This window comes from Amphiura filiformis, chromosome 2 (genome assembly GCF_039555335.1).
Source record: "Amphiura filiformis chromosome 2, Afil_fr2py, whole genome shotgun sequence".
In the NCBI taxonomy this organism is placed as follows: Eukaryota; Metazoa; Echinodermata; class Ophiuroidea; order Amphilepidida; family Amphiuridae; genus Amphiura; species Amphiura filiformis.
The window spans coordinates 6757333-6882453 of record NC_092629.1 but is presented as its reverse complement, the minus strand read 5'-3'; the positions used below and the strand labels follow the sequence as shown (position 1 = coordinate 6882453).

The 125121-nt window shown below is 38.8% G+C and overlaps 1 protein-coding gene across 1 annotated transcript; it reads left to right on the top strand.

Annotated features, from left to right (window-relative positions):
• Positions 1 to 3683: 3683 nt before the first annotated feature.
• LOC140137980 (uncharacterized) lies at positions 3684 to 117882 on the top strand. The gene is given in 16 exon segments (XM_072159811.1): positions 3684 to 3713; positions 5714 to 5878; positions 5880 to 5924; positions 6475 to 6523; positions 6526 to 6617; positions 7581 to 7669; positions 8918 to 9019; positions 9950 to 10096; positions 10792 to 11146; positions 11191 to 11769; positions 12921 to 12983; positions 14195 to 14274; positions 14988 to 15106; positions 15763 to 15929; positions 81826 to 81971; positions 117201 to 117882. Coding segments are annotated over 16 exon segments (2397 nt in total). The 3' UTR covers positions 117370 to 117882.
• Positions 117883 to 125121: the final 7239 nt, after the last annotated feature.

The following is a 125121-nucleotide window of genomic DNA, read 5'->3' as shown; positions in this document are numbered from 1 at the left end:
TATAAGGCTTGATCATGTTAATATACGTTCGCTGTTCAGATCTCTGTGCTTGTTGAGAAAATTAAGCTAAATTTATACTCCATCGCTGGGCTGCATTTGCAGCGATTGGTTCCTAGCAGATGAGGTAGTGCAATTTTAGTCGGGATTATGCACTTTCAGTTTCTCACGCGCTTGAACGGGAATTGGATTGCGTGCTTTTTCGATGTCTAGTGAGCAAATTTCTTCAATATTTTGAGAAAATTATGTCCACTTTTCTATTCTATATTGTTTGGTAATAATGTCTTTTGCCAATAGTATGTTTAAAGTTGTAATTTTGTGTTTTTGATCTAAAGATCGGATATTTTCGCTCCAGATTCAAATTCTGAACCCTTCGCATAAAGGGTGCCGATTTCGCAGAACTTGACGATAATTTTGCCTTTTTGGACACTAAAATGCATTCGATCCTTAATTTTGTTTCAACCGAGTCTTAAATTAGCAAGCACAATAAGGTTGGTACCACTTTTTTATATACATTGATAAAATTTAAAGATTTTTTTTCAAGTTTCTAACCGGCGCAAATCGTTAAGTGTGTATTTGGCGTAAGCCAGTCCTTAATAGGCACGGGCGATATAGGACTGCAAGCAAGTCTAGTGCAATTTCTGTTGTGCTGGCACCTCTGCGCCGCTGCACGCTGGTCAAATTATCTGACGGTACTATACTAGTTTTTTAGCTAGCCACAATCAAACTTCTTACCATGCTCACTAGGGTGATTCACAAAAATGAAATTGGTATTTTTCAACGGGACACCCCCCTCATTTTGTTCATTTTTATAATAAAATCATACCTACAAAATATGAAAAAATTCAAAAAAAAAGTTTAGGGGTGCTACCGGTCATGAACTTTTTGTACACAAAGTCAATGGGATTTATGAGCCATTTTCTTTACAACACAAAAAAGCCATGTTAATTTTCCTGATTGTGCCAAAAATATTTGATCATAATGTGAGTAATGTCCTTAAAATAAATGCTAAAGAAAATTGTAAAATGTTAACCCGCTTTCCAGAAAATTGCATTTTTGTGAAAACTGTTACATTTGGGGCAAGGCAGTTGCTGGAACAGCCAACATATTATGGTACTTGAACTGGCCACTATCCAATGTTGTGACCCCCAATTTATATACATTTCTTTTCAACCATGGTGAATCTAATCCTTCCTGTGGTCATTCAATTCAAACAATACTTTATCTTCATCAGGTATGCCTATGGCCATAATGACCACCCCTGATACAGATGTATGGATTTTGATAGTTACTATTACATAAGATTTCAAAAGCTGGTATCACCATTGGGGTAAACTAATATGTGAAGAATTTTAATCCTTTTTTTTTTATCAACAGTTCAGTTCAATAAGGTATAAATTTGGGGTGCCTGGTGGGATTCCAGGGGATATCCCAGGGTATTCTTTTCTTGAGCTACATGTACACTCCCTCTGTCACTTTTGAAACATTTTTTATTATTACAGTCAACTATGAACTTTAATTTGGTAAAAACCCATGTTTTCACAAAGTTAGGTATATCATTGAACATTTACTTCAGTTTTGCAAGCCTGGTAGACTTTTTTAGGCCCTGAAATAAGCGTTGAAATTTTTGACAAAAAATCCCATTGACTTTGTGTACAAAAGTTCATTGACCGGTAGCACCCCCTAAACTTTTTTGAATTTTTTTCATATTTTGCAGGTATAATTTTATTACCAAAATGAACAAAATGAGGGGGTGTCCCGTTGAAAATACCAATTTCATTTTTTGTGAATCACCCTAATGCTTACCGCCGATACCGTTACCAAGTTAAAATTATGCAAATTTCCTAGCCCTGCCCCATGCACCCACTGCATGACATCACGTGCACAGAACTGACGAATCGCAAAGCGTAGTCAGAGGATCGGTGAAATTTTTTGTAAAATTTGGTAAAAACACCTCGTGCATATGATATTGTCCGTCTCCGTTGAAAAACTGGATCCTAACCTAGCTCCTCCGCAGTAAAATCCATCATGACCACTTGAAATACGCTTCCAGCTAAGTCAGAAAAAAGTATACCATGTCCAACAAAAAATTATAACAAAATTACAGATATAAAATGAAATTTGAGTATCTTCAGTTATCGAAATTTTTGTTTGTTTGACGCCAGAAAAAGTCCATTTTCAAATGGCAATATTTTCCTAACGGAACCATTGATTTTCATTCTGTCTTCCCCAGGGCTGAGCAGCCATCTTGAATATTACAAAATAAATATGCATATGTCTGCGCCCTGTAAAGGTCATAAATTCATTCATAAAACCATGTCGGGTCAATTGCAACGATTCTGATCGGCCGAATAAGATCATGTGTTTGTGACGTGTTGGGTTCATGAATATTTAATGAGCAGCGCGCTGCTGCCTGACACGGTAAAAAAAGATAACGGGGATCACCAAAAGTCCGATGCTATAATAATAATAATAATATAATAGTAATAATATAATAATAAGTCTTTATTTTCCACATCATCTACATTTTAAACAACAAGCAAGAATATATAAAAAAAAAAGCACTTTGCATGCTTAGTGGTGCCTGACGTGCTAACTGGATCTTTTATTTCTAACTTCGTACAGCGTGAATGGGGGTAGTTTGTTTGAATAATCAGTCCCAGAACAAAATATTAATTTCTGACATGATCGTGTTCTGGGTCTGAACTGTTTCCATTCAAAATCTTGATGGCAAATTGGACAAAAGAAGCACATGGTCCTACTTCACAGTTTTTAATCCCCTATTCATGCTGCGTGAATCACTCTATTTTATTGTGGACCATCCTGATGATACTTGAGTGTTTGGTCAAGCGGCACAGTTTTGACAGGTTTTTGTCTACCTCTCTGTTTGTAAACAGATGAGGTCAAAATGGTCATCCTCACCGAATAGGAAAGTCAGCGTAATAGTGCGGCACTCGGGCACTGGTCAAATACCAATCTAATGCCGATGGAGTATACCTGTAAATCATGAAATTCAGCTTAACTTAAATTAAGATAGGACATCCGGGCCCTACTCTACCATGTTTTGCTGAGTAATGGTACATGAACACCGCCTTATGTGCCTATGTAAATTTATTGTGTAAAGCTGCATGACAATCTTTTTCCTTCAGACCACCACAAGCTATATAATACATGTAGGGACTAAATTATAACTTTTGCATCAAAGTTTACTTTTGCATCAAGGTTAAACAGTTGCCAAACACTTTAAAGTCAAGGTTAAATTGTAATTGGGAGGAGGGTAGGGCTTCGATAAGGGACTGTTCACAAACACTTGTAAGGGGGGGCCTGATGCAAAAAGGGGGGCCCTGAAAATTTTTGACCCTCTTAAGGGGGGGGCCTGAAAAAAATGACCACAAATTTTCCTGGAAAAATTAAGTTTATATGCTTTTCTATGGGGTTGACCCATAATTTTCATGTCAAAAAGGGGGCCCTGAAATTTTGAGGTCTGAAGGGGAGGGCCCGAAAATTTTCGCGATAAATTTTTTTGTGAACGGTCCCTAAATGAGGCAAATTATGGGGTAAAACAAGGTTAAAACAACTTTTTTGAAAACAAGTGAAAACTGCTATTTCTGGTAAGAAGTTTTTGTCTCAACAATATTCACCCCTTGCATGGTTCCGCCATAGGGCAGAGCCTCTGTTACATGTATATGACTCGCTCAATTCCAATTGTGCATGCTGTAGGTACATGTATAAAAGGTGAATTCAAATTTGCCATCAAACCACATCATTTTATATATCAAATTAAAGTCCAAATCATCCCTTGAATTAAGGATCTGAAAGGGCACGGCAACTTTTTTTTTTCTATCTTAAAATGCAAGGCAGCACGGCAGTTTGTAATATTTTAAGAGGGCATCATGGCAACTGTTGAAAATTTGAAAAGGGCACCAAGGCAATTTCTTGTCGTCTTAGTCATGCAGGCCTACATTGAATACTGTACACACAATGAAATGGATATGTGTGTGGGTTCGAGTCCCCGTCCCGCCACCGTGTTGCGCCTTTGGGCAAGGCGCTTTGTCTCGCTTGCTTCACCCTACCCAGGTGCAATGGGAAGCTGTTAGGGGTAGTCACTAGAGTTGGGCGATTAAGTCGCCAATAGTCGTTAGTCGCGACTATTACTGATAGACGCGACTACGACTATTGAAAACCAAAAGTCGACTAATGCAAGTATATTTTTGTGTTAAAAAATTACTTAAAAGTGCCAGTTATTCGCACCAAAACCAACCAAATACTAACATATAAACTGCTAAAAATGAGAAAAAATGTTAGTTATTGTCTTACCAATAGTAACACTAACCAACAAGTAATCAGAAAGTCCATAAATCATCATTAAATTGGTGTTATTGACTTGTTGTCGAACTACTTTCCCGCAAGATAAAAGCCGTCAAAAAACTCAAATTACTTAGAACTGTCGAACATCTCATTATGATTATAATTTATGCAACGATAACAGGTGTAGCAGCGTCATAGCGTGCATGTACAGACCCAGGTTGGGTGTTTGTACCAACTACTGAAGGTATGAGATTATTTTAACTTTGGAAAGAAACAGCGAGAACTTCCGAGAAGTGTTTTCCAAAAGGAAAAATTTAGGAAAATATTATTAGATTAGAAGCACTTTTCACATAATTTCAAAAAGCTATGCTTATTGTGGTAACAGAATATTTAGAAAGCAACAGGAAAATAAAAAAATTAGCTGACAAACAGTTGTAATGTTGCAATGCCACCCCTGTAGCGACAAATGCAGTAGTCTAGATGAGGTCAGGTGACGAGGTCGGAGGTGAAAGTTAATCGTACATGCACGATGCAACACGTTCATGAGTTAGCATACCATGGAAAATATGCACTGCCGCATCGGCATGTTTACATATTTTCATGCACAGCAAAACATGGAAACGAACGAAGATCGCTATTGGAATATTGAAGGTTTGAGAAATTATATGAAGTTTCTTGTGCTGTTGCTGGAAAGTGGCAAGTGAATTTAATTGAACAGATAAGTTAGGCCTATATTACAGCATTTTACAGTCAAATATTTATCGCAAACGCGATGCGATACAGTGTAGCAATTTGTATCGCAACAATGCTGGTTTGTGTAGCAAACTGTGATGCGATGCCCGCAATCACGGGTCCTGTAATCATGCATTATAAATACTAAATTGCCACCAATCTTTCACCCGATTTTTCAGTCCAATTTTAACCACAGATAGTCGCGACGCGACTATTTGCTGTCGACTAGGAAAAAAGTGATAGTCGCCCAACTCTAGTAGTCACAGTCATTGTACTGATGAACCCTGCACCATTTGTAGGCAGCAAACGTGGTTCGACATATTCTAATAGAGGCCGTCAGCCTTTCGCCATCTTGTGGGTACAAATGATACGCGGCATTCTGCGTCGGACACTACGCGCAGGGCGCAGCTTGCCACGCTGCTGTTATCACGCATCACCACGGTGATTTTGCTGTTCACGCATGGATATCGAACACCATCGCAGCCTGTACCCGCAAGATGGCGGCATATGACGTCACGCTGACGGCCTCTATAACGGCGGAATAAATATAAAGCGCTTTGAGGCTGTTTACGGCATAAAGCGCTATAAATATCTACATTTATTTTTTATTTATTTATCATCTGATACTGAAAAATCTTAATTAAAAAAACATTGCCACTATTTGCTTTCATTGTAGGTTCTTCTTAAGACAAGCAATGGGGACGTTGACATTGAGCTGTGGACCAAAGAAGCCCCCAAGGCATGTCGTAATTTCATCCAGCTCTGCTTAGAAGGTTACTATGACAACAGCATATTCCATCGTATCATCAAGGGGTTCATTGTCCAGGGAGGAGATCCAACGGGGGACTGGCGAAGGAGGTCAATCCATTTATGGAGAAGCTTTCAAGGTTTGTTTGTTTGTTCACATTTGGACAATTTACTCATCATCAGAGAGAGGGGGGGGGGCGATTTTCCAGAGAGGGCAGGGATAGTTCAAGCTTAAAAATGTAAAGAGTCCAGTTGATTTTTTCTGAACCCTTTAAACCCCTCAAAACCCAAATTTAAGGGGTCTAATGAGAATCTAAGGGGTCCGAAGTCCTTGAATTTGAAAACACATTTTCAAGGCCTTGAAAGTCCTGAAACTTGCACAAGGTCCTTGAAAGTCCTTGAAAATTGGAATTTTACATAAAGTATAATTTTGATAAAATTTGGAGAGTGGAGAGCAGCTGTCACTTTAGTTAATACGTGCCGCTTGGAGAGCCGTATCATGATTTTTGTGTTGTGGCAAGTCCTTGAAAATCATGCTTTTGGACCTTGAAAATCCTTGAAAAGTCTTTGAATTTTAAAGGCTTCAAGGTGTGGGAGACTGGGAGCCCTGTGTAATATATCATTATTTGTCATATCGGACATATCCACATTCCAGCATAATAATATTGTAATAAATTTACAACATAACAGGATGAATTTCACAGCCGACTCAAGTTTTCACGCCGTGGTTTGGTCGCCATGGTAATGCAGGACCTAACGACAATGCCAGCCAATTCTTCTTTACATTGGATAGATGTGAACATCTCAACAACAAACACACCATATTTGGAAAAGTGAGTACCATATTTGGAAAGTGAGTGCCATATTTGGAAAGCGAGTGCTATATTTGGAAAGTGAGTGCCGTATTTGGAAATTGAGTGCGATATTTGGTTTAAACATTATTTTTCATATTGGGCAAGTATTGAAGTGCCCTTCTCAATAACTACTGTATCTTACATGTACACTAAACTAGAGAAGAACTGATCTGATCTGCAGAAGATATCTTACCCTTCCCAAAATCCTTTGCAGCATGATGCATCACCTCGATTACAGCAAATGACACTTCTACATGTATTACTTTGTACAGGTTTCCTTTGTTTTCATGTTAGAATAGACTGAGTGGCTAAACACGGGTCAATAGTCAAGAAATAACAACTTTTGCCAGATCTGGATGTGCTGTTCATTCAGGTACTTTTTGTCACTATCGACCTACATTGTATGTTGCACTCTGTAGCAAATCAGTACAGAAAATTGAAATGGAAGAAATGCATTGTGGGACAGTGTAAGATATCCTCTCTGGATCTGATCAGTCCAGATTTTCCGTTGAGCTTTGTGCACTATGCGTCCAAGCATACGCATAGTGCTTGGAAAATACATAAAAATATGCGTCCTGCAAAATATTCAATGTGTGATGAAAATGTTAGCAACACTTTGTACTTTCAAGATTTGTTATCAATGCTGATGTTAAACATGTGCTAATTACAGGCATGAAAATTTTCAGCATTTTAGCTGATTTCAGTCTCTTTTGTAATTGTTTTCAGTGTTTTTCAGCATATTTCTGAATCAAAATGCACAGAAAATGGTAAAAAAGCCACCAGTTTTCATGCCTGTTATTATAGTCGCTGCACAAATACAGAAAAAAATCTTTATGGTTTGTTTTTATTTATAAAATTGCTTATAACAAAATCAGACCATAAAGAATTTTTTTATAATTTGGTCAAATACATCACCAGATTTTTACAATATTTCTTTCACAGGTCGTGGGAAACACAGTATTCAACATGCTCAAACTTGGAGAAGTTGAAACAGATGGCGAGGACAGACCAATTTACCCACCAAGATTAAATCAACTGAGGTAAGTGTATAGGCGCTAGAAACCCCTACACACCCCCCACACATTTAATCGCCTCCAAACGTGGACGCCTGTTTAGGACTATGCAAATGTTTGCAGACCTTGAACCGAGGACTGTCCCCATTGCAGAGTGATCCACGGTTTAAATGTGAAGTGCAGTGTAAGTCCTCATTTGCTGGCAAACACCTACGCACCCACACCCACACATACACACCCTGTGCACACAGGATTAAATCATCTGGTCTAAATGTACAATGTATGCAAACATATGCATGCACCTACATCCCCCCCAACCGGAACAGAGAAATTATATTTGTTTTCATTCGAAAAAAAAAAAAAAAATGGTGTCTCGGTGCTTGCAAAGATTTTAAAATCCAGTGAGAAATGCATTTCTCCCTCGTCCCCACCAACTCAAAATAATCTTTAGAAGCTTAAAACTTACAAACATAATTGCATTCTTGAACACGGACTAAAAATATTTTCAGTTATTTAAATTGCTATTCACTCAAATCAATCAACAAATGCTTTAAAAACAAATATATTACCAATATATTTGGTGAATTGGCCAATTTCTTGCAGACAAATGTATACTGCAAAGCAAATGCTGTGGCAGCTATTTGAGGCTTTTGGTTAAAATTTGGTCTCATATGAACAGTTCAAATCCTATTGCAACCATTGTTGAGTCATAGCTGCACTATGGGACCCTTCATGTATTTGGGATGCTCAAGGTCATACTTAGGTCAAAGGTCATTTGAGGTCAACTTGTAAAGTAAGGCTTTGTAAGACTTCTGCTTACAATTTGGTCTCATATGAACAGTTTAAATCCATATTGCAATCAAACTTGTGTTTTAGCTGCATATGGGTACATTCATGTGTTGGTGATATCCAATATCATAATACTGAGGTCATTTAAGGTCAACTTGTCAATAGAAAATGAAAAAATCTAGTCTCACATGAACAGTTTAATTAATCGCAACCAAACTTGGCCATAAGCTGCACTATGGGAACTTGCTGTGTTCAAGATCACACACTAAAGTCAATGGTCATTTGAGGTCAACTTGTAAAACAGGCTGAAAAATAGTCCTCCCTTGAATATTTACTATATGTGGTGTTCACTATCTATGATGATCTATATTTTTACTTCTTTTACCAAAAGTTATTGTGAAAGCAGACAGTCCCGAAAAGCAGGCGAGACTCATGGTTCGAGAACCGCCTTGTTTGATATTTGGCCTTATTTTTTTCATTTTGTCAGGTTTTAGCCAACCCATTTGATGACATTGTACCCAGAGACACTAAGAAGAACAAAGATGAAAAGAAGAAGAAGACTAAAGTCAAAGGAACTAAGTAAGTTGAGATCAGAAGATTTGAGCAAATAAGGGAGCAGTCACTGTTTATACCAATATATATTTAATGCTTATTCAAACATGACGGAAAACTAGCATTGGCACAGTGAAACTGTTTTCATTGTACTTTCTAAATTTTGAAAATTGACCGTTTGTTCATTGCAGTATAAGAATTTTACAGAAACGCATTATTTGTATTCAGAGTATTACATACAGGAACCGCAATGCATTGTACTCGAAATACACTGATCACAAGAGAATAAAACAGTCAATTTTCAAAATTCAAAAATGTATACATACTTGCCAACTGTCCCGTCTTACCCGGAATTGTCACAGTTTTCGATTTTCCAATGTTGGTAAGTATGTGTACCATAAAACCTTGTTCGACGAGAGGAGAGGCAGACACTCTCCACAAAAACAATATTTGGAGTTTGAACAACTATATTACTGATATTAGCGGCTGTACAAACACGTATTATTGTAAGACCAATCTATTGTAATGTGTTTGTGGGGGTATTTGCCTTTGGCCTCTTTCGTAAAAAAACTCTCGTTTAGAAGCATATATGCTTGTTAACGGAATTCTATTGTACGGTATATGAAAGCTGTTTTATTGTGCCAATGCATTAAAGTATTTGGTCATGTTTTATTTTAGCATTAAAATACCAACGATATTACACTGAGGTCCCAATGTATAACATAGAGCCCTACAGGGATTTAATCTACATATGAATGCTGACTCAAATTTTACAAATTTCAGGAATTAAATTGTATTTTCCCAAATTCCAAAATATTTAGAGATTTGTAAAAAAAAAAAGCCAGATACACCTACCGACCCTAATTCAAAGGTCTGACCGCCCGTAGAACAGGTTTTTTTTCTTTGCCCTATGGCTATTATTAAAACTGATATATAAGATCATATTTTGGTTTACAGAAACTTCAGCTTGTTATCATTCGGTGAAGAAGCAGAAGAAGATGAGGTAGAAAGCATAACAGGCGAGCAAAAGATGCGTAACAAGAGCAAAAGTGCTCATGATTTAACTCGCGACCGCAGTCTTAGCTCAGCACCAGCTATTCCCAAGTAAGTAATGTCCCCTTAGAAATATGGTTTTCTCTGGTCTACCACATAAAAAACATTAAGTGTCATTGATAATTTCTCATACATTTTATATTATCTCTTTGCACTAGTTGAAAGTTCTGCTTTCCATTGTTCTAAACTGTTTTATATTTTATTTTGTACAAATGTATGTCAGTTATTGGTGTTTTACAATTGGGACTTAATTGTATTTTGCTCCGAGATGAGCTCAGAATGTCAATGTTGCATCTGACATCAGGGCAGAGGCACAGCACCATAAGTTGCTAATTGACCTGCGCTTAGATCTAATCGACAAAACGGCTGATGCACCATAATTTCCAAGGTTATCTCTACCTGCAATTATGGCTTTCCCATTTTAACTTCTCTTTCTAAGCTCTTCTATCAATTGAGCTAATCCATTTAAAATCTGCCATACTCCTGTGGAAGATTTTAGAAAAGTTTGCTACAGAGGGAGTAACTACATGTTTCTCCAATAGAATTGGCTAGCTAATTGGCTGCCCTTTATAATGGCATTACCCATTACTGTCTATTCTATTTGAAATCCACACTCTCCCTCTGTGGAAGACTTTGACTATATCTTCCACAGGGGGAGTGTAGATTTCAAATGAGAGTCCATTTCATCCATTTTGTTTCTCAATACAGGTCTTATTTTTAAAAATCTTCTTTTCATAATTTCACAGATCCCCACCGCAAGATTCTAACAAAAGAAAGAGATCATTTTCTGGTGAAGAGGGCGCCCTCAGTAGTCCAGAAGGGAAGCAACTGTCAGGCACAGATGCGGGTCAGTTTGTTAAGAAACTGAAAGGAGATGAGGATGAGGATGATACGGAGATGGCTGGAGGTATAAACACTGATGGAGAAAGAATTGCACCAGACATCAAGAATTCAAATTCTGAAACGACGTCTAAAGAAGAGGCGGTCAAGAATGATGAAGTGAACAGCCAAAATAAAATTTCCGATAGAAAGTCCCGCTGGGATAAAATTCCAGAAAATATGCCGCTGAACCACCGGTTGCAAAACCGGATAAAAAGACAGGTTGTCTGATGGTGTGGGAAGAAATCAAGTCCAGAAGGTGATAAAGTGGCGGAGAAAATGAGAAGAAAGTCCGAGATTCGGACAGAGCTTCTGAGAAGAAAGACCCTGAAAGGACAGCAGACAAATTGTCGGACCGAAATGTGAACAGGGATAGTCACAGTGAGGGAGGAGAAAGGAAGGAGAGAACTAATCGTGATACGGAGAGAGGTTCAAAGCGAGAAGAAGCGGGACGAACAGAACGTGATCGAGGAAAGCGGGATTCCGAACGATATGAGAAAAGGGACAACAGAGATTTGGAAAAATTATCAGAGAGAAAACAATCACGATCTCCTACCAGGAGACAGAGAGACTCAGAAAGAACCCAGAGAAAGCAGTCAAAATCACCATTGAGGAGTGATAATAGGAAGGATGGTGGCAGAGACGGTGCAAGAACTGAGAGCAAGCGTTTAAAATCACCAACGAGGAGTGATAATAGGAAAGATAATGGCAGAACTGGTAGAATGGAGAGGGAGGAGAAGAAGGAGCCAGGAGATGGCAAAGATGCTGATAAAGGAGGGAAGAGTAAAGGAGAGAATGAAGATAGCAGGAGGTCAAGGTCATCTTCCAACTCAAGCACTAAGAAGGTAAAAATGCAATGGAATTAACCCTCTGAGCACTACCTGCTGATCTAACATTGCCTCTGATTGGTCAATTACATGATAAATTTACTTTAATCACCAATCAGAATGGAGCTTTGCAAATAATTCACCCAAATTGTTTTGCGTGGTGAAATTATTCTAACAATGTTGCCGATTGGTCCAATTGATAATGAAAACTTCTTTTTGGCAAATCGACAGGTAGTTCTCATGTTTACTTGTTTCTTAGCGTGTGTAGGGTCTGTATGTAATTGTCCTCAAAAATGTTGACATTTTATGAGATTAAGCGCACCCGTGGACACCAAAAGTGTAAAATGGACTATTCAGTTGGAATCCATACACCCCATATGGAACACATGACCTCAATCTCCCACACAGGGGTTTAGATTTCAAATGGAGTTGCCCATTCACGTAACCTCATTTGAAATTCACACATCTTGCTTAGAATACTAGGGTAATATCTTCTTCCATGGAGGTGTAAGAATTTACAATTTAAAGTGGAATAGCCCAATGTATTTAAAAGTGAGTGTAAACCACAGAATTAAAACCAGAGAACCAGGACTCGACCGCCATCTTGATACAGGCATGGAGCAAAAATTGGGGTATTCGGTTTCCCTCGGAATGCGCTCGAGGCATTCGTTGTCAAGCAAGCGCGACATGGATGATGGACGCATTTGAGAGACGCACTTGATGCGACCTGCACTTGAGTACCAAGACGCTTCAGATGAGGCGCAGAATTGTTTTCGTTCGTCTCCGCGCACCGTCGGCAAGGACCCGAATACCCCCAATTTTCTCCCCATAGCTGACCGCGCGATTGTACGTGGCGGTATAGGGAGTCCCGGTTCTCCTTCTCTAATTCTGTGGTGTAAACCAATTATGTCCATGGTTTGATAGCAAATTACTTATCCTGTTTTTTGCTTTTCTGGACAATGATTGACAGGTCTAACCAGTTGGGGCTAGGTTGTGTGTGTAAAGGGGTAAATAAAAAGTGTACCTTATCATGGGATTATTACATTGTGTAGTATCTTTGTGGAGAACTTTTTTTTAAATCCATACTGTCCATGTTTTCCTTCCTTTCTTTTGTCCTTCTGTTGCTTAATTATTTATGTGTTTATTTATTTTCCTTTTTAATTATCAAGGATTCTGATCGTGGGTCGTCTGACAAGTCTTCACGGAAAGACAGAAGCGGCAGTGAGGAGAAGGTGAGTACACCGTAGGATGGGTTGATCTGTGCAAAAAGGTTTACTCAAAAAGTAATCCAAAATTTACGAGTGGATATTCAACCGTTTTAAAAACACTCCCAATCCAAAATTGTTATTATCCATCATAGTCACTGCACTTCACTTATTGTATGATGCAATGAGGGAAGTTGATTCTCGCAACAGAATCTTACGAGAATCATTACAAGAATTGATTCTGTGATTCTTGTCAAAATCTAGGCCCAGCCTAGTAAAGTTTTAAGCCTGGTATATGTTTCGTTTAGGCGGTATGAACATAAACATGGTGGTTTAGTGACTACCACCCTGGAAGTTGTGTACGTCTGAATAGTCCACTAGGTACACATTTATGCTTCTAGAATCCAAATTACTAGAACAATTGAACTCAGAACTTGGAATAAAAATGTTTTGGTAATAGCAGTCAAGTTAGCTCAATCGATAAGGCGTTCGACTATGGTGCGAGAGGTTGCGGGTTCGAACCTTGGCGGTGCCTATTACGCTCTCGTGGAAAAATTGAGTTAGCTTGAAATTCCCTTGGACAAGGAACTTACTGCTAATTGTCTCGCTGTAACCCGTACAAAACTGGGGGAGCTGATCCTGGTTGCGATGGCTATTTGTGGAATGTCTAGGTCTCAATGCAAGATAGAAAGGACAATGTTTTACAATCAAACTTCAGTTTGGTCACACACCTTCAACAGTGCTTTCAGTTTCTTTTTTTGGATAAAGTATTTTTGAAGTCATCTGTGCAATTGGATCAAATATCTTTTGGTTTTCCGCCAGATTAGTGATTGGTTCAAAACGGTTGTCCGCGGTGTTTTTGGACAAGCGCTTAATTTAAACACTCTACAAAAAGGAAAGTTACATGTATACATTAAAGCAGTTGTGTGATTCTTCAGGATTTGTCCTGATTTCAGGATTTTTTGCAGCCAAAATTTACACAATTTTATTGATTCTCAACCCATTTGTGGTATTTTAGCCCAATTTAACACTGTTTGTCAGGATTTTTTACTATGTTCAGGATATTTGACAAGCGTTGAATCACACCTCCGACTAAGGGCTTATTCAGTGATCCCAGTAAGATTGTCAGAAAAATTAAAATTGTGTATAAATCACCTAAAAGTGAAGGATAAGTCATTAAAATTGTCATCTCCCATTACCATTTGTTTATTTATTCCTACATTTGTTTTGTTTTACAGTCTTCATCACAAAATGGAGGAAGTAAAATGAGAGAAAGACGACCGTCACAGGATGAGAAAGAACACAAACTGAGCAGAAAGTAAGTGTGTTGAGTGGTTACAGGTTGGTAGCTCTGAAGCATCATTAGTCCGAAAACCCAATAACTTAGTACTAACCCTAACCCGTATGCTGGTTTCATACTTTGCTGCAGCTTGCTGCTTTGCCTCTCTGACGCCGATTTTGTTTCACTGCGCAGTTTCACCAGAAACGCCAGCGGTGACTAGCGGCCAGCTTATAGACCACTTGACATGTGACATCGTTGCCCTGTCAGTATGCGCACGAATTATGGCAATTTCCATTGTTCTTTGCCCTGCAGTGTGCAAAAGCATCATAGTTTGCTCAGGGCATGTGCATTTTACACCACATTTCATATAGTACAAGAAAGCCTTGAACAGTGTAGTGGTTCGTTCAAGTATATTGATAGACCAGTCCCTCGCCTTTGTTGATAAAAAATGATGTCAAGTGGTCTATATATCGATCACTTCAACGCTTTGCCCAAAGCGGCAGATTGCTAGGAGTTGAATTCAGAAGCGGCGCCGCTCTGACATATGAGAACAGGAAACAATTTTTGGCATTGCTGAGCGGCAACATTGGTTTTCATAGTCATGCCTCTGCCGATCTGCTGGCAGAAAAGTACAAGCGGCATGATGAAGCGTCACATGAATGCTATTGGCAGGAGATATGAAGTCAATTGTAACCTTTGACTCATATTAACCTTTGACCTATCACCCATTTGATCTATTATCATTTCAGGGAACAGATCAGGCGAGAGTTGGAGAATCTGGATCGCGAGCTGCAAGAAACTCGCAGGAAAAGGAACGAAAAGCGAAAACTGGAAAAACCTGGTGACATAGTGGAGAATGAAAAGGAAGGTATGTGTTATGACATTAACCACATGGGCACTCCTGCTTCTTACTTACAGTTCCCCTCATTGGTTAATTACATGATATAATCATCTGGGTAACCAATCAAAATAGAGCTGGCCATGCGCTGAAGTTGGGACTTGATTGAATCGCGTAGTAACAAAACCCAAATAATACTGGCCTATTACAAGCTGATTATAGTGTAGCCTTTTATAAACTTTTGTATAATTTTCAAGAACTCTAACATACCTTAATTGGTGTGTAATTTGTCTAGGTAGGCAAGGTCTTAGCCAGCCATGCGTCCACCCGTCTTTAAGACGGCCTAATCTAATTTTAGACGGGTGGATTAAATGGATTTTACAGATGTGATAGCTCTAAAACAGATGATTTTAAGGTTATATGAACTTGAGACTAATTCAGAGTGACATGTAAAGGCCAAATCAGGACATATTTGACCCTAGTGACCCTTTCATGGGTATAGACAAGTTGTTTTATATTTGAGGGTCAAATTTTGGTATCTGCTTGGACGGGTGGTTTCTGATTTCTGGCTAAGACTCTGTAGGTAGGTATCCTTCAAGTTTGTACAAATTTAACATGAACTGAGGAACAATGAAAATATCACTCGGGCATCACATGCTCAACCCATCTTTGTTATTGTTCAATAGTTCCACCACCAGTTGAACCTGCTCCAGTGGAGGAGGACACAAAATCAAGTGCAATGATAGATAAGGAGCCAAAAGCTACCGATGCTCTGGATGAGTTCCATGATCAGAAGAACAAATTTAAGCAACTCAAGAAGCGACAGGTGAAAGGATCAAGTCGTGAGGCACAGGTAGGTGCTTGCTTGGTGTGTTTATATGTTTGTTTATGCTTGTTTGCTTATGTTTATATGTTTGTTTGTGTATTTTTGTTTGTTTGTTTGTTTGCTTGCCTGCTTGTTTATTTGTTTCAGGAATTTCAATTTCCTGTTTTTTGACAGATTTCTGGATTCTTCCAGATTCCAATTTTCCTGATTTTTGGATTTTATTTAAAAAAATAACAATTTTATTTCTTAAATGTTCTTTAACAAATTTTTATCATAAAAGTCCAAGTATATCATAAACAGAGTAAAAAAAAGTTTTTAGGGGTTCATACCCCATAGCCTATTCCTTGATCCCTCGTGTTCGCTGTGTCCAGAGCAAGCGCACAGGCGAAGTCATTTCAATCGCACATTTTCAGGTTGTTTTTGTCAACAGCTACTTACATCCATGTTGTTTGTTTATATGTTTGTTTATGTTTAAGTTTATTTGCTTGTTTGTTTATGTTGGTTTACATGTTTATTTGTTTGTTTTTCATTTGCATCAAGTCAGCCAAAAGCTGAAAAAGCTTTAGATCAATATCCTGTACAGAAAATGAAATTTAGATAAATGTAGCAGCAACAGGCAAAAGAAGAGAGTCAGTGACATAGGTAGGTGTCTGTGTTTTTGTTTGTTTGTTTGCCAAAAGTTGAAGATGCTTACAGAGGGAGAATTGTTGGCCAGGCCAATTCGGCCAACAGTGCACTATCTATTAACAGCAATTACATAATGTTTATACTAGGATTTGGGCAAGTATAACCTTGTCTTGACATATCACAATTAAGATTTAATTTACATCTGGTCAACCAGACGTACCTATTTTTGTAAAAATTATTTGACGGACAAAACCGATGTTACAAAACCTTCAGTCTTCATTTAGGTTGTGAGCCAAATGACCTTAGTACTGATGGTAACTCCTGGTATAGACCACTTGACATGTGACATCATTACCCGGCAGTATGCGCGCAAATTAGGCCAAGGGAATTGAAGTAGTAGATTTGCGTCCAGAACTTTTTGAAATCATGTGCGGCCGTTTTTCATTATTCATTATTCATTATTTTTTTTCCTACTGGGAAGCTTCTCGGAAAGTGCAATTTCCATCAACAGAGAAACCATCAAATGATATCATGATTGCAATGTAGGTTTACTCCAGACATGTAAGAGTTCATATATATAAAAATTTGATTTTTAATAGTACTCGCCCATCTCCATGCACGGAAGTTTACCCGCGTGAAACTTTTTCTTTCATCAGCTTTTATAACACAACTGATGAAACGCACAATTTTATTGGTTGATTTATTATTTTCTGAGACTAAATCTCAAAATAGTCCAATCACATCGCGGGAGCGAAATTCCATTCATAAATGGTCGGGTTCATGAATATTTAATGAGCAGCAATAAATGAGGTCATCGTGCTCGTAAAAGACGACGGGGATCATCAAAATTCGGATGCAGTGATAAGTGATGCTTGGTGGTGCCTGTCGGCTATCAAGACTCCTTTATTTCTAAATTTCTACCGCGTGTTTGTTTGTGATATCGCCGGCGGGTGAATACGTTTTAACACGTTATTCGAAGTGGATATCGCAGCCGGCATGTAAACACGTCACACATGGAGCAGATCTTGTACATGTACAATGGTACTGCTGTTGTCCCGGGATGCAGAGGCCACTGGAGGATTCACTGTGACTTTTGATGACTGCAAAAATGCGTTTGAAGGCCATTTCTTGCTGCAATACGTATTAATTTTTTTAATTTTTATGTTTTTACACAAATAATGAAATTTTACTGAAATAATGGGTTTTTCATGCGGGAGGTTTTGGAGCATGCGGGCGGTGGACGCAAATCTACTACTTTAATTCCCATGGCCTTATGGCAATTTCCATTGTTCTTTGCCCTGCAGTGTGTGTACGCATCGTAGTTTGCTCAGAGCACATGCATTTTAAATCGCCCACCACATTTCATATAGTACAAAAAAGCCATTGAATTGTGTAGCGGTTTGTTCAAGCATATCGATAGACCAGTCCCTCGCCTTTGTTGATAAACAATGATGGCACAATGATGACAGCATATCACAATGTTCTTTTATGACACTGGTCTGGACCTTGGGGAGGTGGACTCTTCGATTTTCAAAAAAAAAGAAATCTTGAGTAGCGCATAGCTTTTTTCCCAAAGAATCTTGTGTAGCGCATAGCTTTTTTCCCAAAGAAAAAAATGCGTAACATAATAGCTTCCTGACCAAATGTTTCTGAGACAAACATTTTTCTTTTGTGGCCTTACAATTATACATGTAACATTATATGATACTTCATCCTGTGTCCCTCAAAAGGACATAAGCTTAATTGACTTTGTAATATGCACTGTTTAGCCTAATATGAATTATTATTTATTTTATTTTTGAACTAGTACAGCCAGCCGATCACCCAGGCTGCTATGCCTACTGCATAAGAACCGCTGTATATCACTGTGGTCCTATATGTATAATATGTACTCTTTGTTTCTTAGTGACATATCATCTACTCAATCTGATCACGCAAGAAATTCAAACCGCTTCACCCGAGAGTCTTGTGGAAGTTGTAGTCATTCATATGTAAATGAGGCAATACATTTATTGGGTAAACAAGTACAACAAACTATGACGAACACATACTTTGTTATCGTGGTACATGATCAAATGACTATTCACAAATAATCATGTTTAGCTAGCGGCATCTCACCATTTTCTACATTTGGTATAACCCCTGCGAAGATTTACCGGATTCAGGGAAATTTTGGACAACTTCATTAAAACCGTATCTAAAGCTATCTAGGACCTACACCTATGGAAGGCCATTCCCGTCAAAATTTGCGCACAACACTAAGCAGTAATATACAGTATGTAGCTTTGTGTAGATACAGAGGTTTCATTATCATTGAGGTATAGGACTTTTTAAGGTCATGTCTTCCTTAGGGGTGTGAGGATTTTAACTGGAATAGCCCATTTCATTAAAAAGTGTTAAATGATTATTACAACGATCAAATTTCAATTAAAAAATTTACAATTAAAAATTGTCAATCAAATACATCATGTGATATCTTCAACATACATGTATAGTGTGACTTATATTCTGATTTAAACTGGTCAAAATAGCCCATATGGTCGTATGTCAGAAGATGGGCGTGCAAAAAGGGTGGCGGTGGAACATTTTTGTGTGCACTGCCTGGGATAAATTATTGTAGCATCACATCCCCTAGACTGAAATCATTGTGTAAGGTGTCATTTTAAAGCTTAAACCAATACAATGTCAGTAACAAAAGTTACAACACAATAGGTTTGAAGAGATATGGGTGGAGGAGCAGGTGGATGCGGAGCAGGTGGATGTGGCGGTGGAGAAGATGTTTAATATGAAGATAACTCATGATTTTTGCTTGTTAAAAGCTTAAAGACTCACTAATTAAACCACTTACAGTTCAATTGTCAATATATTGCAAATAAGACAGAAATATGGATTATTTTACATGTCCTAGTACGATACCGAGGCATCGGTGGAGAACTTGATGTTCAATATATGATGCTTTAATACTCATGATTTTTGTGCAATGTTTAGGGCATATATCTTTGATTTAAACTCTCTAATTAAACCACCTACAATTCAAGTATCAATTATATATTGTCAACAGAAATATGGATTACATGTATTTTACATGTCCAAGTACTTTTTAATTAATTTGTTCTATAATTTTGCGCTACATGTATCGAGTACCGTAGATAAACAAGAATGTTTTCTTCTTTTTTTTTAATTTGAAAACACAAAAGCACATGTATCTATAAGAGGCTATATTGTGGCTGTTAGACCCATTATGGAATCTGTTAATGATGATTTATTGTTAAAAGCTACATCTGATGGCATAATAAAATTAACTTCCAACACATCAGATGCTAGTGGATTACCATTTAATTACAGCATGATCTGAAGCGTTGGAAAAATTGACTCCAGTCACGGACATATTCATGACCCACCCCTTCCGAAGAAAATGAGGTCTGTTGATCAAGCTTGGAATGAACTGTATTGAGGCGTGCATTATGTCATGCGAGAAATTTGTGTGCGCGAAGTGGACTATGAACCGGGCTTAAGTCAGAACACCTGTGTACCTTTAAATCAGTTTCTCTGAGGGTAACCACTACGGCTATAAATCAGGATTTTGAAGGCTTCTGATATTTAATATTCTCCAATCGGCGTAATTGAGCGCATGTTTATGATTATATACAGCAAATCAGGGTTTTGACACCTTCATGTTTTGAGTATATACAGCTATAAATCAGGATTTTGAAGGCTTCTGATATTTAATATTTTCCAATCGGTGTACTTGAGTGCATGTTATGATTATAAACATCTATAAATCAAGGATTTTGAAGTCTTTTGTTATTTCTTTACTTCAGTCGGTGTAAATTGACCGCATGTTATGATATTATTACAGTGTTAAGTTGCTTATAATTCAACCACTGTGTGTCAATCTGAAAGCCAATCAAACGTTATATTCACAGTGAAAGCGTAACTAGCAAAACACGGTTGGATTATAAAATAGATAAAGAATACTAAATTTAATGAGATATACACCACAGAATTAAAACCAGAGAACCAGGACTCGACCGCCATCTTGATACAGGCATGGGCAAAAATTGGGGGTATTCGGTTTCCCTCAGAATGCGCTTGAGGCATTCGTTGTCATGCAGGCGCGACATGGATGATGGGCGCATTTGAGAGACGCACTTCCTGCGACCAGCACACGAGTACGACAATGGTTCAGATGAGACGCAGAATTGTTTTCGTTCGTCTCCGTGCACGTCGGCAAGGACCCGAATACCCCAATTTTCTCCCCATAGCTGATGGCAGCGATTATACGTGGCGGTATAGGGAGTCCAGGTTCTCCTTCTCTAATTCTGTGATATACACACACTTAAGGAAGGGGATGTCATTTTCTTTGGAAGGGGGTGGGTCATGAATATACTGTGGGTCATAGAATTTTTTGACCAAATATAGTGGGGTTATAGAATTATTAAGGGTTGGTGACTCCAATTTTCTTTAACCTACAATTAAAATGTGTGGATAATCTTTAGTTATTTTTCATAAGGCTTTTATTTACATTGAAATATCTATAGTATATAATGAAAACTATAAATCCACCTATTATTGAATAGAGAATGTCACTCAACATGTGATATGGAAGTGATGGTAATGATGTTTATGTATATTAGGATGATATTGACATTATGGTAAACCAAGAGTGAAATAATAATAAATCTAGTAAAAATATGTACTTACACATGGTATTTACAAAGAAATTCTTACATTTCACAAAGCAATCAATGCAAAATGTACACATTAATGAAACAAAAAAGTCTTAAGATGACTCTTGAAAATTATTGCAAAATAATTGTGAATATGCTTGATGAGGAAAGTTTCTCCTTGCCAAGCAGTTTGCCTTTTCATTCTCCACATATCCTTTGGGTATGCCTGTGACAATAGCTGTTTTGAATAGTCCTCTCAAAATCCCAGCCAACGTAAAATAGTTTCATACATTCCAGTTCCAATTGAAATCTGCACACCCCTATGGAAGATGTGACCTTAATCTCTCACACAGGGAGTGTAGATTTCAAATGGAGCAGACTCACTCAGGTAACCACATTTGAAATTCACACTCCCTGTGTGGAAGATTAAGGTCATGTCTTCCATAAGGGGTGTATGGATTTCAACTGGAATAGCCCATTTACAAAGGACACACAAATTAAAGGTTGGCAGAAAATGTTTTCGTGCTCAATTTTACAAAGGTTATAAAACGATTTTTAAATTGCCTAAACACTAATTGATTGTTACTGCACATTTTAAACTGGACTAGTATGTGCGCATAAATGATGATGTAGTCGGCACTTTCTTTTGCAAAGGCTTTCAGTAATTACCAAAATGATATATTTACTATCTATGACTCTGTTTTCTTCTGACAGGCCTGAGTGAAATCTTTTCTTGCTTGCTTTCTTTCACGCTTGCTTGAAATGACTGATGGCAACGTATACAGGAATGGGTTAATAGCAGCATTGATGGGGAGTGCAAATGTTGCTATCCAGGCATAGGCTACTGGGTTATCTTCTACCGCCCCAGCCTGAATCAGGATGGAATATATGCCTACTGACACCCAGCAACAAAAATCTGTGAACACTGTGACAAAAATTTTCATTGCCCTTCTGATTTCTTCCTTTAAGTTGGTAGAACGGCCAGCTGTCTGAGCTGTTTGTCTGGCAGAAAAGAAAATAGCCAGATAACAATAGCCAACAACAAAAAAACATGCCATATTTAGGCCTGTGAATATGGCAATTGAAAAGTACATTGCTGCCCTGCTCCCAGTATCCACAACAAAGGAATTTGTTCTTATTTGGGCTTTAAACATGTAGTTATACAGAATTTCTGTTGTTTCGTTTACCCTGTGATAATGGAGTCTTGAAATTGGTAATCCTACACAAATTTCTGAGACTCCATAGATGCCAAGATTACATTGTGATAATGCAGAAGCTACTATACTTATACCTAATGCTACAAGCCACAGCAGGGCAACCAAAACACGAGCAACTTAAGTACGTAGTCGATGTTCACTGAATGTGTACTTCACCCCCTGAAACCTGTCAATAGTAATCAGTGTTATGAAGAAAGCTGATGCCTCACTGGATAATACAGAGAAGGCACCAGCTATTCTACACAATGCACTGGCTCGCCAAGATTCAGAAAATGATGGAAAATATTGTGTGTAATACATGTCTGCTGAAATTAAAATGACCAGGTATATACCCATACAGAAATCAGATATTGACAGGTTTGTGATTAGTAAGAATTGGACCTTGCTACCTTGCTGTTTTTGCTTGTATCTAAAGTAACAGACCAAAACATTTCCAAATATCGCAAGAGCACCAACACACCATATAGCTATGCGAAGACCATAATATGGCAACAAACGCTTGCATGTGAGGAACGGAGATGGTGCTTTGTCACACACGCAATTAGCCGATGTAAAACAACAGGTAGAAGGGTCACTTACAATTAAATCTACTGATTCATTAAAACCTGCAAATGCTTTTGTCTCGATCCACAAGAGTGGATTGTCATGCAAGTCAATTCTTTCCAAGTTGATGCAATAGAGCAACAGTTCAGTAGGAATGCGACTCAGCTTATTTACCGACAGGTCCAGAGTCATCAGCTGGCTCAGGTTGTGAAAAATATCTTGTGCAAGGAACTGCAGTTGGTTGTGATGGATTTCAAGATGTCTGAGCCTGGTTTGTTTGTGAAATGTGCCTGAATGTAACATGGAAAGATTATTGTGTGACAATGACAGGTGCATATAGGTATGATATAGCCTTTTTGATCTATGTAGATGTTTTATATGTGAATTAATAAAACTGAATGATTTGCCGAATACACCCGGTATTATTTCATCAAGATGATTGTTTGAAAGATGTAACTTGTACAATCTTGTCAACCCACTGAACACACCAGCTTTTATTTCATAAAGCTGATTGTTTGAAAGGAGTAACCTCCTCAAGTTTGTTAATCCACTGAATGTACCAGGGGATATTTCAGCCAGATGATTGCTTGAAAGGTCTAACTTAGCATTCAAGTTTGTCAACCCACTGAATGTATCAGGTGTTATTTCATAAAGGCGATTGTTTGAAAGGAATAAGAAACTCAAGAGAGTCAAACCACTGAATGCACCAGGTGTTATCTCAGTGAGTTGATTATCATTTAATTTGAGTCCATTCAGGCGGTTTAATCCATAAAATACTCCTGGTGAGAGATAATGGAGGCTGGTATTGTTCAGAAATAAATAACTACTTAGTGTATTTCCAAACATCAGAAATGCTTTTGGTTTGATGCTATATATTGTGCCATCCCACTGTAAATCACTTGTAGCAAATGAATATGGTATTGCAGCCTCAGTGATGTTTCCATTAGTACAGTTACTGGTTACTGTGTTGCTACCTAGAATACAGGTGCAGTCTTTAGGGCATTGGTTGTGACACCTCTCCTTGTATTTGTACAACCCACGCCTGCTATGTAGCCATATTCTTTCACATGTTACAGTTAGTTGCTCTTGATGATCATCTGCAAAAGTCTTGCTATAAAGGACCATAGAAAATAGCAACACTATGAATGCTGCCATTCCACAATAACAACCATAGCTAGCCATAGTCATCAGAATTGTTCCAAGTTACTCACTTGAAGACCAGTAGTAATTCCAGCGGGTGAGAAAAATTGCTTAAACACCAGTAGCAATTGTACAATGCTACCCGCATTTAGTCGTGGGTAGGGAATATTTTGTGGAAATATTCACTTTTTCACACAAGCAAAGAAATTCACATATTAGGTGACAAAAAAGTTCTACATGCCGACAGATCTTTCAAGTAGGTTTTCAGCAAATGATTTTAAAAACGACCAAAATCTGTAAAAAAAATTATTAATTTTTCACTGTTTTTTCCCTGCTTTTCCACACCTTTTTTGCAGTCAAAATAAATCTACTTTTTGCCCAAAACAGCTGATTTTACATGCATACAACAATCGCCGTTAAACTCAGTCAACTTTTGTCCAAAAAATGGCAGATTTGACATGCATACAGGAAAAAAAATTTCAAAAATGAAAAATCTGGAACAGGATGTTTTTTTTCGTTGTCTTAGTGAAATTTGTCCATGGCTCATCTGAGCCTCATTACTTCACAATGGTGGGTGTTGCTGTTTGATGTTTTTTTCTGCAAATGGAGTCTCATGGGACTATCAATAAAAAGTTACTTTGAAGCAAACTGGTAGCAATATTCTACTTATCCGTGATCCTCTTCTTTAGTTGCTATGGGAACCTAGTCATGTGATTCAGGTAGTGGACTCAATCACATGACCTGATGAGTTGCTCATAGATGCAGTCTCTCTGGATCCTTAATCAGGTCCGGTGTCCAACCACTGTACTGTATTGCCAGATATTTTTGTGGTTTTAATATTTTTCAGCCTATGTACCAAGTCTCGATTCATTCAATATTAACTCGAACCATGCGGGTGTCGACTGCAGATGACAAGTTTCAATTTTTTTTGCAAATTTAAAAATTTCATTATTTGGAGCAAGCATGAAAAATGCATTAAAATGAATATAAACAAGCCTAGTATTGGTTCAGTGGTTATTAAGATAGCTCTTAATATTTTGAGAAAATATCTCAAAATTTGGGCTTTTTATGTTGAACCTATGGCTAGCACGCAGACAGTAACTTATGGCTTACACTAAAAATACTTTACATGAGTAATACAATTTCTATATAGTAAACGGGATCAAAAGTACAAATTCAATTAAACAATCAGAGAAATGACTATAAAGTACAATTTTACAGACAATAATTGCACTCAAAGATGAAAATTCAATAAAACATAATATAAATACACACAATATGAGAACAATATACAAGACCAAAGGTGATTACAAGTAATAACATACACACAAAAAACCCGACCTGCGGGGGCGCTGCGATTACCAGTACTTCAGCAACACGTTACTCTTGTTCTTGAATACCATAAAATGTAGCTCATCATCGCTGAAAATTTGGCAAAATAAGTCCCAAATGACCAGTGGGGGCCTGGTGGAGAGTACAGGTTACCGGCACTTCAGCAACACTTAACTTTTTATTATGTTTATTGTAAAAAGTAGAACCGTCTTTTGCTGAAAATTTCACAGTAACCACTACACACCATGGTGGTGGTTACATTTAAAGTTTTTTCACACTTCAAGGTTTTTAAAGAAGTTGTGTCCTTGATAATCACCCTTATAATAAGATGGTAACTTTCGTCAGTAACATCATTTATGACAATATCACAGCAATCAATCTGTGGCGGTTGTAAAAGGGACTCCCAGTTGGTCTCACAACTTAGTTTCGTCGTTAACTTTCATTAGTCAGCAGCACTGTATACGCGTAGAAAATATGACTATCAATTACGAGAATTTCACAGTTACCAATCCATGGAGAAGAAGTTGGTCTCAAACTTTATTTTCTGTGTACTAACTTTCCTTAGTCATCACACAAACATAAACAACACTCAGTTATGATGAGAATGTAACATTCATTAGTATGCATCATATATGCATGCGGCGTGCGCGTAAAATGTATGTAGTGCTATTATCAACAATATCACAGCGACCAATCCGTGGTAGTACATGTAGTAAAAGCCCAGAGTAAAAGTCACTTCAAGTTGCTAACAGTTTCCTCGGTACGTTAGTAAGTACTGTATGCGCGTAATAAGTAGGACTATTAATGGCAAGAATTTCACCGTTATTAATGCACAGTGGTTGAAAAGTTGGTCTCACAAGTACTAGCGCTTCTGTGTCCTTGATGATCCCCTTTATTAAAGGATGGTTAGTTCATAGACCCTGAAGAAGTGTCTATGGTTTGTTTTGTTAGAAAGCAATTTGTATGCGTAAAAAGTAGCACTATCAATGGCGAGAATTTCACAATGACCAATCCCAGTGGTGTAGAACGCAAGTTCTAGCTTTTATCCAGGTATCGCTCTAACATAAAAAACATAGCTCGCTCAAACGCTTATAGTAGACTGAAAATCACAGGCGTGACAGGTAGTGCATTTATAGTGGTTGATATCAAATGCTTATGGTAGACTGCGAAACACAGGCATAGCAGGTGGCGCATTTATGGTGGGTGATATCAAACGCTTATGATCTCACACCACCAAATCAGAGTCCCATAGAGATATGTGCTAAATTTGCCTTAAGAAAACGTCATTTTTTCTTCACAGGAGCGACTCAGTTTTAGCGACAGCTATGATGGTTGAAATCAGCCCTTGCCTGATCCCTCTGGCTGGGAAAAAATATAGGTTGACCGTCATTATTTTTTACGACTGGCCCTCAAAGTCTACGATGTCTGGGAATTTCCTATTTTTCAGGCAAAACCATGCCGGTGTTTCTGTAAAGAAAAGGCTGCTTAAAATCATTAAAAGTTATTCGATTTCTCCCATCTGTGGTACACTTGCAGGAATTAATATTACTAATCATGACCAATCCAAATTTGGCTAAAATTATGCAAATTTCTGCTCATTTTAATGCTTAAATTCACAATCAATGGGTTTTTCTGAGAAGTGAAATTCAAGGCGCACAACCATATATACTATTTGGTGGTGTGAAATCTGAATGATGCAACATGTTTCTGATTATCCTTAATTTCAGACTATTTTAATCTAATTAACTTATTTTTAGCATAATTTGAGCAAGAAGCTGGTTAAAAATTTTTTTCAAGCAGAATCATTGTGTCTGTGACATCTGCTATCTACTGAAGACAGCATTGTGATTACCATGTTAAAAATTCACCAAGAGTAGGCTTTCAGCAATTTACAGTCAAGAGGGACAAGTAACCAGGCATACACACAAAAACAAAGAAGAACATGACCACAATGTCTGAATTATAAGTGTTGAATTATATGGCCTATTAGTGAAATCTTACGTCTCCCCCCCCCCCCCCCATAAGCTTACCTGATCCATGGACACATTTTATGAGCTCCAACCAGTGCCCTAGCCCACGTGCCACCATATACTGATGTCTTCTACATCTGGCACTGAGTCATTGCATACCATCATGATTGTAAACATTACCTGGGTTACCAGTAGTGGAATCATAAGCTTAGCCTACCCCCCCCCCCCCCCAACACACAAACCGTAAGCTTACCTGATCCAGGCGCCTATTTCATGAGTTCCGACCAGTACCCTAGCACCATACTGCAATGTCTTCTCTATCTGGCACTGAGTCATTGCATGCCATTGATGATGTAAGCTTACAAAATATTATGATTACATTGCATGGGCCTAAGTCACTCTACGAAATGGAATTTTTCACTCAAACACACATTTTGGGTCATAAACTCACCTTAGCACTGGTATATTAGTAGCAAATGTTGCAGTTCTCTTCAATTTTAGCCTTTAATTACATAAATTCAGTCAATGCACTTCTTCGGTGAATCCAAACACGAATTAGGCACAGGGCTAACTTGCTCAATCAAAAGTTGAGACTCACACACACAGCTCCATTCAGATCTCACACCACCAAATCAGAGTCCCATAGAGATATGTGCTAAATTTGCCTTAAGAAAACGTCATTTTTTCTTCACAGGAGCGACTCAGTTTTAAGCGACAGCTATGATGGTTGAAATCAGCCCTTGCCTGATCCCTCTGGCTGGGAAAAAATATAGGTTGACCGTCATTATTTTTTACGACTGGCCCTCAAAGTCTCTGATGTCTGGGAATTTCCTATTTTTCAGGCAAAACCATGCCGGTGTTTCTGTAAAGAAAAGGCTGCTTAAAATCATTAAAAGTTATTCGATTTCTCCCATCTGTGGTACACTTGCAGGAATTAATATTACTAATCATGACCAATCCAAATTTGGCTAAAATTATGCAAATTTCTGCTCATTTTAATGCTTAAATTCACAATCAATGGGTTTTTCTGAGAAGTGAAATTCAAGGGCGCACAACCATATATACTATTTGGTGGTGTGAAATCTTATGGTAGACTGCAAAAGATGGGGCGTGGCAGGTAGTACATATAGTGGTTGATATACTGTCTATCGTTCAAGTAACTCTCTGTCTAGAACATTTAAATCCTGCATACTAATTCATCATTCATCTCCCAAACCAAATGACACTCCACACACTTAAGGTTCACTGTGACATACAGGTACCGGGTGTGGCAACTAGTACATACAGTAATTAGTATATTATGCTTATGATTACAAGCAATACAATACAATTAATTCCTCACCAATTGTCACTTGTAACAACTCGGCTCCTCTACCGCTTCTGGCTGACTGCGAAACATGGGCGTGGCAGTTAGCGTATATAATCATTGGTATACTCTGTCTATGCCTGAAGTAAGAATCAATTCCACACCAGCAGCATTATAAATACTGTCTATAATTCCTCTCCTGTCGCCAATCCTACATAACAATTCAGCTCCTCAAACGCAAAAGGTTTACTGCGACACACAAGCATAGCAGCTAGTACATAATTTTTAATATAGTCTGTCTAAATAGTTGAACAGACTTGAAGTACAAAATGTAAGAATGAATTCTACATTGTCAGCAACATATAATTCTTGCTTCATTCGTCACTTGTCCATAACAACTCCACTCCTCTCACAAAGGTTGACTGCGACACACAGGTGGGGTAGCTAATATTTAAGGCAATAAACAGAAATCACATGATTTGTGCAGTATCTTGTCGGTGGTTGAAATTTTAGTAGTGATTCCACTAGAAACAACTGCTACTTTAACCCCATGAGAACTACCTGCCAATTGGCCGAAATGAATATTGTGTCCAATTTTGAACCAATCAAGGAGGGTATTAACAAGATCATCTGCAAAATGCAAGTTTGACAATAAATAGTTTAAAGCATAGTCATAATTGGCAATTGAAATGAGCATTTCAAGTTATCAACCAATCAGAAATGCTGTTAGATGACCAGTAGTGTCCAGAGGGTTAATCATGTGGCATGCATATTCCATAATCCACTGGACTATTCCAGTTGAAATCCATACACCCCCTATGGAAGATATGATCTTAATTTCCCACACAGGAGTGTGAATATCAAATGGGGTTACCCAAATGGGTGACTCCATTTGAAATTCACACTCCCTGTGTGGGAGATTAAGGTCACGTCTTCCATAGGGGGCGTATGGATATCAACTGGAATAGCCTATTGCACATTTGCATCTCTTTTCCTGAGCATGTGCGATATTGCAGTTTGGAGAGCAGTGTTTTCAGAAATTATCAACCTGAATCGTGGATCGAATCACACAGAAGTCGCCCAAATTTTCTCTTAACCATCACTTAAAAATTGTGGGGACTGATATTGAAAAGTCACCCAATTTTTTCTTAACCATTGGTTTCTATGAGACAAGTTACTGAAAATTACAGGGGCCAATATTGTCAAAAAGGCACCAAATTTTTTTCTTAACCAAATTCTATATGAACCAGGAATGGTCAAAAGTTGCAGGAAAAGTGGCCCAATTGGGTCCAATGTTACCCTTTCTCTTCCTTTTGTGGGATGTAAAAAAACATCATACATGGTGTGAATTACATGAATTGGATATGGTCCAGAAATTGATCCTTTTTAATTACCCTAATTGTGTTGTATTCTGTTACTTGTTGCACCAATATCAAAGCTGTAATGGTATACAACTAACTTGTCATGAGATGAGATGAAAGTAATAATTTATTTCCTTTTCCAAATCATTGATTACTATGCTTGCATGTAAGATCATGTAATGTTTTTGTTCTCATCCACACCTGCTTCGTTTTCTGGAGTTCGTACATCTTTGAACAAGTTCATTTGGATTGTTAGATTCAACTGTTGACATGATTGATTTTATGCAAATCCAAAAATAATGAAGGTGTTAATTCACATTTTTAGTGATGGAATGAGCCATTTTTGGGCCATTTGTTTTTGTTTTTAAACATTTGCAAAATATGTTTGCAAAAACATTAACAAGCTGTTAGTAGGTATGCCAGGCAAACACATTTGCTAGTCAGCCAAATTCGCCGACAATGTCAATGCATTTTTACATAGAAATTTAAAACAACTGGCCGAAGAAAGAAACCTACATAAATATGTTTTCTATACTTCACTTGACCCAAATATATGATTTTTTATGGTGATAAGACACTCGCACATGGAATTTTAGAGGATTTTGATAGCAGTTCCATTAAAAAAGCTGCTATCATAATGAGACTAAGATCTAGAAACACCCCGAAATGCCGTTTTGGGGAATTTTGCTAGCTGAATCTTTTTGACATTGTTTGATGAAAGTCAATCTTTGACAAGATGTAACTTTGCTACGGAAAGTGCTATGAAAAAAAGGTTTTCAGTTTTGGCTTTGTTTACTCCAGGGCTTTAATTTGATATATAAAATGATGCAGTTTGATGGCAAATTTGAATTCACCTAGCATACCTACTGTTAGTGATATCTTGGCTTAAAAGGCATTTCGTGAGCCACAGCCTCATCCCCCACTTTTCTCAAAAAAAGTTGAGATTTTTATATCACTGGAAACCTTGCAGATTAATTCGTGTGGCAAAGATATCGTGAAATTTGAATTTCGTTCTGGTGCACCAGAACGAAATTACAACGCATTGTCTATGGAGCAGTGTAATACACATAATCATGCATAACTCGCGAACGCAAAATTGGAATCAACTGAAATTTTGGGAATAGGTTTTTTTTTCGTGGATATCTAATGAAAAATGACAAAAATAGAGGATGCTAGGATCACGAAATAATAGCCTAAAATAATAATATAAATCACAGCCGACCTACCCTACTTGAAAAGTCCATCTGCCCATAAAACAGGGGTTTTGTGGCCTAAAGGAACACAAGAAGCACCTTTGGAAAAATTCAGAATCAGAAACAGGTGCTTGGAGCTCAAATTTGAGCTAATTTGAGCGTATTTGGAGGAAAATGTAGACAAAAGTCTCTGAAATTGATGAAGGCACCACTCTTAGTGCAAGGTATACGGAGGGGCGCTCTGTGCTTTGTAGAGCACCATACATGTATAAATACTGTAAATAAATCAAGGCTTTAGGCTGGTGTCCACATCCTACTGATAGTATTGTGACCAAACTTGTACATAACATAGCGCCCTCTATAGGCTTGTGTCAATACCATACAGTCACTAATCTGAAACACTGCATAGCACCCTCTCTTGGCATAGTTATTTATAGCCAAAGTTAAATTCTTTCAGGAAATAGAGATTTCAGGATCAGCCTATTGCAGTTCAGATGGACACAACTGCTGGTGATGATGCCCAGGGAGACTACTCAAGGAATATACCATAAAGTCATATTTGACCATCAAAGCAAGTGAAAAGGAGTAGATATCAAATATCCATGATCATTTTCTGATCCTTGAGATTGACAGACGTCCTAAAGGAACAAAGCACTGCACAGTACCCAAGAACATAATAAAATAAATATATAAACAAAGCAAACAAAAGCAATTTATGTAAGTAATAACACAGTTACTTAAGCTGTGTTCACATTGTTGGACGTACGCCTGGTGGAACTTGGTCGGCGCAAGTTGCTAGGAGTAGTGATAGGCGCTGCCAGGAGTAGTGGCAGTGTGAACGATGGTCAGCCTATGGTCCTCCAGGCGTACATCTGACAATTTACTCCTGTCAAAAGTAGTATTGAGTAGCTAGGTGTAATCTCCGTCAGGCGTATGTTGCAATGTGAAACCTACGCCTGGCACCTGATGTAAATTTGATCTTTTTATGGTCGGAAGCTAAGAAATTACAATTTCGTGTGGTTGAAAAAGGTCATAGAAAAGGTCAAAAGAAATCTCCAAAACGCAAATTCTGGGTCGGTCAAGTTCGTAGAACCAGGTTTTTTTTTCATCCCCTTTACATGTACACACTTTTTTTAATCGAAAGAAAGCTTGTAAAAAATTGTGCAAATGAATACCGCCAAAATATCTCCCATTACAGTATTTGCAACTATTTGATGTTGACTATTCAAAAACTTGAATTTGTGTGGACCCTAAATGGATAGTGTCTTACCAGTCCCTATAATAGGAGCAAATTATAGCCATTAGCATCGGTGCTCCCGTAGGAGTCCTAAATGTCCTATGCAATATTTCAGAGTGTAAGGGGAACTTCCTCCTGTGGCAGTGGAAGGAGTTTGAGGAGTGATGAAAGCAGTGTGTGGGGGTTGTGCTGTAGCAGGTATATTCAATTGTAGGCTAATGTTTTGCCATAGACATTTTCATCCGCTGATCAGAAATTATTTCAAAAGATGTTGTGTGCCAAAACATTTTCAACCAATCAAGTTGTTGCGATTTGAGTGCTTATTCGACCACACAGTCAACACCGTGCATGTGCAATATGCTGTGTCAAATAAGAGCATCACAATATGTGATTGGTGTGAACATTCATACCACGCTACGCACCATTGCATTGTGTGATTGATTGAGGTGTTTTTGTTTACCGTGGTGGCGCTTGATCTGTGTTTTTTGTAAAAAGTCCTGAAAAGTCTACTGTAGACTTCGACAAGTCACAGGTGTATAACTAGTCATGAAAGTATTATCCAATACCCTCAGATCAGTTGTGATGTTTCACAAATTGAGCATATTACTACCTGAGGTACATGTATATTACTATTAGAATCGGGTCACTTACTAGTCAAAGACTACTCGCGATTGAGGGAGAACAAGCCGCGAGTCGCCCTCGAATAGTCCCCCTCTAACTGGCTATCCTGCTGGCTTATACTTGATTGGTGGAGGGTTTTTTTGGGGGGTAGAGTTGTCATGGCTATATAAAAGTAGATAGAGCCCAGGGTAGGGGGGCTTCTTGAATTGGATTAGGAGGGATTGTATGGCTGCAATTCTTAAAAATAATATCCAAAATACACCAAATTTGACAAAAAGAGACCCAAAAATGTCATTAATGCTACATGCAAACACAGTGGTGTGATCGATTGGAAATTATATAAATGAACAAAAATTTTCACCAGGTTCATCATCGTAAATTATAAAGGAGACAAGCAGAAAAAGTGATCCTGCCCGGGAATCGAACCCAGGACCTCAGGTTTACAAAGTTCATAACAATAATGTTATGAACTTTGTAATTTGAGCGTTCAATCGCAAAGGCAGATCAACTTCAAACTTGGTATGTGGATTGCAAATGGTGGCCTGATGTGCTGTATAGTTTTGTGTCATGTTATTTACAAATTTATGAATATTAATGACCATTTTTGCATATTGCATATTATTTGTATTTACAAACACCTATGTGTGGGGGCCACCTTACTTACGAACCGCGTAATTCTAGTTTACATTTCGGTGCTCTCACCGAATGCCAAAAATCATGCTCTCACCCAATGACCCCATATTTGTTACATTTTGCTCTCACCAAATGCACCTTACTGTGAAAGTGTCAGCCCCAAATAATCAGGGATCTTTCGGAACTCTATTTTGGTCAACTTTAGGGGGTAATCTGAAGCAACAAAATCCAAAAATGGGGGCTCTTTCTGGGGGGAACATGCCCATATGGTCATTTGTGTTAAGTGCCCCCCCCAGGTATAGTCTAGCATCTTTAAGATTCAAGCCTTTGCTTTCACTATAACATGTTTAAAGTGCAGTGCCCCCTCTTAGGTATATTTTTACCCCTTGCATATTATGTACTCCCAACAGTGCTGACATCACCAACTTTTGCCAACACCTGACAAGTCTCAATGGTGGTCAATGACCCCTGGTGACCTCTGACAACATCTAGCAAATTAGCAAATCTTATGATTTGTAATACATGAGATATTTTGTCATAACATATCAGCCCATTTAGCATAACAGCTCACTATAATAAGAATAAGATCTGTAAACCCATGCAGACAAATCAAGTGTTGATTAAGAAAACAGGAATTTTGTAAGAAAACATGGAGAAGATGAATAACTTATGGACTGACCAGACAGATAGCCTGACCTCAGATTAACCTCTTAAGTGGGTTGGGTTAGGTGCCTCAATTTGTTAATGGGGGGGGCACTTCAATATGAAATGGATCTACATCTAAAAGACCCCTAAATGCTCATTCCTCACATTTCTGTTTTTTCAGGTGATTTTCAACTACAATGCCAAGAAAGACCCTTAATTTTGACTCCAAAAGACCCATTGACTTGTTCGCAGCTCCCCTTAACAGGTACACCATCAGCTCCCAAAGACCCACCACCTCAAAATTCCGGGGAAACATACCCACTAAAAATGTCCTCCGGGGACTATACTTCACCTCCAGTTTGGTATAGTTCTACAGAAAGCCTTTTGTATTTTCGGAGAAGTTTTGGCGCTCCATTAAACCCTTTTGGCTGGTATTGCGCTCACTAAATCTGTGACAGCCACAGTCAAACCCTTCGGGCTGACCTTGCGCTCGCTAAATCTGTGATGGCCACAGTCAAGCCCTTCGGGCTGACCTCGCACTCCCTAAATCTGTGAGAGCCACAGTCAAGTCGTCCCTCGGGCTGGTATCGCGCTCGCTAAATCTATGAAGGCCACAGTCAAGCCCTTCGGGCTGACCTCGCGCTCGCTAAATCTGTGAAGGCCACAGTCAAGCCCTTCGGGCTGGCATCGCGCTCGCTAAATCTGTGAAGGCCACAGTCAAGCCCTTTGGGCTGGCATCGCGTTTGCTTAATCTGTGAGTGCCACAAGTCAAGCCCTTCGGGCTGTCATCACGCTCCTAAATCTGTGAGGGCCACAAGTCAAGTCCTTCGGACTGGTATCGCGCTCGCTAAATCTGTGAAGGCCACAATCAAGCCCTTCGGGCTGGCATCACGCTCGCTAAATCTGAGTGACGCAGTTGAGCCCTTTGGGCTTTGCTAAATCTGTGAGGGTCACAGTCAAGCCCTTCGGGCTGGCATCATGCTCGCTAAATCTGTGAGGGCCACAGTCGCAAGATGCTGTGAACAACCACATCGCAACAGTTTAAAATAGTTGCTAACTTTAAGATGAGTTTTCTCTACATGTTCCTAACATGAGTTCAGTTCCTGCTGCAAATCATAGCTATTCATTAATAATTTCCTCTATGTCTTATACAAATACCTATTGCTACACACAATGATTTCCTTGTCTTTAAGACAAATGCCTAGTGCTACTAAAAAGGAAGTTGAGCTCATCTTCAAGATACTTGAGATTTAAATCAAATTCTACTTGCGGTTGCTTGTCTTGTCTGTATAACCTTGCATGCTACACATTTTATAACTTTGTTTTTAAACATTACATCAGTTAGGCGAAAAAAAGCCTGTCTCAAACCTGCTATGTGCGTTCCATTTTGTAGTGCACAGAAATTAGTTAATTAAATTTTTTACGCATTTTTTTCTCTGTTAAAATATGCATTTTAGTGCATTTTCTTGTACTGTGGCAATCAAGTCCAACAAATGTTTATTTCAAATTAAGCTTTCTATTAAATTTATGGAAAACACATTTTTTTAATCTTTTTCATAACCAATTATCAAAAATAGCCTAAAATATTAAAATCTCTTAGCCTATACTCAAGATTTCCAAATGCTTAGACTTGTGCAAAGCCTTAGAATTTTGTTACTTAATTTTCACTCAAATGGCAAATTTATTCAAATTTGACTTTTATTGCCAGTTAGAACTAAAGGCTATTTAGCTATGTTTCATTTTGCAAAACCAGAGCCGTAGCCAGGGAGGGTGCAGGGGTGTGACACCTCCCCCAATTTGCAAAAGTATACAAAAAGTCCCAAAATTTAAGAATTTGTGAGGGTAGCGAGCCAAAAAATCAGATTTTTAAAGCTTTTTTTTGGGCAAAAAAGGTCCAAATTCGGGGAAGAAAGTCCACTTTCCACAAAATTGCCCCCTCCCACACCCCCAGCTTGGAAAAAAGTCCACTTTTTCAAAATCAGCACCCCAAAAAATCCTGGCTACGGGCCTGGGCAAAACAAGATAATATTTTTTTTGATTCCAAAAAATTAGCGCTGTATTTTTCTGGAATAGGGAGTAGTTATGCTGGTTGGTTGCTTTTTTTCTTTGGTGTAGTTCAGTGCTGCATTGGTGTCTATTATTGAAACCAGCATTTCTGGGCAATAAGCTCTAATCCTTTATTGTTTCTAGTGTTATGAGGATCGTTAGGATGGATAAAGGATTAGTCTCCGACTAGTAGGGATAGGTGACCTTGAATTGCCTTGTGGAGAATGGTGAGATGGCTTGATTGTCTTCTTGTTGCAAGTGGCTCAAGCGGTTTCCGAACCTGTCCAGCATTTCACTGACACAGCCTTTTGACTTGGTTTTGTAATCATTTGGGCAAAACCGAGCTTCTCTCTTTTGTACTCTTCAGCTTACTGTTATAACCCTTCCTCCTCCTCCTCCTCCTCCTCCTCCTCCTCCCTCCTCCTCCTCCTCCTCCTCCTCCTCCTCCTCATCATCATCATCATCATCATCATCATCATCATCATCATCATCATCATCATCATCATCATCATCATCATCATCATCATCATCATCATCATCATCATCATCACAGGGGTGTGATTTTCCCAGATTTTTCGGCATTTCCGGATTTTTTGTATTTAGAAAATTCCCCCCCAAAAAAATAATCTGCCGCGACGATCTTTTTTAAAGAATTTCTTGTTAATTTATGCTCGCAAAATAATCTCATTTGCAGCTTTTGCCGGCCGTATGCGCCACGGTGCGCCATTACTGTGGTGCATGATCGCAGCATGTCCTTTGGCTAGTCAAACTTGGTAACGAGGCTATGTGTCACGATATCATCTCCGTTTGCACGTGCGAAGTTCATAATCCTGTGTTATAATGCCTGTCTTTGTAGTGCCGTATTTCTGTGATCGCGAATACTGCCGGCCATGTTTGATTGAGATCGCCCATGTGAAAGAATTACATGCAAATAATGGATCAATATATTGACAGAGACGGGGATCTCTCTGTGGATGAAGGTCTCAAAAATGCTTGGAAATTTAGTTGGCTGGAGGAAGAGCAAGACATTGCTGACTTGGTCGGTGCCGGGAGCACCAAGAAAGCTTATTTCAGGGATTATTTTAAGAAAGTCAACAAACACGGCTACTGTAAATGCCAGTGGTGTGACTGTATGCTGAAATACGAGGATGGTGGAAGTATGTATTCACAGATAATAAATGTTTTTATACTATAAAGTGAAGTATTTTAACAGTTTCTCATTTTTGCATTTTACCCCATGAAATTGCATCTCCAGTGGTGCTCAGGTGTGTAAAACCCCTCTGGCTTCGGGGGGCTTCGCCCCCTCGACCCCCACCGGCGCTTTGCCCCTGTACCCCACCAGGGGCCCTGAAGCGGGCCCCTGGACCGCCGGCTGCAACAGGCGAGAGCTCCGCTCGCATCACTCGCTCCGCTTCGCAATTTCATTGCCTTGGGGGATTTTTCTTAAAGCACCAATCACACCCCTGTCATCATCATAATCATCATCCCCCACCCCCACCATGCCACTGCTTTCACCTAACCAAAATCAATCGGTCAACGGGTGCCAAAGAATACGAACCATGTCATGACCACTATAATTATATTGAATATTGAACCGCCCAAATGTGTCAAACCAATGTGAATAGCAAGGTAAAATGTGCATGATGACTGTTAAGAATGGACAATTCGTTTTTTTGTCTAAATTTGTACCCCCCTTTGTCCCATGTATGTGTCGAAGTTTTCCCAATATCAGCCTCACCTCAAAATAAATCTGGCTACGCCTCTGATACAGATCGGTTCACTCTGGAAAAGTAATTATTAGTGTTATCCTCAGCCAAACCAAGATAGGCTTAAGATTTCTGCCAGTCACAAAAACAAGATACGGTGATGTGTAAACATCTTGATCTACCCATCTTGCTCCAGTCCTGCTTATACTTAGTACATGTGTCTCAACTTGTAAAATGAGTGCAATGCAATGTCGTCATCATCATTTTCTTCTTTCTGCGTTTTTTAATTTTTTTTACAACCAGGGAAGTGCCACTAGGCCTAGTGGCACTTCCCTGGTAGGGCCTAGCATCCCTGGGCCTAGTGACCCTTCCCTAGTACAACAGCCTCATACAGGACCTTACTCAACACCTGGATGAGCCATTCTCAGTAACTAAAGCAGCCTAATCGTAAGGGGCCTAGACCTGGTATACTATTAGCCCGGTCCCCGCACTCCGTGTATCCGCGGGTATTCATGCTCGTCGAAAATGTCGCGAAATAAGGGGTGTTTTCAGATGAAGAAACGCGATTCGCGAAAAAAAAAAAAAAGGGGTGTTTTTTCAAACCACGTTTTCGCGAAATTGACAAAAAAAAGGGTATTTTCATCGAGCAGCCTACGTGTTTCTGCCAGAAAAGGGTATATTAGAAATATCGTTCGCGTTTTAGCGAAAATAGGGGTATTGTCGAAGGGCAAATAATTCACGAAATCGCTGAAAAAGGGGGTGTTTTTCCCCTAAAAACTTCGCGAAATGAGATGCAAAAGGGGGTGTTTTTAAAGTTCATCGACAAGCATGAATACCCGCGGATGCATGGAGTGCGGGGACCGGGACTATTAGGCCTCATACATTTACTTGGGTACATGGGCTCCATAGATCAAAGGTCATGGGCAGTGCTAAGACTGCGAAGTCTGGGTCAGTTCCCTCTGCTTGCGATGCCTTGATTGCCACGAAGCGGTAGCGAGCACAAAGCATGGACGAATGGTGGAGTTGGGGTATGTCATAAATGGTATTCGTATCAAACTGAGCACGGAGCTAGTGCCATGCTAAGAGTTCCAGGGCTGGCTCAGTTCCCTCTGATCACGATGCCTCGATTGCAATGAAGCGGGCGACAAGCACAAAGTGTGGAAGAACGGTCACCGTGGAGTTGGAGCTAGTACTGTGCAAATAGACAGTACTCTTGTCATTATAGTCTTATCCCAATTCCTCATTTTTGTCCTCCGATAATTTTGCAGAAGGCCTATAACTTTGCTACAGTTGATCATTTTTTGATCATTGACGTGATGAGATTTTGATCAGCTATCAGCCAATAAAATAATATTTTTCATGGAGCTAGTAAAGGGTTTTATGGGGAAGCAGGCCCCATCTGCAATAGCTGCCAGATGTTAGATTTGGCATGTTGAACATTTGGTCAAAACTTAAAATGTAATAAAGGGCAGCAGGGTTATAGCCGCACCGGTCCGGGCTGTTACCATGGTAACCGGCATGGATTGGCGCCGACCGGCATGGACTGGCGCCGACCGGCATGGACTGGCACCGACCGGCACTAAAAAAATATATATAAAAAAAAGAAATAAAATTTTTTTTTATTTTTTATTTCCCCCCCCCACAAATGATTTTATTCATCATAAAAAGAGTAAAAAACTATAAAAAAATTTAGGGGGGGGTATACAGTTTTTATACACCCTATCCTATTCCCGGACCTCTCATGTTCGCTAAAAAGATTGTGCCCGGAGCCAGCACTCTCATTTGATAGTAAAATTAGCAGGCATTCAACTTGGTCTAGCTATAACCGTGAAGGGCAGCTATTGTATTTGGGTCCTTCTTGTTCTGAACCACCTGGATATCAGAGAAGATATCTTTCACTTCCCATAATGCATTTCTCCCATTTCAGTTTTCTGTACTGATTTGCTAAATGTAGTGCAATGACGTAGTGTATCTCAAATGAACAGAAGTGTACCTTAAGGTAGTATTATCGGCTACGGTGTCATGCACAGATTTGGTTGAAAATGATACAGGATGTGTAGTTGGGTGAGAAAAACTTGCCTGCCAATTTTTAATTTTTGCCAACAAAGCGTTTTTGAGTTATGCAATTTTTTATCATTTAAAAACCCCATTGACTTTGTACATAAAGTGGTTTTGACATGAAGCCTCGTTCACTAAAATTGGTAAATATTTGAAAATGGATACTATGTTTGAATATTATTTTTTCTCCTTTATAACCCATTTATAGAACTGCTTTTTGGATCTTTTTATTACAAAAATGTTGCCAAATAATTTTAGTGACTTTTTTTCAATATATTGGCCAGTTATAAAGGGGATATTTGAAGGTAATGTTAGTACTTGCTCAAATTTTCTTGATTTTCATCTAGAAACACTGAATGACCCAATTTCATAATTATTGTCTGAGCTAACCATAGGGCCAATTTTAACAAACAATGTGTCATATGAAAGGTTATTAAATTTAGAAACTTTTCTCGCCAGCTTTTTTAAATAAAGTATTTCTATTTTAAGTTATGGGTGTTTCTAGATTTCCCTAATTTAAAAATGGAAAAAATCATTTTTCTCAAAAAATAAACACTTTATCAAAAAATCTGGCGAGAGAATTTAGATATTAGGCTTATTAACCACCCCTCAAACTTTGGAAACCATATCACATTCCCTCTGGGCTAGCAATAATTATTTGTAGAAAAAATTAGGGAATTTTCACAAAATAAAGAAAAACATAAGAAATGTTTCAATTTTCATGAAACATTAAAAATAAATGGAGTAAAGACTTATCTTAAATTGGTTATACATTTGATGTGGATACATAATTCTGATTTGATATAGTGGCAATTTTCCTTCATGGGCCTATTATCCGAGGCTCCTACCTTAAGGTTGGTCTGAACCCTGGAATAATGGAAATTTCCGGGCCTCATAACTTCTAAATTGTTGGTCTACAGTATATAAAAGTATACATATTTAGAATGGCAAAGACTTGATAAGTTCATCTGTGAGGTCAAATTTGGGCCAAAGTGGCACTTTTGGCCCAAAATCCCAAAAATAATGGTTTTTGGCCCACTTCTTTTTTGTGCACCGTAACAAAAAAATTCTTGGGCCAAATTTTTTTTTATTAATTTTTAAAAACTAGATCAAAATATCTAGGACCCGTTTTTTCATTTTTTGGAATTTCGACTAACTTTGAGAAATTTGCGCCAAAAATGGTCAAAAAATGATGATTTTTCAAAACAATCATAAAAAAGCCCGATTTTGGCACAACTTTCAAATATTTTTGGTGAAATTGGTCAAAATTCAAAAAAATGAAAAAACAGGTCCTAGATATTTTGATCTAGTTTTTAAAAATTAATAAAAAAAAAATTTTGGCCCAAGAATTTTTTGGTTACGGTGCACAAAAAAGAAGTGGGCCAAAAACCGTTATTTTTGGGATTTTGGGCCAAAATTGCCATCTTGGCCCAAATTTGACCTCACAGATGAACTTATCAAGTCTTTGCCATTCTAAATATGTATACTTTTATATACTTTAGACCAACAATTTAGAAGTTATGAGGCCCGGAAATTTCCATTATTCCAGGGTTCAGACCAACCTTAATGAACAGAGCACATCCAGATCTGGAAAAAAATTATTTATTTCTCGACTATCAACCAATGTTTAGCCAGTCTATTCTCAAAATGAAAAAATGGAACCTGTGTGCCGTTTGATGAAATGAGGTGATGCATCATGTTGCAAAGGATTCTGGGAAGGGTAAGATATCTTCTCTGCCTCAATATAAAGAGAAACATCTGGAGCAGACTAGCTGGATTACCCCCAAATGACCCCATTTGACCCCAGTCTGAATCCTTATTTGGCCAATTAGTTGTTGATGTATGATTTGTAGGATTTTGATACAACAATATTTATATTGATAATAACACATGTCAGTTTAATGAAATCAGGCAAAAACTACTTGCCCATATGGGCTTAATTTTTTGATGGTTGTCTTGTATGCAGTGGTAGCACCAGGAACTTTTTTTCGGGGTGGAGGACATGGGGGGGGGGGAGTAATTTTGGCAAAATCAACAAATTTTGCAAACAATTGTCACAAAAAGTGGAAATATTTGTAATTTTGAGGATTTTGTCTTAAAATTGGGGAGGGGGCTGGGGGGGGGGCAAGAAAAGTATGGGGTGGAATTCCCCCTGTAGTGCCATGCCGCCACTGGTTGTATGGATTGATCCAGGAGCCAGACCCTGGATCTAAATACTCATCTGTTACAAGGACAAAGCTCAGGTAACCCCATTTGAAAACCACACTCCCTGAGTGGAAGATTAAAGTCATATAATCCATAGGGGTGCATGGATTTCAATGGGAATAGCGGTGCCTAATGTTAGTACTCAATTTTTAAAAAAAGCTTCCTTTGGCCCCCATGGAGCAGATAGTGTCACACATTAAAAAACAAAATGAGCCTGACAAACCTGTGATAAATCATTTTTTACACAGGAATTGAGTTTTAAGTTGCGCACAAGTGCGATCCCACACCTTAAATCGCCTGTCCGAGTGCGAATTATAGCACACCTCAATTCCTTAACTTCTTACCAAGTGCATTAATAGCCACTTGATAGCCTGCCTTAACATTTCCAGAAGTGCGATTTGTAGCAGTAGCACACCTGTTATTTTCAAAACTCAATCCCTGGTTACTGGTTTACCATCATATTTTGTGGTGAACTTGTGCCTTTTGATAGTGTATGTGGAGATTTAAGGGCAATATATATTATATTTTAGGCCTGATTTGAGTCTAGTGATGTGTGTCACAAACACCATGCCTCATTTATATACTAATGAGTTTCCCATCTTGTACACAACATAATGTACATGTGTTATACTCATTTAATGATGATAGAGTAACAGATAACACAGAACACTTCATAGAAGAAGCCAATTCAAGAATCAATTCATCATGGTCTCATTGCAAACAAACAAAATTCGTATTTTTACGCTCAATTTTTCGTGGTTTTAAGCGTGGTTAGTTCAAAAGAGTTTATTGGCATAATAAATATACTTCATATTTTTAGGCTCAATTTTTTTGTGGTCAGAAGCATGGTTAGTTCAAAAGAGTTTATTGGCATAATTCAACATAATGTCATTATGAGTAGTTCATGCTGCTTAATGTTACTTGCATGTGGGTGACCTGCTCGACTGCCTCATCCCCTTTCGACAGCCTCTTGATATTTTGAGAAAATGTCTCAAGACTCAAAACCTTTTATGTTGAAGCCTATGGTCAACAGGCAGAGCATTATTTGTAACACATTGCAACTTACGCCTGGCAGAGGTTACACTCAGCTCTCTCCTCCTGACTTTTGTCAGGAGTATTTCGTCAGATGTACGCCTGGAGGACCATAGGCTGACCATCGTTCACACTGCCACTACTCCTGGCAGCGCCTACTCCTAGCAATTTGCACTGACCAAGTTCCGCCAGGCGTCATCTGACAATGTGCACATAACTATAGTAGTGCATGGAAAGCTATTGGCCGGCCATGTGAACACACATATTGGGACGGAAAGCTTGGCCAGCCAAAGTACACCTCTGTGACCAGTGGCGTAGTGTGGGTCATCATAATGGAAGGGGGGACCGGCCATGATGATTGATGGGGGGGGGGGTACTGGATCTGATTGGTGTTGTACAAGCTGTTTTTTCTGGCAATTTTGGATATTCTAAATTTTGTAATTGATTGGGGGCATATGTACGCTTCTGTCTGTGATGCGCTATCCCCGGTTGCATGCCTAGCACCTGAGGGGTCTGTGGTTCAAAACTGCACACATAGAGAAAACAATTTTTTTCTTCATCTTCTTTCTTCCCCTCTGCTTAAAAGCACCCAGTAAGCTAGGGATAGGCCTATATAATGCGGAATATAATGGTACCCAATTTTCAAATGCCACGCCTTTAGTCAAAATTATTTGGATGCTCTATGAATGGACTTTTGGCTTCTTATGCACAGTGCAGTGGCTGTTGCCTCCTTTACACAGTACCCATGTGCCACACCTTTGGCAATTTGTAATTGGGCTATTCCAGATGAAATCCATACACCCCTTATGGAAGACATGGTCTTAATCTTACACACACAGGGAATTTGAATTTCAAATGGGGTTACCTGAATGGGTTACTCCATTTGAAATTTACAACCCCTGTGAGGAAGATTAAGATCATGTCTTTCATTGAGGGTGTATGGATATCAAGTGGAATAGCCTAGATGGTGGGTAAGAAGCCATGGCAACCACGGGGAAGACTGGACCAGGAACCACATCCAAATCAATTTGAGCTGAGATGAAAAAACAAGTGTTTTTTTGTTTGTAAGAGATGTTAACAAGATGTAACATGGGAGATTTAATGTAATTGAATGTAATATACTGTGGTTTAACACATATTGGGGTCTTTCTAAAAATAATGACAAATGTCTGGAACAGGTTGGAATAGTAAATATCAATGAAAATGTTGACTCACTGAGGTTGCTAAAAAAATACGGTATTGTTTGTTTGGTGATTGCTGCCTGTCATTTTCACCAAAACTACCTGTCCAAAATTTGACCCTGAAAACTTAAACCAGCACCTTTTGAAGGTTCTGTCATTCATTTATTAGTCTGGTCTTCGTTTGAGTTCACAAAACATATTGAAGCATTGTTTTTAGCATTTAGCATGTCAGAGGCATTATTTTTTTCTGTCTGAGGAGAAAAATGATGGGTTAATAAGTGGCTAGCTAAGATTCTGTTGGGGTTCATTGGGGCTGTCTTGATTTTAGATATTGACCCTTTATTTGGCTGTGGGGTCAACTCAGTGCCAGTGCCATGGGGGAGTTGGGGACATGGGGGATAATTCCCCCAGTCATCAATTTAATGCCAGTGCTATGGGGGAGTTGGGGGCATGAACTCTTGGCAGCTTGCTCCCCAGTTGCCCCCCCCTTCCCCCACAAAAAAACCCAAATTACAAAAGTTCCATTTCTTGCGGCAATTTTGCGCAAAAGTTGTTGATTCCCACAAAAAAAATTTCTGACACCACCGGCACCACTGGGTCAATTTCAAAATCCGTTATTGTGCATACTGTGTGTAGGGAGCAGTTTTCCACTCTCCCAGACCATAGTTGCTACTGAGAAATATTTCCGCTGTTCCATGTTGTTGGCTGGTTCCAGTATAATTGGTATAATACTTGCCTATTAGATAATATGTCAGTTATATAGGCAGCACAGCTGTGGATTTGGCACAGTATCAGCAAGAAATGACATTGTCAGGGAGCAAACAATTCAGGGGGAGTAATACCAAGGCCATGTGTACTATGGTGTAGCACTTGTTCAGTGCATAGGGACCATGACAATTAAAAACTAATGAAACAATACCTTTTTGACCGTCAACAGCCCGAAGCGGTGTTTTGTAAAATTTTTACTTCAAAACTTGATGAAATTTTTTTCCTCCTACCCCCCCCCCCCCACCCCCACTTTTTAGATTTTTGAGAGCAATCCTGACTGGAAAAAAATTTGATCAACCTTTTTGGGCTGTTGCTGCAAAGGGAGGCAAAATTTACATTTTCTATAGCCCCCCCGGGTAGGAGCAGCCATGGTATGCCACTGTTAACAGCTGAAATGTAGGAGATATCCCTAACGTAACTTTGGCCAGGCACGAGTGAACTGGTTGAGGGGGTCACCGTAGATAGCTGGTCAGGGCATTTGTAGTTGTACAGGAAAGGCAAGTATAATCAAAATTTGTGCTTATTATCCTGATCGGAACCAATTTTAACAAGGTCATTTATTATGGTTCATCTGCCCCGCCTTTACCAGATGAGCCACGGTGAGAGTGGCCGCTAGATTAAAAAATATTTTGGGATTTGAACCCAGGACCTGGCTATGAAGGTCAATTGTGGAGTGTCTAGGGTGTACACTTCTTAGCTGTAAGTCCCTGTGTTGTTTAAATGGTTTATGGAATGATATGTGGCTGTAGTGGTCAGCAACAACCTGTAAAGTGTGCTGAGGCTTGTTGATGAACATCTAGGCGTTGTGCCTCTGCTGCCGGGCTGTGCGTAGCGCACTACGCACTATAAATCACTGCACTTTTTTCCCATCACCCATCAACTATTTGCACACTTAGCTCACTTTTATTGTTGATCACCCTGTATGTTATAAGGATCAAATATGATACGAGAAACAAGACTGATTACAGACTCGAAATACACAAAATTAAATCTGTATTAACTTTGGGACCGAAACTTTGGAACTCGTTCCCCCATGATATTAAAGCGGCTCAAAATTTAAATTCTTTTAAAAAGCATTTGTCGTCTTTTCTCATGGAGAAAAATCTAAGCATATAATATATCTTTGTTGTAAATTATGTATCAGTATTTGGTACATGTATATAATTGGTTTAGGATTTGTTGAAACTATTTTTCTTATCACATCCGTAATTCTGACTTATTGATCAAATGATTTATTTTTGTGAGCCTTTCCTACATTACCTTGCTTTTGTTGCATGAGACATCTGTTTTGTGTGTTTGTGTAAATGTATGTATCTGTATTTGAGTGTAATTCTTAATTTCTGTAATTCTAGTATTATATTAATTAGCCTAATATTTCTTTTAAGGTGGTGTAACACTCAATTCAGGCTTTTGCCTTTTGTTACATCTCCGCCATCTTTTTTTAAATTCTATTTTGCCGTTTTGTTAAATTTGCTTGCATGTATTTTGATATGATGGAAATAAATAAAATATGTATGTATATATGTATTCAGGAATATCAAGTCATGATCACAGGTGTATGCAATCTAGATGATGATCAGTAAGTTGCCACAACACCCATTACCTGCACTATTGGGCACACCTTCATAAGGATCACCCTTATTTGGGCACACCTTCATAAAAAGGTGGCCACTTTTTACTCATTTGCTTAGGAACCGGGGGTAGGGGGTTGCTTGCGGGGCTCAGTCACCTCAATAATTTTGGTGTAGGTGCTCAGCCCCACCCCAATAATTCCAGATGAAGTAAATAAAATGTGACCAGATACCAGGAAAATTGGTGTTTTTGACCTATTTTTCGCAAAATTTCCTGACACCCCAGGATGGGTCACCAAAATTTTTTGTTTGGTCAGCCCTTCCCCCATGTTGAAAATCTTCAAAAGCCAATGATTTGCATGGCATCTTCCCTTTATTTTGCAGCCTTTTGTGTCTCCAAACAATTGGCTTGTTACTGTAGGCAATAACCCTTACTGAACCAGATCTCACTAAATCTCACTATTAAAACCACTGCTCGTGCACGCATTGCATGTGACTTGATGATGCAATCAGCCTAAGTCATATATACCCAGGGAATCGTTGGCCAGGCCAACATCACCTGTGTGGCTACATGCTGGGGATCTTCTGCGTGGTATGCGAGGGGTCCGAGGTTCGAATCCGGGGGTGCCAAGTGACTTCTTTCTTCATCTTCTCTCCTTTTTCGTTTCTTCTTTACCTTGTGTTCAGTTAGGGTTAATCCTTGAATGGGGGAGGCGCACAATATCAAATCTCCCCTACACATTTCGTTGCTAGAAATTTATCACTAGAATTAACATGTGTCTGTAGTACCCATGGGGTTAATCTATTAATATGCAGCTATTACATTGGTAGGTCCTACATGTATGAGGGGGCACTGATTCCATGAACAGTATAATTAATTAGCCAATAAGATTAGTGTTAACCACTTTGTATTTAGTTAAAGCTCATGAGGGGATAGCCGACAAACTGCATTGATTACCAAGAATACCCATGAGGGACATGGATAACCCCATGATTCTTAAGCTTTAAGTTGACCAATAATGTGTGTCAGTGATGTAACTAAGCTTTTTCCATTCAGCATGCCAGATGAGGGGGGGGGGGGACTAAGACAGTGTATGAGGGGACAAATCCAACAAGATATGATCCTGTGACTCCTTAGATGCCTCTGGGTGGGGTATGAAGTGGAAGAGAGCAGTTGTCATCTGGAGTCAGTTGTCGAAGGGGTGTTAGTTTTGGGGGGAAGGGGTGAGCCCAAATCATTCAGGCGACTGGGCATATCTTAAATGTAGGAGGCATGGAACTGACTACATTGGAAACTGACCATACATTACATGTAGACTTATAAATGGCTGGCAGAAATGCCACTTTTCAGGAAACTTCCTGATTTCAGGAAATTTTAAAGAAATTTACAAATTTCAGGAATTTTTAGCTTGTAACCCTTCCTGTGCAAAAGAATGGGGGAAAGTGCATTTTCAGGATTTTTCAGGAAATTTTGACAATGCCAAGTGGTATCTCTGGGATGGGCAAATTGCATTAGAATTTAGAACCATAGGCAACCTTACCAATACACTACTGTGGAAACTGACCATACAATGTAGGCCTATAAATGGCCAAAGTGCATAAGACCTCAATTAAATCCAATGCTCTCAAGAGAGTCGTTCCATATCATTCCCTGATATCCCTAACCCATGTCCCCCCTCCCCTGGGAGACTGTGCCAGCACCCACTACAAACCACCTTATGTTATGATTACAGTGCTAGTAGGGCATGGTTGGCGCAAAACAAGCAAGATCGCAATCGCCAATTTGCGTCAATTTTACCCGTATTTCCTGTATTCCCTGCAACACAGAGCCTGGCTAACTTGAAAGTGCGGGTCATGCTTGTAATAACACCACCACCATGCCAACAGCTAGGCCAGAAATGAAAAATATGTATTGTTTGTCATCAACCAATTTTAGTTAGTACTTTTTTGATTGTAGAGTCCAAAATTTCAGGGAAGGGTTAGTTGAATGGTTAATAAAGGGATGGGGTAGACTAAATCCGTCAGTCGTCTACACTGGGCATGTATTTGTGTTATGCTTGTCAGGGGCGGATCCAGGAATTGTCAATAGAGGGGGTGCCGAGCCACTGCTGCTGCACCCACACAAAGTCAGGCACCGCACTGCAAAAATACACAGAGTCAGTCGCCTATCTACAAAAAATAGAGGGGGCGTGTGCCAGGTGTGCCCCCCCCTCTAAATCCGCCCCTGCTTGTAGTGACAACTGAATAACTTGCCTTCCGTACCATGTATTAGCGTGTTTATACTGAGCACCTCGCATTACCGCGAATTCACCTTCACCCGCATTTCAATCCTCTCGCATTCACCGCTTCGTTTCTACTGGGCTGAAAATGCAGGGTAACGATTCTCTACGCACGTTAATACGAGGGAAGGCGGAAATCTCAAAAAACTTTTCGTGACCTTATGGTCAGATTCAGGTTACTCGCAGAGATATTTCATGTTGTTCTTTAGGGATTTTTACAGTTGCTGCATGGTGGCTTCTGGGCTGAATTGTTGCATTACAGCTTCCGTCATCTTTTTATGAGCATCAGCATTCCATCTAGTCTTTCCATCTAAAACCTTCCTCACGACCATGTCTTGCCACTGATAAAATTAGACACGCAACCATATCGTTCGACCAAATAATGCCACGCTGTATCAGACCCCTTTTCCTATTCAGACATGATTTAGGAGCTACCACGGTCAAGTAGAAATTATAGCAATTATAGCAAGATGAAATTATAGCAATTTAAAATATATTATTAAATATATTATAAAGAAGGTTTATTGACACAGCAGACATTTTGGTTGGTATACATGAGTCCGAAGTTTATCGTTTTTCTAAAATCCATTTTCCGTGATGTAATCCATGTTGTAAAATTTTAAATCCATGTTTTATGAATAAAGCTTAGAATGTATAAACAATGATTATGAATGATATTAATGTCACAATAAAGTGTCCAATATCACAATCAATATGCTGAGATTGGAATATTCTCATGATAATAGGCCGACTGTTTACGATGTTCGTAATCTTTCCGAAGATCCGCAAATATCTGTTTACGATGTTTGGGTGGATAGGGGGTTCATGCCTTGGTAATATACCTTTATTTCGGTATATTAAACAGTATTTTTATCATAATGTTTGATTCACACAACTTAAGATTGTTTTTAACATTTATTTGATTTATCTTTTAACAGTTTTTGTCACGTCATACAAAAATGTCATTTTCCGTGTTGCACCTCCGATTCCGTGATTTTTTTCCGTTTTCCGTAAAACGGAAAACTTCGGACTCTAGTATACATTTCTACTGGGGCAGGGACTTTTGGAATTTGCAGGAGAGCATTAAATAATAGCTCTTATGGAGCCTTCAAGGAGAGCTGTTTAGAGCATTTACAATAGAATGTAACTTAAGGAGAGAATGGTAAACTAAGGAAAGGAGAGCTTAAAATCACTCTCCTATATCAGATTTAAGGAGAGCAGTAGAGAGCAATTACTCTCACTCTCCTCAAAAGGCAGTCCCTGCTGGGGGGAAAACCTTTCAATTTGAAAATGTTAAGTCATCAGGCAGTCAGACAAAGACAAACACATAATTATTTTTCTCTGGCCAAATTGGCAGTCTAGGGAAGCCCATCGTGCTGGCAACACAGTGTAAGTGGTGCATACTACTTGTAACCAAATTGAGGAAGTCTTCCTGGCCAAGCTGTGAGGGCGCCTTGATTATGATGAGTCGCTGGCTGGTGCTCGTGGTGAATGCGGGATTCCCCGGGGATTAACTAATACACCTTAACTGAATATAAAGATGAGTTGTTATGTAAACAGACAATTAATTACAGGAAGGAGTTATGGCACTAGGGCAGGGTTGCCATAAATGTTAGCCCGATCGCGGGTCAGATCACTGACAAGTAGCCCAATTTTTCTCGTAACAATTCATTTCTAATTCTGTTTGGATGGAAATAAGCGAAAATAGTTGGGCTAATGTCGAAAAGTTTTCTCTAAACGTTCATTTCTATGTTTATTTATTTAATTTATTTATTTTTTCAAAGTCACAATATGAAGGGAATTCCATCAAAAGTCACCCAATTGGGCCACAGACTCACATGTTTAGCAACTCTGCTTTGGAGTTCACTCAAAGGCCAATCATTGACATTGTCCTTCCAGGTAAAAATAAAATGCTATCAAGTAAAAGGAGTCATTTTTGTTGGGCAAAATCAAAATTCAATTTAAGTTCATTTATATGTGCCATTTTCGGAGCTTTATTTTGATGAAAACTCCATCACAATTGGACTTACAGTTCCAGAGATATGATCATTTTAGTGTTGTTCAGTACAATCAAATACAATGGAGCTTATTAGCTGTATTTAAAAATCAATATTAGCAACAAACCACTCATTTTACTTGATCACATCATAAATGTGACCAGCTCCAACAAAACCTGGAACAAGTCGCCAGAAATGTTTTTGAGTTGTTGGCCTTTTTAGATAACATTCCCATAAAAAAAATGAAATTTTGGAATTTTTAATTTCATGGTATTTGACTGTGGGACAAAGTGGACTTTCAAATCCTTGGAAAGTACTTATTAAAAAAAGGTTTATTTAATCAATAAACTATAGTTGAACTTTGATCAAATCAATCCTGTGTAAGGCAGGAAACTAATTGGCCCATTACTCAGAATACAGAATAGTAATTTGGCAAAAATATCAAGGTATCATTTACAAAATTATCCATATCTTGAAAAGTATTGATGCTATTTATATAATTTTGGTATCATTTGAACGCTTATTTATATCTTTTTTATTCAAATCATGAAATGCCCAAAATGTGACTTGTTCCTGGTTTTGTCAGAACGGATCACATATATATGCAGTATCTCTAAACATCAATGACCTGTGTTAACAGGCCGGGTGCCCTCTTCTCTTTCAAAGCGATTGGGCCAGACTCCACCATAATAAGTTGCTGCAGGATGGCTACACCTCCTCCACTTCCCAGCATTGAATAAAGCTGGCACCCATTTGTACACCTGGGTGGAGAGAGGCAATAGGGGTAAACTTTAATTTTGTCACCTGAAAAATGAAATCACACAATTATTGGTCACTACAATTCCGTCAACGGTCTTTCAATTTGGTCAGTGGTCAATAAAAGTAAAGATCAAATTGTGTCATCTTGATTGTAACAATAATGTACCATTAGTAACCTCTCTGGCTTTTTCTTATTCCAGATACCCCTTTTGATATGATATATTATTAGGCTCATCATTTTATTTTTAAAAAGTGTGAAGTCTTGTATCAGCTTAAGACAGTGATGATGAACCTTCTCTATTCCCTCTGAGGCAAAATGAGTTCAGTACACCCAAATGTCTAAGAAATACACCCAAATGTCTAAGAAATACACCCAAATGTCTCTGAGATACAATGAAAATGTCTTAATGCCTTTTAAGACATTGAAATGTCTCCCAAAATGTCTTATGATTTCACCTAAATGTCTAAAATACACCCAAATGTCTCCAGAATACACTCAAAATGTCTTACGAATGCACCTAAGGGGCCATTCACAAACACTTCACTGTTTGTCCGACACGCTTTCTACAGCGTGGGGTTGGGAATTCTGAAAATCTGTAAAAAGGGTGGGGGTTAAAATTTTGCTGTATAAAGAGTGGGATTCTAAAAAGCGTGGGAGCAATATATAAAGCGTGTGGGTTACGATAAAAATTGAAAAAAAAATATAATATAATAAAGTAATTTGATGATCCGTTGAAAAACATTCATATTTTCTTCATAAATCTCGAAAGAAAATGTCATAAATTAATTTGCTGATGTTTTCGATTCATACGATGTCACCCATAGTAGAATCGAGCGCCGTGAATTTTATGAATGAATATAATTTTCAGCCTCGTCACCAGCTGCTTTGGCCCGCTCGCTGCACACTAGAAGTGGGGCGATCGGAACCACAGCGCCTGTGTAGAGACTGATTTATCGGAAATTCGGAACCGATTCAGGATATCAGCCATGTGCAGAAGTTCACGCGTATTGTTGTCATCTGATGAATAAAACGAAATTGATGTTGAAAATGGCTTCGAAAAAAGCGACGCACAGTTCGTTCAGGGACCTTTTGGGGCGAGTAATTGTGCCAATATAATGTTGCAAATGTTTCAGATAATGAATAAAATCATGAGTGTTTGTTAGATGAGGATAAATTCTGCATCAATTCGGACTCTGAAATGGACAATGGCGGGTGCAGATTGTGAGAACCCGGAAGTGACTATGTTGGTATGTACGGTAATTGCGGTAGCTGACGAAGCTTCGAATTTGACAACTACAATGTTGAAAGCTTTGGTCACAAAAGGGTGGGGGTTCAATTTTTGGAAAAAAGGGTGTATACCTAAAAAGCGTGGCGGAAAAATAAAAAGGGTGGGGGTTTGACCCCCTGACAAACAGTGCACTTGTTTGGGGGCAGGATGCAAAATGGGGGAGGGCTCTTAAAAGTTGTCAAGTCAAGTAAAACTTTGTTAAATCCACAAGGGAAATTACACTCATGAGTGCTCATACATACAAAACACATATTACCACAAGATATCAAAAACACAATATAAAAGATGAAGCTCTGTCAATTACATGTTACTAAGAACGGCGTCCTGTGTGTAGTTAGAGTTATGAAGTAGGAGGAAAGATACCGGCTTGTCAAGGCAAAGAACAAGCGCATCCCACCAGATCTGGGAATCAGCTGACATGAGAAACAATCGTGGAGTGGATGACCAGAGTCATACATCACATCAGTCAGCTTCTTACTCAACAGATATCAGCATAAACAGCTTCGAGGTCCCGCCATGACACACCTATAATCCTTCCAGCTTCATTCACAATTCTATCAATTTTGTCCCTATCCCCTTTTGACCCTCCTAAGGAGGGCCCTGAAAAAATTGACTACAAATTTTCCTAGGAAAATATGCTTTCTATGGGGTTGACTCATAATTTTCATGTCAAAAATGGGGCCCTGAAATTTTTGAGATCTGAAAAGGGGGCCCGAAAATATTTCGCTTTTTTTGCATCAGGCCCCCCAACAGGTGCTTGTAAACAATCCCTAAATGTCTTAAATACACCCAATTGTCTCAGAAATACACCCAAAATGTCTTAGGAATACACCTAAATATCTCAAAATAGAATCTTTTTGGCTTGTTCTTAGTCCAGATACCCCTTTTGATATAATATTAGTATTCATCATTTTATTTTGAGAAGTGCGATGTAATGTATCAGTTTAAGACAGTGACGATGAACTGCCTGTATTCCCTCTGGGCCACGATGTCTTCAGTCTTGCATGGCACAGAGGCGAACTACAGATTCATTTACACTCAACTGGAAAAGAAAGTTGCATGTTATTTACCTTTTCTATGCTGAGATGCATTCTCTCTCAAAGATGATATCAGCATTTTATTTTTTTAAAAATATTTGTGTAACTTCTCCACCAAATGATAAAAGTATGAATTGGTCAATTTGATGGTAATAGATAATTTTTTCCATAAAAAATGGCAAAATAATTCAATCTGCATTTTTCATGTGGTCTCTAAATCTCTCCGGTATTGACTGCTCGCCATTTTAACCATGGTTTCCGTATTGCGCACCTTACTTGCGCACGAATAAAAGTATGTACGTATGTGAAAATTTAAAAGTTTTACTTTTATGGTGTTCTAGTTTAGCTAATCACTGATTGTCCCTACAGGGACATAATCTGTGATCTGACAAACACAGGTGAGATATTTGGGTGTATTTGAGACATTTAGGTGTATTCATATGACATTTTGGGTGTATTTCTGAGAAATTTTGGTGTTTGTTTGATACATTTAGGTGTATTCATAAGACATTTGGGGTGTATTTCTGAGAAATGTTGGTGTTTGTTTGATACATTTAGTTGTATTCATATGACATTTTGGGTGTATTTCTGAGAAATGTTGGTGTTTATTTGAGACATTTAATAGGTGTATTCAAAAGACATTTTGGGTGTATTTCTGAGAAATGTTGGTGTTTATTAATGAGACATTTAGTTGTATTTATAAGACATTTTAGGTGTATTTCTGAGAAATGTTGGTGTTTATTTGAGACACTTAGGTGTATTCATAAGACATTTTAGGTGTATTTCTGTCTGAGACATGGGTAAAAATATGATCCTCATTAGTTTTACAGCCATCGGGCAAAATAGAAAGGGGGAACTTACTTCCTTATATGTCACTGCCAAGTTGCAATGCACAAAAAACCTCTTTGTTTTTGCTGAACCATGAAATGGTATCAGCCTATATGAGTGAATGTTACTAGCTTACTAGCTTACTTACTAGCTTACTAGCTTACTAACTGACTAACCATTTGGTCTGAAATGGACATATCTCTAAATGTTGACGAAGGTATGACCCCATGAGTGGTGTCATATGAAAGAGGAAAACATAAAGAATATAATAAAAATATTTCCAAACGTCAGAGGTCATCCAGGGGTCACAGGGGTCAAAAAAGGTCATTTTAAACGAAAATGCTCCGATTGAGCTTAAATTTAAATGCAATGATTCTTATGACATTCTAAACATGTTTAAAACATTTAAAAAATTTATTTAAGGTCATTAAGGGGTCATAAAGGGGTCAAAGGTCAAGGTTTTCTAAATGCTCCAATTGAGCTGAAATTTAAATGCAATGATCCTTATGACATTGTAAACATTTGGAAATATTTTAAAATTCATTTAAGGTCATTAAGGGGTCATAAAGGGGTCAAAGGTCAAGTTTTTCAAAATGCTCCAATTGAGCTGAAATTTAAATGCAATGATGACAGTGGTATAGGCCTACCATAATATACTGCCAAAGCCGCATGGTTCAGCTATGGTGCGGTTATCGCTCTAGTTGTACAAATGCAACTTCAGTATCTAAATTTGAAAGGTTCTCTCATTGCAAGGCAATTTTCTAGTTGGGGGAGTAAGCAGCCTTTTTCTGGGGGGGGTGTTAAGAGGGAAACAAAATAATATTTAAAAAAAATAAAAAAGGAGGATTTTGGAATAAGTTATAATGTGCATCTTCCTTTGGCCCGGTTTAGGCCACAATTTTCCTCATTTTACCCATTTTTAGCATCAAGTCATTTGGGGATACGTTAGCAACTTCAAGCAAGAATTCTTGAAGAAACTTGGGTTATAGTTGGGGGTGGGGTGTAAGTTGTAACACTGTAATCCAAAGAACAGGAGGGGACAAGCATGTCGCTGTGCCCAGGGGCCAGCAAAAGGTTCATCCTTCCCTGCCTAAGCTTTCATTGGTCAGTGAGCAATTAGTCCCATTATAAGGAAAGAAGCATCTTAAATGAGATGATTTAACAGAATTTTCATTTTTTTTTCTGTGCCAATTTTATCTGAACTTCTATTTTAGGGCATTCAAATGGCTTGCAAAAGTCCAGTGGAAAAAGTAGCAGTCCTTGTTGTATTTTCAAGCTGCCCCCTCCCCAAGAAAAGGTAATAAAGGCATGTTGGAAATCCACCAACTGCTCCATTCGGGCATTCTTTCCCCTCCCCTATCCCTCCCCCTGTCCTCCCTCCAGCCCCTCCCCCAAGTCCACAGCACCTATTCCTCTCCCCCCCAAAAAAAAAATGCTGCCATAAGCCTGTTACTGTAGCATTCAAAGGGTTGGCCACTAACCTCCGCATCACACATACAAATTCACTGCAAAGCCTAAGTGTGCATAGCAGAACATGTAGGCTGATGAAGAGATAAAAGATAGTTGCTCAGAAAACATAGGCACCGTATCTAGGTGGAGAGACGCTCGTTGAAACATAGCAATGTTATTATGTGCATAATTAATGCCATTGGACTGCGACTCGCATGTTAAAGGGATTAGCAGTGGTTTGTTAAACGAGCACACAGTGAAAGTAATTTAAATTAAACTTCTACATTACTCGTTTATTTCGCTTACCGAGAGCACTTTCCAGGAACTTCCTCGTCATCAGCCGATGCTGTTAGTTCTGATGTTTTTCTTGGAAACGGCTAGAGACCAAGTGGATCAGGTGACTTGATGTCACTGAAGTTGGAAACTGTCCGGCCCCTGCAGCTGCTGGGTTTGATCATATTGTCCCACACAGGATCTAGTTCCAATTCTGTGTCTTGGTTCAGTGAAGGTCCTTGTTTCTTGATCTATACACAGTGTATTGGCCAGCCACCCATCATTTTGGACAGGCAGTTTGCTCCTGGGACATATGCTAAATTCTAAATATAATGCTTAAATAAGTTCTGTGAACTCCAAACAAGACTGGACTAGTAAATCAAGGCTATAGCAATAGGTCTTTGAACTGATCAAACTACCAGAAGGTGAGAGGTCTGGTTTATGTTTTCAGTGTCAAATTTGGACAGGGAGTTTTGGTGAAAATGACAGGCACTTGGCAAATCCTAGCTAAGGATTAACACACTTAACACAAATGACCATACGGGTATGTTCCCCGAAAGACCCCCTTTTGAATTTCGCTGCTCGAAAGACCCCATAAATTTGACCAAAATAAAATTCAGAAAGACCCTTGATTTTGATAATTCAGCTCTAAAAGACCCCTAAATTGTTCATTCCTCACATGTCAGTTTTTTTTTTTTTCAGGCGATTTTCAACCAGAAAGCCAAGAAAGACCCTTGATTTTGATTGTTTGCAGTTCTTTTACCGGTATGCCGTCAGCTCCCAAAGACACACCACCTCAAAATTCTGTGGGAACATACCCACCAAAAATGTATGATGTGCTCCCAATATTTTGTACAGAAAATCTTTGATATCCCGGGGATATCCCTTTAATGCCATTGGGCCACGACTTGCACATAAACCAACTGAATCATGACTATGCACCAAGATGGTCTCATGTAAGATGGCAAAGTTCTATGACCTTCATTCAATGATCATAGCTCAAAGTTTGACCTCAAGTTGTGGAGTATGAGTTTTTGTACCCAATACATACAGAGGTCACATATTAATATTGTGATTAATAAGAGGACTATTTTGATTGGTTACAAAGAGGGCTATTATCATATCATGGATGTGGTATGAATAGTCAGTAGGGCTGAAAGTGATAAAGCTTAAAATTACTGAGAGATCTAAAAGCTCTATTTTGATTGGTTGCCCACATGATTATATGATGTAATTAACCAATAAGGGGCTCTGTAAGAACAGCAGTAGTGTCCATGGGGTTAAAGAATTGTGTCCCAGTTGTTAGGATGTTCTAGTGTATGTTATCTATGTTATAATGTTCCACTCATTAATAGGACTTGGCAATAGGCCTACAATTATAATATCTGAAATTTTGAGGGGTTTTAATTTTTATGTTCACAAAGTTTGCAAAATGTGAGTAGGAATTCTATCATCGGCAAAACAGATATATTCGGTTGACTAATTAATAAAAACAAGTATTATTTTGTGATAAAAACAAAATAATTGAAAAATGGTATATCAGGGGTTTAGAGCAAGAGAGGCCTACATGTATCAGGAATAGCTGCCAGGTGTCATATTTGTACAAGATAGAATGCAGAAATGATCAAATTGTCTATAGGGCAGCTATTGCAGGGAGGCCTTTCTTGCATCAAACCCTTGATATGATTGAAATTAAGGCATGTTGGAGGGGAGCATGACCTAGCTGTGTTTGCACTCAAATATTGAGACAAATAAAGCTGTCACACAGATGAATGGTATGAGTTCTATAAAGGAGATCTCAAGGCTTGATCAGTGTGCGCAAAGGGGTTGCCGGGAGGCTGTGCCCCCGCTTTAGTCAGTCAGTCGGGGAGGGGGATTTTACAACCAATCGGAGGAAATTTGGGTAAAACTAATTTTCTCGGGGAGTAATGCCCAAAACTGTTCTTTATGTATTATTGGTCTGAACTCAAGAACCGCAAGACCACATAATATGTGCTTATTGACTTCATTGACTCATTTCATATAAGATCACTGTATTAATATTAAGAAGTAGTTACTGCAGTTCATTAGTTTAAAACTGGCAAACTATGACTCCAGTCTCCTGCTATCCCACTTGCCTTAAATTTAAGTGAAAAATTCTGCATGCGAAAAATGACATCTTTATAGCGTATTTTCTTAATGTAATGAGTGAGTCTTGTTTGCTTTTATTTCCATCCCATTGCAAATGAAATATGCACATTATTAGTGTGTTGATTAGCGAGGGTATATTAAGCGCTATTACTCAATAGAGATAGGTCCCGGTTGCCACGATATTTCTAGACCAAAACCGCTGCATTAAGCAGCATGCAGAAGCGTACCATGCTGGCAAAATTGCACAATCATCCCACCGCTAACTAGAACTGGCTCAGTTCCCTCCAATCACGACATTGAAATTGCAAGTGCGGGTCGTGAGCATTGAGTACTTCAGCTTGAAACTTACGCATCAGCGTCTCAGGGCTGGTCACTACTGGCTATTGAAATTTGACTGCTTTGGATTTTGCCGTCGCTCTAAACTAGAGTTACGCGCTTAAACCCGCTACCAAATTAACTTTACCGGGACAAAGTGAGCAAATCCAAAATGAGGATGATTGTTGCCGAAAACAGGCCTAGATGAAGATACACAATTTTTGATATTTTGAGCCAGGAGCATTGACTTCTTGCACCCTGCCTAATACCCCAAACCTGCTGCCTAATTTTATGCAAGGCAATGTTATTATGTGCATAATTAATGCCATTGGACTGCGACTCGCATGTTAAAGGGATTAGCAGTGGTTTGTTAAACGAGCACACAGTGAAAGTAATTTAAATTAAACTTCTACATTACTCGTTTATTTCGCTTACCGAAAGCACTTTCCAGGAACTTCCTCGTCATCAGCCGATGCTGTTAGTTCTGATGTTTTTCTTGGAAACGGCTAGAGACCAAGTGGATCAGGTGACTTGATGTCACTGAAGTTGGAAACTGTCCGGCCCCTGCAGCTGCTGGGTTTGATCATATTGTCCCACACAGGATCTAGTTCCAATTCTGTGTCTTGGTTCAGTGAAGGTCCTTGCTTCTTGATCTATACACAGTGTATTGGCCAGCCACCCATCATTTTGGACAGGCAGTTTGCTCCTGGGACATATGCTAAATTCTAAATATAATGCTTAAATAAGTTCTGTGAACTCCAAACAAGACTGGACTAGTAAATCAAGGCTATAGCAATAGGTCTTTGAACTGATCAAACTACCAGAAGGTGAGAGGTCTGGTTTATGTTTTCAGTGTCAAATTTGGACAGGGAGTTTTGGTGAAAATGACAGGCACTTGGCAAATCCTAGCTAAGGATTAACACACTTAACACAAATGACCATACGGGTATGTTCCCCCGGAAAGACCCCCTTTTTGAATTTCGCTGCTCCGAAAGACCCCATAAATTTGACCAAAATAAAATTCAGAAAGACCCTTGATTTTGATAATTCAGCTCTAAAAGACCCCTAAATTGTTCATTCCTCACATGTCAGTTTTTTTTTCAGGCGATTTTCAACCAGAAAGCCAAGAAATACCCTTGACTTTTGATTGTTTGCAGTCCTTTTACCGGTATGCCGTCAGCTCCCAAAGACACACCACCTTAAAATTCTGTGGGAACACACCCACCAAAAATGTATGATGTGCTCTCAATATTTTGTACAGAAAATCTTTGATATCCCAGGGATATCCCTTTAATACCATTGGGCCACGACTTGCACATTAACGAACTGAATCATGACCTGGCACCAAAATGGTCTCATGTAAGATGGCAAAGTTCTATGACCTTCATTCAATGATCATAGCTCAAAGTTTGACCCCAAGTTGTGGAGTATAAGTTTTTGTACCCAATACATACATATGTAAGAGAACTATTTTGATTGGTTACAAAGAGGGCTATTATCATATCATGGATGTGGTATGAATAGTCAGTAGGGCTGAAAGTGATAAAACTTAAAATTACTGAGAGATCTAAAAGCTCTATTTTGATTGGTTGCCCACATGATTATATGATGTGATTAACCAATAAGGGGCTCTGTAAGAACAGCAGTAGTGTCCATGGGGTTAAAGAATTGTGTCCCAGTTGTTAGGATGTTCTAGTGTATGTTATCTATGTTATAATGTTCCACTCATTAATAGGACTTGGCAATAGGCCTACAATTATAATATCTGAAATTTTGAGGGGTTTTAATTTTTATGTTCACAAAGTTTGCAAAATGTGAGTAGGAATTCTATCATCGGCAAAACAGATATATTCGGTTGACTAATTAATAAAAACAAGTATTATTTTGTGATAAAACAAAATAATTGAAAAATGGTATATCAGGGGTTTAGAGCAAGAGAGGCCTACATGTATCAGGAATAGCTGCCAGGTGTCATATTTGTACAAGATAGAATGCAGAAATGATCAAATTGTCTATAGGGCAGCTATTGCAGGGAGGCCTTTCTTGCATCAAACCCTTGATATGATTGAAATTAAGGCATGTTGGAGAGGAGTATGACCTAGCTGTGTTTGCACTCAAATGTTGAGACAAATAAAGCTGTCACACAGATGAATGGTATGGGTTCTATAAAGGAGATCTCAAGGCTTGATCAGTGTGCGCAAAGGGGTTGCCGGGGAGGCTGTGCCCCCGCTTTAGTCAGTCAGTCGGGGAGGGGGATTACAACCAATCGGAGGAAATTTGGGTAAAACTAATTTTCTCGGGGAGTAATGCCCAAAACTGTTTTTTATGTATTATTGGTCTGAACTGAAGAACCGCAAGACCACATAATATGTGCTTATTGACTTCATTGACTCATTTCATATAAGATCAGTGTATTAATATTAAGAAGTAGTTACTGCAGTTCATTAGTTTAAACTGGCAAAATATGACTCCAGTCTCCTGCTATCCCACTTGCCTTAAATTTAAGTGAAGAATTCTGCATGCGAAAAATGACATCTTTATAGCGTATTTTCTTAATGTAATGAGTGAGTCTTGTTTGCTTTTATTTCCATCCCATTGCAAATGAAATATGCACATTATTAGTGTGTTGATTAGCGAGGGTATATTAAGCGCTATTACTCAATAGAGATAGGTCCGGGTTGCCACGATATTTCTAGACCAAAACCGCTGCATTAAGCAGCATGCAGAAGCGTACCATGCTGGCAAAATTGCACAATCATCCCGCTAACTAGAACTGGCTCAGTTCCCTCCAATCACAACATTGAAATTGCAAGTGCGGGTCGTGAGCATTGAGTACTTCAGCTTGAAACTTACGCATCAGCGTCTCAGGGCTGGTCACTACTGGCTATTGAAATTTGACTGCTTTGGATTTTGCCGTCGCTCTAAACTAGAGTTACGCGCTTAAACCCGCTACCAAATTAACTTTACCGGGACAAAGTGAGCAAATCCAAAATGAGGATGATTGTTGCCGAAAACAGGCCTAGATGAAGATGCACAATTTTTGATATTTTGAGCCAGGAGCATTGACTTCTTGCACCCTGCCTAATACCCCAAACCTGCTGCCTAATTTTATGCAAGGCATGGTGTCATCCTCCGAGGCGTGGCGCACCTTTAGAATGTATCCCAAATTTGCGGCTAAGGCGCCATGTGGCACCATTGAAAAAGGGTGTTTATGGTGTGTATATTTACATTGCTTGGCTAAGGCATGACCAGTGTCATAGAGGCAAAGCAGAAAATACATAGGATTCACTCCATGTGGTAAATGGAGCTATCCCACAATCCTTTGGGATTTTTCATCAGATTCCCTGCTCATATATTAAATCAAATAGTAGAAATAAATGTGCACCTGACATGCTGCAATTGCTGCATCTGGTATCTGACTTTATCAGACATCTGATTGGTCATTTGACAATGGATTTTGCAAAGCTTGGTCCAGGTGTGTGACCTGCTCACTTTGGCTGGTCCACTTTCTAAATCGGCTTCCCTGATGCGCTGCTCAAACCACTTTTCTTCTGGATCTGGAAGAGCGGGCCATCAAGAAAAAAAGATAAATTTGAAAATTATGGCTCATGAAATCCCATTGCATTATGGGAAAGTTCTTAATCATTCCCTGACTCAAAATCTTTCCCACAATGCAACATTTCTGTTTAACAGAAAACCTGGTTTTCAATGCTGCCATGACACCTTGCTCTCTGAAGCATCGAAAGGGCATCTCTTTCCCGGAGATACTCAAATTTGTTTTGGTTCGGGGTGTGCCGCTATTTTTTTTTCAAAATTCTGGCAAATAAAAAAAAAATATGGCTACTTAGGCATAATTGGGTTTTTTCCAGGAAAAAATTTAAAAAAAGAAGATTCATCCAAACACTAAAACTGGCCCAGAAAAGAGGGTAATTGATATACCAATTAGTCAAAAATGCGACTCATGTTTGCGGCACATACCCTGCATGGTCATTTGTACTGAGTACCCCCTCCTCCTAGAAGACTTTGTTGTGTGCAGCTAAGTAATTTATTGTTGTCTCAATTCCAACACTGAACATAAAATCAGAATTACTCATAATAACTTACCCAGGATTTGCACTTTCTGGCCAATGCTTCAGGTCCCATAATGGTAAAATAAAATTAAAAAGATGATAGTACTTAAATTTTGCTGATCATAATTCTGTGTTGTACCAAATCCTTTTGGTTTATAAACAAATATCACTTTGCATGATGGGATTAGTGCAAATCCCCATCTGGTGTTAAAGTAGGATGACATAGCACCAGGAAATGCAACCTACGAGATCCCATGTTTGATAGGGTTTATTAGTTGGTATGTTGAAGTACAGGCACACAGTCAGCAGGTTTGGCAAGCAGCATCAATAGCATAAATTAAAGAGGGTATTTTATTTTTGAAAGCAGGCAAGTAAGACTAAAAAATTGCCCTCGGTCACCCATCCCAAATCTTTCAAATCTGGACCAAAAAAGAATACTGGCCCTAATTTTGAAAATTTCAGAAAATGGCCATATCTCTGGAACCTCCAAGTCTAATTATTCTATTCTAAAAAGTCTTGTGGTTTCAACAAAACATAACTCTATTGGCTCATGTAATGAAATTGAAAACTGAATTTTGATTTTGATCGCATCACATAGTATTTTGTTTTTTTTTTTAATTTGATGTGATTGAAAGGCAGCTGAACTTAAATAAAAAACAAAATCTAACCTGCCTGGCTGCACCTACTCTCAATGGTTTTGGATTTTTTCTAGTGCAGAAACAGTGTACACCATTCTGGTTTACATACTGCATTAGTTTTTATCTTGTCTTTGTTCCCCTCACCATGTTGGTATGCCTGGTTCGAATCTTTCTACTCTCCAATGGTTTGGAGAACAACCAAACTTTTTTTTTGTTGGTTGAACCTAAAAATGGATCTGTTGTTGACAAGACCCATCCCTTTTCAAGGGATTTGTTGTACTAAATTGTATTATTTGATCGTGACCCATGAATAATAGTAGTACTCTGGTCACTGTAGTGATTAGTGTATTGCTGATTGACTACATAAGCTATGTAGCAATCCTATAGCAACCCTGTAAATACTTGATGAGACATTGCCCATCACTAGTATCCCACACATGGCAATCTGTCCAAGTATAATTCTTAACCCCAACACTTTATGCAGGCATCAAAGGGAGTCTTAAACCTACTGTCCACAAGCCCTTCACCTTGATTAACTCTTCAAAAATTATTTTTAGGCAAAGATTCACCTTCTGTCCAAAAATATTACATCAAAATTTACCACAAGAAATTAAATATTAGGCCAAGATTCACCTGATCCGTGAGTGCTGGTTCTATGTAAAAACACATGTAACAATCTACATGACGGCACAGATTAGTTAAAGATTCACCTTTGTGATTATTTGTTTGGTTGAAGATTCATGGCATCTGCAAACCCATTGGTTCAAGATTCACCCTATGGTTTTGTCCAACAAGGTAAAGATGAGAGGCATTTTCACCAACGACATGGAGTCCATTTCACTAAACTTTTAACCCTCCATAACTCAGGTAACCGTTCGTAAAGTTAGGAATACCCAATACTAGACTTAACTTTACGAAGGGTACTGTTCGTAAGTATGTTTAGTGAAATGGAACTTACGACTTGTTAAACAAATGATTTTGACTTTGAGACTTACAAAGCCTCGTAAAGTTTAGTGAAATCCCCCTGGTGAAGTATTGAGGAGGTATTTAGGGGTCCCCCTGGTGAAGTATTTAGGGGTCCACATGGTGAAGTATTGTTTCAGTTTCAGTTTCAGTATTGAGGAGAGTAGGGTCAAGATTCCCTTTGATACCTGCATTAAGATGAGCTTTGAATGTGTTGGGTACAAAAACTCATACTTCACATCTTGAGGTCAACTTCTGACCTGTTGATATCAAAGGGAGAATACTGAACCTTGTAGTTAGGTATGATGCTATCTGAGACCGTGCCCATGTTGATATTACATTGACGTGGGGTTAGAATCAATTGGGAGTTAGAATCAATAGAAGATTAATGCTAAGACTGGAGCAATATTAAGACTTATCCATATCAGCGATAGCGATGATAAGTGACAAAGCTTATAAAGTTGCATCCATATGGTCACTAAAGTGAGTTGTAGTCATATGGTACAATCACAGACCACTACAGAACACGTATAAACAGTTGAAGTCCCTGTGTATTGTATGCTGTGAATTCTCACATATTCATGAGGGCCAATAGTCCGATTGTGCCGTGTCCTAACAATCACGCCAGCATTGTGTGCCTTCGCGATAGACCGTAAAAATATGCGGTAATTGCGTAGCAGATTTGCTTGTTGCATTTCATGGAACAAGCGACCCTCATTATCGGGTGATGCTGAGACTTTGATTGTTATCGCAGTCTTTATCTTTTTTGTCCGTGGGTGCAATATATTGGCTAATCATGCAATTTTGAGGAAAATCATGCTAATTTGCCATAGTTGAAGAGATGCTGAATAATTCTGGGTATGTAAAATTATTATTAAAATGGCTATAACTGCAAAAGTAAATTGAGTCCAATTGCAAAGTCACATATTTTGGTGATTTTTTACCCAAAACATCTCAATTTATTTTTTACCATTTTCACATTAATAATTTTGGGTAAAACTGGGGAAAATTACACAAAAAGATGTTTTTCAACCCCCAACAAACTTCGCTCACATTGAAAAAAAAATCACCCAGAATTTATTCAACATTATATAATACTCTACATTTTGTGCCAAATTTGATGCATTTCATCCCATATTAATTTGTGTCTCCTTGCATATGTTACATGCGCATATTTTGGGGGTGGCTTTAGGGAGACAAGCCCCCCCCCCCCCCGGGTAAAAGCAGGGGGCGGCAAAAGATGAAAGGGCAGCCAGAAGAATTAGTAAATAAAAAAGGGCTTGACAAGAGGGGGGTCAGAAGAATTGTTAATGAAAAAGGGCGAAAAATTATGGAAATGTAATTAATAATGTAACTATACTTTTTTGGCTTGAGGTAATGGTCGGTGTGGGGGAGGGTTGTAACACCACTAATTCTTTAATAAAAATTGTTGAGAAAATTATTTGCTTTGCCCCCTCTCCCCCACTTTTTAGATTTTCGAGAGCCATCCTGGTTGGAAAAAAATTGGGTCAACCTTTTTGGGCTGCTGCTACAAGGGGCGGCAAAATTTACATTTTCTTTAGCCCCCGGGTAGGGGCGGCCATGATACGCCACTGTGTTAATTGGACTTTTAGACCAGTTTATGATTGCTGGAAATCCAGACATTCAGAGTGTCTAAAAAATCCAGCAAAAAATAGTTCACAATAAAAAATCACACATATTGGAGCTCATTCCATGATTTTTTTTAAATACATTTTATTGCATTTTTCAAGCTTTTTGGTTAAATACCACTAATAGGCCTGAGCGATACATTGAAATACGATAAGGAACTATTTGTTTTCATGGCATTCGAAAAGACTGCATTAAAATCGCTGAAATTGATCAAGTTATATAGCCAAAAAAGTACTTTTTAGAGTTTGATGCTTCAAAATGGTACATTTTCTCTCATTATATGACATTTTTGATGTATAGTACCAAAATTCATACGCACGGCTTCGGTTTTTAGTAAATAGTCGCCCTATCATATTGTAACTTTCAGCTTCGAGGGCGCACTGTCATTTTAAGGTGTTTACGGTTCAGTGCGTTAAAACAAGAAAAGTCTCAGGTCAACCTATGTTGAATTTTTGATCATTTGGCATCTAAATCATATAGTTTCACCTGATATTGGTGGCATTGAACTGTGAGAGTCCTCAATACATGAGAAAATTCCACCCGAAATTAGGCATTTTCCCATTGAAACACGTGTAATACATAATTAGTGGTATTTAACCTATAGAAACACTGAATTCTATGGATCTGATATTCGTCATAGAGACTTTTCTAGCTATTGTTTGCTTACATTTCTCAATATTTAACTGTATTTGCCCTAGCAAGAAAACGTGCATCTTCTTCTACTACTAAGGTATGTTTTTAGAACCCGTTGAGGTAGTAACAGGTTGAGGGGGGGGGGGGACTTGTGGCATTAGTATTGAGTTTACGGCTGTTTTCTGTGATTTCAGGGCTTCTAAATTCAACAACCTTCGCTTGCCTGCGTATACATATAGAAAGCTTAATGATGATGAAAAATCAATGTTGATGATCATATAGACATGCCACTTTGTTAATTAGACCCACATGCACATTTTGTTGGTGATTTCCTTGCCCTAAATAACGTACATAGGCCTATACGTGTAAATACAGTATAGGCCTAGGCTAGGCATTTTGCTTAAGCTTTAAGGCGCATGTAAGGCCTATAGTCACATGTAAAATGAAACCTAGTCTTTGTGTACACATTCTCTATAGATGGGCCTCTACAGCATCATGTGTGGCCTCACTCTATCCTAACTCAAGCCGGAACCCTAACTTGATCTATAACTCTATTTTAAACCCATATCTAATCCTCGGACCTAGCCGTATCTCTATCCCTATCCATGAGCCTAGCCCTATAAAAAACCCTATTCCTAATGTGAACCTGACCCTAATCAACAATTCTAACACTAAACAGCAAGCCTAAATCGGAACACTAACCCTAAATCAATCTTAATCTGATCTGATCGTGCTAGGACAGGCTACAGATACAAGTCCTAGGTTGAAGCAAAAACAGCGAAACAGTCATCATACAGGGTGTCCGAAAATCATTGATATTTTACTCGTCATGCTGTTTTCCAGAAATTTTCTTGTTAAAACATGTATTGCAAATGTCAATGTTTACATTCGTGGCATTTTACCCGAGATTGGAGCACCTTTGTGCTTATATAGGTTAAATACCACTAATAGGCCTGGGCGATACATTGAAATACGATGAGGAACTATTTGTTTTCATGGCATTCGAAAAGACTGCATTAAAATTGCTGATATTGATCAAGTTATATAGCCAAAAAAGTACTTTTTAGAGTTTGATGCTTCAAAATGGTACATTTTCTCTCATTATATGACATTTTTGATGTAATAGTACCAAAATTCATACGCACGGCTTCGGTTTTTAGTAAATAGTCGCCCTATCATATTGTAACTTTCAGCTTCGAGGGCGCACTGTCATTTTAAGGTGTTTACGGTTCAGTGCGTTAAAACAAGAAAAGTCTCAGGTCAACCTATGTTGAATTTTTGATCATTTGGCATCTAAATCATATAGTTTCACCTGATATTGGTGGCATTGAACTGTGAGAGTTCTCAATATGAGAAAATTCCACCCGAAATTAGGCATTTTCCCATTGAAACATGTGTAATACATAATTAGTGGTATATTTTCCAGTAACATTGGCAACTGGAATTCGAATCGTTTTCAGGAATATCCAGACTTTTCTGTTGTTAAAATTTACTCCTCTAAAGGGATGTGAACTTATCTGGAAAGCCTTGTATGTATCAATCTAATAGCACTATGTTTCCAATATCTCAAATAAGCCAAATAATTTAAAGCCCAAATTGAGTGGGCTTTATAAAGTCAATATAACCATATTTATTTAACTTGTAATTTCCTTGCTATAGACAAATTTCATGCTTAATTGAAAACCACAGATAAAATTTCTTTTCGTTGTAATATCATCGCTTCTTGTGTATGAACCCTAGGAGGGAAAGCCCAGGGGCAAAAAGTCATAATCTTGGGGCGTCAACTAAGTACGCAACATTAAATTCAGTAGCATGTCACCAAACCGTATATGCGACGTGATCTGATCTGAGCACACCAAAGTCGGCAATAATCAAATTGAGATATAGGCAAAAATAATAAGGAGTAAAATACTATTAATAACATAAGAAATATATAAAAAGTTTTTGTAACTTTTCAACTAAGTTTACCAGGGATGTTGGGATTTCAACATCAGGAAAGAATAAGCACTTGAAGGGCTTGGATAGCAACATTTGCACAGCATTTTTGTGGGACATTTATAAGAGCACATCAGACATATCGAGTTGCATTCTGAATGCAAAGAATGTCCTTATAATATCAAATACTTTTGATTTTTTGACATTTTATGGCAAATTATTAAAAATTGATATTTTTGACATTTAACAGTCCTCAAAGTCTAATTTATAAATCTAATGATATTTACTTAAAGTGTATGTAGCTTGGAGGAAAAGCTGATGATCAGTTGAAAATTTTGACCTATCATATTAAAGACCCATATTTTTGCCAATTTCATAAATCAGGACATTCTTCATTTTCAGAATACAATTCGATATGTCTGATGTGCTCTCATGTCCCATAAAAATACTGTGAAATGTTGCTATCCGATTCCGTAAGTTAGAAATGGCGATATGAATTTTCAAAATTGCTACCTTTGGTCTGAGTGGATCAGAGTGGATCAGATTATGTCATTTAATTGAATTTTAGGAAAATGATGATGGTGGTTCCTCAGCAGAGACGATATCTTACACTTCCCATAATGCATTTCTTCCATTTCAATTTTCTGCATGTACTGATTTGCTATGTAGTGCAACATGGGTAGATAGTGAATAAATATACCTCAGCACATCCAGATCTTCCAAAATATGTTTATTTCTTGACTATTGACCCATGTGTAACCAGTCTATTCTGAAAATGAAAACAAAAGAAACCAGTACAGGTAATGGGAGCATCATTTGATGAAATGAGGGGATGTATCATGTTGCAAAGGATTCTGGGAAGGATAAGATATCTTTTCTGGTTCCTCAGCTTCTTGTGGGTGTAAACCAAACACGCAACATTGATTACCGTCAATTTCATTGAACCAAAAATTGTCACTATATGCTACAACTTACCTGTTCACAAGTACAGGTATTTTAGGAAATTGCCAATGGCGCTGTTTCAGATTCTTCGGGGCGTAAACCAAATACGCAACATTAATTACTTTCATTTTCGTTGAACCAAAAATTGTCGCTATATGCTTCAATTTACCTGTTCACAAGTACAGGTATTTTAGGTGGTACTTCAGAATCTTACAAGGAATAAAGTAAACTAATACTTCTAGTTGCATGTTTTACCAAATCAAAAATTGCTGATCTAATTTCATCATTGGGCTATTCCTGTTGAAATTCATACACCCCTAATTGGAAGATGTGACCTTTATCTCCCACACAGGGGTGTAGATTTCAAATGGAATCGCTCACTTTAATCATCCCTGCTTTAATGCAACAAATGGGCTATTCCAAAACATGCAACTTGTGGAAGATTTTGGAAATATCTTCTACAGGTGTGAATGAATTTCAAAGGAATGAACACATAGGGCTACTCCATTTGAAACTCATCCTCCCTCTGTTGAAGATTCAGGTTGAATCTTTCTCAGAGGGTGAATGACATTCAAATGGAGTGGCCTAATGGGCTCATTCCATTTGAAATTCATACTCCCCTGTCATGCTTGTGATTTAGAGGGGGGGCACAGCCGGCCCGTGCCCCCCCTTTTGGCGGATCCCAAAAAATAAAAAAAGAAGAAAAGAAAGAGAAGAGAAGGAGGGAAAGAAAAGAGGAAAAGAAAAGAAAGGGAAAAAAGAAAAGAAAAGAAAGAAAAAAGAACGGGAACAACGTAAAAAGAAAGAAAGAAAATCTTCGGGCCTATAGCCTAATAAATCTGGTAGTGAGTATCATACACCGTGGTGGCACTCTCCAGGCGCGGATTCAGGGGTGGCGCCCTTCCTCCCTCCTCTCCCAAAAAAAAGAGGAAAAGAGAGAAGAGAAGAGAAAGAGGAAAAAGAGAAGAGAAAAGGAGAAGGGGAAAAGTTAAATTGCACGTAATTAGTAGGCCCATGCCAAATAAACCGCACAGTAGCTCACAGTCTGGTCTATCAAAAGTAGGCCCTATAATACTAGTATATAGGCCGGATTGTTTTAGGCAGTACTTGTTGATTTCTGATGGCCCGTCGATGATGCAGGGCCAGTCACATTTTGTCACCAAAGTCAGTATTAATACGGACTCCATGCTGACTTCGATCCATGCATGCTTTAAATTGCGAATCTCCGAGTCTTAGGCCTATTAAAGTGTCAGTGTAACATTTTACAAATTGAGTTCGGGCCCTGTTTTGTTTTAAAAAGCAATGGTATACTCTCGTATAGTATAAAACAGATGCACCAAATGGCTTCAATTGGACCTTCACTTTGCAAAATTTCCAAATTTCGGAGGGGGAACATCAGACACCCCTGCCTGTATAACACCTGCCCGTTTTCGCTCCTGTATTTCACACCCACCACTCTGAATTTATACAATAACAGAGTAACAGTGAAAAAAGGTGGCTTCAATTGGCCTGTCATTTCGCAAATTTTATATTTTCGGCTTTTTCAAACTCAAATTTTACACCATAATAGTGCCAAAATGGTCCATTTCTGAGGGGCATCCCCTCAGACACCCCGTGTCGCGCAACATTATGGGTACATATAAAGCAATAATTTTACAAAAGAGGTCAAAACTTGTCCACGAATGGCTTCAATTAGGCCGTCTTTTTGCAAATTTTAGGCTTTTTCAAACTAAAATTTTACACAATAATGTTGACAAAATGGTCCACCAAATGGCTTCACTTGGGTCTTCATTTTCCAAAAGTTTCTCACTTCTGAGGGGGGCACATCCCCCCTCAGACACCCCCCTGCGTCGCGCAAGCGCTCCGGGATGCCCGCTTCGCGGCCATTTCTTACATTTTTTTTTTTTTCAGGAGTGTGCCCCCCCTTTCTCGAAATCCTGTATCCGCCCCTGCCCCCTGTGGAAGATATCTCCCAAATCTTCCACAGGAGGAGTGTGGATTTAAGATGGAATAGCCCAACTCAGTAATATCTTGTTCTGTGTGTTAACATACATGTATTTTGCTAGAGGAATTGTTGTACTTCAAAAAAGTCACAAACTTGAGAAAGTCCCAATTTATCCAAGATTTATTTATTTTTATTAGTACATCATAATTTTACCCAGGGTAGCCGATCAGCAAAAATGCTGTTCTTACACAGGGTCCTGCATAGACATAGATTGATTTAAATCGGAAACAATATGACTGATGTATAGGCAAATATATCTTTTATGACTGACATTCATAACTAAGTTTTCAGGGTGAAAATGAGTAGATGTGAATGAAATAACACTATGGACCACAGTAGCCTCATCCCAATGACAGTTCAATAACCTCAATAAAACAATCATAGTACAAAATTTGACCTCAAGTTGCAGAGTATGAGATTTTGTACCCAAATTTTCAAAGGTCATTCAATGAATGTACAAATGTATTGGAGTTAAAGAACTGTGCCTTGATAGATGAGCATGTTGTGGATCCTAGTGTAAGTGATAGATCAGATCCTAACAAGAATATTATGTTTAAAATCACAATTAAGTGAACAATGTTTGTACTAAATTTGTCAAATGTGATTGACAGGTGATTTTATGATTGAAGTTCAGTTGAAAAGTTGCAATAAATCAAATTCAATTTACAATCCATCCTCTCTTATGGGGACCTTTGTATACGGATTAGCACTTGTTCAGTGGTGTGCATAGGATTTTTTGACTGGTGGGGCACACAATCCTGCCCCCCCCCTCCCCCGAATGACTGCGGCCAAAAAGGTTGACCCAATTTGTTTTCATGGTTTGAAAAAGTGAAGAGCAGAACAATTTTTGATGTATAGTTCAATTGGCTTCAAAATTGTTTTAACCAAACCTCACAGGGTCCAAGGGAAGCTCCTGGAAGGTTCAAAGGCCAAGCAAGCTTCATTGTTTACCTTCAAAGTTTGTGGCGAGGTTGTTAGTTTTTAATGGGTTTTTGTGACAAGATATTGATAAAAAACAAAACAAACAGAACACGACCCACCCTGACTTTGGAGTTTAAGGGAAACTTCTTTTAGGCCTTAAGGGATCTGGAATGAGCGTTTTGACTGTATTTTTTGTGGGACATGAGAGGACATCAGACATATCGAATGTCTGATATCAAATAATTATCATTTTTTGCAATTCACGATATAATACAAATTTTATGACAAATTATTAAAATAGATATTTTTCACATTTTTGATATATAACAGTCCTCGAAGTAAGTTTTATAAATCTAATGATATATTCTTAAAGTGTATGTAGCTGGGAGAAAAAGCCGACGATCAATCGAAAATTTTGATCTTTCATATTGAAGATATGGATTTTTTCCCCAAAAGACCTAATTTTTTTGGTGTTTTGGGAAAAAAATCCATATCTTCAATCTGAAAAGGTCAAAATTTTCAATTGATTGTCGGCTTTTCATCCCACCTACATATACTTTAAGTATAAATCATCAGATTTATAAAGTTTACTTCAAGTACTGTTAAATATCAAAAATATCAATTTTTAATGATTTGCCATAAAATGTGTATTACATTGCTAATTTCAAAAAATCAAAATTATTTGATATCAGGACATTCTTCGTATTCAGAATGCAATTCGATATGTCTGATGTGCTCTATGTCCCGTGCTCTATGTCCCACAATAATTACTGTCCAAATGTTCATACCCCATCCCTTAATATTTTGTATTTTGAATGTATTGCTAGCACTACATTGTATCTGTTCTTTAGACATTCTTTTATGTGTTTATTGCCAAGGGTTCAATTAAACTGCTTTAACTTAGTGATACCTTACCTCACCTCTCATCTATTCCAAAAACACAAATTACAACACATACACAGTGGTGGCCTATGAGCCACAATAACTTGCAAATTCAACATCCTAATCAACTGAACTTTTGGAAATAAGGTTTTTTGTGGGATATCTATTGAACCGCACCCTCAAAAGAGGATGCTAAAATCAATAAATATACCTTTAATTAAGGGAAAGGGATTACTTTAGTTTAACTTCGTTTCTATCATTTCAGACCACATAAAGTTGCTAACACCATGTCAATTAACTTGGGACGCGCTTCACACGCCCTAGGCCGATTCGTGGCCTCGTTGTCCAAGGCGTCATCCTTTAATAAGGAACCCTTATTAACATAGTTACATTTGTAGACCTTCAAAAAATAAAACAAATATTAAAAGATTAACAGATCAACAGGTACCCTTAGCCTGGATAAGATTCAGCTACATGTATCTTGCGCTGTAACAAGTTGGTGTTTGCTGAACATTAATGCGCACATGATTTCCGAAACCTATAAGTACACCATGACAATGTAAACAAACCTAAATGAGATACTACCTCTAGTAGTCGTAGTGCTTGATCAACAATTATGCAGTGTGCTAAGGTGTACCACTGCTAAATATTGCAGGAGGGGGCAGGTTTAGGAACAGTGTGATCATGAACATGTCCAACTTCAGCTATGTTCAGACGTGCATTTCTACTCGAGTTGAATTTAACATGACCACTGATAAAAATACTTTATTTTCGATAACTCAAGTGATTGTCCACATGTGACTTCACATGGCTATATCACAACCACTGATTTGCACATTTTTATATAACTTTGGGCAGTTGTAGCACCATATATGTTGAACTCAGGCCGAAACTGTGTCTGGGATCTTTAAAAATTGTTTACTATCCAAGAGCACACCTGTGGGGAGGACTCACCCTTTTAAAACTCGCCCAAAATTTGCTCTTGGCTTTTAAACGGATCAGAGGGAGCATTAGCAGTGTTTGCACTCAAATATTGAGACAAATAAAGCTGACACACAAGAAGAATGGTACAGATTTTATAAATGAGATCCCAAGGCTTAATAACGTGTCATTTCTCCTCCATGATTTTTTTCACAAGTTAAAAAATGCCCAAAAATGTTTTATACATTACTAGCCTGAAGTCAAGAACCGCAAGACCTATGGAAATATAGATGTGATTATCGGCTTCCTTGATGTCCTTTAGGATCAATTTATTAATTAGTATTAAGAAGTACACTGCAGTTTTTTAGTTAAATGCGTAAACTGGCAAAATCTGGGTCCTGCCGTCCCCGGCTGCCGTTCCAATCGCTTTAAGGAACTTTGGCATAGGCAATGGAAATGGCAATGTAACACAGCTGTATTGAATAAGGCATCCCTACCCTGGAGTATTGCGTTGCAATTTCTTCCTAATCCCGCAGACTATGGAGAATAATGAAGTCCAAATTGGGAAACGCTTGGAGGCAATGGTGTCCTGGTACTGGGTTTAGAGCCTTAGGTGAAGTGTGTTGAGGTGAATGCTATGTGGGAAAGGGAATATACTATGTCTACAGCTTGAGATGATGTAGGTGGGTGTGTGTGAGGGGGGGTGGGGATGTGAGGCAATGGTGACCTGGTACTGGGTTTAGAGCCTTAGGTGAAGTGTGTTGAGGTGAATGCTATGTGGGAAAGGGAATATACTATGTCTACAGCTTGATATGATGTGTGGGGTGTGTGTGGGGGGGGGATGTGAGGCAATGGTGTCCTGGTACTGGGTTTAGAGCCTTAGGTGAAGTGTGTTGAGGTGAATGCTATGTGGGAAAGGGGAATATACTATGTCTACAGCTTGATATGTGTGGGGGTGTGTGTAAGGGGGGTGGGGATGTGAGGCAATGGTGACCTGGTACTGGGTTTAGAGCCTTAGGTGAAGTGTGTTGAGGTGAATGCTATGTGGGAAAGGGGAATATACTATGTCTACAGCTTGATATGATGTATGTGGGTGTGTGTGGGGGTGGGGATGTGAGGCAATGGTGACCTGGTACTGGGTTTAGAGCCTTAGGTGAAGTGTGTTGAGGTGAATGCTATGTGGGAAAGGGGAATATACTATGTCTACAGCTTGATATGATGTATGTGGGTGTGTGTGAGGGGGTGGGGATGTGAGGCAATGGTGACCTGGTACTGGGTTTAGAGCCTTAGGTGAAGTGTGTTGAGGTGAATGCTATGTGGGAAAGGGGAATATAATATGTATACAGCTTGATATGATGTATGTGGGTGTGTGTGAGGGGAGTGGGGATGTGAGGCAATGGTGACCTGGTACTGGGTTTAGAGCCTTAGGTGAAGTGTGTTGAGGTGAATGCCATGTGGGAAAGGGGAATATACTATGTCTACAGCTTGATATGATGTATGTGGGTGTGTGTGAGGGGGGTGGGGATGTGAGGCAATGGTGACCTGGTACTGGGTTTAGAGCCTTAGGTGAAGTGTGTTGAGGTGAATGCTATGTGGGAAAGGGGAATATACTATGTCTACAGCTTGATGTATGTGGGTGTGTGTGAGGGGGGTGGGGATGTGAGGCAATGGTGTTCTGGTACTGGGTTTAGAGCCTTAGGTGAAGTGTGTTGAGGTGAATGCTATGTGTGAAAGGGGAATATACTATGTCTACAGCTTGATATGTGTGGGGGTGGGGATGTGAGGCAATGGTATCCTGGTACTGGGTTTAGAGCCTTAGGTGAAGTGTGTTGAGGTGAATGCTATGTGTGAAAGGGGACTATACTATGTCTACAGCTTGATATGTGTGGGGGGGTGTGTGTGAGGGGGAGTGGGGATGTGAGGCAATGGTGACCTGGTACTGGGTTTAGAGCCTTAGGTGAAGTGTGTTGAGGTGAATGCTATGTGTGAAAGGGGAATATACTATGTCTACAGCTTGATATGTGTGGGGGTGTGTGTGTGGGGGGGATGTGAGGCAATGGTGACCTAGTACTGGGTTTAGAGCCTTAGGTGAAGTGTGTTGAGGTGAATGCTATGTGTGAAAGGGGAATATACTATGTCTACAGCTTGATATGTGTGGGGGTGTGTGTGAGGGGGGTGGGGATGTGAGGCAATGGTGACCTGGTACTGGGTTTAGAGCCTTAGGTGAAGTGTGTTGAGGTGAATGCTATGTGGGAAAGGGGAATATACTATGTCTACAGCTTGATATGATGTGTGTGGATGTGTGTGAGGGGTGGGGTGGGGGGGTGGGGATGTGAGGCAATGGTGTTCTGGTACTGGGCTTAGAGCCTTAGGTGAAGTATGTTGAGGTTCAAACCCTGAAGAGGTTCAAATCCTGAAGAGGTTCAAATCTTACAGAGGTTCAAATCCTGAAGAGGTTCAAATCCTGAAGAGGTTCAAATCCTTAAGAGGTTGAAACCCTTAAAGAGGTTCAAACCCTGAACAGGTTCAAACCTTGAAAGAGGTTCAAACCCTTAAAGAGGTTCAAACCCTGAACAGGTTCAAACCTTGAAAGAGGTTCAAACACTGGAAGAGGTTCAAACCCTTAAGAGGTTCAAACCCGTAAGAGGTTCAAACCCTGAAGTGGTTCAAACCACAAAGAGGTGCAAATCCTGAAGAGGTTCAAACCCTGAAGAAGGTCAAACCGTTAAGAGATACAAACCTGTAAGAGGTTCAAACCCTAAAGAGGTTCAAACCCTGACGAGGTTCAAACCCAGAAGAAGTTCAAACCCTGACGAGGTTCAAACCCGACGAGGTTCAAACCCGAAGAGGTTCAAACCCGAAGAGGTTCAAACCCGAAGAGGTTCAAACCCAAGAGGTTCAAACCCGAAGAGGTTCAAACCCGAAGAGGTTCAAACCCGAAGAGGTTCAAACCCGAAGAAGTTCAAACCCGAAGAGGTTCAAACCCTGAAGAGGTCCAAACCATTAAGAGGCTCAAATCCTTAAGAGGTTCGAACCCTTAAGAGATTCATACCATCTGAACACAACCAATTCCTTCTTTCATCAATTAATCTTATGTGATGTCACCCTCTGGCTGCATGACCTCACATATGCTGCAAATTAATGTGAGAGGTTTCCTAATGAATGCCCTACCAAGTGGCTTTCTTCAGGGATTGAACCCGGAACCTGTTGTGCCAGAGGCTGGTGCTCTAACCACCACACCACACACTCCCTTATGCATGGATCTAATCAGGGGATGTCTGCAGACTTGTACATGTTACAGTGCAGGCACCTGTTAGAGATGAACTGTAATCGTGAAGGAGTTTAGACCCAAAGATGACCAACTCTGCTTTTTATGGTTAGGAAGGGCAAAAGTGGTGCCAAAATTTGAAAAGTAAAAACAAAACAAAAAACACTCTAATTATGAAAAAAATTGGTTTGGGAGGTTTGTAGTAACATTTGCCAACTTTAGACACTATCAACTGAGGTGTAGGCTGTATCTCGCTAGATTGAGACAATGACCCACTGCTAAAGAATAAAATGACTGGGGAAAAGACTACCAGCAGCAAATACCGCAGGAAAAGCAGCGGAGCTGATCACTTCTTGTGTGTGCAAACCTCTGTTGAAGGAGGCAAAAGCTAAAGTATGCAAGTACTATTTAGTTTGAAAAAAATGAGCATAATCTTCTCAATGAATTGCAACCTAAATTGGTTACCAAGTTTAGAAAATCAGTGTTTTAGCTCCTAAAATGTGTCACACTTTTCAGCAGTACCCTCTCCCCACTGATTGTAGGCCTAGTAAATGTGACAGAGCCCAAAAGTCAAGCTATCTCAACATTTGACAGGAGCTGATTGACAGCAAGATAGTTGAGTTTTAATAGCCATAGGGCTAGTCCCAACTAAACCCTCTGATTTCCTGCGAATGTTGACACGGCGTTAAGTAATTGACCTCACGTTAATCCACGCAAACTGTGCTGCGTCATTCTGTGTGTATGCACTCAATCAAATGTGAACAATTTTTGATTTGTATGTATTAAAAGAAAGATTAATCAACTGTGTGAACGAATAGGCTATTCCAGTTAAAAGACATACACCCCCAGTGGCGAAGCGTGGGTGCGTCATATTGGGGGAAACGGGTCTGATTGGGGGCACCGGGTCTGGTTGGGGGGGCACAAGCCATTTTTCGGCAATTTTCCTATGGGATTTTTAAAAATTTCAGATCAATTGGGGGAACGTGCCCAATGATGCTATGCCACTGATACAACCCCTATGGAAGGCATGACCTTAATCACCCACACGGGGTGTAGATTTCTAATGGAGTCACCCATTTGAGGTAACCGCATTTGTAATTCACACTCCTTGTGAGGGAGATTAAGGTCATGTCTTCCATAGGGGATGTGTGGATTTCAACTAGAATAGCCCATTCATGTTCTTTTCATGCACATACACTTGCTTAGCTTTGAACAAGGCTTCAACATAAAAAGTTCTGAGATATTGTTTCTTAAGAACCACTGAATCAATACTGCTTGTTTGTACTCATTTTAATGCATTTTTCATGCAGATTCTAAATATGATTATGCATATTACATTTCTGAAATAATTCAATTTTTGAAATAAATTTGAAACTTGTCGTCTGCAGTCGACACCTGTGTGGATAGAGTGAAGGCCTGCACTTATCTGCTTATACCTTTGAAAGGACATGCTTGTTATAAGCCTGGAACTACAAGGAGCACTTCAACTGCTCAGTGCCAGAAGTGGGTAAGTACTATAGCTGCCCTGTGAATATTTGGCAATTTACAAAGTATATTGTACTCATCTACACATGACAGCTACATATGGCAGCTATTGCACTTACCCACTTCTGGCACTGAGCTGTCGACTTAATGACAGCACTCTGGGTTAGGTCTAAATGTGCGAAAATGGTACAGCTAATTTGGGCCGCAACTTTGGAGTCTGGTACACCGCATGCATGCACTCACCTGCCATCCATGCTACGACTTTTTTGAGAATGTACCTTACTGCAAAACTTTGTGCTAATTTGACTGTCATGGATGTCTAAATTTGGTTGTCTTTAGGTGGAAAATTGTAATCTTCAGGTTAACAAATTAACTTTTTGAAAAAGTCACCACTTTTTACAGAAATATGGCGCAATATGACGGAAGTCAGAGTGAGCAGGAATTACAGGGTTATACTACAGGCCTAAAAAAAATGCGGAATCCAGGAAGCTCTCATTCCAGGGAAATTTTGGAATATGGTAGGAAATTTTGGAATTTAGAGGGAAATTTTGGTATTTGGGAGGGAAATTTTGCTTATTTTCACAGGAAATGAACATTTTTACAGTCCTGATTCAGAGTAAAACTGCCAGGCTAATTTTATGCAGTGAATTGATAATTTTCATTATTGCTAATTTTGCTATTACCCCCAGCTGATAATAAATTTGCTACATTCATCTAGCCCTCTACTTAACACCCAAAAACTGATTGAATGTTATGCAAAAAAATTTTTCTTGTATACAAAAATGACAGCCATTAGGATTCTTGGAGAAGACCCTGGATGTGATGGCATCAGCCATGGTGTTTGTTGCTATGGCGATCTCCGTGGTAACATAACTTCCCCATCCTTTCATGTACATCGCCATGGACTTGGCACACTGCAACAGGTGCAGTATGGGAATTTCACTGGCATCATCAGTCAGCTATGATGCATCGATGGCAGGGCAGCTTAACTTTAGTTTTGCCCTGGAAATCATGTACCAGTATACCGTAGACTTCCATTTACAAGCATGTTCATCTAATGAGTGTGATATTTTTTGATGAAAGAGGTGAAACGCAGGCACCCTCCACAAAAACATTTGGAGTTTGAGCAACTATATTACTGATTCAGGCAGCTGTACAAACATGTATTATTAAAATAGCAATCTATTTTAATGATTTTGTGGAGGGTGTCTGCTTTTCGTCTCTTTGTCAAGAAAAACCACTCATTTAGAGGCATTAATATGCTTGGTAGATGGAATTCTATGTCAGACCTATGTTGTAAAACAAAAAGCTCTTTCTTCACTTTTCCCCTTAGCATTTCATTTCATCTAAACAGAGGAATTCATCAAAGAAATAATATTTGTGTGTGTTTGTTTGGGTTGTTTGTTTTTGTTTGTTAGTTTTCTTTATTTTGTTTGTTGGGGCATTTGTTTGTTTGTTTGTTTGTTATTTTTGTAATAAAGTAGCTGCTCAAATTAAAGAAAAATTTTGAACTGCTGTCTCTGGCAATAACACTAACGATATGTTATTATAATTTTGCAGATTATGTTTTAGCTGAATTCTGTGTTGGAATAATGGAATCTTTGTTGTTTGTTTGTTGTTTTATTTGTTGTTTGTTTTTAAGGTTTTGCCTTGTTTGTATTGTAATGTTTTGCAGACAATAGTCCTCCTGACTAAATTGATAATTGCAGTAGAATGAATTAACAATAATACGGATTTGCCCACAAATGTTTGCATTGATGCTTTACAGACATTAGCAGTGTTGCTCAATAATACTGAAGAAATCTACAGAGTTGGTAGTGTTCACCTTTTAAGCACTGGTCTATTCCAGATGAAATCCATACACCCCCTATGGAAGACATTACCTTAATCTTCCACAGAGGGAGTGTGAATTTCAAATGGAGTCACCCATTCATTGTTGTCTGCTCCAACATGGGTTATTCCAGTTGAAATCCATACACCTCCTATGGAAGACATGACCTTAATCTTCTACACAGGGAGTGTGAATTTCAAATGGGATTACCTGAATGGGCGACTACATTTGAAAACTGCACCCCTGTGTGGAAGATTCCACTTGTCTTCATAGGGGGTGTATGGATTTCAACTGGATTAACCCATTGCTGAATACTGATGATAACTTATATTCATGGAATCTTTATTTTTATATTTTTCAGACGTTAGCATTGCTGGCTAAATTCCAGAAGAAACTCCACTCAGCCATCTTGGAAAAGCCTGAAGAAAAAGAACAAGGAGAAGTGGTGGAAGATGAAGAAGAAGAAACACAAGAAAACAAAGAGGAGGATGAGGCTGGGCTTAACTGGTAAGTGGGAACGAGAGTGTAACTTGCATCAATTTGCTGCTGGTCCATGAGGTCCCAGGTTCAATTCCAGTAGTGGCCCAATTTGCCTCATTGGTTCATGAGGTTCCTGGTTCAATACCAATTGTGGCCCAATTTGCCTCTGGTCCATGAAGTTCCGGGTTCAATCCCAGCAGTAGCCCAATTTGCATCCGGTTCATGAGGTTTAGGGTTCAATCCCAGCAGTGGCCCAATTTGCCTCTGGTCCATGAGGTTCTGAGCTCAATACCAGCAGTGGCCCAATTTGCCGCTGGTCCATGGAGTTCTAAGTTCAATACCAATTGTGGCCCAATTTGCCTGTGGTCCATGAGGTCCTGGGTCAATACCAATTGGGGCCCAATTTGCCTCTGGTCCATGAAACCCTGGGCTCAATGGCAAATGTGGCCCAATTTGCCTCTGGTCCATGAGATTTAGTGTTCAAACCCAGCAGTGGTCCAATTTGCCGCTGGTCCAATTTGCCGCTGGTCCATGGGGTCCTGGCTTCAATCCCAGCAGTGGCTCAATTTACCTCTAGTCCATGAGGTTAAGTGTTCAATCCCAGCAGTAGCCCAATTTGCCTCTGGTCCATGGGGTCCTGGCTTCAATCCCAGCAGTGGCTCAATTTACCTCTAGTCCATGAGGTTAAGTGTTCAATCCCAGCAGTAGCCCAATTTGCCTCTGGTCCATGGGGTCCTGGCTTCAATCCCAGCAGTGGCTCAATTTGCCTCTGGTCCATGAGGTTTAGTGTTCAATCCCAGCAGTGGTCCAATTTGCTTCTGGTCCATGGGGTTCTGAGCTCAATATCAATAAATTTATTGTGGCCCAATTTGGCTCAATAAGCGCCCTCAAAATTACTTCGTTAAGCACCCTTGGAAATTTAAATTTTGTTAAAAAACATCCCTACCCAAAAAGAACTTAAGCCATACCTTTAAAAAGTAGAAACCGTTTCATTATTGAGTGAAGCCCCTTGTTTGTGTATGGCTTATATCTTGTAAAGTTCAAAGGAAATATAAATCCTGGGATGCCGATGCCTGTCTATCAAACAGGCTATGTAGGGAGATGGAAATATAAAGATGCAATTGGGTTAGTTAGATTGCTATATGCAGCTATCACAGCAAAGGTATGACAATCACTTGCATGCAGGTGTTAGTTAAAGGAGGATTTAAGCTGTTGGTAGATTTTAAATGTACCCTATGCGCAACTCGACCAGTTCTTTGATATAGGTGATGAAGGAACACAAACCCTCTGGAACCGGGTCTACCTGTGATATGGTGTTGAGGGGGAGGGCTCTCCCCCCCCCCCCTTGGTATGCCCTGAAGCTGGTTAATACATACATGTCTGTCCCCAACTGAAAAATTCCAGGTCAGACCCAGAACATAGTCTATGAAATATGAATAGGAACTATAAACACTCAACACTGAACACCTTAAATACTGTGTAGTGAGAACATTTTCACACATTTTTTATTTTCAGGTTTGCTCAGTTAATTTACAAAGCGCAAATTTAAAAGCCTGCTAAACTATTTTTGACCCATATGCTTATGTTGAATTACAGAAACCGAAACTGGAAACTGTTCAGAATTTTGGCGGGATAGTTTACCCCATGAGAACTACCTGCCGATTGGCCAAAATGAATATTATGTCCAATTTTGAACCAATCAAAGAGGGTATTAATAAGATCATCTGCAAATGCATGTTTAGCCATAAATAGGTCAAAGCCTAGTCATAATTGGCAATTAAAATGAGCATTTTAAGTTATCAACCAATCAGAAATGCTGTTAGATGACCAGGTGGTTAACATCATGAATAATTAGCAGCGCTAAAATATCCTGCTATTCCATACAACCTTTGCAAGTAAGATATAGTTTTATCACAGATATCGGTGATTTTATGTTGGATTTTGATAGTGGTACGATCAAGAAGAGTACAATGGATTTTTTGTGTAGAGGAGACATTTAATGAACATTTAACTGGTGCTTTCCTCAAATATGATCTTGTTTTTGTGTCATTAATGTACATTCATAACATTCAAATGCAGGGTTAAATGCCAATTTTGGCTATTCCATTTGTATTTGCCATACCCCTGGAAAATTTCAGAGGGAGTAAATTTTTCAATGGAATCATCATGGTGATGATCTTCGTCATAAAAAGAGCCAAAAAAACTTTTTAGGAAGGGGTGATACCCGCAGCCTATTCCCTGAACAAATGTTCAATACCGCCAACTGTCCTGGGCTAAGGTTACTTATTTTGAATCCCATACTCCCTCTGTATATGGCTTTACTTAAGTATATCCTCCACAACTAGAGTGAGTATTTCAGATGGCAGTTACCTAATTGTCTATTCTGTTTGAAACCCATACTCCATCTGTGGAAGACTTCAGCTAAATCTTGCACATAGGGAGTATGGATTTCAAAAGGATTAGCCAATTGCTAGGAAAAACACCGAAATGTTGCCCAAAATTTCCCAAAATTTTCAGTTCCTTATCGGATAGTAAAAAGCATTTACAAAGCTGGATTTTGCAGAAAACCCCATTGAAATTGAACAAGCAGTTCCAAAGATATGAGCAATTAAAGAGTTTTCAAAACAAAAGGAAACATTTCCTTTGTGTTGCTATATCTCAAAATCGATATTACCGAGTTCCGACTGATTTTGCTTGATCGCATCACAAATGTGTTTTCTTTTATTTTCAGCCCAATTTGAGCCATTTTGCCCCAATTTTACGCTGTTTTTCAGCTTTTTTTGAGCATTTTCAGCTTTTTTCCTCTTTTTTTTCACCAAAGGTTAGTTTCAGGTCTGAATCTTTATGTATCTGTGGATGGCAAATCGTAAAGATGGTTAGCGCCACGGTTCTGTCTAGGATCTTGTTGATGGGCCACAAAATTGACATTTAGGATGAGATTTTGTAGAAATTGATAGCACAATATAAAAGCATACTACTTATTGGGTTATTCCAGTTGAAATCTATACCCCCTATGGGAGACATGACCTTAAATCTTCCACACAGGGAGTGTGAATTTCAAAGGGGTTACCACTCCATTTGAAATATACATCCCTCTTTGTGGGAGATTAAGGTCATGTCTTCCATAGGGGGTATGGATTTCAACTGGAATAGCCTACCATGTGACCTGATTAAGCAAATGAGGGCAGTGCCCCCAAAGTTGTTTGGGTCTATAATAAACACCCTCTCTGATAAATGCCCCCTCCCCCGTGCGATTTTCAATGAAAAAGTGACCGAAATGTAAAAATTTCCATGCCATATCATATGAGAAAGCTTAAAACATGCGTCAGTCATGTCAGTATTGGTCGCTAAATTGCATGGACAATACGAATTCTCCCTTTCGTAAAATTCCATGCCCCTCAAAAGGTGGTTGAGGGTCAGGTTACCCCTCATCACCCTTCATCTGACCTCTTTCTACGTTACTTGGACCATTAGTCAACGAAAAAGAACCCTGTTTTTTTTTACTCTAAAATTACTCTAAAATAGCACCAAAATCTGACAAATTTGAAATAAATCTGAAATTTTTTGCTAATATATTTTCTAAAAATTTTCAACCAAATCAATCAATTTCATTCCAAATCCAAAATGCAAAATTCTGGGTCGGATGGACCCGTATAACAGGGTTGTTCGTCACTTACTGCATATTACATATTATATCATTTCCAGATTTGTAGCGAGTCATGTCAAGTCATTTCATGGTCAAGTCAAATCTAGCAATAGCTTGAGTCAAATAACTTGAGTCAATGTAAAATCTCTCTGGGGAAATTTGAAGATCTGAGTCGAGTCATTTCATTTTTTTTAAAGTCGAGTCTTGAGTCATGACTCATTACAAGTCTGTGCATCACATGTCAATCTTTGCTCAGTTAAAACACATTGAATGATTCCTCTAAACCTGGAAAAATAGTACCTTATCGGGCTTTGACCTTTATTTATGAAATAGGCTACTAAGACCTACAAACACGAAGAGTTCAAACCTCTTCTGTGCATTGATAGCTCTACTAAAGTACCTGTGCACTATTCACAACAATCTACTGTCTTAATGCCAGGGGCATAGTAAGAACATCAGGGGCCCATGGACAAGGAGCAGTACGTGCCCTTTTAACCAGGGCGGAATTTACCTTATGGGGGCCCTGGGCCAGGCCAAAATTTGGAGGCCCCAAACTCATGTGGCAAAGTTTTGGTTTACATATGATATAGAGGGGGCCTAACATATTTTGTTCTGATGTTACTAGGACATTTGCGCGCAGAGCACATAGATAAAAAATCAATTTCAGACTATTTTAGCCCCAGATCAACATGAATTTTGCTATCTGAAGCGTGGACATTTTTACAATTTTGCCATATTTTGGCCCAAAAACATACTGATTGAAGAAAAATGAATAGGGCAATTTTGAGGCCCCAAAGGGACCCGGGCCCATCTGGCCCAGTGGTAAATCCAGCCCTGCTTTCCATTATCAGCCCTTATTTAATTTTCTCTTTTGTGCTCGGGACCCCTGAACCCTCAGGCCCATGGACTTCGTCCACCCTGTCCCCTGCTTGCTACGCCCCTACTTAATGCTGATTTGATAGCAGAGAGGTGGCGCTCGCTGTTTGGACATCGCAATCCAAGGAAACTGATCAAGTTCTATGGCATTGATAGTTAATCTGAATATTTCTCATAATCCAGCTGGTTCAGTTTGGCCATGTTGAAATTTAAAGGTACATGTAGATAGGTACCGCTATAGTTTAAATGAATGTAAAATTACATTCCAACAATAACTCACAAAAATTCTTCAAAACCTTCAGTAAGGGAGTGTTCAGAAATACTTTGGTGGGGGGGCTGGTAAAAAGGGAGGGGGGCCAAAAAGTTTTGGACCTTAAAAGAGGGGGGACCCAAAAGCTTTAGGCGGTAGGAAGGGGGGGGGCCAAAAACGTTTTCCTCTTCAAAACCCAAAATTTTTGCGCGCTTCGCGCGCATTGAGACCCTCTATGTCACTTATAACATGGGCAAGTTTTCGTTTCCAGTGCTTTTGTTTGAAAAAATGATGGCACTTAGTGTACACATATCTATTAGTTAATATAATAACATTCAAGATGATCAGCAACATGCAACATCTGGGTTGGTCTAAGAAATACTGGCACTTTTTATCATAAAATTTTATATCTCTTCAAAGTAGGCTACAAATCAGTATGATTATATACCAATCTGATCAAAATACAACTAAATCAAGAAAATATTGCAAATAAATTGGATTTCTTTGCACATAAACTGCACACTTCAGCATGTTCAGTTTACTATTTCTCATTGCAAAATTATTTTGTACACAAAGATTTTGGGTAGATTTACCATAGGCAGAGTGGGCACAGGCCCAGGTACCACGGTCTTTGGGGGCCAAAACTGATACCTGTGTGACCAAATTAATCTCGTATTTGACCACTTCAGCTTTTTACATAAATTAGTTCTAATTTTAACAATATTTGACCATTCAAGCTTCAATATGGCCAAATTTTTTGGGTGGTTCACACGCATTTGTACAGTACTATCATAATAGCCACGGATCCAAATTATGCACCTATGAACCTCCAAATAAATCCTCTATTTCATTTATCCCTGTAAAATCAGATAAACACCCTGATTTGGGACAAATCTAAATTAAGTATAAAATGAACATTTCCTTGTGCTTGTATTTCATGCTAATTGTCCCACCGGAATGTTTCAAACATTTGCCTCCCTCAATGACATGTGACCCAGATACCACACCACTGGAAACAACACTAAGTATGTTTGTTATCACGATAATGGGGTGGGGGGGGTCAAAAAGTTTTGTCTGTCAAAAGAGGGGGTCAAAAAAGTTTAGCGGTCCATCGGGGGGGGGGGAAAAGTTTTCGAGTGAAAAATTTGAGGTAGACCAGCCCCCCCTACCAAAGTATTAATGAACACTCCCTGTAAGGCATCCCTAACAGCAGAAGTAAGAAACATTTGAGACATTTGAGGTTTCAAATTATGTTCAATTTTATGTGACATTTTGAGAACATACAGGAATCTGTACACTCCATAATATGGAGAGATCTGAAGAACTCGGAAGACATAAATACTCAAGAATTATCCCGTAAAATTAACAGATGCTCTGTGTCTAGATTTCAGTGGGGGGATTCTCAGGGGGGTTCTTACTGGTTGAAGGTATACAGGGATGTGCCAGGTTTTGGGGTACCTTTTCAGCGATTTTGGTATATCGATGGGTGGGTTTTCAGTGGAGACCAATGCGCCCAATTGGGCGCATTTTGAAAAAGTGCCCTTAAAGCACCCAATCATGGCAAATTTGGGTGCTTTTTGGGTGCTTTTTGTTGAAAATTGGTATACTGATGGGTAGCAAAAACAGCAAAAAGTAGGTATAGAGAAAGTCAGCATCCGAAAGTCTGCGTGGCACACCCCATTACAAAATTTTTGAAGAACCCCGGGTGTAAACATCTATATATGGGGTGTTCTGCTGAAAGGGGTCTTGTTTTTGGCTTTTTTGCCAAAAGTTTCTCATATGTTGGGAAATTGGTTCAATCCCGGGGTTCAATCTTGAGCCAAAAATTCCTAAAACATACACACAATTTCGGGATAAGTTTCAAATTTGTATTGAATTTACCCTGTAATCTGGGTGTTGGGTATAGAAATATAAATGACAGATACTGTATAGTGGGATATTTTCACTAGGTTAATTTTATTGGGTGTTTAATTCGCATTTTATACCTCATTAATATACGCAGCAAGTGCAATCCAATCACAGATAATAACTTTTGAATACGCGGACGCAAATGCAGGTCATTGAAAAAGTATAATGACCGTGTTACGTGACGTGCTACGCGTTCGAACAATTTACGCGACCGCTGGCCGCCGTACATGATTGCGTGCTAGTCTAATTGGTCGCTAGCGGTATTTCCTTAATGGGCTATTCGATATTTTACAGGGAAAACAACAGATTAAGTTAAAATTGTGTTCTGTTTTCAAAAGCTATTAAAAGAAGAAAATGTGACGTAAATTGAATTTATAAAAGTGAAAAGTGACGGTTATGAATGAGGTTAATGACTTTGCATCAGTTATTTTTGGTATTGTGAAATATCTAAACATTGTGCTTTGGGACCGAGGAATATCCCTCGGTTCCAAAGCACAATGTTTAGATATTTCACAATACCCTCAAAACAACTGATGCGCAGTCATTTTAATGAGGTTAAAACCTCTAATTTCCATATATATTCACATTAAGTGCTATGTGAAATAAATATTTTTACAGGGTTAAAAATTTGCGGCTGCCTGTTCAAACATGAAAAGTATGAAAATTAAAACCCCCTTGAAAATTAGTGTTCTCCAAGTTTTTGATCTCAAAACAAGACTGGCAACCTGACAAGAAATGTGATTTGCCAGGTATAGGGTTTAATGAGTTCTCTCTACTGTCAATGGTTTAATGGGCTGTTCCAGTTGAAATCATACACCCCTTATGGAAGACATGATCTTAATCTCCTGCACAGGGAGTATAGATTTCAAATGGAGTCACCCATCACTATGGATTTCAACTGGGTATAGCCCAATGCAATTTGCCAGGTATAGGATTTAATTTGACAGACAGACATTTATGGGGAACTTTGTGATATATCTTACACAAATGGTACAAATGGTAAGGATAGTTTTGGTTAAGGATTTAAAGCTTTTTCAAATTGCATTAAATTAAGGTACTTCAACCTTCCAAAAGTGTGTAAGGGGTGGATTTGTAGAGGCTCATGATAATTTTCATAAATATATTTGGGGTGTTTTCACAATAAAAACTCAAGGGTGGGGATGCTATTGCAAATTGCATCCTTCATATTATTCACAATTGCCTTACCTCACTTCCTACACAGGAGCTTGTCCTTTTTCAGGACTTTTCTTGTTTTCACAAACTCTGAACACTATGATCATGATTTATATACTTAAAGGGGGGTAACCCTATCGGTTTAGGATATGGATTCTCTTCAAACTTACATACAATGTCAAATATTGTCCCCTTTATCCATCTATGTGAGAAAACGGGAACAATTTCAGCATAAATGTGAATAATTAGCATATTAGCAAGCCAATACACTGGTACGCGTGAATTGCATTCTGGTCAGGCATCCCGAAACAACGGCCGAGCGCATGTCCCGGTGGAAACAGGAAGTGTTCGCCTTGGCACTGAAAACCGGCTCGCCACTGTACACTTTTATACCCTCTATTCATACTGATTAATCTTAAAAAACATTACATATCACTGCGCTCATTATCATTCTTGACAAGATAGCCCATGCTGTATTTACTTCGCTTAAGTATTTCTTTATTTTTAGCTATATGATGCACATTTTCACATATTTATGATTTTCTTTGTTTTATTTTTTAACTAATTTTTTAATGGGGGAGGTGCTCTCATAATTTTTTTTCATATTCCTCGTATCATGCTTGACAATATAGGTCATGTTTCTTTATTTATTTTGCCTCTTATGTATTTCTTTATTTTTTGTTTTTTTTTTTTATATCATTATAGCGCCATCTATAGTTTGACATTAGGGGGCCTATTTGATGTATTTTTGCGGACGAATTGGTACTGGGGTGAAGTCTTCTGAATCTATTCCGATTCCATTCTATGACTACCCAAAACTCCCGTGTCGTGTAAAATGCGAACAACTGGTAGCCTGTAAAAACCGCTGTGTTTCATGATTTCTCGAAATATATCGACTTGGAGCGTCAAATTTCAGGATAGTAATGAGAAAAATAGTATCTATTATGTGATACCAAAACCTCATCAACAATGAAAAAAATCGGGGGATGATGCTGTCGATCGGGTTACGGACCTTTAACGTGACAAATAGCTCCCATCCTTATGCTATATCATTATACCCTGAACATAGGCTGAATAGCACAGGCTCTGTGCTGTACTCTGATACCTATGATGATCCAAGATATCGCTACGCTTGATGCTCACTTCACTCGCTATTCAAGAGGGAACAGGGCTAGTTCTAAGGCTGTCTTTGAATTAATATTGCAATACGGACTATATCCATCAACAGTCAAAGTTCATGTGCTTTGTATGCTGTGAATTCTCGCATATTCATGAGGGCCAATCATTTCTATGTCTATACAATCACGCCAGCATTGTGTGCCTACAGCATAGCGTGTACTAGACTCAATAGCAATATTCAATTATGATTTGGCCAGAAATACCATTAGAAGGCAGGGCCCATTGCTCTGGAATTCTATCCCCGATGATATCAAAATCACCTTGTCTCCTAATTCATTCAAACGCAGCTATAAAGATTATCTGTTTCTTTATACTCATAAATTTATTGCTTCATAAATGCCCTGTATCATAACATTCTATTTTGTACTGTATAAAGTTAATGCATTTTTTTTTTTTTTTTTTTTGTTTATATGCTATTGCCATTGCCAACGTCATTGTCTGTCTGCACTAGTCCTGTCAGTCTGCCGTTTTTCACCCCGTCCTTGTCTGTTGTATGTAGGCGTCTTTTGTTTTTGCACCAAGGGCAATCATGTCTTACGAGCTTTGCTCTTGTGATTGTCCTACCATCCTTTTCTTGATATTTTGTTATTGTATATACAGGGTGCGTGCAGAACCTTGAAAAGCCAAAAAAGTGCTTGAAAGTACTTGAAAATCAAAATGCCTTTTCAAGGCCTTGAAAGTCCTGGAATTTTGTTGAAAAGTCCTTGAAATTTATGGAAAGTCCTTAAAGAAAAAATGTGCTGAAACAATAAAAAATTATGTTACAAATAAATAAGAAAAGAAGTTTGGAAATAAATCTGTCTTGTAGGCCTATTAGTATATATTTTTCATTTTGTAGGCTATATATACACATTAACTCTTTTTGGACTCATATATTTCCAATTTTAAAATGAAAATTCCTTAGAACCCTGACTGAATGACTCGACTAGATAAAGGTACCCATTTAGCATACATGTGGTCAAATTTTTATCTTATTGAGAACACCTTTTCATGCCCAAAATTGATGAATTTTAGTCCATTATCGGACCAGCATGTTATATGATTGTGTCGGTTTTGCGTTCAAAAACTCATTTCTTTTTCCTCAATGAATATTACCCAAGTAAGAAGTATGTCATGTGCATTAATGAACGATGACATTTGAGATGATGCTGGACTCATGATGCTGATGATGTATAGGCCTATATGTATACTCTAATATCAAGTCATGTTTAAGTCTAAATGGAAACAAACTTGGTCAAGGGTTTGATATGAACCTTTTAGCTGTATCCTTTGGCTTTGTGTAGCCGTCGTTGTAGAACATGGGGGTGGGGGAGGTTGGGTGGGGTGAGTGAGTGTGTGTAGGCCTATGTATTTCCTTTGGGATAGGCCTACTATTTTAGTCCCAATTTGTAGTGACATCACTCTGTATGTTTAACATACCAAATTTTACAAATTACTCTTATCATAAAATGTATTCTTCAGGCACATTCATTAGTACCCCCCCCCCATGTGGGCCCCCTCCCACATACCCGAAGAGGGGTGGGGTCAAAAATTTGATGAATCATTGTTTTATATTATGCATTATATATATCAATTTCAATCATGTAGGCCATATTATTAGGCCAAGAAAACACTTTGAAGAATGTCTCTCATGTACAAAAGTATAGGAAAGTGAATATTTAAAACCACTTTTTTAGGATGAAGGAAGCATTTTTTCAAAAAAAGTCCAAAACAGGTTTTTATGTCAAAAATGGTCTCTTTTGGGGTGCTAAATCTGCTAAAATGTTTGTCGTCCTGAAATTTTAACCAAAAGCACACTGACCATCAAGGCCGGCCCAGGATGGGGTGCCAGTTGGTGGGGGTGGGGAAGGCAGTGGATGCAAGCACAAATGGTTAATTATTGTTTTATTTTTCTGCTTCGCATATATAAACGTAAGCCATATTGGTCATGAAATAAAGAAAAAAAACATCTTTTAAGAGTGTCTCTTGTGCATAAAAGTATAGGAAACTCGAAACTTTAAAGCATGTTTTCTGGAAGAAGGAAGCACTTTTATTAAAAGTGTAGAACAAGCCAGGAGCTTTGAAATGTTCTTTTTACCCTCTGACTTTGGCTTCGGGGCTTCGTCCCTCAACCCCTGACCAGGGCTTCGCCCCTGGACCCCGGCCGTAGTCGTGAGCGCCACGCTCACTCTGCCATCGCAAGTGTCCCTATTTCTAGTTTTCAAAAGTTGGCAGGTATGGACTGGGCTGCTGCGACTAGACCACTGGGTATTTTTCTACTTTTTTACACACACCTATCTCTGGGTCGTTCCGTTCAAAGGTACTTGAAAATAAATTTTTGGGTACTTGAAAGTCCTTGAAAAGTCCTTGAATTTGAAATAGAGGTGGCTGCACGCACCCTGTATATAATATGATGATGGTGAAATAAACTTGAACTTGATAGCATGAAAACAATAGCCAGACATGCACATCAAAGCTCGGTCTTCATCTCAAATATTTCCAGAAAGAAAAGTCAGTCATGGACTGCACTGTGCAACTGTCTCATCTGCTCATTATTGCATTCATCTAAAAATTACATATATTAAAGAAAACCTCAGTTTTTGTTTTTGACGCCAATGAAAATAATAGTTGTCTTTATTCAATAAATAAGGTGCAGATTTATTATTAGTTCATCAAATCATCAGTCTGTTTTTCTTCATCTCACACATCACCATAACCATTACACAGTTCTTTGACCGCAATATGCTTGTACGCTCATAGAATGAACTTTGAACTGTGCTGGGAATGAAAACTCATACTAAACAACATAGGTCAAATTTTAAAGTACTATTGCTGAATGAGGGTTAATGGACTGTGTCATTTTTGAGACTATTTTGGCACATTGTGAATCTCCAGAGAAGATATCTTACACTTCCCATAATGCATTTCTTCAATTTCAGTTTTCTGCACTGATTTGTTATCAAGTGCAACATGGGTCCCCGGCATGGGTCAATAGTGACAAAAAAGTACCTCAGTGTACAGAGCACATCAACATGTGTTTATTTCTTGACTATTGACCCATGTTTAGTCAGTCTATTCTCAACATGAAAACAAATGGATCCTGTACAAAGTAATATGAGTGGACTCATATAATTTAATGAGGTGATCATCATATGGCAAAGGATTCTGGGAAGGGTAAGATATCTTCCCTGGTGAATCTCTCTTGTCAGTGATATTTTTTCCCACAAAGTTCTCCATTGAATACCAGAGTTTAAAATAAACAGAAATATATTTATAGACTTCTAAATATTATGACTACAAGTTACATTGATGTGAAGAAATGAAATGCTATAATTCCTCTTTTTCTTCATCAAATTTGTTTAAAATGTTGAAACTATGCAACACTTGGCTGACCTGCCTATTTGTGTTTGACAGAAATTGGGAGTTTTGTTTATCTGAAGCATAAAACATCAATCAAATCCGGTTTTGATTATCGCCAAGTTTGAAAAATACTGGCACTGGAATATTGATTTTCAAATGGTAAAAATGGTCCACAGATTATTTTACCCCCATTTTTATTTCTGAGGAGGCAGATCGAGTTGGTTACAAATATGGGAATTTTACAACTTCAAATGCGCTCAAAATTTACACACATGCATCAAATATTTCCTGTTTAAGTCCTAGGTTTAAGTCTTATCTTCATGTGAGGAATATGGTATAGGAGGTGATATTTTGTTAATAAATTTGGTTTCTGTGTGCCCTCGACAGGTCCATGCTATGCGTCTCAGACCTGTGTGGGGAGAAGTTAGTAAAAGTCGTAGTGAAGGGGTATCTCAGGCTATCTCTATGGAATACATGACCTTAATCTCCCACATGAGAAGTGTGACTTTTAAGGTCTTGTCTTCCATAGGGGGTGTGGATTTCAAGTGGAATAGCCCATTGCCCTCCCTCCATAAATCCTGGCTTACGAATTACGTTTGTTTAACTCCTGTAAGCTTTTTGTGAATCTCTTTTTGTTTCTCATTAATATGATAATATAAATCATTCTAGTAATTGGGAATTGAACAAATAAACCAATGTGAGGTTCCCAGAATTTACAGAGTTGAGATGGATCAACTGTTTAGGCATAGGCATATAATCCAGTTGTTCTCAAATGGTGGTTGGTCCTATACTAGAGCAGCTCTGAAAATCAATAAGCAATAGCAAAACAAGGTGTATCTGGCCCTAAAACACAGATCTTTATTTTTTTATGTTTGTTAAAATATGGAATTTTTAAATGGTTTTGTTCTAACTGGGGCAACCAGGGGAACCCAACTTTTGGTATATTCTCACATGCACCCTCCTCCGATCAGGCCCATAGCCAGTCTTTTTGTGGGGGTGATGATTTTGAAAAAGTGGACTTTTTTTCCGGGGGGCAATTTTGTGAAAAGTGGACTTTCTTCCCCAAATTTGGACCTTTTTTGACCAAAAAAGCTTTCAAAGTTTGATTTTTTGGCTTGATATGCTCACAAATTCTTACACTTTGGGACTATTTGTATACTTTTGCAAATTTGCCTTCAATGCCACTACTGCCAAAAACCCCAAAACTGCCTTTGGTATTAGACGCATGTAAAGAGATGCTGTATTAAAATATATAGATGTGGTCATGATGATGTCATACTTGAGCCTCCCCCTCACCACAGCCCATATGTTCCTAAATATCAGCCAATGTTGTATGAAAGTTCGTTCCTTTCCTTTTATCCCCCACTTTTCATCAGTAATTACGACTAGTTACTTTGTTGACAATCATGGGCAGGTGTGTGTAGTGGTGAACAGTAGAACACATTGTCTTCTCAGAGTAATGTTGGGTGACAGGTACCTTCAATGTTCATTTTCACTCCAAAGATGTGCTCTTGAAGCTGTCAGCTGTATGATGCAATTATGATGTTGCCATGCCATGGTTTTCCCACCAATTTGGGTGCCTTCAGTTTTTACTCCCCAAAGATATGCCCTTGATCTAGTCAGGGGAGGGGGGGGCACATATATTTTTGATATGCCCTTGATGTTTTCTGGAACTGGAAGGTCTACAAAGTTGTCACAGCATGGTTTTTCTACCCATTTGGGTGCCTTCAGTTTTTACCCACAAAGATGTACTCTTGACTCTGTCCAGGGTTCTCAGGTCTGTGCTGTCAGATATGATGATGCAATTATACAAATTTGCCATGGCCAGTGATGGCATGGTTTTTCTATACCCATTTGGGCGCCTTCAGTTTTCACCCCAAAGATATGCCACTGATTCCGTCCAATGGTCTGCATAAGGGAAGCATGGTTAGATTTCAGGGGGCCTATGTAGTTTTTTGGTGAAAACAAAGTCTTGTTGCACCATCTTGAGTGAAAAACAAAAAAATTGATCCACCTCACGCCATAAAACAAATGCTGAACGTCATTGTAATTTGTAAAAGAATTTAAAAAAGTTGTCACAATAACAAGTAAAAGTTCTGCAAACTGCTTTTTCAGACCGAGGACGGTGTCCGTTTGCAGGTAGGTCCACATTGAAGATTACAAGATCTGTCTATTGGAGCCCCACCACACACACACACACCCGCACTTGCAGCCTGGGAGTGACCCTTAAGTCCGATTCAGACCCCACATCGTAGCTGCAATGAAATCTGAGTTAGGTTTTTATGAGCTTGGCGCAGCGCTGAAAATTCTCATCGTACATTTCAATTTTCATCGGCGATTCACTCTCTGTAGCGATATCGCGGCCGTGAATGCTTGTGATTGGCTGCTGGGAAATCAAGGTCGGCATTCACTATGGAAGAATGAAAACAGGACAGTGACATTTTCATTGCAATTGTGATATGCAGCTATGTTGTGATTTGGAGTCTGAGTCAGACTTGACTGTGTCTATGAACTTGGCTGTCTGTCTTTCCTCATGGGCGACCATCATCACTGACCATAGATAATGAGATCCAGAGAAGGGGGCTGTACTATGCTGTCATTACTAACTCTTGATGGGTCGTTGACAATTGAGTGCCGAAAGGTGCAAGATGCTTGCAATCCATTCACTATGGACCACAATGGCCTCATCCCAATGGCATAGTTCAATAACCTCAATCAAACAATCATAGTACAAAATTTGACCTCAAGTTGCAGAGTATGAGTTTTTATACCCAAATTTTCAAAGGGCATTCAATGAATGTATAAAGGTATTGGAGTTGAAGAACTGTGCCCTGATAGATGAGCATATTGTGGATCCTAGTGATTCAGGACCAATCCTATTCTCCTAATCACTCTCATAGTCAGGACAAAGTTTCTTAAATGTAATGTACTTGTACACTCTTAGAATGACCTTTGAATGTGTTGAGTACAAAAACTCATCCCCCCATAACTTAGGGTCAAACTTTGACCTTTGAAATTTGAATAGAAGTTAACTATGCCATTTGAAATGAGGCCAATTTGGCTAGTAGGGCAACAAATTTTCAGACCTAAAGTACAGAAACCACCATGCAACGTAGCTGATAATTTTCTGGGAAAATGGCCATATAAGAGTCTGGACTGTATAGGGCTGGATCCTTCACCATCTCCAAAAATACAGGGATGTGTTACGCAGACTTTAGGATAACGACGTACTCTATACAGTCTACATTTTGCTGTTTTTTGCTACCCATCTGTATACTAATTTTTCACAAAAGCACACAAAATGAAGACACTTTTGTCCAAATGGTCTCCACTGAACCCTCCCCTGGAAATACTGGAACATATTGAGCAATGTTGTAATTGTGCATCTTTCGTTGGCCAAGTAAATTGTTCACATTTTGGCCCACTTGAGCAATAACATTGAAAATTTTCACTTGCTTTGTATGCATTTCTTCCAGTAAAATCATGTTAGTGGCAGGTTAGCAGGACAGAGCATGGATTTCTACAGTCCATGATTGGAAAATGTTGCCCTTGGTAGCTTTTTAGTGATGACTAAGAAATGAAGCATTTCATAGATGCCATACAGACACAAGAAAATGTATTTTGACCTGTTCTCACCCAGGGCCCCCGCCATGGCCCCCATTTTCTCACTGAATGCCCTTACTTAGAAAGCTTCAGCCTTACACTAATCACAGATACTAAATACTGGAAGTGCCCCTCCCCCATCAGCATTGGGTCAATCACCTGTTCTTCTAGACTAAGTCCCTAATGGACTGAACCCAAAAGGCTCAATGATCCCAGCTCTCAGTGCTAATCACTCAATGGTCAACACTCAAGATTGTAATGACAATAATTAAAACACCCTTTTCCTAGTTTATTGTCTTCATGCTCAACACAGACAGATATATGGTCCCATTAGACCCTCAACACCACTCAGCACTCAAATGTCTGACACCCCCATCAAGGTTTTGTATGATGACAACTTTTTCAAAGAATATTGGCCTTCCATATGCCTGATATGTGCAGGGACTGGCTTTTTCTTGGCCAAACTGGAAAACTATGAACGCTAGTGGCTCCACGATAAACACACAAGAATATAGCGCGGTACAGAAGAAAGCGTACACTCTTTGTACGCTACATGGACGCAACGCGCATGTTCCAGTTTGGCCAAGAAATACTTAATTTTACTGTACTAGTGTCGTGCAGTGGTGTAGCTATATAGAATTTTTCAGTGGAGGGGAGGGGCAAGGAAACTTGAGCTGAAAAGTACCAAAAAGGCCTTTAAAAAATTGTTAAATATCAGGGCAGCCAGTATCCAGGAGGCATGAGGCAACAATTTTAAATGGGAGGGGGTGTCACTGGATTTATGGACTGCTTTCCCATCATTGCTTGCCAAAAATGGTAAAAAAAAGGATTGAAAAGTAACAAAAAGGCCAAAAAACACTTAAAGATCAGGGTAGCCAGCATCTTGGAGGGCGGGAAGCAGTATGAGACAACAATTTTACGGGGGATGGGGCACTTCACTGGTTTTATGCACTGCTCTCCCAGGAAGGTTGTTCTTTACTAGGAACATCTACCACTTGTCTGTCCTGAACAAAGCTAGTCACTTGAGTGGAAAATCATGGCCGAGAACCAAAAGCAAAAGTTAATGCGAAAAACTTTTTTTTGTGGCCTTGTAGTCATCAATAGACAGTGGCGTAGCTGCCGGGGGGCAGGGGGGCAATTTCCCCCCTGGCAAAAATTGCCTATTTGGGTCCCCACCCCCTAGTGCAAGGAAAAAGGAGGGAGAGAGAGGAAAAAGGAGAGGGAGGGGGAGAGAGGGAGAGGAAGGGAAGAGAGATGAGGAATCCATACGATATGCAATACCATACGATTAATATCAATAAGCCTGGCAAAAATTGTCTATTAGTGCAGGGAAAAGAGAGCGAGAGAGGGAGAGAAAGAGGAAAAAGAGGGGAAAAAGAAGGGGGAGAGATGTGAAAGAGAAAGAGGGAATCCATACGATATGTAGTTCTATACGATTATTATCAATATACTCGACAATACTTGACTTCTTAAAGACAAAGAAATAAAAAGCTTTTGAAATGCTAATTGCACAAAAGCACCTATAGGAGCAGTATATTGACTAATAAAAATAAAACAATAAAAGGGCCAATCCAAAAAGAAAAGTCGAAAAAGGTGGTCAAGAAGGCTGTGTACGACATGTTTCTTGTTGCATCCCCCAACCGAAAATTGTCAGTATCGACACAAAATTGGCCGATTTAGTCATTTACCATTGAGCTATTTCAAACTTAGGGCCGGATTTACCATTAGACCAGATGGGTCCGGGCCCAGGCCCCTAAAATTGCCTAATGTATGTTCCCCAAAACACCATGTTTTGGACCGAAATATGGTAACATTGCAATATTAGCGTAACATGCCGATGCGATGTCCAAACAGTAGAGGCGCGTAGCACCAAGGTGTGAAGAGGCGCGCAGATTGCTTGCTTGTACATGGTATGGTAGTTAGTCAGACCTCATATAATGTGTTATATCACTCATACATAAATTCTAGACAGTTCATTGGTTGATTACCATTTGCCATTTTTACCATCACCCTCTCCGTGTGATAGTCTTTACTATCACAGTGCTCTGTCAGTAGTGCGCCTACGCTTAAGCAGCAGCGCTGACTGTTGGACTCGCCGATTTAGTTATGGGGTAGACCCCAAAATGTGAAGTATATCACGGCAAAGCATGGTGTTATAGCTTGTTATGTTGATGAAAAAATGTATTTCCTACCTTAAATAGTATTTTAGTAATAGAATTTATGCATGAGTGATATAAAACAAATATTAACTGTCTTAAATTTGTGTAATGGTTGAAATATAATCACTCGGTGAAAGATGTATTGTTCCATTCCACTCGCCGTTCCGGCTCGTGGAATGGAACAATCCATCTTTCACCTCATGATTATATTTCGACCATCACACTCATAGACAGTTAATATTTGTATACTATTGGGCAGTGGCAAAGGCTCTATACTAGAGCTAAGTCATCAACTATTGAGATATGATAGTTGAATAGAGGTTATTGCACTATATACTGCAGTTGGAGTCAAAACCCTTCAGAACAAATTCTGTGTTGTCTTCAAATTGTAACAGATGTAATAACTGACATTAATACAATGTGAATGACCAAAATGTGTAAAGCATTTGCTATTATTGAGCCAACATGGGTGGGAATCCGTTATCTGAGGTTTGAAGTTAAATGCTTTATATTGGGGAAAAAAAAACTTGTTTCCCATAGGTGGCCTGAAAATGTGAAATGTATTTTTGTGTGTAGTTTGATATAAAATTGGATCGATTGAGCCCATATTTATTGGTCGAGCTATGAGTTTTAAAATATTGGACGAGGCGTAGTCGAGTCAATATTTTAAAACTCATAGCAGACCAATAAATATTGGGCGTAAAGCATCAATTTTATCATTATATATGTAGGATCCAATATTATCACAACTTGGATCCATCAAAACATAATAATGTGTTTTGGTGGAGTTTTTATGCCTCCGTCATGTACTCTTTTTAGTGTTTTTATAATTAGTGTTGGCCGATCCAGAATCGGTAGATTGGGGATCGGCTGATCTGGGACTGAATCGGTCTTGAATTGGAATTGGGGAAAATCCCTTATGTTGCCGATCTTCATACCGATCTACCGAAAAATATTTCAACAGACTTTCCAGTGGTCCCAGCATAGATAAGCTTATGCAAGGAGGCTTTTTGTACACCTATTCTGGCAGAAAATAATATTTTTAGGTGTTTGGAGATTCAGAGATGAATTCTTCTGTGAAGGAGGGAGATTAAGAGATGAATTCGTCCGTGTAGCTGAGTGAAGAAGAGATGATGAATTTGTCTGTGTAGCTGGTAAACTGGGGATGGACTAGTGCTGATTTGAAAATATTATAATTATATCTGAATCAGGCTCGGACCGGACTGATCTGTGAATTTTGAAATCGGAGATCGGCACTGCTGATCTTGGGCTGGATCAGCCAACACTATTTATAATATCTGACTGTCTGGATGTTGTAGCTCTTCAATGGATAGGCGGATTGACTAGGATAGGTAGCCAGCACTAGGCACAGTCAGAAACTCGGGTAAATTGTTTGGATTTGCATATTCGTTATTGTGATAATGAGGTAATTTGCACTCAACTTAAACCTCCATCTGTCCGTCCGGATCAGATTGACTTCAGATATTCTTGAATTGGTAGACCATGATTAGGAACTCCAACTTGGCAGTTTTGATTTTTCTAATAAAAAAAAGAAATCAAATGCAGTACACTTGCTAAAAAAACCAAAATGCATGAATGGCCTACGAGTAACAAAACACTTTTTAGCCTCAGTCTGCTTGTAATACCATATATTATAAACAGTTTTCAGATGTAGAAACTGATATTGATAAAGTGTGAATGACCAGATTTTCTAAAACAGCTTTTCATGGCAGGTGGGGTTAAAGACCCATTTAGGGTCATTCAGTGTGATGGGGGTCAAATGCAGTCAAAACAGTTTATTTGTGAATCTCCAAAAAGCTGTGCAACAGATTTGTCTCATTCTGAAAATCACATTTCAAGCATTATGTTTGCTTCTACAATACTGCTGGTCATATAAATTTCCATTGCAACACTTGGTCTACTCCTTACCAGTGGTAGCACCTGGAAGGATCTCTTGGGGGGGGGTCAATGGTGGTGGCAAAGTGATATCTGGGAGTGTCAAAGTGATATCTGGGAGGGTCAAATGTAAAAACTTTGCCTTAAATGTGGCAATTTTTGGCCAAAATATTTGATTCAAGCCAGGTATACCTAGTCAATCCGTCTATCCATTCAAGAGTCATTTTCCAGTGACTTTTTCATTCTGACTAGGTAATGTCGAGGAGGGAGAATGTTTTCCCCCCATACGGTATTACCCCTCCCCCTTTCCCGGCACCACCATTGTTCTTGACAAAGTGGCAAAGTGATATCTGGGAGTGTCAAAGTGATATCTGGGAGGGTCAAATGTAAAAACTTTGCCTTAAATGTGGCAATTTTTGGCCAAAATATTTGATTCAAGCCAGGTATACCTAGTCAATCCGTCTATCCATTCAAGAGTCATTTTCCAGTGACTTTTTCATTCTGACTAGGTAATGTCGAGGAGGGAGAATGTTTTCCCCCCATACGGTATTACCCCTCCCCCTTTCCCGGCACCACCATTGTTCTTGACAAAGTGGCAAAGTGATATCTGGGAGTGTCAAAGTGATATCTGGGAGGGTCAAATGTAAAAACTTTGCCTTAAATGTGGCAATTTTTGGCCAAAATATTTGATTCAAGCCAGGTATACCTAGTCAATCCGTCTATCCATTCAAGAGTCATTTTCCAGTGACTTTTTCATTCTGACTAGGTAATGTCGAGGAGGAGAATGTTTTCCCCCATACGGTATTACCCTCCCCTTTCGGCACCACCATTGTTCTTGACAAGTCAGGTGTAAACCAGGTCAGAATTGCTGAACAAAACTATTGTACAGACACTTAGTATGCATTTCTGCCAATATCCCCCGCTCAGATATTCCACCAACTTGAAAGACCTTCATCTGAACACAGCTTATCATGTCTATGATTAGTGGGCTAGCCTAACCAGAAGTGGATGGGGTGAGGAAGAGGGAAATTCCTACTCCCCTCATGGACCTTGCTCCCTCAGTCATGGACCTTCCTCCCACTGATGGCCTCCCCAAATATATATAGATGTCCAATGGCAAACATCCTCATTTCATGTATCGCAGTTTTGTCGTTCGCATTTGATTGAACAATAATTGGCCCTCAGTAACAGATAATACTGGGCTTAACCTGTTTGTGATGGATCTGTTTCTGAAAGATTTGTGCTCTCCCCACCCACACCCCTAGGGAATTGTGTTCTCCCTCCTTCCCCCCCACTCCTCAACTGGGAAAGGCTAGGTACATTGCAGAGCCAAAATGCAGTTTAAAAAACATTTGTATTGAAACAAATATTTCTGCTTCTGAAAATCACAATTTAGGCAATTTTCACACACCAAAAGTGACAATAATAAAATGTGAAGAACTCATACATTTTGGTACCTATTTATCTGTGGTGGGTAGGAGCTTAACACCCATTTGGTGGGGTTCAAATCATTGACCCCTATAGATGAGAGGATTGTATCCATATGGTGCACACCTGAGATTTTGTCCTGCAACTATGCTCTGTGATCATGAAAAACTGAACTAAACTGAACTATTGCTCCTGCCATCCCACTCGCCTTACACTTGGAGCTACAATCTTTAAAAAAAAGTACTTGGAACGCTTGGCACACTCTGCTGAAATTATGTGCAGAATTTCTTATGATCATGGAAATGATGTGCTTGGGAACAAACATGACATCAACAACAATGATCTTCCCTTTCCCTCTCCCAGCCCATCAATCAATGTTGGAGCACAATGGGACACCGCTGAAGACATTGGCATTTCTCAACTTTGCACGGGGGAGAGGGGTGACAGTTTTCAGGGTTTTTTTCCCAAGACCTATCGCCCCATGGGTTGAGGTTTGACAAATTGCTCTCCTGAATTTGTTCAGGGGAGTTGCCTGTTGTGTGATTTTGTCTGATTCTACATTTTTGTGTAAATCACACTCCTTGTGACAATTTGAGGCATTTGATAGCACTCTAAGGCTTATATGCCTCAACCCCGAGACCCAGCGAAGGGAGCTGCCACCAGTGTAATCTTGTTATGGTCCAGGAGCATAATTGTAGGTCAAATTCTCACATGTGCTCCATATGGTGGGGCAGGCAGGGGATGATAACACATTGAAAACAACATCTTCTTCTTCCATTTATCTGATTGGATGCAATTGATTCATAAATGCAGGTGCCAAGAAGTATTGGTATTATTTAATGAAGAGAACCAATGGAGGGAAAAACATGTGTGTTCAGAGGAGCAAGAAGCTCAGAGGGTAGAAATTGAAGCCTCCAATTTTAAGAGTTCCGTTCAGATATTGCTTTCAACATGTGAAACTCACAGAAGAAAAAATGATGATGCAATGATGAAAATGTCCTAAATCACACATACATCTTGCTATTCATTTTGCTGTTTCATTTAAAATCCACACTATCCCTGTGGAAGATTGTGGAATTATCTTCCACAGGGGGAGTATGTTTTTCAAATGTAATTGGTCAGAGGTAATCATTTTGAAACCCATACTCCCTCTGTATTACGTTTTTTAATTAAGCTACATGTATTTGCTCTTAACAGGATCTAGAATTATATACAATAATATATGTAAATACTAATAAAAAGTTCCTTCTCCATGGGACTATTCTCCATAGTTCCACAACTTGGGACAGTTTGTTTATTTTATGCATCCCCGCACCCCTTATTCAATGTTGAATGCTGAAAAATAGTAAAAAGTGGTAGCGCTCAATGTCTGCTCCAACATTGTTTCCAGTGGGGAGGGGAGGGGGAGTAAGCAAGTACATAACATGAGCTATGAAACGTATCATGTATTTTCAGCCTTATGTTCAATTCACAGGAATTTGATCTATAAAATATCATCTGTCCCAACGATTTTCGCACAAGATTGCAGGTCTAAATTTAGTCTAACTTGTTTTGAGCAGATGCAAGATCAGGTTCAGAATGGTATCTTCCATGTGGACACACTTTTTCCCCTACTAAATAGGGGCAATGGCCTTACAAATTTTAAACTTGACAAGATCAACTTCCAGATCAACTTCCAGATGTGGGTGGGCTTTGAATCCAGTTCATGTTGAATTATTATATTGAACATTATTATATAATGTGCTTTCTCTTTGGCATGATGATGCTATAATAGTCTTATAATATACATGCAGATGCCATTGATCTTGGTTGTGAAATGCATTGGTCTGTTGGGCCTATACCCAAGTGGGCACGAAGGGGTATTTTTTTGCAACCAAGCAATATTGTGTGAGGCAGTTCAAATCCCATTGCAACCAAACTTGGGTCATAGCTGCACTATGTGAACCCTCGTCTATTGGTGGTGTTCAAGGTCATATACTGAGGTCAAAGGTTATTTGAGGTCAACTTGTAAAGTGTTATTATTTAAGACTTTTGGTTAAAGTTTGGTCTCATATGAACAGTTTAAATCCTATTGTAACCAAACTTGGGCGTTGCTGCATATGGGTACCTTCATTTATTGGTGGTATCCAAGGTCATATACAGAGGTCAAAGGTCATTTGAAGTTATGTTCGTTTGTTCATCGCTTATACAGTTTGCCATTTACCTGATTATAATAGCTCTCCGAATTTAAATCTGGTGGAAGCATCACAGTCTACGCCTTTCGTTGAAAACCGTGATGTTTCTAGTTTTGTTTTTTCGCTATACCACTGCTGAATGTTATTTTGTAATCATTCAAGTTTTACTGTCTTAAAATCTTGAAAGGATTGTAACTTCCCACATTTCAGAATTGCCCCAAGATTCATGAAATGTTGCTCAATTTGCTGAATTTAGAAGTAAACAATTGCATTTCTGGAGTTGTAAAATTAAGTTGCCTTGAATAATGGGGGTAATTATAAAGTTTGCAACAAAAAATTGGGAAAATATTCGATGAAATGAAACTTTATTTACAATGAGCAATAGAGGAAGTTGCCAGTTTAATAGTGAATTTCCACTTGCCTTGTTGCATCAATTGACTTAATCTCCTCATTGATATTATGTGCTGTATGCTGCACCCAGGAATGGGCTATTCCAGTTGGAATCCATACACCCCCTATGTAGGGATGTTCATCAAATTTTGAAGTTCAATATTTTTAGCTGAAAGAGAATTAAATTACCTAAACAATAAGGGGTCAATCATGTTTCTAGTGCATATACTTTTGAAGTTACAGACAAAGATAGTGTCATCAAATTGCCCAAAATTTTGTGTGTGAAATTGTGACAGCAGGCACATGTACAATGCACACTACTGTATGTGACCCCAGATGACCTCCTATTCTTTACTGTAAGAAAGCTGTTTTGGATGGTCTTGATTTACACACAAATTGCTTTTGAGCTAATCGAGCATCGACTTGGTGGAACATGGATTGCACTATGTGATAGTTTATGAATCCAGTATCATGCCAGTACCAACATAAGTCAACATTACTTAGGTTTTGGTTGTCAAAATTAATTTTTAGTGATTTTCTCCATTGAGCCCCACAGTAAAGCCATTTTTGGACCGTACATGCACATTCCACTTCCCTATGGACGAATAGCGCCATCTATAGTGTGTTAAGTGAGCTAGCCTACCCTATGGAAGATGTGACCTTAATCTCTCACACAGGGGGTATCCATAGATTTCAAATGAAATTCATGCTGCCTGTATGGAAAAGTAAGGTTATGTCTTATAGGGGATATGGATTTCAACTGGAATAGACCAATTTGACTCTTTAATTATGAAGGGTAATAAAGACTGCAATCAAGTGCGACCCAAATGAAGATAATTGGCCTCAATATGCCAAAAATTGGGCTCAATATGCCAACAATTGGCAACACCTGTATTTGTAATCAAGTTTGGAGATTTTGGGAAAACTTGTTTGGAGGAACACAAATATATATTTTGGCCAAATTTCAAAGAAATAATGTCATTAAAATGCCTGTACAAAATGACCAAAATTGTTCACAGGAGCCTACAACTTCCTTGTACTATCCCAATAAACCTAAGAATCATTTAAAAGAAATTGCCAGGTCATCGCACCTCAACAGGCATGCTCAACAGCCATAGTATGTAGCCTTCACAAAGTTGGCAAGCGCGTAGCAAGAGTGCCGCCTGAAGGGGTGGACAGAATGCTATCGTTTCACTTCTAATGTGGACAGCACAAGATTTGGCTATTCCAGATGAAATCCATACGGAAGACATGATCTTAATCTTCTGCACAGGGAGTGCAAATTTCAAATGGGGTTACTGGAATGAGTGACTCCATTTGAAATCTACACCCCTGTGTACGCAGGAGATTAAGGTCATGTCTTCCATAGGGTGTATGGATTTCAACAGGAATAACTCATTTAGAGAGAGTGCCCCAAAGTAGTGTTAGTTATCATGTTCAGTGATGATACAACATTTAGGGTGCATATTATAGGTGGTCGGACAGGTGGATGGGTAGCACTTGAGGCGAGAGTACCCCCCCCCCCCACTCCGAATAGCACTACACACAGAAAACTTGCCCCGGATAGTTTATGACCCTGAGTTGTAATGTAGGTCAACTATACTTGAGCCCAAATTATAACCTGTGTTGGTTTTATTAATGGAGGAAATTGGACATTATACAAGATGCAAGAGGCACTGACCACATCCAGTATATGCACCTGTAGCTACTCAGGCAACAAAACACTGGTGTTTCCAGAAATGTTCAGCCCAAGTTGTGGTCAAATCGATGAAAAGGTTCCTAATTTTCGGCACACAACACAAATGTTGTGTGGGCTTTATGTTATGGTGCAGATACGAGGGGGTATCCAAAAGTTTTCGACATCATCCAGAAGTGAAGGAGCTATATCAATGAAATTTTGTCAGTGTAATTACTGGTCCTTATGTACATTATGGTGCAAAAATGGTCTCATAAGTATGTTTACTTTCTTTACAGGTGGCGCTAGATGGGCAGTAGGTGCATAGCCTGCAAGATGGTGAAAATTGTGGCATGCAGTGAGATTAAATTCCTGCATTTGAAGGGTTAGGCCTTCAATGCTCAGAAAATCTATGATGAAATGAAAGCCATCTACGGTGATGATTGCCCATCATATGGCATTGCTGCTTTTTGAAAAAGGAATTTCCAAACTGGCCACATGTCCCTCACAGATGAGCCAAGAAGTGGGCGTCCATCACTTACGGATGATGCGCCACAGTGAAGAAACTCAAGAAAGTGGAGGATCTTAATCATGAAAAGGTTATGCGCCTACTGCCCATCTAGCGCCACCTGTAAAGAAAGTAAACATACTTATGAGACCATTTTTGCACCATAATGTACATAAGGACCAGTAATTACACTGACAAAATTTCATCGATACAGCTCCTTTACTTCTGGGTGATGTCAAAAACTTTTGGATACCCCCTCGTAGTTGTTTTTAGCCCCACAACACAAATGTTGTGTGTGCTTATGTTATGGTGCAGATGGTTGTTTGGCTGTCTGTCTGTCCGTGCAGAAGTAAAATCATGAATTCACCCTATAGCCTACATGCAATCAACTTGGTAGGATGATATAGTATAGTCACCTTTTGTGTTGTTTAGTTTTTGACATATTATTTGTACATTTATGAATATTAATCACTTCATTTGCATACCTTAGTTGTGAGGCTACCTTAATTTCAAATTGCATAATTCTAGTCTCTCTTAACCAATGGTTTTCTATTGGACATGGAATTGCAAATGTCAAAAAGTTGTCCCTCTTTTTCACTAAGAAACAGTGGATAAAGTTGCAGGAAGAATCTTCAAAAGTCACCCAATTGGGCTACAATATAGGGGTTTTGGCAACCCTGCCAAACAAATCTACAAATTATCCAATCACTAGGATGTGAAACATGCTCATCTGTCAGTACACAGTTCTTTAACCCCAATATGTTTGTAGACTCATTAAATGACATTCGAATATAGTGGATACAAAAACTCATCCTCCATAAGTTGAGGTCAGATTTAATGAGCACTGATTGTCAAATAGCAGTTTTGAACTATGCCATCGAAAAGGAGACCATTTTGGATGATGAACTGAGTCCAGGGATGGCTTCCAGATGTCAAGACCCCTTACCCCATTTTTTCTGCAATTCATGCAAAGTCAGGCCAATTTTGGCCATTTTGGGCAATTAACAGCTCTTGCCTTTGGGACTCCCTGATCACCCATTCCCTTATACCCTCCAACCAGCAGCGTGCCATCCTAGTCATCTACCTCATGGGCCTCTACCTTCTCAGCAAACACCAGCCAGTATGTTCTAAGAATGTTTTTCAAGAAATCTAAAACATTTGATCGCGACGCCCCAATTGCGAGCATTGGCGGCGGCGAGCGCAAAGCGACGTTGGAGTGACATAAAATAGCATTGGTATCAGACTGAGCATGTGTCAATCAATCAATCAATCAATCATCTTTATTTCATTCAAAATACAACAATACAATAACAGCAAAACATACACATTTGAATGAGGAGATGCTCAGAAGGCCAAAAAGGCCTGAACAAACACCCCCTTAACCTAATAACCTAAGTTTCATAATTTATCTAATAAAAAACAATTACATACATACAAACACCCCACCCTCTTTCATACCATTAATGTAGAGCTAAGCAGAAAAAAAAGATGAATAATGAACATGCAGAATATAAGTGTAAGACAAATTAAGATTTCATAACATATGCTCACGTATATTAATATAGTATAAATGCTAAGAGATTAGTTAATTTTAAGCGAAGGGAGAAAAATAGAAACAAGAATTAAATCCAAACTAAGAGGTAAAGTGTACATTTCCATAAGGTTTGTTTTAATTTGGGACCTAAAGAGTTTTACTCTAGTGCTAGTGTTGTGCTGACCTTAAATGGGAACAATTGGAGGGCAATTGGTGCATCAATTTTCTTCCACTCAAAAAAAAGTCTGCTTTTCAGGGTATCCAAAACTTTCAAAGGTCCAAATTAGGAAGAAAAATTTACATGAAGGGACTTCTTTTTCATTTTATAATTCGAATTTTAGGGGAATGAATTCCACTTTTTGCATTCAAGCAATTATTTTTTTGAGGGGGAAATGACATTTTGGCAATTTTTGGAACCCCCCCCCCCCCTAAAAAATCCTGCTTGCATATAGACACTGGGCTTTCCATCGGGTATGGTAAAAAAAGAAGCCACTAAATTGAGTGAATGTTCTCAGTCTAAAAAACACTTACAGATTATCTTTTTGGAAATTGCCTGATTGGAATTAATTAAATTTGACTTTTATTGGGCTATTCCAGTTGAAATACATACACCCCCTGTGGAAGACATGGGAATTTCAAATGTGGTTACCTAAATGGGTGACTCCATTTGAAATCTACACTCTCTGTAGAAGATTAAGGTCATGTCTTCCATGGGCAGGAGGGGTATGAATTTAATTCACCCATTCAGGTAATCCCATTTGAACACACATTCACACTCCCTATGTTGGAGATTATTGTCATGTCTTCCAGGCATAGGGGGCGTATGGATTATAACTGGAATAGCCCATTGAGTGAATTTTCTCAAGTCTTAAAACCACTGAATTGCCCTTTTGGAAGTTGCCTGATTCAAGTGAATTATTGTACTTTCATTTGGCCGTTCCAGTTTAAATCTTCACCTCTTGCATGTAAGATTTAGAGAATAAAGGTATTGGTTTTAGCCCCTGGAGTGCATCTATTGTCTCATATAACACGGGCGACATCATTATTTTAAGTAAAATTTGTTTCTGGTGCCAAAATTAAATCCTTCATTTTGCAAGGAATTACCCAGGGCTTAAAATCGATCAGTCCCGTTGTTGCTGTGCGCCTCCGATTGGTCCAAATAGCGAATACGCGTATCGCGTCGACGCACACGCGCTGACCCGTGTGATATTGTGTCATATCACACGGGTAAGAACCAATGAGATTGCAGGAACGTTCTCAAGAGTTTAAGAATAAGTTCTTGTCTTCCAAGTTCCATAGGGGGTGTATGTATTTCACCTGGAATGAGCCATTTCTATGCTACCAGCACCTGTACACCACTTACCATGTCATCACAATTAAACAATTTAAGACAATTAAATTCAATCTCTACTGCATAGGTATAACACCACATCTTAAGTCAAGGAAGTTTAATTGGATTTTTCTCACTTCCTCCTCCCTATAACCAGACACAGATTTTTCTTTGTCCCTGAAACTTTTGTTAATAATTGTACATTTACTGTTTCCGTATGAATGTAAAAGAGTACTTCCTGTTGTTACTGAGAATACTATCATACCACCTTAAAATGGTAGAGTTTGACTTAATTAGTCCAAGTTTAGGTTTATCCTTAGTGTAAGAGAGCACAAAATACTAATTGGATTAGAGTTAGGGTTAGGAATTAGAGTTGGGATTTGTTTGGTATTCTCTTAAGATACACCCAAGTTTTAAGTACAAGAAGCCAAAGGTGTCTTTTGATTTTGAGAGGATTTTGTGTACCGTATGTTTTGTTCACCTGGAATGCTTGCAAGCGCTGTGATTTGAGATTCTTCTTAAATGCTATATTTTCAAATAAAATATAAAGACTTAATCAAAATAATGTGCATGTATAAACCACCCACTTTCTTTTTGTGTTAAAATATTGTGAATACAATTAATAGTTAATGAAGCTATAGGCGTACTATATTTGTAACAGCTATGTCACTTAGATGGTTTACTCACATGGTGGTGATGTTTCACCACTAGACTAGTGGTAGGTAGTGATATCAGTTGTCAGTGGGCATCACTTTGGCCCAGTTGTGCTTGCATGCAAAGCACAATCGTGAACATTCTGAATTTTGCCTTATTTTAGCCCAAAATCAAACTGCCCAGTAGATGGAGCTTGCTAGCCTGGTAACAGCTTTCTGGGGGTTCTCGGTCCCACTCCTGATATGCTACTGGTGGTGGGGTAGGTGCATTTTTGTATAAAAAGAGACTAGAGTTGTGTTCACATTGTCGGACGTACGCCCGGCAGAACTTGGTCGGCGCAAGTTGCTAGGAGTAGCGGTAGGCGCTGCCAGGAGTAGTGGCAGTGTGAACAATGGTCAGCGTAAGTTCCGCCAGGCGTACGTCCGACGATTTACTCTTGACTAAAGTCAGGAGTAGCAAGCTGGTTGTAATCTCCACCAGGCGTAAGTTGCAATGGCACCCGGTGTAAGTTTGACCTTTTGTTGGTCGGACATTACATTAAAAAGTCACAGAAACACCGGAAGTTGTAGCTGATGTTTACGCTGACCAAAAGTGAATGCTTGGTGGAACTGGTCGGCGTAGTGCTAGGAGTAGGCTAGGTGTGGACACGCGGTAGGAGTAGCGCAAATATTTGTGGAATTTTTATCAATGTTAGCATAAGTTACGCCAGGTGTAACTCAAAATGTGAACACGACTTAGGAGAAGCAAAGTTAAGTCAACTTTGGTTTGCAGCAGACTGAACCCCAGAGGAGACTTTGGTTTACTTTCAGGGACAAATTTTGAACATGCAGTTTTGGTGAAATTGACACTGACAGGCAATTGTCAAGTCCTAGCTAAGACCCTGGTCCCAAAAATATCATTATTAGCTCCTTGGACCGTGGTATAAGAAAGGATTGTATTAATAATTGTATATTGACTGTTTCCTTCTGGATGTAAAACACTGCTTCCTGTTATTGCTGAGAGCATTAATGGTTTGGCTTGGCTTGGTCCAGATAGTTTTAGTTCAGTTCAACTTTATTGGTTCAATTGGAGGGGTGGGGAATGACACTCTTTCCCACCACCCAATAATGCCACTGGGACCATTAGGATGGGATAGGGGGATACTGTAAAATGTAAAATGACCATACAAGAATGTGCTGCAAATATAGGTCTCATTTTCAGGCCTAGAAATTTGTGGTAGTGCGGGCGAAACCATTTGGATTCTCGCAAGAGAATTGTGAGAATCCTTGATTCGCCTCCTGCTGAAAAAAAATTGAAAAAAGCCCTCTATCGGTCTGATTTAGTCATCGAAGATGGCCGGTTTGGCGATCTGCACACAACGGATGGCTGTTTGTGCTATTAAAATGCCCTCTCAAATCAGTATTATTGTTCAAATTATTAATGATTGAAGTAAATTATACCATAATTCACCATTTTGAGGGTTCATATGCTTAAAAAATGAAGTATAGTCAAACCAGGAGCCAAACTTGGTACCTTTTTTTTCTTTCTAACTACTGTAAGCTTTCAATGTTTAGGGAATCCACATGGATTCGCCTGGTTGATGTTTTACAAGAATCTTTGAGCGAATTGATTCACAGATTCTTCATGACCAGGGGCAAGTTTGATTGAAACTTGCCCAACATTATTAAGGCAAAATCATCTTCAGAACAGCATAATATTCGTGTTTGCTCTGCATTTGCCCCTAGCTGATGTGAAATTGCCACTGGTTCATAAACAAGACATGGACCTGGGGTAATTTCCAAAAGAAGTTGCCCCTGCTTCAAGAGATCTTATTTCTACCCTATTCTAGGTCAAATTCAAATGTGCGACTTTATTCTAGTGTAAATGGGGTCTTCTATAAATGCATCCATATTACCTGTCCAGGTGGTATCCATTTCTCAATTTATGTTTATAATCCAATCCCCGATCCAATCATGGTAAGTGATACCAAAGACGATATTATTTAGTTTCTTGTTACAATATTTTGAAGAGTTTCAGATACAGAAATATGCTATTGCTATATTGTACCGCTAGTCTGAATTGTTAGGGTTAGGGTTGGGGTTAGCGTTAGGTAAGCTTAAAATTCGGACTAGCGGTGGTTCGGACTGACGGGGTTTCAGACTGACTGGGTTTCAGACCCGCTATATTTGTGTTGTTTTTTTATTGATATTGATACTTTGATATGAAGAAATATTACAACTGATTTCCCAAATATGAGATGAATAGTTTAATCAGATGAATAGTTTAATGAGATGAATAATATATTCATTAAAATTGAGTAGCCATTCTTTCATGGCCTATAGAGGTCCTGCAAGCTTTTATTTATTGGCTTCAAACAAAGGATTTGAACCGGCGACCCAGCCGTAATGCAGTCTATTTAATATAGCGATCCACCTGTTGTGCCGGGCTGTGGTGCAAGCATGTATTTTCTGTGGAGTTAACTAGTGTGTATGTTAGAGATAATGATTTGCTTCTATTGAACAGAGTTGAATATTCGGCCATGTTTGTGGCTAACCACATCACATGCAGGACCTCTACTCAGTGATTCGCTCATCCAGAAAATCATCAAAATTCAGGGTTTTTTGCATATTTGTTAGTTTAGCATAGATGTGCTAACATCCTTCACTTTTTATACACAATTTTATAACACTTTGGTCAGGATCACTGAATGGGCCTGTAAAATAGAATAGTAGTTCATATTATTAAAACCAAATGGCGATTAAAAAAAAACTATGTAAGCAAAATATTTAGAATATGAAAAGAAAATTATTTTGAATATTAATTACAGAACTAAACACAACGCAGTATATCAGGATATAGTCCTATTGGTTTGTATATGATTCTGATCTGTGGTATATCAGGGTAAACCCCATAGGTGTAAAATTTGAAAAGAAACAGAAATGAAGGACTTCCTCTTTACAGAACAGGGTGGAATTTGAGTAAAATGCAAATAAATTGCAGATCTTGTTAAGTGTAAATTTAATAATGTAAAATGGGTCTGATGCTTAACCATGTTCATATTCAAAGGATAGAAGGGGGCATGCTTATTGACCAGGGGATTCAACATGTCTGGGTAAACCCGTTTGGTGTAAAATATGAAGTAAAACAGAAGTAAGGGACTTCCTTTTCACAGAACTGAGTGAAATTTGAGTAAAATGCATATAGATTGCAGATCTTGTTAAGTGTACATTTAATTCATGTTTAATGGCTCTGATGTTTAATCTCTGATATCATGTTCATATGGGATGGAAGGATGGCATGATTTGACCAGGGGACTCAACATGTCTGGGTAAACCCCATAGGTGTAAAATATGAAATGAAACAGAAATAAGGGACATCCTTTTCACAGAACAGGGTGAAATTTGAGTAAACTGCAAATAGATTGCAGATCTTGTTAAGTGTACATTTAATTCATGTATAATATTTGGGGCTGATGCTTAATATCTGACATCATGTGTGTAACAGATTGAAGGATGGCATGATTTGACCAGGGGACTCAACATATGTCAGGATAACCCCATAGGTGTAAAATATGAAGTAAAACAGAAGTAAGGGACTTCCTTTTCACAGAACAGAGTGAAATTTGAGTAAAATGCAAATAGATTGCAGATCTTGTTAGGTTTGCTGCTTAAGGTGGTATTGGAGGCATTATGGAAGTGCTCCAAGCATGTTTTAAACAGATTAATTAAGAAGAGCAAACCGCACTTATCAATATGCCTTTTGTTTGAAGCAAATCGGACATATGGTTTTCAAAATATACCAATTTATATTTTTTTTGTATCTTATACAAACTTAATGAGCTAAAATGACTGGAGAAGCTCATTAACAAATAATTTTTGCCAACACTCTGCCCCTGTCCCTCCCCTCCCCCCCCCCTCCCCCCAGCTACGCCACAGGATATCATGCACATGAGAAGGACCGGAAGGACATTATTATTGACCAGTGGGTTCGGCATATGTCAGGGAAACCCCAGAGATGCATGTATAATTATATTGGGGGACATCCTTTTCACAGAACATGAGATTTGAGCAGAATACAGGTCTTGTATAAAGTGTACATTTATTTCATGTATAATGGGTAAACCACGTCGTCAAAAACAATTTTGGGGGAAGTATAAGATCTAACACAGTGCTAATTAAAATACAGACATCATATATCATTTAATGAAGTAAACTGCCCTTGCACCTTGGTCTGGGGCGGACATTTTAAAAATGAATTTAGAAGAGCAGCAACAACATCACTTGCATTACATTCCAGATGTTAAATCTACATGATATGCAAAATTTGAGGAAATTCGCACGAGTCCGTTTTATTTTAGGGTCATTTGTCTATAACTGGTCTTTACATGTAGCCCTATGAAGAGAGTGCCCGTTGAGGGCGCTCTAACCCCCATTTTAGGAACAAAAATGTGATTTTAAAAAAACGGACTCGTGCGAATTTTCTGAAATTTTCAGAATATGTAGTATGAACATGTAGAATTATAATCAAGCAGTTGCCCTACCTGCTCTTCTCCGAAAAAATAAAAAGTCCTATGCCTCAATGATAATGAAACCTAGGTGTTGTGGACACTGGAGGACAAGACCAGGGATAGCAAGCCTTGAGTATGAGCATTGCCGAGCCAATGTTTTCGTCATGTCTGTTTGGATCATTGCGCAATTGGATGATGTGTAGGCCTAATGCAATGCTTGCAGTCGCTTTGTGCTGTTGGATTTTGTTGGATTGGTCTATGTTAGAATTAATACATATCAGGGTAACCTCTGAGGTGTAAAGGATGTCCTATTCACAGAAATGGGTGAAAAAAGCAAACAGGGGTCCATTTCACTAAACGTTTAACCCTTCGTAACTCAATGCACCATTCATAAAGTTACGAATACCCAATACTTGACGTAACTTTACGAAGGGTCCCTGTATTAAATCCCTTTTACTTACAAAGGGTACAGTTCATAAGTAAGTTTAGTGATATGGAACTTACGACTCATCGTAATTTCCAGACTTATGCAGCTTCGTAAAGTTTAGTGAAATGGACCCCAAATCATTTATATGTAATAGTGTTCTGATAGACTTTTATTAAAAGATACCAACTTGATGAAAGTTGACACTTTATTTGCATATTAATGAGCTGGTTTGCATATCATTCTGTTCCTTGATCTTGTTACAGTGTAGGACACTTGTACATTTTGAAGTGCATGATTCTGTCCTTACTAAAGATGTCAACATTTTATTTGCATATTAATGAGCTCATTTGTATATCTTTCTGTTTCTTTCATAATTATCTTGATGCTGTTACAGGGTAGGTCACTCAGGGGTACTCCAGTTTGGTTTTGGTAGGAGTGTGCTGCTGAGAATTTGAAAGTGGGCCCATCAATATACCATTTTTTAAAGAAATTTTGATCCATCGATATACCATCTGTCATCACTAAAGATGTCAAAAAGGAAAAAGGCAACACTTTATTATGCATATTAATGAGCTTATTAACATATCATTGTTTCTCTTTCTTTTCTTCTCATTTTCACAGGGCAGTACACTCCTTGCATTTTGAAGACCATGGCCCAGTCCTTGCCAAAGACGCCAACATAGAGGGTGCCGACACTTTCGATATCTTTGACCCAAGGAACCCAATGACCAAGAGAAGACGAGAGGAAAGTAAAAGAAAGACACGAGAAGAAAGGAAAGGAAGGAGATGAAAGGTCACAGTTCAAATAGCGACAAGGATGTTTATGTATTATATTTTGTTGGCCTTGCCTATTAAAAAACCATGGTTAGGATCTCAGAATCCATCCATCCAAAAGATTCTCCTAATTAGATTTGTGAGAATCTGGATAGATGTTCATCAATATATTACGTTTCTACACCTGTTAAAAATGGGACATACTCTAAAGATTCTCATAGAATTCTGTTTCTAGGCTCAGTGTGGGGGGGGGGGACTAAAGTTTGGTTTGGGTAGGGATGTGCTGCTGTCAATTTGAAAGTGGACCCATCCATACACTAAGATCCACAACATGCTTGTCTTCTATTAGGGCACAGTACATTTGTACATTCATTGAATGACCTATGAAAATTTGGATACAAAAACTCAAACTCTGCAACTTCAAGGTCAAATTTAGCACTATGATTGTTTAATTGAGGTTATTGAACTATGCCACTGGAATGAGGCCATTGTGGTCTGTAGTGCATGAGTGATATACCAATATTCAAAGAAATTTACCCCCAAAAAATTATGATTCTTGATATAGTATATCAAGAATCATAATTTTTAGTTAAATTGGCTGAAAATTGCAAAGTCTTTACAATTTTTCCCAAAATGTTCCGTAAACAAATTATACCAAAATTGGCCTAAAAAAGGGGCCATTGATACACCAATGGCCGTAAATGTTTGCAGCACATCTCAATATGGTCATTCACCCCACCCCAGCTAGATTCTTGCAAACTTCTGACCCTGGAACCAGGAGAAATTCATGCGAAGCGCACAAAAATGTGCAATTTTAATGTTTAAAATGAAGCAAAATATGGCTATTTTCAGTCTAAAACAGGCCTACGGAAAGATGCAAATCCCAAATAAGATTTTTTTACCATATTTTCTTAAAGTTGAATGACTGGAATTTTCACATTAAATTCCATTGAGGTCAAACTAATCAATCAATCAATATAATAATAATCATTAATATAGCGCCAAAATCATAAAGCATGCTCTTAAGCGCAGGACAGTGGCGTAGCATCATAGGGGCATGGGAGGAACATATCCCCTCAATCCATTGAGAAAATCCCACAGGAATTACTGAATTCCCATCCCCTCCTCAATAGGCTGACTTACGTTACACCACTGGCGCTGGAGCTCAACACATAACTGCTCATATGCCTCCTGTGAAAGATGTGCTTTCAGGAGATTGTTGAAAGCATAAAAGGCTACTATTTTGAGTGTGCACTGCCAGCACTTTCTTGGAACATGCAAATGCCCTGTCACCAGAAGAAACAGATTTGGTGCAGGGTTCAACTAGACCTGTAGCCAGGATTCATTGGAGTTGCAGGGAGCTAGAAAATGGACCTGAATTTATCCTTCAAAGATTTTTGTGAATTCATCCTTGAAAGTTTTACCCACAAAAAAGTGGATCTTTTGTAACGTTTTCATTCAAAAAAGGCTGATTTTCAGTGTTTTTTACAGAAAAAAGTGGACTCTTTTTGGATTGGCATTTTGGGGAGTGGGTATGGCTTAACCCGGCTTTGGATTCAACAAGGCATGGTTAGGATTGATCAATATTGCATATCTGGTGAAATAAATTTAGGATTGAGCTGTTTCAGCTGGCAAAAATAGATAATGCAAGAATCCTATATCTGCAAATTGGGCTATTTCATTTAAAATCCATACTATCCCTGTGGAACATTTTGGAAATATCTTACACCGGGGGAGTATGGATTTCAAATGGAATAAACACATTAGGCAGCTCCATTTGAAACTCACACTCCCTCTGTGGAAGATTCAGGTTGAATCTTTCTCTGAAGGTGTATGAAATTCTAATGGGACTGCCTAATGTGTTCATTCCATTTGAAATTCATACTCCTGTGGAAGATATGCACAAATCTTCCACAGGAGTAGTGTGGATTTTATATGGAATAGCCCAATAGCTGCTGTATTAATATTGACATTTGACAAGTTCTGACTTTTGTATTGTATACATCTCAAAGTGTGATACCTGACAGCAGCTAATACACATTTTTTTTAATGAATGAATATACTGTGGGTCATAATTTTTTTTTTACCAAGAAGGGGGGGAGGTCATGATTTTTGCAAAAAAAATAGGTGGATTATAAAATTATTAAGGGCTTGTGACTATAAAATTTCTGGGACATGCTATTCTTGCATTTACACATTTTATCAAAAATTGTACACATTCTTTACTTGCAACCAAAATTAAAAAAATTTAAATTTTTACGCGCAACTTCTTTCCGTCAAGTGCACAGCCGCGCACACTTTTCTTGACCTTTTCAGACAAATTTGTTTCGGGTATGTGTGCAGGAAAGGGGTCATAAAATGTTTGGCCCAAGATGGAGGGGGTCAAACAAAATTGACTCTGGTCACTGACATATTCATGACCCCCTTCTGAAGAAAATGACAACCCCTAAGGAGTATCATCCAGCATGCATTTTCACACAAGCTGTGACTGAGATACTAAATGAAAATTTTGTGAATTTCGTTGCTGGCTAGAATTGTCAAAATTTTCAAGCTCACAAATATTTCATTTTCCTATATGCGTTGAAAGAACTTAAAATTCAAAAACCTGCCACTACAAATTTTGTGCAAGAAATCAACATTTTATGTGCATATTTCATGGCAAAAGTCTTGCTTAGCAATGATAGTTCCCAGGATTGATTAACCTCATTGATCAGCTCCATTGCTTTATTACTACAGCAGCTGAGTTTGCAGTCTCATTCTCAATTTGTGAAGGCTGGAACAGTGGGTCGTAAACCTGATAAATGTGAGTTAGAAATACACAGCAGACAGGTTTGGGCCTTTCTTTTGTATCGTAATCATTAGGCCAGGCCTTCTCAACTGGCAGCGCCCATGGCGCTTGGAGTGGCGCAAAAAACAGGGTGAAAAATACCCAATCTAAGCCTTTAGAAAACCCTAAAATCCAGGAGCTTCCAGGGGCGCTGCCACCTGGACCCATGCCAGGGCTTTGTCCCTGCACCCCACGAGGGGCCTTTGGACCCCACCCACTATGCGCTCAGTCGCGCACACGCTCCCTTGCAATGTCCTCCCTTAACATGTTGACACTTCATGATCACTCAAATATTCAAGTTGGCACTTCAAATAGAGGCCTTGCATGTGACGTATCATCCCGTAAATATGGCGGACTACTCAAATGCATTCAACAAAAGCATGATTGCAATCTACCGTGACAGTTCGTCTCACACACATAACCCTGCACTACGATCAAATAGGTTGATGACAACATTTGATTGAATGGACTGCACTCCGCCATAACTACGGTGAAGGACACCGGCTCAAATCCTTTGTTTGGAGCCAATCGATAATTTCATGCAGGGCCTCTATAAACTAGTTGAGAAGGCCAGCATTTGTATTAGCTGTTATGTCACAGCTTTATTACAGGAATGGAATTTGGTGGAAATATGTACACAGTACAATAAAAATGAAAATATTGTTGTAAAAAAATCAGTTGTTTGGTTTGATTCCTTGTTTGTTTGTTTGTTTAACTCTCTATTGGGCTCTTCCAGATGACATCCATACACCCCCTGTGGAAGACATGGCTTTAATCTTCCACACAGGGAGTGTGAAATTCAAATGTGTGACTCCATTCAAAATCTACACCCTGTGTGGGAGATTAAGGTCATGTCTTTCATAGGGGTATATTATAGATGTCATCTGGAAGAGCCCATCAGGATCTGTGATTATATGTGGAAACCAAAGAGTACCAACTCAGAATTGCCCCGTGCATATCGCTATGGTAAATCCACCATATTGGTTTGTCATGTATGGTGACCTAAATAGTGTACTCCGGCATTGAAATGTCTTTGCGCAGTAACAATTGTTGAATTTTTAAATAATACTAACTCATTTGGGGGTCCAACCCCCTGCAAAGACCACACCGCACTTCAGTTATTTGGACCCGAATAAATTATTCTGTAGTTATTTTGATCAAGTATACTTCACTTTTTTACACCTTTTCAAGTTTTGAGTTAAAGGGGGGTAACCCTATTGGTTTTGGATATGGATTGTCTTTAAAATTACATAATAATATCAAATATCGCCTCCTTTATGCTGCTTTGTGAAAAAGCGAGAGCATTTTCAGCGTAAATGTGAATAAATAGCCAAATTTGCAATCCAATACCTTGGTATCGTGAATTGCATTCTGGGCGAGCAATGCGAATGCTGACATGCTGTACAATGCCCGGCCCGTATTGAGCGGAAAATGGTTTTTTTTTCGTACCGTATCAGAAAAAAAGGAAACAAAATATATTTCCCCTTGCAATATGTACATTTCAAATGAATATAAAAAAGTTTGGGTAAAATGGAGAGGAAAAAAACCCTTCCGAGACCGGGTTTTGAACCGGGTACCTCTCGGGTAAAAAACAAACGCGCTAGTCAATTGAGCTATTTAGCACACCACGCTTACCGTTGCCGTTTTCATAACTATATACAGCGCACCGTCTTGCGGTGACTGATATTTCGTTTATAATTCCCTCCCAGAATTCCAAAGTATTTACCATTGTTTACAAACTGGTATACCTGTAAAAACCGCTGTGATTCATGATTTCTCCGAAATACATCGACTTGGAGCGTCAAATTTCAGGATAGTAATGAGAAAAATAGTATCTATTATGTGATACCAAAACCTCATCAACAATGAAAAAAATCGGGGGATGATGCTGTCGATCGGGTTACGGACCTTTAAATCACTTCAATAGTTTGGATGTATCACAGTGACCACTGTCATTGGCCAATGGACCATGTTTTTATTTTATTCAGGTGCATAGAATATGCAATTATTCATGTTCATACATCAAGCCTGACATGATGTTATATAGACCATGTAGTCAGCAATTGTTAATCCCAAGTGCACAGTAAACCTGATTAGGTCACATGACCTAGTCACATGACATCTATACGGATTCCAACTATTTCCTGCAGTATGGATTTAATTCCCCATATCAAAATGGATTTGCATGTGTTGCCATGGAAACTTGATAATTCACACCTATTGGGATATTACTTTCTGCAGAGGATGTGTAGTAATTTTCCCTACGATTTCCTCCACAAAGATAGACAAATTTACTCTCATTTCCAGTTGTAAATTTCGATTGGAGAGGGTTTAAAATCCGGCGGGGTATCAAATTTGATTATGACAGGGACGTGCGGTGTTCACTTACTTTACTGACCCATAAATATACAAAATGAGACTCCTAGCTATTATAATACCAAGTGGTCCTAACAACCAAAAGGTAGGAGAACATTAATATTCATTTATAAGGACAAATTGTGTCAAAATCAGTGCCTGAACTCAAATTTGAAAATATAGGCTACCAAAAAGGGTAACCTGAATGTATGCACGACATATAACCCGAGAGGGGAACCAAAATACCATGTTTGCAGTGTTCCCCCTCCTTAACTCTTATAGGTGATGCCAAAGGCTATATAATTGAGTAATAATGATTTTAGCCTTTAGTTGCGGGGAAAATATGGAGCAAAAAAGAGCAATATAATTTAAAGAAGACTATCTTTGTAAAAGCTCGTGAAAAAAAGCGGCGGTCTCCGGGCGGTTCTGTCCGGTTGGAGCCGGTTGCTATTCTAAACAATGGAACGCGGTTCACCCGGTGGTCGAGTTTTGATTTCATCCCTTAGTTAGGGATATAATTTCCTCTTTTGCCCTGCTTGGATTTATACTTCATTCAAAACTGACCTCAAGTTGAGAGTGAGATTTTGAACCTATTAAAATCCGTATTAATACCTATTAGAATTAGTTGGCATGATCTAGAAAAAGCGCAGGGGCGTACCAGAGTCACCTAGCCAGAGCGGGGCAAAACTGATCCGCTACTAAATATAACATTATCTGGACAAACGTGTGCGAAGCTCGCAAAAATGCTAAAATGGGCCAACAAATTTGGCCAATTCTGGTTTACCCTGTGCACTGTATTTTAGGATTGGTTAGTGTTAATTAGAGTTAAACTTTGGGTGACAGCGATGCTGAAAAAGGGGGTCTTAACAGCCCTACATACGCGTCACCTCCAAAGTTGGGTGCCCCCCCCCCCCCGGGCTTCTAATGAGATATCTATGTCATCCTCTTGGATATTGAACTATTGCTTTAACTCCTGGATATTTTACCACATGCATCCGTAAGTCGTAATTCTATTCATATTTTTACAAATTTTAACAATAGTGTGACAAGGTGTTAATATGAGGAATTCTGCTATAGGCCTAATCATGATAATATATGGCCTATAAATTAATTTATCATAGGTCAACGTTTTGGTAAATCAGATCAAATGAAAAAGAATCGCTGTAGGGAAATAATCGGTGACCTGAATACAGCAATAATTTTACTAAAAACTGTCTTTCAAATTCACGAGATTTTAGACTTGTTACACTCTTAGAAAAAAAAGTGTTCTTGGCTTCAAGAGAACCATCAAGAGAAACGGGTTCTTGAAAATTTGAAAAAAAAACAAAAACGGGTTCTTTCTGGTCTTTTCAGAACCTTTTTCAGGTCTAAAATCCCGTCTAAAATAGTTCTTTCTGACCTTTCCAGAATCCTTTTCAGGTCTGAAATGGTTCTTTCTCTTTGTAGAACCATATACAGGACAGTTCAAGAACCATTTTAGGTTCTACTTAGAACCGCTTTTTCTAAGAGATTAGAATGTCTCGTGATATAATCAAGGGGGTCCCCACCTTATCAACACTGGGACCCACCTTAATTGAATTAAGGGCCATACATACTCCCAAATTTTCGTTATTCAATATATTTCAATTCATTTTTATCTCTTAATGAATATTTGTTGAAAATTTTATGTCATCAAACCGAGGGCTTAGAGCAAGAACTAGCTATGTCCACAATTACATGTTACTCATTTCAGCAACAAGTGGATGGTTAATTCTGCCCTCCATAATAAATGCAAGTGTCACTTAAACAGTTAGCATGGTTAGTTAGACGCAAGTGACCATGTACATATCCGAAAAGTTACTTACATTATATAAAGAGGGCAGAATTAACCGTCTATTTGTTGCCGAAATGAGTAACATGTTATTGTGGACATAGCTAGCCCTCGAAACATTCGATATACAATGTAAGTTAAACATGATTAGCGGTGTAGATTTCTTTTTGACATTGGGGGTGGGTTGGAAATTTTTTTGAAGTATAGGTCTATAGTGAGAGCAGGACCTTTTGGCGGCAGCCTCACCATGATGAAGCTAAAATGGTGATATGGGCCCGGCCCGGAGCGAGCCTACACAGGTAGCCCGTTCATCGGGGAATTTAGGGAATTTAAGTTGCATTGATTTTATCATCCGGTTTCTGTGCTTTCTTTATCCGCATTCCCAAGTGAATGGAATAATCTGTCCAGCGTGATGACGTCAGTGAGCCTGACTGGAATAGTGTAATTATTCCCACCTTTGTATTCCCACCAAGTTCAAGTCGGTTCAAGTGCCACGGTCACCGCCCATATAACATTTCTCTACCCCCACCTTTCACCAATCATGTCTGCTCTTATCAATCCATATCAATTACCATATATACCAGCCCGTGTATTGTTTTAATATAATCAACACTTTAGGTGTTAAAATATCAGATAATTTCACACCTGGGTCACGATCATTTAATAGGCAACATACAAGGCATTACACTTGAATTATGATAGACACGCGACAAGGAAAGTCATTCACAACTTGAAAGCTTCCGGGATGTCACACTTCACAATGTGCTAAATGTCTT